Here is a 144179-nt window from a genome sequence, read left to right on the forward strand (position 1 = left end):
CTGAGATGTGCTTCACCGCATGCCCCTCACATGTATATCTTTGCCAGCCAAGTAGAAATCCTGTTGTTAAAAATGTAAATCCCGCCCCTGCTAAATTCTTATTTTTTTTTCTAATAGCGGTTGCTATTAGAGACTAATCCGGTGGCACAGCCTGGGGATTCCTTGTGCAGTTTCCAAGAGAAGTGTTTTCAGATTAAAATTGCACAACCCCTCAGATTCTATTTCCAGTTTTGCCCTAAGCCAACTATAATCGTGACATAGTGAAACCATGCTTCTGTCCTGAGACCTGACCTTGACAGGAACAATATACTTAAAGGGGTATTCCCAGAATTAACAATTATCACTTATCCTCAGGTGATGATCGTGTGATCGCTGAGGGCATCCACCAATGAATAGAATAGGAATCCAGAACCCCCTGTTCCATCTGCCTGCTTGACCGCAGTGGGAATGACATTAAATGGAGCGGCAGTCAATGGGAATGATGGAAACAGCAGAGTACAGCGCACGGTTGCTTCCATCAGTCTCATTGACATTGAATGGAATGGCAGGCGCATGCTCAACTGCCGCTACATTCAAGCTCCTCCTCATTGCGGAGGGTACAGTCAGGAGAAATGGTGGGTTCAGAACCCCTGTTCTCGCGATCAGTGAGGGTCCCAGCGGTGGGGCCCTTTGCAATCAGACAATTATCACCTATTCACAGGATAGGTGATAATTGTCATTTCTGTTAGTACCCCTTTAAAGCAACTTTACTGTACATTTAAAGTGATTTTTCATAAATCAATTGTGTATTCATTTTCGTACCTACCTGCATTTGTTCAGAGGTGATACTACTTTGAATACTTTCTTAACCCCCACATTATGGGCTTTTGGGTTTATAATGTATAATGACAACCATTATTAGTTTTAATGATGAAGGTGTAAAAATACGTATATATTTTTCCAAATAGCCATCATTCTGTTTGCAATCCAAGTGTCATACCTGGATATATATGACAAATCTAACACTTAACAAGGCTGTTTTACATCCATCTTAACTGCCTGCCCAATACTGCAAGATTAAGTATCAAGACCTGGACTATGTTGGGATAGAGGTCCCCTCTGTGTCAAAGGGAGTCCTTGTACGAAAGAAACATGTTGCTTATAGTAGGACTTGCATTAATGTAGAAACTGATAGTTAGAGGGAAATACTGAGCGAAATCCATATTGTCCGAAAGGCCATTTACCACAAAAACATGTATTATTGCTTCAGAAGAGGAACATAGAGCCTCTATACAGCTGGCACGAGCTTGAGGCCTGAGATAGGACTATTGTAAAAACCTTCTGGGTTTTACAATAGTCCTATCTCAGGCCTCAAGCCAGCTGTGTAGAGGCCCTATGTCTAAATGATGATCCATCCATACAGCGCTATTTTATGGTGATATTCTACCCTATTACCAGTTTTCCAAGAAAGAATAGCTCCATAATACGGCATTCGACAGAGCTTGTCACAATTTTTTTTTTTTGTCTATGGATGCCGTATAATGACTCCATAAAGCCTCTATACTGTAATAAGGTCATTATACACTTGTGAGAAGTAGTGTAGTAAGTTTTGGCAGCTGCATCTCCATGTAGGAAGACTTGTTGCCCAGAAAACTCTTGGTAGGCAGCAGCAATTTCACAGTTTATTTCCATGACTCAGAAAGGCTATTTGTCTACTAGCACACTCCGTACCAACAGTTGCATCTTCGTATTGTAATTTTTGGCGGCAGTGCACAAAAACATCCAAATTCAGGCTGGGATGAAAACAGTTTAAACAGGTTCTTAAATTCAAATAAAGAGATGTGTGCCTAAGTAAAAATTCAGCCCACATGGTGAACATGGCACTCATATAAGTCCATGAAGAAAAGGTATAAATAGTTTAACAATAACAATTTCAATGCTATAAAAAAAAGCATTTATTATCCTGGGCATTATAAAATAGCACATTTAAGATCCCCAAATATTGCTCTCTGGGATTAGCTGTTAGAGTCTTGCCCTAAAAGCGCTTTTGTAATATTCCATAAATGTTCACAGATTCCAGTATGTGGCCTTAACTTTTTAAAACTGCTATTAAAGGATAACTAAACTTTCAACAAACTTCTGACATGTCATAGTGACATGTCAGAAGTTTTGATTAGTGGGGGTCCAAGCACTAAGACCCCCACCAATTGCTAAAACTAAGCGGCAGAAACTCTCAGGTGAGCATTGAGCCGATTAGTTTCTGTTTGCTTTTTCCTTAAAGCCGATGTAGCGGTGTATGGGCTCATAGACTTTCTATTGTGTCCGTACACCGCTACATCGATTTCCAGAAAAAGCTGAACAGAAACGAAGCGGCTCGTGCGCTTCTGCTGCTTCGTTTTAGCGATTGGTGGGGGTCTCTGTGCTCAGACCCCCACCAATCAAAACTTCTGACATGTCACTATAACATGTCAGAAGTTTGTTGAACTTCTAGTTACCCTTTAAGTGACCAGTATATGTTCTGAATAATATATGAAAAGCCTATTTCTTATGTGCGGCTGCCAGGTGTGGTCAGCTAATATTCTGTAAGTTATGAGATTTTTGTAATTGATGGTCCTTCTACAAATATGTGAGGAATTTTCAAGAAGTCCCCTTGAGCCTTCAAACATAGGTAAATTATGAAATTCCAGTGGATAAGTTCAAAAGATAAAGTAGACACAGACTATTACTCCAGATGTTCCAAGGCTGCATACATGTAACAGATCAATGTAGAGAAATTTAAGTAAAAATAAATAGGGCTATATACACTGTACAACTCAATAGGTCACACACGACTTTTCACTGTCATTGAATGATTGGTTATAGTAGAGTCTTCCTGCTTAATCTTATGCGATTTACACATATATATTTTTATTTTAAAACTTCACAACTTATTTTACTTTTACTATTTTTGACAATAAATTCCCCATGCCCATGCATTCAGGGGTTAACCCAGAATATGTTTAATCTGGCTCTGTCATACACACAGAAAAAGTGAAAGATGGGGTCACAGGTTACTCTTTGAGGCTCAACAGACATCTGTATTTGAAACGGGAACTAATTTTTTTTTTTTTTTAATTTTAGCCTAGTTGGTAAGTAACCCCCTCACCATCATTTACCAGACACTAAAATCCATTCATGCAGTTAGAAGGCTAAATGTATGCAAGGGCAGAACGATATGTTATTTGGCTGCTTACATTAGTGTATTGATTATATTCAATTCCCAAAGTGGCAATGTACTCTTGAACTTGGAGGTGTCGTTATTCTTGTTGTGGTCTTGCAGATCATCTCCTGTATTTATATTTTATACTGTATTTCAATACAAGCAGCATAGAATTTAAGGTAACAATTTCCAACTTCTAGATTCATCAGGTATAATGTGTTTCATCCAACATAGCCTGTGATTTCAGCAAACAATCATTGATTTTTTTTTCTTTTCTTTAAAAAAATAAATTAAAAAATAATCAATAATGAGAAAAAAATGCAGGCCTAAATCTTTACAGTTTATTGTGTCAATTTAATTTCTTTTGTGTATCGGCCTTTTTAAAGGCAAATGTATAATGTATATTAACAATGATTCCTGGAATATACTTTCAGTATATAACAACAGTTTACATCACATTAAATTCACCCAAAATGGGTAACAATTAACATAGGAACTGGCAGATTTATTACCCTACAATATGTTATTCTGTACAAACTGCATTAAAAGGATCCCCCCCCCCACCCCTCCTGTTTATAACGCAAGCAATATTTAGAATTTCAGGCACTGATACTAGATCTCCTTTTATTCTGGATTTATTGCGACTTGTAGGAACATATAAATGGAGTCAAAGAAAGAAAAAAATTCTTGTTGTACCAATGGCCTTCAGTATCTTTGCACAAGATATCTCGAGGGATACTAATGTCTCAAGCATTTATACAAGATTCAATTGTGACACTGTTTTTGTTTTAAAATATTTTTGAAGTTGACCTCAAAAATCTAACAGTAAACAGTTAATGATTACCACATAATTTTTTTTTCAGTTTGAAATTTTTTCAACATAGAAATATATTTATAAAATTTTCTCTGGACACTAGGTCATGCTTGCATGAAATTTTACAGCAGCTTAAGAACACATTATGGGTGCCATATAAATCTGGTGCAGATTTCTAACAAACTTGAAAAGGCCTCAATGGTTCATGGTTTTTATAACACCATTAATTTATCACACAGTTAGAAAATGTCACACTTTGTATTACCATTTTTTCCTTTACAGCTCAGAGTACAATATGTCATTTGTAATTTATGTTCTTGTTGACTAGTTTTTAGAGCCCCAGTTATTGAGGCAGTACTGTATATTATCTCTTAAATAAGGGTATATGAAGTCCTAGAAATACAAAGACAGCAAAATGGACAGCTACGCCAGTAATTTTTAATTTATCCATTTCAGTCCAGCATACAGTAAATTGAACTTGTAGTTACTTGTGTAGTATATTTTTTTTATTTTGCAAAATGGGCAACTGTTTTCGAAAGAAAATTATGTGAAAAATAAATAATAAGCTGTCTTGATGTACATTTTTATATCTTCATAAGAACTTGATCACTTTTCAAATCCTGTGTTGGCTTTTGTGGCTATTTGTATTAAAAAATAAAAAAAAAGACGTCAAAGTCAATACAGGGAAGTAATGTACTCTAAGAGCATTCCTGCTAGGTGCAATGACCAAAAATACTCAACTACAAGTGTAATACATAGAGGTCAGGTTGAAGGAATTTTTTTTTTTTCATTTACAATAAGTTGGCCTGTTCATATCAGCACGAATATCTTCTCCTTTGTCTTCTTTTCTTTTAGGTGTTCTTTATTTCTGGCCAAATTGGTATGCATATTTGTTTACACTTTTGCATATCTTTTCAGACTTCTTGCCATATAAATTTGATTGTTCTGTCCTTAGATTTAAAGATGTTGTATTTTCCCCCTAGAAAAAAAGGGATACAAATCAGACTCTTAGTAAATAAAAAATGCACTACCATAAAGACATGGGGAACAATAAGATTACAAACCATTATGCATAGAAAGAAAACAATATTGTTTTTCCTTTTCTAATTATGTGGCAAATTACCATTTTTGCCAATTTTTACAGAAATAGATATATATATGTATAAAAAAAAATACAGTACATAGAATATACAAATAGAAGCCTTATGGATGGTAATGCATGCACGGTTTGTAAAATGGAGAACAAATATGGAGCTTGAAGAAAGAACAAAAAACTGACATTGCAGGCAAATTTTAATTAGTTGTTTGTACAGATATAAAAAAAAAACAGTGAAGCTGGTGAAATGTGGGTTAATGTTGTGGTTTGTTGTAGGAAAATTTTTAACTAGTGTGAAATATTGAAAATATATTTTTCTACCAATTTTTAAGCTTGTTATTTATTTATTTATTTTCCTATGTGGCTTAGGTTATCCCTTTTGGATTTATGTTATAAAAATATGGCTTCTAACTTAAGAAGAAAGAACCATTCTAAGTGATTGAAAAAAATCTATGTATCAAAGGTATAAATGTAGAATATAAACCATTTACGCATAAAACTATTACCTATCTATTCTTAATTAGAAACTATAATGCAGAGTGTAATTAATAAAATAATTTAGTTTTTTTCCGTGGCATTTCTTAACAGTCTATATTTCATAAAAGTGTCAAATAAGGTCACAAGAGTCTGATGTTGTGTATTTTATTACTTTTTTTTATTTTTCAATAAAAGGGACAAAATGGGTATATGAACAGGATAATGCAGACAACTGCCAAAAAAACACAGACAGTGGTTTCTCCAATAGAAATTAACAGACCAGAAACAAATACAATAAAAGCCAGGTTTGCATGACCTTTGGTCATCGAAATAAAATAAAAAATAATAAGAAAAATATTTAAAAAAGATCAAAATATGTGCCTCAGTTTTAAACATAAGCACATAACCAATAATAAATAGTGACTCCCATAGTAAAAGATAAAATTTCAAGTTACGACAAACAGCTTTCATTACAGGAATAGAAAAGGCCAATAACAAAATATTCTACATTGCCATTTACAAAAAAGAAAAAGTATTCACTTGAGTGATCTTCCACTTTAATATGCTTTGCATATGATTTTTTTTTTTTCCAATCTAAATATAAAGCACCATTTATTATTTTTGGCAATGAAAAGAAATAAAATGTGTTTCTTTTACTGCATATGAAGTTTTGATGCTGGAATGTAGGTGGAAAAAGGGACAGAAAGCACGCTACAGAACAAACCAATGCCATCAGCTTGCAGTACTGTGTAGAGTATGGCAGCGAGAGAGAAGAACAAAATAAAAAGATATGTACAGCCCTCTGTAAGACGGCTCTTTTGAAGGACATTCTAATCGGTATTCCCAAGTAGCCATCATATGGCTTTTGTACTGTACAATGTCACACTTGATTTTTTATTTTCTTCCTTTAAAACATACAAATAATTTGCATTATATTATCCTGCCGAAATAAAAAAAATATATATATTTATATATATATATATGTATATACTGTGGCAGCCTGTGTTTTATTCCACTACCATAAAAAGGTACATTGATACCTTCAAAAAAGAACTGTTAAAAATACAAGCTTCAATATAAATACTATAGTTCCTACACTAGATGAACATTTAAATTCAAATACCATTCTAAAAGTACAGAAAAAAAAAGACAGTAAATGTGTTTTAGCATAGGAATCAACATAAGTGTGCATTTCCCTATATTTAAGTACTATATAATATGGAACCTTTCCCCAATGCACATTTATAAACAACCTGAAAAAATCAGGTTATATCCAAGGCATAGAAATTCCTCTACCATTTTATTTGCAACGAATATTACGTCTTAAAGAAGACAATGAGGCCCTAAAATACAACTCCCCTAAACAAAATGTATGCTTTCGTTAAAAAAAAAAATCACAAACACCAAAACATTTAAATTTTAAACGGTTTGTGTACACCAAAAGATACCCCTGTACTGTATAGGCCAATGTGATCATTATTCTGTAACGTACATGTGGTCTGTTTCCTTTCACAGCATTGTCTACATGGTTTCAGCATATCTGTAAGTCAAGTACATAACTGGCAGAGTATATATATACATGCATACTTGTATGTATATATATTTATTCATTTATATTTACGTAGGTGTATATGTCTGTATGTGCATGTATTTGCACATACATACATCTTTTTTTATATACATATATATAGATATATATTTTTTGCAAAATTTCCCTTATATGTAAGCCTGTAAACAGGGAAAATTGTACAGTGCATTTAAATGTATCTGAGCATTCTTTATACTCAACCACAGTACCTCTGATTAAAGGAAAAGGTACACACATTTCTGGAAGAGTCAAGTGCTATTGAATACCAACCGGGGCAGATAGTAGCTTAATATTGAAACAATTAATCTGTGTATTTGTAATAACAATAGACAGTGCAAAGAAAGAAAAAAAATCAGCGCTAGATATTTATTGTTGAGTAGGATTTTTACTTTTATGCAGCTCTTGGAAGGTAGGGATTCTCCTTGCGGAGATCCAGTTGGTAGGAAGTCTTAAAGGCAATGCTCCCTGCGAAAAGTATGCAAAATAGCTCGCCTTCGGAAGAAAGAAAATGGTCTCACACGTGCCACCTATAGGTAAATACCCTGTAAGTTAATGCCTGTCCCTCTGTAAAGCCTTAAAACAACCCGAGTCATGTTTCAAGGGTCTATAAAGGGGTCGGACATTGACATACAGGGTAATCACTTATAGGTGGCACTAGAAAGAAGTTTTCTTTCTTCTGGGGAGAGCTATTTTTCATCATTTTAGGCATGTATTTCCTATCTCTTTAAGAGTTTTTTTTATGCAAGCCACAAAACCTCATAGTTAATCATCATTATATTTAGCTTATATGCCTGCTTCTTTACATGGTACCACATTGACCATGCGTCTCTATTGTGCCATTTCATAGCATATAATTATTACCTAATATTCAATATAGTACAAAATTTGACAACATTGTTACCGATTGTCAGTCAGACAACCACATATATTACTAATAATCAACTTGAATTTCTTTTTCTTTTTGTGTAATGAGTTCACAAAAAGGTTTCTATTTTATGACACAATAACATTTTTGTCATAGTATTATAGTTCAGCCTTTATTTAAAAGGGTTTTCCTAAGAAAAAAACATTGATGGCCTATCCTTAGGATAGGCCATCAATGTGTCATCGGTGGGGGTCCCCGGGTCAGACCCCTAAAAATCATACATCGATGACCGATCCTAAGGATAAGGATCAGCAGAATCATGGCCTGAATGCGATTGTGCCTGGTACTACAGTTTAGCCCTATTCACTTGAATTTGGCTAAGTTGCAGTATCAGGCACAGCTGCACATATGGATTAGACACTATACCTAGAAAAACATTTAAGGGGCCGTAATGCGTACTGGAGTGCTACAGCCCCTTTGTACTGCTTATCATGAGAGTATGGAGGACAGACTTCCATCAAACACACATTGATAACCTATTCTAAGGATGGACCATCAATGTTTTTTTGTCTTTTTTTTCTGGAAAACCCCTTTAAGGTTTATTCACTGGTAAACTGCAAAGGAGATTTATATTTTTTCAATCTTCAAAGCGCAAGCAACTAGCTTACATTTCATTATATAAATATCATGGAAAATGATGATTAACTACGATATACTGAGTCATATTTTAGGTAGCCTCAGTTATAAGAAATACAATATATTATAATTATACATTAGATCAATGAAGACCTACATATATCCAAGTTGAATTAAGCTACATGTTCATTTCAACATAGGCAGAACCACTGACATGGTCTCAAATAGACTGAAGGCACTCAGATATGCTTTACTTAAACCAAATGATAGTACAAATTATTATTTGAAGGCCTTTTATTCTATGATTTTTTTGTTGGTTTGCTTCTTTTTTCATTATATTTGTTTTTTAAAACACTAAAAAGTAACCCCTGGCATGAGGAGATGAGGTTCCACCAGTATTTGCAGCACTATAATACCTGTCCCTGGACGTCTGGTGAAGAGATGTTCCCTCTGCACATCAGAACACAAAACTGTACATGATATGTATTGCAGAATGTTTGCAGCATGGTCACTTGTCAGCACAGAACTGGAAACAGTAATGTTTGTTTTGCAACTAATTCAGGGACAAATGAAAATAGCTATAACATACCATACATGCTGTCTATTATATATAAAAAAATGTTTTTTAGAAAAACAACATACACAACATGTAAATTATTGCACAAGAGAAAGGCTCAAAGTTTGCGTAAAATGCAATAGTATTGCCCCAATAAAGAACATGCATTCAAACGGTGAGAACAAAAAATAAAGAAAAAATGATAAAAAAAAATATATATAAAAAATCAGAAGTGCTAGTGATAAGCACGGTCTTGTATTCTTAGCTTTCATTATTTTTTTTATCACAAGGGACTAGAAAAAAAAAATCTACATGGGGTTTATCGATATACCTCTATTCAGTTTTTATATCATTATTCAAGACTCGATCACTGTGCCATTTTTTCATGTGTTTCTCCAGGGTACTGTACACGCTAAAAGGCATCTGACAAATTTCACATTTGTAAACGTCCTTTCCCACCTGACCATGTGTTTTCATGTGCCGGGTAAGTTTGCTACTCTGCGCGCAGGCGTAGTTGCAAAGCTCACACTTATATGGCCTTTCACCAGTGTGGCTCCTCCTGTGAACAGTAAGGTTACTACAGTTCTTGAAGATTTTTCCACAGTACTCACAAGTGTCGCTGCGCTTGCCCTCTTTTGAACTGGGCCTTCCAGGCCCGGGGCCACTAATATGGGGAGTGCTTCCTCCACTTCCTGTGCCACTACGGCCTGAAATCCCTCCATCCATCTCCCCTGGAGGTGTAGAGAAACGTAAACTACCATTTTCAGATGAGTGCTCTGAAGAGGAGGCAAATGGCGATTGTCTAGAGTCTCCAAAAGTGAGGAATGGATCTTTTAGCTGCCTAGATGCGGCATAGCCAGCAAGCCACTGGGAGTAAACATTTTCTGCATTAGGCATAGCTGCAGCAGGAAGGTCAAATTCCTTCTCAAGTTTGATGCGTTTAGAAAAAGGACTCAAGGAACTTGGGCTACCAAGAAACAATTTTTTGGACAAGCCTCCTGAAGCAGATTCACCAGGCGAACAACCCCTTCCATTTACAGTACCACCATCTATGCGGTCTGATTCTCCTGCCACTGAGTCTTCATCACAAGTGTCTCTGTGCGCTTCTGGTTCAGATAAATGCCCTCTTTTATGTTTATCAACCAACGCCTGATGAAAGGCATCACTAAAGTGATGCATTGCACCAAGTCCCACGCCCTGCATGACATCAGGCATAGATCGGCTTTCCTCACCAGATCTGGAGTTATTTTCATGGTGACGAGCAGCTTCAAGATTTAGGGCAAAACTATAATCCGGCCTACTGTCCGTTTCTGTCAAATCCTCCTCCTCCTCCTCCTCTTCTTCCTCTTCCTCCTCTTCTTCTTCTTCCTCTTCTTCCTCATCACCATTCTCTGGGATCATGTTCGGATCATTTTCACTTTTAAACTTGGCCACTACAGACTTGAGGGCATTGCTTGCACTGCCAACTAGATCACTTGTTCCTGGCTCTGGAGAGCTGGCCGTGGAAAGCCCATCATCTGATTTAACTGTCATTGGGGAGGATTTATGCATGTGTGTTTTCATGTGGCGTTTTAGTTTGCTGGCCTGTGTGCATGCATGGTCGCACAGGTTGCACTTATAAGGTTTTTCTCCAGTGTGGCTTCTACGGTGTACTACTAGATTGCTTTGAAATTTAAAAGTTTTCCCACAAAACTCACAAGATTTCGATTTAAGGGGAGGCTGGGAAGGAGGAGGTACAGACTGAAGAGGAGGGAGGGGTGGAGTTGTCAAAAATGGTGGTTTGCTGCTGGACTGGAATGGCTGCAGTAACCTTTGCATAGGGCTTGGTCGGTTGGGTGACAAAGGGGGACTGGAACTGGAAGTGTTACCAGCTAGCTCTCTAAGTCTCCTTGAAAAATCCATTGCTGGTGGCTCCATAGCCAGGGGGTTAAGTCGCAGTACCCTGTCAAAGGCACTCGGGTGATGTGTTGCGAGAGCCATTTCTTCTGCACCCAGGCGTTCAATGCGATGTGGATCCAAATGATGTCTTGGTGGGGGGCTAAATAATGGGGGAGTTGGTGGGAATCGGCCCTCAGATAGACCAGACGCCTCTCTTGATACTGATCCAGGGATTCTCAATAGGTTAAAGGGATTATTGTCAGCAATATGAATTCCATGGAGTGGTGGCTGTGAAGGACATTCTGCACCCAGTCCTGATGGAATGCCTACCCGCGGTGTAAGAGGACTGCCATGTTCACTTTCCAGATAGATTCTGAAGCCATGAGTGTTCTGTGCATGTTGCAGGAGAAACCATGCACTGGAGAATGGCTGTTTACATGTTGTACATGTATAGCTGCTGGGCTCATCCTTGCCTGAAAAACATGACAATAGTAACATCAATTATTGATCAATCGAACTTTCAAAATGCATAGAAAATCACAATGCTTATTTTAAGTAAAATCAATCAAGTAATCAATTACAATGACACTTATTTTCAGCTTTACTGAGATAAATTATTGGGAAGTTGCCAAAGTACTTTATGAGCACCCTATTTAAGTCGAATTTTTACATTCAATTTTAAAATGATGTGACATTGGAAAGTGCCCCTTTTGGCTAATGAAAGAGCTTGGTTGCCTGCCAGGAAGTTGACTGTCAAAAGAGGATTGCTTGTATGTGCAAAAATAATGTCAACGAAAGGAGTAGAAAATGAATCTATATGTTCTTTACATAAGAAATGTGGATTAAAAAATTTTTTTAAAAACATATATATACATATATATATATATATATATATATATATCTATATCTATATTTTTTATTTTTTTAAACAAAGGCTTCAACAGGCACAGTGACTCCGGGGTTAGCAGTGTTGTCTTGCAGCATTGGGTTGCTGGGTTTGAATCTGACCTAGGACAAGATATACACGAAGTCTGTATGTTCTCCCCATGTTTGTTTGGGTTTTGCCTGTGTACTATGGTTTCATCCCACACCCCAAAGACATAACTGTAGATTAATTGGCCTCACACGAAATTGGCCCTAGCGACATAGAGAAATTAGATCATGACTGATGTGAATAATGACATGATCTCTATACAACGCTGTGAATATGTTGGTGGTGAATAAGCAACGGGAAATAAATAAGGTGATTCTAAATTCCCATTTTCAGGAGGTCTTATATCATTTATTAAACTTTTATGAGTGTTTGTGTAAAGACTGCTATTTTCTGGATCAAGAAGCCAGTAATGCAAACTCAAAAGACTATTGTGGCCATTTGTAATAGTGTTAGTGGTTATAAGAAAAACAGAATAATAACAAATTTGCACAGTCCAAACACTTTCTGTAAAGAAGAATTTAGGCATAGATCTAGAAACTGGAAACATAAGGAGTATGAAGAGTCAAACAGAATACAAAAACAGCATCACAGAAGCAAAAAGACTCCCACTACAAAAGTACTATACTTGGCCTGACCTGTAATTTACTTTGCAATGCATTTTAATCTTATTAAATGTATCCTGCTCTTGGATAAATCTCTTTACAAGATTAGATCATACAGAATTAAATTAGGTTTTAAACATTTGCTTAATATGAAATGTGAAAAGTAGCTATATTTTATAATAAAATACTGTTGACATTAGAGTTGCATTGTGCAGTCACCTTTCACCATTATTTATTTTAATATATGAATTTCATTCTAGAAAAAGAGAGAGTTGAACTGTCCACACTCAGGATTTAAGAATTTGTGCAAATCAATTTTTATGCTACAATTTTAATTTCTTAGCCATAAACCCATACCCGATGCCATCCATACCTGATGGGTGCACCATCGTACAACTGCATTTATAATGCACTTCACATAAATGCATTGATAATCCTCCTGTGCCATAAATGTATATATTTTTTTGCTTAGAAATCAGATTGAGTCTTTGTAAGTGTCTGGACAAATTTTGACACCCACACAAACTCCTACTTCTTCCCTTATGTTTCAAGGATTCCATAATTTATCATCAAAAATGCTGAAGTAGCTGAGCATGTCTTGTGGTCCATGTTCCTAATGCAGTGAAATCTTGTATCAAAAGCATTCCTGCATGTGGTATCAACAGGGCATGAAGTTTCTATGTTCTCCCTTGGTTTGGATGGGTTTCCTTCGGGGACTTTGTTTTTTTCAAAAAGTCCAAAAACGTACCAAATGAGTGAATTGGCTTCCTTTGCAATTGGCCCTAGTGTGTGTATAGAAGGTTAAATTTTCTCATTGGGAACATGGACTGATGACACTCTTTGTACAGCACTGTGGAATATGTTTAGACTATAAATGCAACAGGAACGAAACAAAAATGTGTTCATAGAGTCACCTGCATGTAGTCGCACAAGTAAATAAGCCCCCTTTCTACACCTACATACACACAGTTGTGGCATCAAGACTGGCACTTTGGGACGTCGTTTTAACACATGCCATATTGGGCACATAGAGCTGTAGGTGCGCTCAGTCATTTGAGCTATAACACAGCTTTACTTTTGCACTTTCCTGCCTTTTTCTGGGAGAAGTGCTCATCATAGTCTGGTGTGTATTTCCTATACCCCAGGGATCATGGACATGGATTCCCTGTATTGTGAGACACAGTTAACTTGAATATATTATTGTACATCCAAGTTCTCCTGCATAGCAGCCGAAAGCCTCCATTTATTATATAATGAACATTCAGTGCACAGTTCTTGATGATTACAGTTTAGTCTTTGTGCTGCGTATATCAGAAGAGAAGTACGGCAATGTATTAATAATAATGTCAATGAGAGGAGTTGTTAACCTGGACTTCCATATAACATTAAAAGAGCTGCTTTAAAAATGGTAATTATCAGTAGCCAACTAACAGCAAATAATGCATTACTGCTACTCCTTGCTCTCTGGATTTCTCTCAGCGGCTGCTTAAATTCTATTATACTAAGCGGCGTCTCTGCATTCCCCAACTTCACACCATCAATAAATGTGCTACTTGCCATAATCAACTAAATGACTTTGTACAGAGCGTCTTCAACTGCCTAAAGATCAGGATTGATCTATGTGGCAAAATTATGTTTCCATTGATTTGCCGGAGTGTAAAATGTTCATTTGCTTTAAAGAATTTTTAATTTTGCGATTTGCGATAAGGGCTCTTTAGTATCTTACTAAATAATGCCAAAAAATACCAAAGTCAGCCAAGATAAAATAAAATGTGCATAACATTTTTAAAAATTTGCAGAGAAAAAGACAGGGCCTGCATCTACCGCCAACCTCAAAGTCTTTAAAAGAATAACATTTATATTAAAGGTTTTAACAGTTAAATGCATTTTACTGGCATAGATTTAACTAATGATCATAATAGCTCTGCGCACACTCAGGAAATGTCACCTATCTGCAGTCATTTTAATTCAAGAGCATAAAATGACACTAGCACAATTCCCATGAGACAAAATAAACTTGACGCAAAGATAAATGGAAGATAAAATTGCTAGATACTTAATAATATTTCACATGAATAGAAATTAATTTATTTTAAATATATATTTCTTCCTATTCCTCTTTGGATTCCTTTAAAGCACATCCTTTCCAAAGCCGCACGCAATATTACTGTGTACACTGAAGAGCCATTTTTTACATGAAGTCCTGGGAGGACAATCACTATGTGACCCCAAGTGATGTCAAAAGCAGGTCAATGGACACATTAAAGTGTAAGTTAGTAAATAAAGTGACTTGTTCAGTCAAGCGTGTGTTAATGATATACCAGGCGAGCATATCGCTCAAAACTTTATTGATCAATGTGAACTTTTCATCCTGACCAGACATCCTCTAAATAAATAGCATAGATATCAGCAGTGATCATGCCATTGCAATTGCAAAAACAACCCTTATTCTAGGAAAAATGTTTGTATAATATCTACGATGAGTATCTGCTACATGTATATATATTTTTATACACACACATTATATATATATATATATATGTACACATACACACACATACACGCTTTTGTGGTGGGCGGTTGAACATTTGCACTGAGACTATAAGGTGGCACAGTCCCTACAATTCCGTACTATAGAGCTGTAAGTGTCCCCATATGGCACCATATTACAGAGGTAAGGTATTGTCCCCCTATAAGCAGTGTCTGTGTAATACTGCATCAGATGGAACATAGCAGGACGTTTTCGCTTTGAATCAGAGCGAAAAACCTATGTACAGAGATACAGTATGAATTTCTATAGCTCTGTTGACATCTGCGTCATGCCATGTCTGTTACGGAAGCCACAACACAGTGGCGGATCATTCCCATGATGATACCAGTGGCGCCCAATGGACCTTATTATAATGGGGTTCATTAGATTCTGCCAAGATGTCTGTTGTTTTTGCGGGAAATACAGCGCTATTTTGCAGCGCCTTTTTGCCCATTACAGCTCTGTGCAGTTCAGAATCTGTACGGCTATGGGCTTGAGCTTGAGGGAAGACATGTTTTGACAGTTGAGTCATTTAGGACAGACCAGTTTCTATGTTTGAACTGCTCAAGCCTACAGTCTTTTAAATGGGGTTGCCAGGAAGATTTTTAGGAACCAGTCCATGTCACATTGTTATTAAGTAAGATAGGTCAAGGAGCTTAGCAGTACTTAAACCATGTATTTCTCGTTATCTTATTACTATGCTAATTACATGAATGTAGAAATGAATTTACATGGCGAACCCCTCAGAAGAAAGACATCAGAAACACTCAATGTTGAATCTTTATTTTGGATTTAATTACTCTCAATTCATTCAGTTCTACAAGTGATTTTACCTGTTCAAAAGAACTAGTAGCATACATAGAAGAGAGGGGGGCCCATAACAAAGTATAACTCAAGCCCCCCTTTCCCATTATTGAGCTTGGTTTTACCACACGGGACCGAAAGGTTTGTTGTTTTTCTCCATACTCTTTCCGTGACCCTTGGGCCAATTCTCCACCTCCTTGTTCGCTAACAATGCAATTTCTCTGTAAAGGGGAGCCCTGCACAAGTTCTTGTAACCCAATATCAAAGAGGATGGGACCATCCAAGACTGGGCCCCCTTTTCCATAGAGTCTCATAACAGATGCATTGGCTGCCTCTATGGTACATACACTCTTGAAGAAAACTAAAGGTTGAATATATTTTTAAAAGAGCTCAATACATTACCACAAACATCATTTGTATATCTTTTTTTTAATTCTGCTAATTTCAAAGGAAATAAATAACCAAAATAGGAAAATGCTATATTTTTGGATAAAGAATAATTAAGTAAACACACATACAAGAAAGAGGCACATAATCTCAGCGAAGAGAAGTACAATATGTAACTGACTCAATATCAGCCTCTGGCATGTCCATAGCCACCAGCCGTGGAATAAACCAAGAAGCTGGGGCTTGTGCCAAAAAAGGAGAGACACAACATGGAACTACTGAACTATAACAAAAATGTTTCTTTGCCAACACAATGCAAAACCAAAGTAAATTCTTCACGTGCCAACTAGCTGTGGAAGTGTTTTCCAAAATTGCCTCATCTGAAAACAAAATATAATTTAGCACTTCACAAAGATGTAAGGTATTCAGGCACTTGACTGGTTGCAGCAAATAGCATGTTATAAAGAATATTAGTAATAAGACAATTGTAATACTCTAAGTATAAGAAAGAATATAAGCAATGTAATCACACATTTTTTAGGATGATGCCAACAAAACCCTTACTTAGGCTAACCATAGTAGCATCACATGGCCACTAACTTACGTATATGATTTGTATAACTACAAAGAGCACCTCTCACTCTTGATGACCCAGCACTACGCTGCATTACTCTACAAACCCTATACAGACACCCCATTGATTTAAAATGGTACTGTGTAACGCTTCATATCCCCTGTGGTGGCGCTATAGAGAAATTGAACACAGATTGCAGCTGATCACTGGCGGTCTTAACAGCGAGATACCCCATAATCAGCTCATCATTGAAGGACTCATCTAACAGACTCTGATGTGATGCAATGTACCAAAGCAATTTTTGGGGTTGTATTTTAAAAAGGGAAAAAAAACAACTAAGATTTTATTTGTAAGACATTACATTTATCTTTGGTTGTATATTTTCATCAGCCAGAAATAAAAAATGATTAATTTTCCAAACATCAAAGCATTTTTGCATATACCAAAGTAATCTTTCCATCTAATCTTTGCATGCATACCAAATATATCCCCTGAGGTGCAATACATAAAGCAAATACTATCTCCTGACTAACAAATGAAAAAAGTAATAATAAACCATAAATGAGTATAATGCAGCCCATATCCTGTCATACAGCAATGAATTGAACCATGATAGAAAGATATATATTAGATAGATGATAGAAAGGTATATATTAGATAGATAGGTAGATATTAAATATATGATAGATGATAGAAAGGTATATATTAGATAGATGATAGAAAGGTATATATTAGATAGATGATAGAAAGGTATATATTAGATAGATAGGTAGATATTAAATAGATAGATATAGATAGATAGATAGATAGATAGATAGATAGATAGATAGATAGATAGATAGATAGATAGATAGATAGATAGATAGATAGATAGATAGATAGATAGATAGATAGATAGATAGATAGATAGATAGATAGATAGATAGATAGATAATTTGGTTATTTTACTTGATCTTTTCCAAACATTGCAAAGGCATGGTGCTCTCTATGTTGACTGTTATAGTATGGTTTGTATTTTTTGCGGCATCCAGTAACATTTTTAGGGGCTGCCTGAAGAAGACAACCTTTTCTCAGATGGAAGTCTTTGTAGCGATCACTTGATTGCTGCAGGTCTTCTCACACCACAGGCAAACACCTGAAAGTTAGCAGCGACTGCTCGGGTATGGGAACCACTGTGTGTAAGCGGCTCTCTGCTCTGGCTTATAGACCCCTCTCTAATAGGGCATATGGACAGAGGTTGCCTTTGTAAGACAATACCTTTAAGCCTACCTAGACCTTAGATTTTTGCCACTGTCAACTTCGAGTCTATGATGCCTGATAGTCATTAGGGGGAATCAAGGCTTCAACAGATTGGATTTTTAAATATTTATTCCTACCCTCAGAGATAAACTGTGCCACCCATTGGTTATTTTAATATCCCTATACAAGAGTCAGTTGATAATATGTGGTAACTAAACTCTACATAGATTGGTAAAGATTTAGGAAATGGTTACTGAATAAAACACATCATGGGGTCCTAGAGAAATAAGGAGATACCTATACATACATATTCCATAATTTTCCACTTGTCCTACTTGGCAGTCATCCGCATAACATTATGTAGTGACTGAAGTTTTTCTTTAAATGTAAGATATAACATTACTATTTGCTATGTGTTCCATATATTTTCATGTTACCAGTATATTATTCATTATCTGCAGCGTTTGTAGTATTGTAAATATTACTTGACTTCTCCTTACAATGTATATCATTCATTTTACAGTAAAAGGACAACAGGAGCAAGAAAGACCGATATGTGTAACCTTTTACATTGTACCAATTAACATTATAGACACATACGGACTAAACACTCAATACTGCAGGCACAGAGAGATCTCATTGTGTCACTCTCGTTATGTGTTCTATCATTTCCTACAATAGAATGTATTATATCTTACATGTTCAAAATAAACATATTAAAATAAAGCCATATGGTTTTCAAGCAAAAGTACAAATACTAATACAAAATCACCCAATTAGGCTTTTCAGTTACTAATGCAATACAAAAGAACTCCCCAGAGTAGTCTGATGTAATGTGATGTTTAAGGCCACTTTCATCTCTGCTCCCAGGAATAGAAATTGCATTCTGCACTCTTAGTAATCATGACTGCTCTGCTGGATATAAACACTGGATACGTTTCAGTTAAAAATGGGATTTTTTTTTTCTACAGGATTTTAAACCTTTCTTTGGGGACCGACATCAAAACATATTCCTCTACTTATAAATGTTTTATTGTGGACAAGTTTGTGCATGGCGGCTGCATGTGAGATGTGCATTATGAGTACTGTATGACTGTATGACTACGGTAGCTGCGAATAGATAATATTTAGAGAGTCAAAATTAACATTTTGTATTATGTTAGATAGCTGAAGAATATATGTTGTCTTTTTTTATTAAAGTGATGGATTCAGATCGGATATGATTGGGATGCTGGAATTTAAAAATTGAATGCCCTGTCCATGAAGAAGCAGTCAGCAGAGTACAGTCAGCTGCTATATACCAGCAGGTTATTATCACAATGATCCCATGATGAAAGGCAATGAATCCAATAATAACATTATATTACGGAATTGCAATTTATGCAATTTTAACAGAGATTTTTTAATGTCACACTGGAATTTCACAATAAAGGATTACTGTAAAATTGCCTAAATTATAAAGTGGAGTCCAACCTCAAATGCCACCAGTAGCAGGAACAAGGAAAAACCTGAAGCTGGGCACACACATAAGATGGCTGTCGGATAACAGCTATCTAACCTGACCACTCTATAAACATGCATGTTTGGATCGGCTAAACATGTATGTTTATGGGCTAGCTGCAGTACCAGTCACAACTGTATGTAGGAACGAGGCACTGTGCCTAGAAAAACATTGGTTTAGGGCCTTTGCGCTGCTCTTCAGTGGGGGTCCCAGGGCTCAACTATCTATCCTGACCACTCTATAAACATGCATGTTTGGATCGGCTAAACATGTATGTTTATGGGGTAGCTGCAGTACCAGTCACTGCAGTACCAGTCACGACTGTATGTAGGAATGAGGCACTGTGCCTGGAAAAATATTGGTTTAGGGCATTTGTGCTGCTGATCAGTGGGGGTCCCTGGGCTCAGGACCTCATCGATCACACATAGATGGCCTAGGTATTTCCTAAGAATAGGCCAACAATGTGTTTTCCTCTGACAGCCTATCCCCTCTCTGTCAACGACATAGTAATCTCTCAGTGGAAAACAAAAACGAAGGATGTAGGACTTAAGTGATTTGCTCATAAGTTTTACTTAATGTATACAAATGTGATTCTGCTTTTAAATACGGAATATACCAAAAAATATAAAATTATAATATTACTGGTACTGTAAAAACAGACAAAAATCTGAAAAGATAAAGCACTGTATATCAGTTATACTTGCTGTTTAACTCCAATCACCTAGAATATTAAATTATGAGCCGTCCCACAGTGATCTAAGATAGAGGAGACAGAAAATGCTTTTACTTATTTGGCAAAGATCTAAATTGAAGAGAAACAGCCTAATTATGATAACAAAAATGGAATTGTTTCCATCCACTTCATCCATAATGAGCAAATCACTTAATAATCCACTAATATTATTTCAAACTAATTCACATTATGATATTATTTTTATTGTGATATATTGTAAAGATCCAAACCATGACTATGTTGCTCCCACTTCCAGTCAGGTTAAAAGGTTTTTCCAAAAGGACCAAATCAGATTTTGTTGCAACTGCAGGAAAACTAATGATAAATTACATAACAGTAAATCTGTTTGCATAAATGACTAGTACATGTGAATATATGAGGTAATACATCTTATTAGGGAAAAGTTTCATTTTCTTCGCTTTTTAGTAGCCAGTAGTTCCACAGTCCTCGTCTGCAAAATCTTTGTAAATGTCCAGAAACCTCTACAGTCACCAAAAAATCAGCCTAAAATAAAACACTAAATACTAAACAGAGAGTAGGGGTATGCAGCTGCAGTCTTTTTACGAATCGTGGTGTTCGAAGAGATGGGGGGTTTATGTTACAGTCTCAGCCTGTTTGCTAGACTCATGCTGTGAGAGGGGAGGGGGAGTAGCAAGGTGGCATTGTATAGAGTACACAGCCCAGCTCTAAAATCACACTAGGAAGAACCTGCACACTCATTACAAATATAGAGAGGAAGGAACATTTACAGAAAGGATACAGAGGGATGGAATATGCCGGTTAGACACAACATTTCTGGCCGTACTACATCTAATCCACATCCACGGCTGCCTACGAAGTGTTTTTGTTTGTTTGTTTGTTTGTTTGTTTGTAACAGTAGATACAATAGATAATCATTTCAAATAAATTTTATGAATTATTTGATTGTCACATTTTTGTTTTCTATGGACTCAACACTGTATTCGGTTACAATGAAAGTAGAAAATATTCAAAGATACAGCCCAAACAATGTTAGACGTTCAGACTTAATTCTATACATTGAGGATGACAGTCTCCCTTTAAAAGCCTATAGGGGACCAGCCTGACTTGGCAATATCATGTACGTTCTTAAATGACCAAAGAGTTTTCAAGGTAAAATGACATTCTCTGGAAACAGGGGCGGGGGGGGGGGGGTATTTATTTTATACAGCAATTTGCACTTTTGATTTAGCCATGTTGAACTGGACTCAGTTCATCGGATTATACAGTGTCTTGCTTTCTAGAATTTGTAATCATGTCTTGCTGATGACATTTTAAATATCCAACTAGACAAATAATTGCAGCAATAATTGATAGCCCAGGCAGGCCGAGAGGTTATTGATTGGTAGAGTATCCACTGGAAAAACTGCTTAGTGCTCAAGCGTTGCACTTTGGATATGTATGTCCGACCATTTATATTTATTTACAAGGACCTGCCCCTGTAGAATCAATGCACCTATTAATTGTCATGTAAAATTAAGTGCAATGTGGATAGTTAAATAGTGAATAATGACTTTTATGTACTGTAAGTTAAAAGAATAGTAGAATTTAGTACAGCGTTTCATGGCCGCAATAAACCAATTGTTTTTATATAGGTCTAATAAACCTAAGTGTACTTTAACATTCCTTCCAGCAGGGGGCTCAATATTCCTTTGAGGGGTAGTTTGAGTAGGTGGCCTCCTAGGATGCCGTTAAGAGTGAGGGGTGCAATTTATAGGGTGCCTTAAAGTTTCTTTGTCCAACCAATTGGATGCTGTGTGTGAGTGGCTATTCTGTATGTCCCAGGGTTCCCTTTAGTGCATTGGTGGGGGAAAGGTGCCTGCCACATAGGAATAGACTTTCACAATGTCATATGTAAGGCGACCACTGTAACCAATCAGTGCTTTGCTGTAATATATAAGGGATGTAATGGGTGGAGCGTGTAGAGAGGGTGCAGATCCTGGCGGGCGCTATGACAGATATAGAGGTAAGGGGCCAGAGAAAATAGGAACTATATACTATAAATAAGAAAAATAGGGATTTATGGAAAAGTAGGGAACATGGAGCATTTCAATTGTGACTTTTCTTCTGACAGCTATCGTGCTGAACTTCAGGGATCAATGTGGGGTGGCACATTTTGAAACCCCTGCTTTGAGCACTAAACAAATTTGTTCCACACTTAAATTAGGGACACCATACTTAAACATTGGCTTATCATTCTAAAAGTATTTCCCCATAATTAATTATATATATACTAACGTATGAGGGAAATATACAGACACAATTTAACGGAAGAAAGCTCAGATTCCTGATGTCCATGATGAATGTGACCTGAAGGCGGATGATACATTATTTCCATCTGTGAATCTGGGAAATACATTAGAGACCTACATAAAAGCGAAATTTGTAATTTAACTGTTTCTTTATCAAGTACAACTTACTATCCTACAGTGTAAGTAGTTATAGCAGCAGACGTGAGTGAATTGTTTTACCAAAATCATTTTGCAAATTGGTTCTCAATTCACCAGGCATTGGGGTAAATCGAGCCAATTGATTTGACAGATTTTTGGCAGCGTTAAAGGGGTTCTCCAAAATTTTTAATTGCTGGCTTATCCCTAGAATCAATGTAGGATCGATGAGGGACAAGTCCATAGGACCCACATCAACAAAGGATCCGGGGCAAACACTGGAACAACAATGCCACTACATTGAATACCCAAGCCCAGCAACGTCCACACGAGACTGCCTGTACCTGATACTATAGCTCAGGTCTGTTCACTTGAATGGTCTGAGCTACATTACTAGGCACAGGCTCACTCGAATGGACAAAGATGTGGCTGGATAAACAGTAAAGGGGTCGTGGAACTCACTAGAGCTTTCTCCATTCTCACCCATCAGTTGAAAATCCTCGAAAACCATTTAAAACAATAATAGACACATTGATTTGCCAATTGTATTCTATGGAATGACAAATCGGCAAATCAGGTGAATCTATGAATAACTCAAAACAATTTGCTCCTACTAAGTATGTTTTCCTGCAGCTTTATGTAAAAGAATATATAACGCTTTATGAAATCTCATTTCGTTAGAACAGATGGCAAACAGCTCTGCGACATTGACAAACATAGTCCTGCTACATACACTGTACTTTCAAAATAAAAACATTCCAAGTCCTCAGTGTGCAGAGCGTTGTCCCCAGTCCAACCATTTATTGGATTACAATTCACTTTTAAATCTAAAAGTGCTTTTTCATACAAAATTTTGCAAAAGTATCACAGACATGGGAGCATTTCCTCTTTTCATGATTTACGGCAGCACAGGAAAGAGACAGAAACTCGTGCGTTGCCCACCTCACGCACGTGGTGCTGCTATATGCTTCTAAAGAAGAGCAGCTACTGTTATGTTTTTCACCATTGTTCACATTGGCGCAGAGTTTCATGTTTACAGACCTTGCCGGTAAAATATCAGTAGAGTACATGATCTATTATGTAAAACTGTGTAATAATGAGAATCACCACATATGAAATGACTGCACATAAAGAAACTGAGCACTTACAAAATATCAAAATTACCTATGACCTCATAAAAAGAACTGACACCTGCTCCCTGCTTGTAGACTACATTTTGTAATATTTTATTCACTCTTGCTCTATATGATAATGTTAATATATCTGAAATGACTAAGCAACTGGGATGTTCACAGTTACCTATAAAATTGGTGTGAAAATTTGTTTTTGGGAACTGTTTCTCTCTGCAAGGGCTTGTTGAGACTTTTTATGTATGTACTGTACATAGTACTGCCATAGTAAGGTATCTATGTAGCCATGCTGGTATATACAAATACATTGCCTCCCTGCAATGTTACACCTTGCATACAGGATTGAACTGGCCCACCAGGGTATCGTGGGATCTCCGTCTGGCCCTGGCATTGGCACAATAATGGGCCCCATAAATCCAGCAGAAAACAATTCTATTGGGAGCTGACTAGGGAGCCAATCTCCTGCCACTATTTCTTTTGGGACGATTCATAAATAACATATTAGATCTTAATAATATGTCCTATGATTGTAATGATAGCAAAAAAGATTACAATACAATTAAAAGTGGACATGTACATACTCTGTATAGGGGGGAGGGGAGACAGGTTAATTTCCTCTGGTAGGCCCAAGGAGTTCTAGTCCGAGTCTGCATGTATTTTGATATATAAGTGCATCATATGTAGGGATGTACGCCATTGAGAGAGCAATATCAAAATGATCCACACTCATAGCAATGGGGGGCATTTTCCAAACATGCCGGGTGATAGGGGGGTGCCAACATGCCACACTGCCATGGCTAGGGCATACAGGCCTAGGTCAGCAAACCAGATCTTTTCCAGGGTGAAGGAAAGCCCAGCTATGATTCTACATCCACCTAGCTCACATTCACTGTAAGGCTTTGTTCACATCATCAGTATCGGAGGCTTCGTTGCAGATTCTGTCATATTTGATGGGATCATTGGTACTGCATGCAACGCTATTTTTTCCATCAAAACAGCCAACACCACGATGGAGTCCATTGAGCGCCATATCCCAAAGAACGCAAGTGTGACCAAAGCCTTACTTGCTAGGCCCAATGTAGTACTAGTATAGCCTTCCTCTGCCACTGTCTCTATGTGATCAGTTACTTCATATATAATATCCTAAACTTGCCTGTCCATGCGGCCTTTACGCATATTTATGTTGTCACTTGTCTAAGCCTCCTAATTTATAACCTACAGTCCTATATATCTGTATTCATATTGAAAATATTTTATATGTAAACCGATCATCTTGTCACTGTTCATTTTACACTGTTTAGTGGATCATTTACCTTGAGCAATAAAAAAAAGAAATGAATTCAGAGGGTGGTCCTCTGGAGGTGGTATAGCTAATGCCAATGTGGACTAAAATTAGATATTACAGCTGAATATTTTAGTGTGGAAGCAAGGAATTTAATTTCATGGAGGGGAGGACCTGCAGATCTGCTATAACATTCTGAAATAAAGTCATTACGAGCTGATTGAGTCTCATAGCTACTGTTAAAAATCAGAGGCTTGTTAGAGGTAATGATTATCTGTGCCTTGACACTTACGGCATATGAGGGGGCTTGTCGAGCAGCTTTACTCTAATTTACAGTTGTGCAGTTAATTAGATAAGCCCTCTGATTTTTTTTGTCCGCAAATACAGGTCACTATCGACAGCTCTGATCTTTGATGCTGCCCCTATGACAGTTGCTGGACTGACCTTCCCCATGCTGCCAGGGTCATCTAGACTTTACTATGTCAGGGAATTTAGACCGGCCTGCCAGCTCTAGCAGGAAGCTTACAAGTAAGGATACAGTGTTCATATACCCTGTTTCCTCACATTAAACAAACGCTGACAAAACCTGCTATAAATAGCTAGTTTTTTTTTTTTTTGCGGAGAGTCAAACAGGGAGGGAGGTCAAGTAATGTCACAAAGTGTCCAGAGTTTCCAGGTTATTATTGGACTGGCATCTGCATGTTAGAGCTTTATGTTAAACATCACATGCAATGAGGCTATCATGTCTCAAGATTGTTGGGAAAAAATAGTATAGCAAGGAGATAAGGTCTCTGATCCCTAGGCTATTTACAATAACCGCAGTAGGGCTAGGTTCATGAGAACCACCTATCACTATGTTGTTGATTAAATGCATCAACAATATATAAAAATGTCCAATTAGTATCAATTGTTATTGATTTGATTTTCAGGGAACCAGAATAATTAGCATTTTGAAGATTTAGTGGAGTATAAAATTAAATAAAATAAAATTCACTCCTCTAAAGTCATGGTAGAATTAATTTGCCAGATTTGATATTCTCGGCAAGTCCGTTTTTATAATTTTTTAAAACACCAGTCATCTCTACTTTGCAAATTGATAACAAGATAAATTGCACTTTTTTTTGGGTTAGTGACATAAAAATAATATTTTTGTCAGTGTTTAAACTACACAATATGCATATTAAGCCCAAAAGGGAACCAAGTGTTAATGTGCCATTGGCCAGGAAGCTGAGGTGGCCCATAGAATGCCTCATGGATGCAGCTGTCATTGGAATGGTTTACTGATTGTCATTGATGTCATTGGGACTGCATAATTCTCCCCCCAGATCTGTAGACCTGTCAGTTTGACACTGATCAGACCTACCTATCACATTAGGCCAAGGATCGACATAGATTTTATGTCACGATTATCGTTTTTTACAACGGCGTGAGATTTTCATGTTTTTTTTTGTCATTGCAGAATTACAGGTGCATGAAACAGCATGTACGCCCACCTATGTATTAACATTATCTCCAAAACCGCTTGATATTATTGCTATTTATTGAAATCGTAAAGTGCAATAATCCTGGCACATAAAATCACTGTGGCCTCAAAAAGTACCTGGCATGGCATGATTTTTTTCCTCCCTAGAGTAATATGAAAACATCAGATGTGCCTTCCAAGTAACTTTTTTTTATTTTATAAGGATTGTATTGCGGCTTCATACAAGCTCTGAGAAGTACTGAGGGATAATAGGGCACCCTCAGAAGCCTATGGGGCCATACTGTACCTTTTCGTGCTTCCGATTTCTTAAGGAGGCATACAGTGTTTTTTTCTGTCGGATTTATAAGGAATTCGACTGTTAAAAATTGTAATTTCTCTATCAGATCTGTTAGGGAGCCAATGAAAGCTCCCTTAAATATTTATTTCTACAATGGTAGGTGGACCACTTAAGTAGCTAAAGTTGCAAGAAAATAAGGGTTCAGGTGTACGTTCAGTGTTTTTGTTGCTCAGCTCCATCACAGGAGCAGGACAACAAAAATACCGGAAGTTCGGGATCCGTTGCATGACGAAAACCAACGGCACCCGACGAGACACATTGACTTTAAGTCATGGTTTTACATCATAGTCATGGTTTCTGTAATTTTGCCAGACATAATACTGCAGCATGCTGGCAAAAACAACAGAATCTGTGACGGAGACCTCTAACAGAACCGTTCGACGCAGATGTGAACAGCCTCTAACCCTGAAAGACATGAGTAATGGATCCCAACACAACCATGGAATACAGAATTTATTCCTAGAAAGTTAAAAGCACTGGAGTAGTGTGTAGTTTTATTGTTGACCTAGAAACAAAATGGTAACCCCAATACTTTCTATGATCAATTTTCATCTATGAATTAACAGTAACGTGTGTCATTCTCAGTGGATGTAGTATAGCGCATGCTCATGTTCAGTTGGAAAAAAGACTAACAACATTTATCTGGCATGGGCTACGTAACTATATGTTTCTATGTGCCATGAGCCAATGCAATCGACCCATTTATTGAGTGATTTTCTTCAGTCTTTTTAGTCCTTCCTGTTCCTGTTACAGCAATACTGTCTACGTCTGTACTGCGACAAAGCAGCATTCATAAACATTTGCTCATGTGGCAACTATTATATAATGCAACAAAGTTGAGAGGTCGTCTATTAAAGTAATCAGCGGAGAGAATATATGCAGTTATGATAAAATACTCACAATATGTAAAATATATCCAGCATAGAATAAACATCACTTTATGCACTATATAATTATAATATCTATATATTAACTTATAACCGTATGCTATTGAAAGGGTTACGTTTATATAGACTTTTGTTTAATGGACACAGTCTACTTCATCAAACTTTAAGTCTTTTTTCGTCATCTGTCACTGAGAATAGAATAATGCTTCCCCCTGTTTGTCAGATGACTTAGATTATTCTGTAATGTGGCAAATAAAACAAAAGACAAGGGTACACAGGGTGTTCTAGAAATTGCATCAGGTTCACTTAGATTCCTCCCTAGTGTCCGTGGCAATCCAGTTAAGAGTCGACTGCACTTAAAGATCACGCTATTTAAGATAATGGGACAGTGCTGTAACAGGATTACAGGAAATGTGAAAGAAAGGACACAGGTACGAAATGTCATTTAGATAAACCCATCACGGAACGGTTGATGAGTATATTGGTAGACCAAAAACATACACGTTAGCTAATACATTAACAGCTTTGTGAAAGTCATAAATTCTTTACAGTTAGTTGAACATTAACAGGTCACTAAAAAGTGTCCTTGTCACACTAATGACTGGCTATCTCTGGTACCTAATTAATTGGAGATTGTTGAGGTGTCCATTACACTATTATTACCATTATTATGATTAGTATTACAAATAGACCAACGCCCAAATGTCCAAATTCCAGAAGATGATATTTAAATCCACTTTCATGTTAAACTTAAAATGAACATTACACATGTGTCCTTCCTTACCTTTCCTCATATCTCAACATATCCTGAGATATGTGGCGCGAGATGACCAGCTTTGAAAAAAAAAAACACATGATTTTGCGATACTCTATCATGAGATGTCCATGCTATTTGTGTCACTGTGGGGTCAAGTGGTTGTGATGTGAATTACAGCATGTCAAGGGTTTTGCTAGCATGTCATAATATTGAATTCAATTTGTTATATAATAAGTTGGGGTCCTTAACCAAATTCAAGTAAGGTAAGGCTGGACAAAACGAAATTATATTTCAGAACACGATAAACCTGAATGCCTCTGTTTCAGTATACATGTGTGGTAAGGAAGGTGTTCAGCACTACTGCTTGGAAGATTGGGGCCATGAACGTAAACTGGACCAAGGAAACATCTGCATAACCCTGTTTCTGCATGTGTTTCCTCCAAGTACTCCTGTTTCCTCTTATACTCCAAAAATACACTTTGGTTCATTTACTTTTTATTAAATTCCCACTGAGAGTATAAGCGATTATAAGCCCCAATTTCAGTATGCCTTTACAAAATAAGTGGTAATGCTGGGATGAGGACCATATATAGGCCCGTGTCTAAGAGAAACCCAGTAGGAAAGGCGCCTGCTCTTCAGGTTCAGATTATAGGACTAACGGTGGGATTGAGTGCAGTAGATTCCAATTAAAACATTTATACATGTAATCGTTTTGCACATACGCTCTTCTCCAGGAATAGGAACTTCCAAATCAGTAGGTACCTCAATGGGGTTTTCATAGAGTGAGTTAGGACATGCAGAAGAGCTAATATGTAAAGTTCCCACAGCTCATTGCCAGAAAGTCTCCCCATGTTTACACAATGTATAAGCAATTTTAGGACTTCTTACTTTGATGGGCCTTGTACCAATATGTGTTTCCAGGAGAAGGCAATAAGGGAATTTTCATTGAATTTTCATAGAGACTGTGATGTTTCTGCGGCATAATGCACATTATATTCATACATTTTCCTTTTTCACTTTTCATACTTTGCAATAATTTACTTTTCTTTAATTATGTGTATCGTACATATAAGGCTCTGCTCACATCATTAGGGATTATATGATGGAGGTGTACATCAGGAGTATTCCCCGACATATACCTCTGACATATGTTAGAAAGACATAGACCGCAGTATATACTTTTTTTTGCAGTGGCCCACTATATAGGAAAGCGCAGTTTGCTGCATTTTCTAGAAAGGTATGACGAAGGTCAAAGGGACACGGTCAGGGAATGGGGGCCTATGGCTACATTCAGCATATGCACCAAGAGCTTTCCCGACACGCCAAATGTGTTCACATAGCGTGATGTGAACATAGGCTTAGAGATTTGCTGGATGGCAACTTGTTTTGATATTTTTGTGTAGGCATATTGGGGAAAATGTTTAAACTTTTTAGTCGCAAATGCATCAAAAGTTGCAATTTGTGCCAAAAATTTAGCATTTTGATGCTTTTACGTCACTCACGCCACTTTTCTGAAAAGGGACGGAGGTTAGCAAATAGGGTCGTGGACTGCCGTGGCTTGACAAATTTACCATAATTACATCAGAAACTGGCGTAAATTATGGTGGAAAACTTCCCCAGTTAGAAGCTGGCGTAGATTTCCCTTTCAGGCGTACGGACAGCCAGATACACATGTAGTTTAATAAGAGACGTGCGCCTAAATTAGTCATTTGTGACTTGCATCCATAAGGGTATCTTCACACGCAAACGTAAAATAAGTCTGAAATTACGGAGCTATTTTCAGGTGAAAACAGCTCCTGAATTTCAGCCGTTTTTGCAAGTGCACGCGTTTTTCGCGGCATCCACTACGGACGTAATTGGAGCGGTTTTTCAATGGAGTCAATGAAAAACGGCTCCAATTACGTCCCAAGAAGTGACATGCACTTCTTTGAGGCGGCTGTCTTTTTACGCGCTGTCTTTTGACAGCGGCGCGTAAAAAAAAGGCCGTCTGCACGGAACACCGTAAGACCCATTGAATTCAATGGGCAGATGTTTGCCGACGGTTTGGAGCCGTTTTTTCGGCCATAATTCCAGGCGAAAAACGCCTGAATTACGTCCGTAAATAGGGCGTGTGAACATATCCTAACAATGCCAGAAATTTTACCACCGTGTTTGAACATAAAAATATATTTTCAAAAGATAATGCAGATTCTGTTAAAGAAAGTTTTTTAAATTTTTCTTTATCAATATCACGTCCATGATCCATTATTATTATCCACCGGACTCCAACAAGATAAAATAGACCTGTCACTGTTTTTTAAGGTGGTAAACCGTGTTAAGCAGCAGTCAGTGGATTGTCATAGTCGCTTCCTTAAATAACATCTCTGCAGATTCCTTACTTATCACTCACCAAACAACCGCACACCTGCAGAGTCCCACAGGATAATCAGAACTTGCTTCAAGGACCAAGGTCACCATAGTACTTGTAAAATCAGACACAGGGTGGGGTATGAATAGAGAGGCAGAGAAAAATACACACTGGAGCAGATCTGCGGATAGAAGGCTCCTTTGGGTGCAGTCTAGTGGCCTCATTACCTAGGCAGCTGGATCTAGTTTCCAGCACTTAAGCTCCCATAAGAGAAAACAACAAATACACATAGGATGCTGACATATGCTAAACCGATAGGAGAGGTGAAAGCTTATACACCCTTCACAGGGTCAGTAGTGCACGGACATGTGGAGAATGAACGACGCTTTCACGAAATAATAACTCGCTTTTTTTTTTTTGTGAATGTCTGGTCTCCAATAATTCAATGGCAACCTCCAAAGTGTTGAGGTAAACAATGACTTCAGCACCTTGCAAATTCTCTTTTTTTTTTTTTATATCGCAGCTGCCCTCTTCTAGCCGCTAAAACAGCTTCCTCATTGTCACAAACCAGACGTTTTCTTGTGTGCCAAGTGATTGACCACAAACAAAAGCTTGTTTGACCAACACTTGTTCCCTAACAAAACACTGGCTGAAGGAGGAAGTGCAGAATAGAAGGCCACATTGATGTACCGATCATTTCAAGACCAGACAGGGAAGCGTTATCCCCTGTTGTTAGACAATACTGTCTGGACTCTATATCTTTTTCTTTTGATCTTTAAGCTGCGAAGAAAGTTACCATCATTATGGACAAACATGAACGCCTGCTATATCTGCTGTATATGTAAAATGAGCACATATATATATATATATAATTACAATATAAGAAAAGCTACAAAAGAACTAAAAGAGTTCCATAAAAGAGTCCAATATGGTATCATACAAGTGCCGATTTATTTTCTGCTTAAAAAACGATCATCCTTGTCAACAAATTAAAGGAGGAAATTGATACTCGAGAACAGTACTAAGATTCATATGCATGGATGTAATTTTCAGTCTCTATTGACTTCTACGGGTAAAATTAGCACCATTAAGGTATCTGATGGAGCATGGCAGAATTTCCATTTCTAAAAGTGCACAAAAAAAACCTCCATACAAACATATGACATTAAAAACATCACATTATGGCATGGAACTTGTACAGAACTGTAATACAGTCGTGTGCATGTGGCCTAAAGCGGCCATAGACATGAGATACGTGTCGTCCAAACAATCATATGGCTCAAAAAATCTTAGTTTACTAACATTTATTCTGCACATACATGGCTTATATATGAACGCTTATTACAAAAGAATGTTTTTTTAAATGCATAGTATTGAAAGACACCTGCTTTGACAGTTGCCATAGTCAGCCAGTCAGGTCCTGCTAGCATATGTTATGGGAGCAAATAGTATAAAGTGTTCTGGATATCTATGTCATGTAGAGCGGAGTCTTGGTAAGTTGCCTCCACCTGGGGCAAAGATTCAGCTCACTGCCGTAACCATGTTTCTAAATGCCCAGGTCAAAGCAGTGTGGATTGTTGGTACCCCTTCCCCAGAGTTCATGCCAGCCCCTATCCGGTAACACTCTGCTTTTATGATGCCGGATGTTTTAAACTATCAGTAGCCTCAAAAAAATAGAAAGCCACATTACAGGAGTCATTGACACATTTTAAACGGCCAATTACCACAGACCAGGATGGAGTTAAATGAGGAAAAAGTGGCCACACAAATGAATAGAAGCAAAGTCCATGAGTGGTTATTACCTTTGTCCTTTCACTCCCATTCGTGAATGAGAACGGTCATGACACGTGATTTCAGCTCTGGCCGGATGTTCTACTATCTGGGCTGTAGACTTAGTAGAAATAACTGGCCAGGGCTGAACGCACAATTGTTGCACAGTGTATGTTCATTCTGATATATTGCTATTTTATCTCTGAGTCTGTAACTTGACGGATGTTACTTGCACTCTGGTGCTGTCGTACCCATTGTTCTGCCACCCTCAGGAATACTTAGTGCTCATGCAACCCACAGTTAACCCTTGCATTTATAACACCCAGTGCTGGTGGGTGGCCGCCTCTCAAGCATTGTTCTTGTCCTGTATCACACACTAATCAAGCCCGGTGGGAGAGAAAGCAGTAGAGGTCTTAACTAAATACACAGCTGTGGGGTGATATTGCCATCTTAATTGAAAAACAAGGGGGGCTTTTATTTTGGCTCTGCAAATCGGAAGATAAATGCAAGTCTATGCTGCAGTGACATGTGGATTCTCTTGAAGATTTGGGACTTGTATCTTGGCCCTGCTGTCTGTAATATCCACTCTTTTCTACATACTGTAAGTGCCAGGCTCTGTCAAAGTGGTCAGCAATGCATTACAAAATCCTTTGTGGGTAAAATGATACAGGAACTCTAACATCAGCAGACACTTTCCTTCCAGTTTTAGAAGGAAGCAGAAAATAAAATGTCTGATATTAATCAAAAACAGAACAAAATATAACCAGCACAAATATATTTTTTGGAGGAAAGTCCTAGCGCCATTTCCAGATATATGGATGGTCTTCTAACACACAGATAAAGAATGTTCTGCAGCTACCAATATCATATAGAATTTTTATGTTCCTTTCTATGGGTATTCATTAGATAGATAGATAGATAGATAGATAGATAGATAGATAGATAGATAGATAGATAGATAGATAGATAGATAGATAGATAGATAGATAGATAGATAGATAGATAGATAGATAGATAGATAGATAGATAGATAGATAGATAGATAGATAGATAGATAGATAGATAGGATAGATAGGATAGATAGGATAGATAGATAGATGTTGGCTACTTGTTTAGGTATGCATGGGGAAATACCAAGTACTTCTGTCAATCATAAGTACTAGAATATACTGAAGGAGATTTACCAACATTCCCCTTGTAATGACCTGATGCTTTCGGTGGCTATCCTATGAAAAAGTATCTTTCTGATATTACTGACTCACCAGACAGAGCCCTTTAATAAAGAACATCTATTGCAGCAGCTGAATCGCACCTTTGGGTGCTGGGTGCTGCCATTCTGGGTGCATTGTATGCTAATTACGGCACCTCCCAGTCTGATTGGCTGAGATGCACCATTTGCCGTAACAGGCATATGGCATTCATTATTGAACGGCACTCCAAATTGGAGTTCAGGGCGCCTTGCTGAGGCTACTATTGCACCTGCTAAAGCAAAATATCATAAGCATCTGGTCTGAATTGGTCTTTTAGAAGCAGTAGCAATGTAGGTTCCCCAGACCCCATTAGCAGAATACAGGTGGCATGCATTCTGCATTCTGTCAGTGGAGAGAGCAGAAGAGCAGTATGGCTGTCGCCATTCACAGTATAGTCACCATATACGCCACCTGTACTCTGTTGATAGAACAAGGAAGGCAGTTGGGGTGAATTTGATTTCCCCACTGATGCATTCTTTGTAGCATGATTCACTATCACTCATATAGGAATTCATTTGGACAGTAGAAATATATTAGAGAAATGCTCAATAGGCAATTCCATAATATAAGAAAAGGTAAACCTTTGCATTAAAGAGATTCCAAATTTTTATAATTAAAGACCCATTTACATGCGCCATTAATCATTCAGACAAATGTTAGTAAGAATGCTCGCTCCTGATCATCGGCCTGTGTAAAGACGGCAGCAATCAGACCAAGGGTGCATCAGCTAATCGCATCATTTATGCAGCCTGAAAAAAATTTGTTGTCGGCGGCACATCTCGCCGTATAAACAGGGGATATGCTGCCGACAATATGCAAAATGTTTGGGGAACGAATGATCGAATTAACGCTAATTCATCCTCATACCGGTTGGATAGGCCTGTGTAAAAGGGCCTTTAGGATCAGTGCACACAATGCGAATTACATGCGTCAAAACCAAAGCGTAATACAGTACCAGCATTGTCAATGAGATACCAGGAAATCTCATGTACACGCTGCAGTATTCTTCTGCACGGGAATCGACCTGCGGTGCGGATTTTAAATTCCGCAGCATGTCAATTTATCTTGAGAATTGTATATGCCTAGTGCTGAGGAAAATCGCACCAAAATCCATAGCATGAAAACGTATCAAAACATAAGAAGTGCATCAAAAAACGCACGATTAGGTGCGGTTTTTACCTGCAAATTTCCTGCGTATCGCTGCGGTTTTTGTGCATATTTTCTTCAGCAAAATACGCAACATGTGCATGTAGCCTAAAACGATCGCCGATTGACTTATTATATCAGTGATCGGCGCTCATTGAGCCTTAAATGTGCATGTAAAGGGCAGTTAAGGCTCAAATAACAGAGCACATTTAGTGGTTTAGCATCAAATATACCCTGTAAGAATTTGGTGTAAAGGGGCTAATGAATCTTCTCTGATACCTGTAGTCCATGAGATCAACACTCTTTAATACTGTAAATTTGAGCTGCATAGTGTGACCTTGGTTTATCAGATTAGGGGGGCCCCGTTCAAGGGACAAAAGAGGACCCTGCATTCTCATTTCATAAAACTTTAATTATGAAAATATATTGTAGAGAAGCCCTTAAAGAGCAAATCCTACATTATAGTGATTTATAAATGATGACAAGCAAACATGGAGTGCATACATGCTCACATAGTGCAGATGAGAGTAAGATGGGAATAGCTTTTTATTCTGGGATACTAGGCTAGGACAACTGTTAGTGATAGTTTGCATGAGCAGTATGTAAGCAAACATGACAGTATGGTGTTTAGTGATAACAATTTTGACAAGTTCAACTGCAGATATCCCTGTCAACAGACCCGGCGCCTGATATGCAGAATGCTGCACCAAAAAGAGATAAAGCAAAAACTAGTATTCTACTTTGTGTCCAAGTTTATATTGCACAACTTATGAATTCTACACGTAATCCTGACATAATACATACACATAGTATATGTATAATACATACACACTGTACTTATTTCATTCACAGCATTGGTGGGGACAGGCCGCATAGGTCATTGGTAATGGATAAATATCTAAAAGTCTAGTAGTTTCCAATTTTCAACAATCCAGCTCCTCTTCAGTTCTGAACATTACCCAGATGTTACTATACATTATGTAGTCATTTCTCTTTATACAAGGGACAATATAGGATCATTATAGAGAGGTACAATAATATTTACCCTGTTCGTTGATCTGCCGTACCAAAAATACAATTCCGATCAGATGTTTCAAAACAGAATATATAATCATTTCCAATGGTCATTTACAGCTCTAGGTTTAGAAACGCAGACACTGTTATGGTCAATCAATTATTCGATCTTTTTCTGCTGCCCAAAAAGGATACATGAGATGTCCTGTAAGTCTAGACAACCCTGAAAGCTATAGGTTTACATCAAAAGCCTCTATGATTGACAAGCCCTCCATCACCACCACCGCCCTTCCCCCTTTACTAGGACACAATGAAATGTTACTATATACAATGCATTATTTTTCATAATATACTGTTCAACTTTAGTATTAATTATGCCGATTCTCATTCTTACAGTTCTTCTCTCCGTATGCTTAGAAATGTTGCACATGAAACACTAACATAATTCAAGGTTATAGAAGACGTTAGCAAGCTTGTCATGTCTCACTCATTTCAAATGAGTAGCATCCACTGGAGAGTATGCACACTCATTTTCTACTTCAATAGTCTAATTCACTTCAAGGCATGGTCCTACTCTGCACCACCAAATCTGCCTTTGTGCAAATTGCCTTTCCCTGGCATTTTCATCCTGAGCACATGTAAAATCCCTTTTTTCAGACAGATAACAGATTTATCATGACTTCAAAATACATAAATGACAATGTACAGAATTGCTACAACAACCAGGCAGATGCCTTCTAATTAATTTCTGCATACACAATTATGGTGGCGATTGCTTTAATAAGATAGAGGATACGGGTAGGGAGACATTTGTCCCCATGTGCCCACCTTAGAAGATCTGTACTTGGAAGAATGTCCTTTCATACATACAAAGGTCAACTGCTCTGTGACTGCACTACTCTTAGGCCGGGTTCGTAGATGATGTTTTTATTGTATTTTTTAATAAATCTCCTGCACACATGACATTATTTTCTATTGACTGCAGGAGGTTTTTTGGCCTTACTCTTCCATTGACTTTATTAGGGGAAAAATACAATACACAAAAGCTATATGTGCAACTTTTCCGCGTGATACTGCACATGTAGGTTCAATAGCAACAGCTCTGGGAAGATTTTCTAAACCTATAAAAGCATCAGAGGCGTAGGTATAGGGGTGCAGAGGTAACTGAAGGCCCCTCTGCCATAAATAAAGACACCAGTAATGGCACATGGTATGTGAGGGTTCCTATTACAGATTATGCATTGAGGCTCAGGAGCTTCTCTATAATCAAAGGGGGGGGGGGGTAACCTATCCCACAACCATTTAGACTGATATTTGTATGGCTTGTTTGGTACAGCTTGAATGTTTATCTGCAATAAAATAATAGTATTGCACAATTGTCATTTCACAAGGAAAAAATAGTTTAGGTAAGGAATCTGAAAGCCTTATAAAAGACTACAGTCTCAATATTTCTTTGCAAACATCAAAATGACTGCAAGTATCCAGACAGACTGAAGGTGGCGCAGTAGAGCTTGTCATGGCTCAAGCAACAGCTTCTTATGGTCAATGTGCTTTAACAGCAAACAGATTGCGCTCTACCCATGAATGGACCTCAGACTTCATCTATTGCTGCAGTGTCCTTGCTGTGTTTGATCAGTCAGTGTTATCACCACCAATATCGAAAGAAAATGGGTGATGTTTCGAAAAATATTGGATGACTTACAGCAGTTTGTGTTGTAATACTGTGAACAGAAAGAGTTATCTGCTCTGTATAAATATTTGTAGAGACACTTATCAAAAGCAGCTATCGTGTATGAGGCCCCTTTTAGTTGAATGGAGAGGATAATGATATTACTATAGTCTTGAACTCAAACACAATTAGGTAAACACAAATGCACTTGTTAAGTGGCAAAAACAAACAGTCCTGGTTTGTGGAAGTAATACAACTCTGCAAAGACAACTTTAAACATAAAAATACTACTAAGGGAAAAAAAATACTGCTAGGTGCCTATAAATAGATCACATCGCCCTCGGACTGTTCTGATCATTTAACAGGGTAAGAAAATCAAAAGATTGTTTAAAGAAGCACTTTCATTATGGACAGCTACGTCATGTGATCTCAGTCTGACCACCAAAATAGACCATGCCCTCATGTGTAGACAGGAGGTCACTCTCCCATGTAGATGACTTCCTGTAAACTACAGGATTACTTCATCACCAATCAAATCCCTCCTGGTAGCACTGAGACACCTCCTCTTTCCACACAGCTCCACCCTCCTTGTTCCTCTATATGGCCCCCATGCATATAGTGCTGCTGAAGATATGAATTCTGCCCTAAGGAATCAGGATTGCAGTGATATAAAAAGGTGAGTCCATACAATGATTAGCTACTGAGTTATAAAACTCCCCTGGCTCACACTGACTGTCTATACTATCTGTGTGTGTGCTTTGTGCAGATAGTCCAGTGTATTTCTATTAGATGCTGCTTCTCTCTGCCTCCTATGTAAAAACTGACACATGGAGGTGATAGGCTAAGCTGCATCACATAACATACACTGAGACTCTGCAGTTTGAGACTCTGAAGTTCTATGTCACTGATCTATCACACTTAGGAGCAAAGCAAGTGCAGTGTGATGAGACTCCACCCCTCTGCAAAGTCAGAAGCATCATGGGAAATGTAGGCTGCATTCAGGGAACCATATCAGAGCTTAAGATGGCAGACAATCCATAAATGGCATATTAACTAAAACAGGTATACACAAGGCATACACAAGAACCTCTACATTATTCTTTAATGCTGCATTATATAAGCAAAAAATAAAATTGCTGGATTGCTGTTTAAACCCATTCATGTGTGGCACTTTTTATGCGTTTTATGCAATTTATGATTTTCAAAAGGAAATAAATTGATTGGCCGGTTGTTAGGGTACAGTCCCACATAGAGGCGTCCTCATGTGCCCAAAAACCCTGCTCTCTTGCAGTGGCCAATGGCAGCATGATTTTACCGGTATACGAAATTATTTTGATTTCATAATATGCCAGTAATTAAAGGGGGTTGTCAGGGATACAATGACTTCTTGGGCACCAGGCTAAGACTAGTGACACTATGGCAAATGACTGGCTAAGAAACAAAAGCTACAGTACATCTTCAGTTCAGTGGACCCTCATAAACTGCTTGTTCTTCAGATTACCGATTACTTGTCCATTCCAATCGCCACTAATCTAAACGTCTCCCTTGAATGCATCCTGCTCCTATAAGGCCGCATTCACATGAGCGTGAATAGAGTCCATGTGCTGTGCGTTGAAACAATGCGCAGCACACGGACCCATTGATTTCAATGGGGCCGTTCACACATGCGTGAGCTTTCGCGCAGCGAGAGTCCGCTGCGTGAAACTTACTGCATGCCCTATATTGGTGCGTTTTCACGCACCTACGCTCCCATCCTTGTGCGGTGCGTGATTTGCGCATCAATTAGATTTTAAAAAAAGCTGTGCTTTGGGAGTGCGTGAATAACGTATGCCACTCGCGAAGCACACTGATGCATAACGCAACACACATGGACCAGGCCTTAGGCCTTTTTTTGTCAGGCAGGGTGGTCTTAAAAAAGCCCCCCTGTGCCTTAACACTATCAAGTGTATCCACAGTTGAATACTATGGAGGAGCAGGGAGCCATCGACATGTATGAGCAGCCTAGAAATTATGCCATACCTTACCAGTCACCCTACTTGCATAACCATGCACTTTTTTTTTTTATGACCACACCATAGATATTGAGCAAACCAGACATCTGCGCTGCTTACTACTTATTCAGACATTATAGCCCTGGCCTTTTATTTGGGGAATGACTACCCTGATGTGGAGGGAACTCTGGTCCAAAGGGCAGAAGCAGCAAAAAGTATACAAGCCCTTTAGTGGGACATTATATATGAAATTGCTCCACCTTATATTATTAGTAACGCTGGTAAAAACCTCACAGTATGGCTGGCTGCATCAAATCTGATGACTAATGTTTTTGACAATGTCTTTTTACATCAGTTTTCACCCATGTGAGGGATCCCACTATTCATATTTCGCACTTCTAAATATATGTATATAATATTGATAACAATCAGGTCCTCCCACACCGGATAACCCTGCTCTGGAACATTGGGGTACACTTATCAAAACTGTGTACCAAAAGAACTGGCCTTGTTGCCCGTAGCAACCAGAGCTCAAACTAGATTTTTTTAAACTGCACTGTGATTGGTGGCTATGGGCAACAGGGCCAATTCTTCTGGTACACAGTATTGATAAATGAGGTCCATTGTTTCTCAGGCCAAGTATTTTCTACTCAAAGTACCCTCAAGGCTCTACTCATACCTTAAAAGCACTGCATGAGGAAAGACCGAGAACCCCCTAGAGACATGGCATGTAGCCCCACGTTCCACAGTTTGAGATCTTGGCTCTAAAGCACCATTGATGTGTATGTCCTGTGATGTTTGGAGGGAGCACTCTTCAGTAACTGGCTAATAATGAATGTTTTTAATGCTATAAGTTTATTAAATGATTGGAAATGTTCTTCTTTGTAGCCGTTGAAGAGTCAGTTATTAACACAGATAGAAGAAAGACATAGTTTGGATTATTACCTGCACTTTTATGACGGTCACATACTTTTTATTGCACATGAATAATGAGGGTAATGAGAAAACTGATTGTTAAATATTAAATATGTCTCAACACTTAGCTGGGGTCAAAGCTATACTACAGCTGGCATGCCAATAAGTAGAAAATTAAAATTTGTGCAAGTGCATTTTTAATAGGTCAGAAATGCCTTATTTCTGTTAACGGGCACTGACTATAATTCTGAGGGTACACACTTATGTGGTCAAGGTTTATCCCACGGGCAAAAAAGAGAATGTGCTCACCATGTGGCATCTAGACACAGTTGATATATGGAAAATGGTAATGAGTCAATAATCTTAAAGAGGCTCTGTCACCAGATTTTGCAACCCCTATCTGCTATTGCAGCAGATAGGCGCTGCAATGTAGATTACAGTAACGTTTTTATTTTTAAAAAACGAGCATTTTTGGCCAAGTTATGACCATTTTTGTATTTATGCAAATGAGGCTTGCAAAAGTACAACTGGGCGTGTTGAAAAGTAAAAGTACAACTGGGCGTGTATTATGTGCGTACATCGGGGCGTGTTTACTACTTTTACTAGCTGGGCGTTCTGACGAGAAGTATCATCCACTTCTCTTCAGAACGCCCGGCTTCTGGCAGATCACGCTGTGACGTCACTCACAGGTCCTGCATCGTGTCAGACGAGCGAGGGCACATCGGCACCAGAGGCTACAGTTGATTCTGCAGCAGCATCAGCGTTTGCAGGTAAGTAGCTACATCGACCTACCTGCAAACGCCGATGCTGCTGCAGAATCATCTGTAGCCTCTGGTGCCCATGTGCCCTCGCTCGTCTGACACGATGCAGGACCTGGGGAAGTGACGTCACAGCGTGATCTGCCAGAAGCTGGGCGTTCTGAAGAGAAGTGGATGATACTTCTCGTCAGAACGCCCAGCTAGTAAAAGAAGTAAAAACGCCCCGATGTACGCACATAATACACGCCCAGTTGTACTTTTACTTTTCAACACGCCCAGTTATACTTTTGCAAGCCTCATTTGCATAAATACAAAAATGGTCATAACTTTGCCAAAAATGCTCGTTTTTTAAAAATAAAAACGTTACTGTAATCTACATTGCAGCGCCGATCTGCTGCAATAGCAGATAGGGGTTGCAAAATCTGGTGACAGAGCCTCTTTAACATATCAATATACTTTTTGACGTGTCTGAATAATGACACCAATTACACATTAGTGGGTATGTATGCATTTATGGATATTTTTGTAGTTCTTACTGCGGCCATATACACGTGAACATAACCTTTGGTGTATTGGATTATATTTTATGATTATATGGTTCACTAAACAACAAGCTAATCAGACCAGCTGCATGGTCAAACAATTGCATCATCTTACGTCACGTCATATTGGCATATGACTAGCATCAACCATACACACACAAACAGTATGTTGGCATTATACTGCATGCAGTCTTTTTTTATATTATATATATATATACACATATATATATATACATATATATATATAAAACGGAGCATATCCGTGTAATAACATCAGACTTAAATGAAGAACTTCTCATATTACACTGCACACATGTGCTTGCTGATCACATGGTACTTTTTCACCACACGTCCAGTCATCTGCTATAATATTTTCCATCAAAACTACTGGTGAATACAATGACATAGATACTGATTTGGTGTATATAAGGCATTATTATTATTATTATTATTAAATGACATAAAATTAGACTAGACATTGGGGAATCAATTACCAAGGTTTGAGAAACTGACTGATTGCCCTCCTGACCTGAGTGGGAAAGGATATTACAATCAGACTGGATTTCTTAGAAACAGGAGGACAGAACAACCCCTGATCATATACCCTATTAGGGCATATGAGCATCATAGAGGGGGTCCTGTTCGGGATGCCACAACGTAGAGCCACTGCAAATGTTTACTGCATAATACTACGTTCTAGCATCACTGCAGGGGAAATATGAATGCACCGGCAGATTCCCTGGTGGTCAGACCCCTCGAAAACAGCTCACCAAACAAACCAGGACAAAGCTTTGAAATTCGGTTCCTGCAATTGTCACTCACGCAAACCTCTTTTTGTGCCTCTTAAGGTCCTTTTACTCAGGGCAATGATCGGGTGAATGAGAGTTGGACATCGGTTCCCGATCATTGGCCTGGGTAAACAGGGTAACGATCCGCCGATGAACGAGCAAGCGCTCGTTCATCGGCTGTTCAGACCTTTTATGCAGCCATAAATGGTCGTTATTCAGTAGCACATCTGCCTATGTAAACAGGGATGTATTGCGGCCAAGATGCAAATGTATGGGGACGAACGTTCGTCCCCAAGCTCCAGATCCTTGCTCTGTTTGAACAAAGCAAAAAGCACTGATCGACAAGCTGTATTGTTGATCAGCGCTGGTTATAGGTGGTAAACACGATCGAATATCTGAAGTCCTATATACATTTCCTGACAGAGTTTCGATTTATTTTAGGAACCCAGCCTTTAAGCCAAGGTTTTGCACAATAAGATGATTCAGAAAAGAATACACAGTCAGAGATTGTTTAAAGAACCACTTCTGCTTAAGATGTTAATTTCCCCTTAGGTGACAGACAAAGAGTTTATAACAAAAACAGTCAACATCAAGTAGTGTATTTCAGTAACTTGTGAGCGTTCAGTAAGCAATGCAGTTGTTACAAAATGCGAACCTTTAGGAAATGTCATTTTATATATCACGGCAATGTTTCCCAACAGGAACCCTGGTGTTTTGTAAAACCTAGTGACGATTTCCACAAAAGTCAAGAGCTGTAACTTCTACAGTTGGAGTGGCAAAGTCATCATAACCTTCATAAAGATGCTTGATATGGGGCCATACTAAGCAGTCAACAATCTCGGCACTGGATGAAAATTTTTGAATTATTTGCCCACTCAGAGAATTGGAGTTTACTAAAATGGGAGCAAAATTTTCAGGGTTTCCAACTATATAATGTCAGAAAAAGCAATAACCCAATGGGCTTCTTTTATCAGAATCGCATGTGTCTGCTTATGGGCTCGCTACTTCCTTGTTCTATTATCGGAAAACTGCTGCTTGTAAAGACAGCTATTTAGATAACAGAAGTAAATGATCTAATAGCTATTTCTATATGTTCACCAAAGGTAAAGGACTTATGTTCAGAAGTTATATATTATTATATACTTTTGAGCCCCAATTGGTCAGATGCCCATTAGATACTCAGCTTAGGCACTGCGACTATAGTGATCACTTCCTTAGATTATTGTGATTTTTCACTATACAGGCAAATATGTAGATACTTAAGAAATATGTTTTTTAATGCCCTTTACTTTCTTACTCATGCCACAATGAAAATGTTATACAATAGCCCCATAGATGTTATTTTGCCAAAGAACTCCAAAACGTTCGGGTGACCTGCTCATAGTAATGGCTGTTTCCTGTTATGACATATCTTCTAAAGACACTGGAGGTTATTTATAAAAAGCTTCCAAACTAAAAAGGAGAAATTGTAAAAGCTTTCAATAAGAACGTGTGTGACTTGTATAAAACTGCAGGGGGCTTTGTCTTTAATGCTGATCTAACAGGTCAGCGTCAAGCGCCCATACGCACCCCAAACACTGTTATTTCAGCTGGGGCACCTATCTTTTTAATGTAGGTGGGCAAAGGAAAGTAAAGCAAATCATATTACAACATTTGAAGACTTTTGGTAAACAAAAAATGTTGTACATTTATATATATATATATATATATATATATATATATATATATATATATATATAGTAACATGTAAATTGTAGTGTGATCTACAGACCACAATGGGAGATAATGGCTTTATTTTTTTTCCTTCTTTGAGAATTTTCCTTCTTAATTTTTTTTTTACATAAAACCCATACAAAAGAACATAAAAGGGCTCATTGCTAATTTAGGGTGTATTGAAACATAGTGCCTAGGGCAGTAACTGTAAATAGAGCCATATGTATACTGTATCTATAAGTTCACGGATCATGCATTGGTTCTCTAGCTTTTGACTACCTGCATGTGTTGATGTTACGCTGGCATGTAAACATGCTTATTTTTCTCACAGGGTTGTAGTTCGATCGCCCTTGCTTGATTGTTACCCCACCTGTCAAATAACAAAACCCAAGCCAGAGATGTCTTGCAGTCTCCTCACCGCCAGCCTATAATAATTAGAATGCATCTCAATGGGTCATCAGTCATGACTCGAATCTTACTGTTAAAAAAAATAGTGGCATACATAAAAGAGATCATAACAAAGATCAAAATGGGCCACTGAATATGGTGCCAGGTTTTTCTTGGACAGAAGGATCTAGTGTTTTTTTCCCCCATCATCCTCTTTCCATGGGACAAATCCCAACCATTTTCTGCTAACAATGTAGTTCTGCGCAGGATCTTGCCACTCACTAGTATACAATGATGGGACGAGCCAGGGCTGCATGACTTCTCTCCAAGGGCCGCATAGTAGCTGCATGGTTTGTCTCTATGACATATCCTGTATGCCCTTGGTTTCTAAACTGGCATATTTTTGTTTGGGATATTGTACAGATGGCCATAGATATAGCAATGCTAAGACCAATCAAAATAGAGTAAACGTAATGGTCATTTTTGTTGCCAATCATACAATAATACCATAGAGACTGTCCAAAAAAATGTTTCCCAACTAATTAAACTGTTTTTCATTTTTAATTATTAAAATGTAACTACTATTTTTGGTTGCTCGTGGTTATTCTGACATGTAGATGGCCATAAATGATTTTTTAATGTGAGGTCCATAAAACATTTTCAGTGGACAATCAATATGTATAAAATCATTCAGATTCTTATTATTTGTCGACTTGTTCATAGGACAATTGCTAAGTTTCAAACAAACAATCTTATGATCATACTGAACTTTACGTCTTTGGCCAGCTTTACCAAGGAAACAAAATGTCCAAATGAAACAAAATGTAACTTTACGTGTTTAGAATTACCAGTACCCTATATAAAGTTATTATTATTATTTCTTACTACCATTTTCATAGTCAAGCAAAAAGACGTAACGTATTCTGTCACAGACAGATGCAGGTCATCACATGTTTCATTCTGTGAACCACAGTAAACAAAGGATCCTCTCTGTTTAGGGTAATGTTGTGTTTCAGACCATATGCAGACTTTTTGTGGCTTTCAAAACAAGCAAAGCAAAGAAATGAAGGAAGGCACCAGTTCAAAGTTCTCCTTTTCAGCATGGTTTGTGGATCTTGCAACAGAAATAATAACCTTTCGGAGCACAGAGCTCTGTTGGGACATGCAGGTGAAATGTAGGAGAGCAGCTGTCACCTCTAGAAATCACTCATCATGCGTGGAGCTGGGTGGGATAGGTTTCAGCTGGACAAACATTTTATCTAAATCAACCGATGTGCAACTTTATGTCCTACTGAGTCGATCAGGTCAGATCACACACTCTTTAGCCCGCCTTATCTTTCTATCAACACGCTATACAGGTGGCTGTTTTTTTTTTATTGCTGCACCCAGACTAAGCAAACAATACCAGAAAAAAGAATCAGGAGTGCGAGCTGGCCTCATTGTGACCAGAGTGCATCAGGGCATTCAGCTGTTCCAAAGACGCGATCGCCTCTTGTCCCCGCTGGCACGTAATGCATGTTTACTGTTACAAAAAAATCTGCATCACTACAACTTATACATAAGTAACTAAAATCAATATCTATTAACTGGACAATAAAGAGTCAACCAGCTACCGTAATACTGACATAAAGGAAAACAACACATATAATGCTGGTACTCTCAATGAACCTAAGGTGTCTCTTCTCAGAGGAAATATAGATCAGATACATTCAATATTATTAGCAGATTATTAAAATGCATTAGAGGTATCTAGCGGTCGAACAACTGCTCCTGCCACTACAGAAAGAAGGTAGCTCTTCTCAAACCGTGGGATGAGCCTCACTGGTGAGGAACTCCTAATTTGTGGGTGTGGAGGCTGTTTTGACAGGATTGATCGTATGCTGATTCTCCTGTTGCACAGGCTCTTCCCTGACGGCACAGGCTCTTCCCTGACGGCACAGGCTCTTCCCTGGCGGCACAGGCTCTTCCCTGGCGGCACAGGCTCTTCCCTGGCGGCACAGGCTCTTCCCTGGCGGCACAGGCTCTTCCCTGGCGGCACATGCAACTCCCTGGCGGCACAGGCTCTTCCCTGGCGGCACAGGCTCTTCACTGGCTACACCAAGCCATATTCTAATTTGAGAAAAATCCCCGATATAGGTGGCGTCTCCACAGATGCATGAACAGACTATAGATGGTATGAATGGCAGCTTATAGTGTTCTGATGGATTTAATGTAAAACAGTATGAAATCTGAAATAATTTATTTATCGCTAGTTTTAGAAGTTGTGAAAATAACAATATATTAGGAAAATGCTATTGATATAATTTCTATAATATTCTCAGATCTAAGGTCTGGTACATTTATGACGATTACGCATTGTTCAAGTTTACAGCTAGATTACTAAGGAATCCAGAAAATCCTTTCAAAGTCAGCAATGGTATGGAAGATTTTCCACAAATAACTTCATTAGTTCACAAAACTAAAATTGGAATTTATGGAGCATTTTCTACAAAGCATGTGATACATTTTGTACCAGAGACGGAAATATGGTCTGTTTGGCAGTGGAACAAAGTTGCTGTTAATATTGCAGATAAAAAAAAAATATCAATAAGTTATTAATTCAGTGTAAAATGGACTGACTTTAAGAGGGAGGGTTTTTTAACATATGTATTCGGTTTTTTGTAACAGATCATATTAAACAGATGAGAAATTCTAAGTTGGTCTTTAGAGGCATCTTCACTGTAATTTCTCATCAATTCTTGCAATGGAAAAACTGCAAGGCTCCATAGCTGATTATAGCACATTTTAGTTTATTTCTTAGGGTAGTGGAAATGGACGTCTGTCTCCTGATACATTACACATATAATGTACAGCCATTTGGAAAGATGAATTTCTCAGGCCTAAGTATAACTTTGCATAAATTAGTAGTCTGACGAAAAGATCGTCTATTGAAATGAAAGAAATTGCACACTAAAGAATACAAATAATAATGAATGAAACGACCAGCGGGTTGTGGACCCACCAGGCTACAGCACCGGTGAGAGTAGCAGCTGGTAGCAGATACAGGACACAAGAAGGTAGATGGTAACTGGTCACGGGCAGGTAGTAGGTAGCTAGACACTGGTTGCAGACTGGTAGTGGATAGCAATAGCAGACAGGATAAAGGATCGTAACGGACAACTGGATACAGGCTGATAACTCATAGCAATAAGCAGGCAGAGTACAGGCTGGTACCGGACAGCTGGATACAGGCTGATAACAGGTAGCAATAGCAGACAAGATCAGGTGCATACAGGAACATTTGCAGGATAACTCTAGATTGTTCCAAAATTGCTCAGGCAGGGTGTGTCCAGTGAAGCAGATTAATATACCTGGTGATTGACAAGAATAGGCTGAGGATGGATTTGGGTGCATTCGCTGGCCCTATAAGATGCAGGAAGAGAGCGTGCGTGGGCCCGCCCTATGGGCAGACCCAGCAACAGAAGGAAGTACACGTGTACGGCAGTGTGGAGATCCAGGAACCCTACAGGGTGTACTAAAGATAACCCAGCAGCTGTGCGTGCTGGGAGAGGTAGTACGCCAACAAGAGCGGAGCGATGACATTACAATGAATAACAATAAGGTGGAATAAAATGTATGTTATATTTATATATATATATATATATATATATATATATATATATATACACACACATGCATACACACATTATATATATACACATATATATATATATCCATACATACATATTTGTGCACTACAAATACCTCTTTTGGTCAATTAAAAGCCCCATAGCGCTCATTCAAAATCAGAATTTCGAAAGTGTTCAAATTGCATTCTGTGTCTGAAGCTTTTTTAGTGTGGGAGGTGATGACTAGTATTTTTAGGGAGTATGCTTAGCTGCACAGACAACAGCTTGAATGATTGCACCTGATTTGCTGGATGTTAGTCAGCTGTTGATTGGTGTTTGATATTGTGCTGGGATTTCCTGCTGAGAGAGTGGGACAGCTGCATCATTCACAGTCTGAGCACAGGGCTGTCTACATGGCTGCTTTAGGCCCCATGCACACGACCGTAGTATTTGTCCGTAATTGCGGTCTGCAATTACGGACCAACTCACTTCTATCGACCACGGACACCTTCCTGTATATTGGCGGGAAGGTGTCCACGCCGTAGGAAGCCTCCGCAAAAGATAGGACATGTTCTATCTTTTGTTTTTTACGGTCCGTGCTACCATACTTTGCATAGGAGCATGGGCCAAAGATTCTGATGGCTATCCGCGGCCGCCAGTGGCCTGCCGTGCTCGTAATCCTGGACCGTGATTATGAGTACGGCCGTGCGCATAAGAAATTAGATGGATTTTCAGCTTCACTGAGGGATCAGGTTGCAGCTGCTGCCCATGGAAGTCTATGGTAAAGGGAGGGGAAGGAGAAGGGAGCAGCTGCAGAGAGAGAGGCACAGACACACAGAAATGATGCTGCTTCTAGTAAGTGTTCTCCTACCTTACCCCAGTGTTAAAGTGGTATTCCAGTCAATAAAAATTGATGGCCTATCCTCAGGATATGCCATCAATAGCTGACGGGTCAGGGTCCGACTCCCGGGACATCCGCCGATCAGTTGTTTTGAAGGGGCTGTATGAGTGCTGCTTCCCCTTCATTTCTACTTGCTCACTGTGACTCTCTAACACGCATTTAGTGGCGATTCACAGGTATTGCGGCATTTATTTCCATTCACTTCAATGGGAGAAAAGGCTGCAATAGCTGTGGATCGCCACAAATGTGTGTCAAACATTCACAGTGTGCAATTAGAAATAAAAGGGAAGCAGCACTTGTACAAGCACTGCAGCACCCTCAAAACAGCTGATCGGCAGGGGGTCCCAGGAGTCGGACCCCAACCCATCAGCTATTGATGGCATACCCTGAGGCATATCCCATTAGCTATTAATATCCTATCCTGAGGATAGGCCATAAATTTTTATCGGCTGGAAAACCCAGTTAAATTCTCAACAACACTTCTCATTACTACTGTATAATTCCCTGCATGTGACTTCTGCTTCTGTATGTCTGAGCGAGACATAGAAGAGAAGGATCTTCTCTTCTCTCTGTGCTGTGTATGGGAGACATCATAGCAGCTAGTCTCCACTCCATCCGGAGCAGACTTTAGGGACAACTGACAAGAAAAGATGGAGCCTACAGAGGGGAAAACTGCTGACAAATGAAGGATACAAGTCATACAATGGTCATAAATAGTGTTTTTACTCCAATACACACACATGATGGATGATTCTGAAAAGTCACCTAAAAACGACAGGTACAATTTAATGCCAAAATGTAGTTATGCAGAAGCAATGTAGAGCATGAATATCACAACATGTTCTACACCATGAATAGCCTGACCACTGACCACAATATTCATAAATGATCCTAATGGAATGATCATCATATGACATGTGAGTGAATGCAACTGGATGATGAATGCCTACAGGCGTACTGATAGTTTCCTCATATAATCTTATTTTACTTATGAATCATAACTTTGGTATGTTATATATGATTATTTAGATGATTCAAGTTTGTATGAAGCTCCTTATAGGTATGCTGATAGATCTCATTGTGCTGGGACATGTTGGTAAACTGAAGTAACAAATATCTCCTTTATGTATACATGTATATTTGCAAGATATGTATATCTTTAGTAGAAACCAAATCCTGCACATTTGTCACTAGTATCTTTTATATTGATACTCAGCTCATATCAGCATCCAAGTTATTACATACTATACAATACCGTATCCTTTTCTAACAAGGTTTTAAGGGGGCTTTCCCTTTAGGGCATCATAGAGGGGGTTACCCACTTTGAATCCCCTTCTATGTGCCAGAATGGAGAGCCGCTCTCTAAGTGCGGCTCCCACACATGCGGACTTTGTGTAGCCTCACATTACAAGAATGGTCATTTATTTGAAAAGCCAGCATGTAATGCTGAATTTCCCCTAAAGCAGCCACTGCAGGAATAATGTGTAGCTTGCCCCTGTATTCCCAGCAATAACAGCTGATCCCCAGGGGTGAGGTAAACCAGACCCACGGCAATGATCTGATAGTCGTGTCGGCTTCTTTTTGAAAAGGGGTTATCTTCATGAGACGACCCTTTTAAGTGTTTAATCCTCCAAACAATCCACTATCACTATATAACCAAAATACAATTCTAATGTGGACTAGGCCGGACTATCATACCATTTACTAAGACACAAAAGATGGATTTGGAGCATTGATGGTGGGCAGAATCATCCACATACCCACTTTCATAATGCCCTTATAGAATCCATACATTCCAAACTGTGCTCTCCAAAGACTATGTCACCATGTGTTAAACCCCATTTGTGATGGTGTGATGAAGGTTTTTAGATATGTTACAGAGTATTAAACAAGCTAGGTGGAAATAATTTTCACTATACATATATATACACATATATATATATATATATATATATATATATATATATATATATATAGTGTGTGTGTGTGTGTATTTATTTATTTAGAATTGCTTTGTGTTTGCCCTTACTAGTCGGCCCCGATGGCTCTACTGCTGGGTAAATAACATGAACTGTGCCATATTCATTGCAATTCCACACCTTTTATCTTGATGATATAAAGATGATTACAGACAGATATACACAGTGATTCTGGGGATAATTAATACAGAGCATGGTAATTCCAAGAAGTAGCTGCTTGCTGCAAACACTTTGCCTTCGGCACTCTAATAAACTCCAATTTTCATTTATGGACAGCACAACACTATAGAACATAGTGGTGACATAATATACAGTAAATTATAGTGCCATTTTCATTTTACTTAATATTTCAATATAGACACAACAAAGGAAATTGATACCTGAGTTTTAGTGCTAGCATATGGCCATTATTGTCTATATGAGATGCAGTAGAAATATAGACTGGTCATAGCAATAGACAAGTGCACTGATTTTGTGTTGGGAACACAGTAAATGGGCTAGAATTATGCAACGTTTAACTCTACTTCTCATTCCAGGTCCCAGTAGCTCTCTGGATGGTCCTATATTCATTTACATACAATATAGTCCATTACAATTGCCTATTTTGAGGTATCAGATGGAAGAAATACTCATATATGGGTACCCAGAACAATGACACATTGATATGTACAGAGCTGGAAAAGTCCTAGGAACTATCTAGTCAATGCTTTTAGGCGACGGTAAGGCTACAGTTACACAAGACAGATTTACGCATTGCATTTTTGCATCAGTGTGCTTTGCGTGTGGCATGTGTTTTTCACGCACTTGCAAGCACTTTTTTTTTTCAATGTAATAGATGCGTGAAACACGGGCAGCACATAGATGTCGTGCGTGTGCTGTCCATGGTTTTCATGCACCCATTGACTTGAATGGGCGACTAGGTACGTGAAAACGCACGCATGTGTGAATAGCCCCATTGAAATCAATGGGTCCGTGTGCTGTGCGTTGTTTCAACGCACAGCACACGGACGAGAATCACGCTCATCTGAATGAGTCCTTATTGTCGATTTCTCATAGGACCACGAAAAGGTCATATTTACTCTTGGAGTGGTCCATCTGTCTCCTATAGCCCTTCTGTATTGTGTTCACTTGTGCTCTCAAATATAGCTGAAATAGGTTGATCACAACCACTATTGAAACATCATCAAAATTGTCATGGGTCATATTAGCGGATTTATGCAACAATCTTGGTCAAAGACCATGAATATATGATAAATATGCAAACACAATTTTTGTGAGACAATACCGGATAGTATATGTATTTAATGAGTAATTAATAATGTAGAAGTGAAGTGTTTCTGTGAATAATGCTCCTGTATAGTAACTAGTGAAGCCAACATAAGGATGAACATGTTGGGCAACTTGCCACAACAATTATCTTCATGGCAAAATCAACACTTGAGACGTGACCTAAAATATCACCAATTCTCACCCTGCTGTGATATATCTCAGTCATTTTTACACTCACACATTAATCTTCAGCTTGTTTAAAATAATGAAATAATAACCAGAAATACCAGGATAGAAACCTTTGCATGTTAACATGTGTTATTAATGTTTTAACTGATCTTCAGGTCTTGACTATGACAGCTCTCCTGATGGTATGGAAGTAAGAGGTAAAATGCTAATAATAATAATCAAGTATACTAGTATATATATTTCAAACTAGACAAAGTATCACAACAATTTTTAGTAATTTGATCCCTTTTATCATATTCTAATAAGTACCTTCAAACCTTTAGGCACCATGCACACGATCGTATTTTTTATCCATAATTACAGATCCGTAATTACGGATAAACTGTGGACCCATTGATTTAGAAAGGCTACGGATACCTTTCCGTATATTTACGGATATGGATCCGGGCCGTAGAAATTATCTGCAAAATATAGAACATGTCCTAATCTAAGCCCTGAAGAGCGGTAAGCCGCCATATCTAATTGCTAGCAGCGCTACCTACGCTATTCCTACGCTGATCCAGTCCCCAGTACGGCACAGTGCCCGACGAAGGTCTAACGACCGAAACGTTACGTTGCACGCATAGCCGCTGGCATCTACCCTAAGAAATAAATATATTTGAATACAATCAAGGTGTGCAGAATACATTTCTTGACCTATGTCCTAATCTTGTCCGCGATTGCGGCACAGATTCGCCCATAGAAGTCTATCGGCACGTGCAAAATTGCGGATGGCTACGGATGTGCATCCATAGCCGTCCGGAATTGTGGAAGCGTTGCTATGCCACGGCAGCAGATTCCCTAATAAATGGCGCCTGTGATCATATGACCTTTTCAATGGGTTGACTCTTGTTGGTGACATCATTTGTAGCCTCAAATTTTTTTGTGCTGATCCGTAAATACAAATGCAATACAGATGCACTACGGACCATATTTATGGACAGCGTGCCAGATATGTGGATGACTTTCGGATTGCTACGGATCTGTATTTGTGGTCAGTAAAAAAAAAAAAAACACTACGGTCGTGTCCATGGGGCCTTAGTAGGCGGTAAAATGCGATTGAATGTCATAATCAAAGTACACTGTTATCTATACTATAGAGTAGAAAAAGTATCACAATTTTTTTTTTCCTTTAATTGATCTCTAATATGTAATTTCAAACCTTTAGTTTAGCTTCAGGAGCTGGTAGAATATTTTAACTATGGACCTTGATACTTGAGTCTTTGAAAAAGAAGCTACATCATAAGGTAGTGTTTTACAAAAGTGGAACTTGACCGGACAGGTGTAGTGACAGTCAAAGAGCTAGACATAGGATTTCAACTGACAAAGCCTTCCTGACTGCTACATAACAGGGTGGCACAAGGGAGACGTTCCTTTTTAAGTTAATAATAGAATTTGGTACAATCTGCATGTGTTGTATCACTACTGTTAAAATAGTTAAAAGTAGCATGATTCTGTTTATGAAACAGCTAATTAGAATGGTTACATTGATTGAATAGCCTCTTTGGTGTATAGGACGGACAGAGACAGTTGTGTAATGAGTGTCTTCTTTAAAAACAGGAAACGCCCTTTAAAAAAAAAGAACAAAATGCAATTCCTAAGTCTGCCTTATAGACAGTGTCTGTCCAGTCTTCAAAAAGGTAAAACACGAGGTAATGGTTGGCAGTCCTCAGCGACACTTGTGGAGTTAACATGTGATTTTAGGCCTTTTAGATTTACCAAATACAATGAGCACTGTTAAGAGTATATGGCCAGCCTCCAGTAAACAAACAAGATAGAATTGTACCACATCACAGGATTCATATGGCCCTTAAATCTTCTTCTATAGTGTTTGTGTCTTAGATGAGCTCAAACTAATCAAACAATGGCTACTTTTGCTGATCAGTAAGAAGGATCTTTGTGGTTATTCATTGCAATGGACCAACATGGACTACTGATTGCCCATAAGCGATCTACAAAAAAATTCCATAAATAAAAAATAAAATATGAATACAGGGGAGAACTCGTGCTAGTATATAGTCACAGAATGCAGAATAAGTCTGAGCAACATGAAGGGCTGGAAGAAAGGCTTCATTACACAGCACAATGCCCCAGGCCAACTTCTCTACAGTGGTGAGACACGTAGGCCCAGCAGTACAGTCAATAGCTACATAAAATCTGACATTTACACAAACAAGAAGGGCTGCTTGCTGCTGTGAAACAAACATCCATAACACACTTTTTCAAGAAATACAGCTGTAGGGTTATGTAACACCCAGCAAAGAGCTATATTTTGTATAGGACCTCAACTTTTTACAACAATGAATCATTCTGGAGATAATATTAAAGTTCTAAATGTCTTTTATTGAGTTCAATAGGATAAAATAAAATGTGGTTTTCTTTTCTGAAGTTTAAGTAGCTTAGAAGCTCTATTCATCCTTTGAGCGTCTGTGAGGTCTCTTTTTGACTTTCCTATTGTCACATTCAGCATGACCTGTGTAGCTCCGATTGGGACTCTGTACCATATTCAAGTCTACATATAAACTTGAAAGGTTTTATGCTCTAATATCTTTCTGTCTTGAAACCAATAACTAAAAAAGTAACTATGTAGGAAAAATGTCATCGTGGGTCTACCCATGATGTATATATAAATGAATAAATCAAGCAAATATGCTATATCAGCTACTATAAGCACTGAGATTAATGAATGATGTTATGACCTCGTCCCTTTTACACAGGTTACGCCAAATATTTTATATTTCTTAACGCCATTGACACCTGCTCGACAGGTAACAAAGAATATCACAGCTTCCAATCACAATGGAGTTAAAGGCGACCTGTCACCTCGCCTGACAGGTCTATTTTAGTAAATACTTTTATTCCCCTTGAAGTCTGGAACAAATTTTTTGAGAACTCTGCGTTGTGCAGTCCCTTTATTATTTATCCTAGAAATTTATAAATGAATTGAAAGCTGGATGTTTCCATTTCCCTTGTTAAAAGGGTGTGTCACACAGTGTCACTCAGTCAGCACTGATTGGACAGCATCAGACTATGTAGGGACACACCCCCAACTGGTATCACCCAGATGCCAATCACCCAGATGCATACATTTCCAGGCAGAATAACAAAGAAACACCACAACGCAGAGATCTAATAAAAGATGCTTAAGAATTTGTTATTTAATGGGCAATACAATTAGTTACTAAAACAGACATGTCAGAAGACGTGACTGGTCCTCTTTAACAATACATCATTATATATGATATATGATGTTATTAGAACCAGTTATACCATATCATCTCATACTTTAGATATTCAAATAAACCTGTCATTCAAATAGTTAAAGGGGTTTTAAATGTGACAAATACTTTTCTGATCCAGAAATACATCTCCACTCCACTTGAAAGATAACACAAACACATAAGACAATAATCGGATGCGGGTTATCAATCGTCCGTGGGATCGATCGTAAGAATAATCCTATCAGCAAAAGAAGAGACTAAACTGGCCAATCAGGGAGTCAGTTTTATTTTATTTTTAAATGACCCTGGGGCTGGAGCAAAGATTCAATCAAGCTGCCTAAGGCTAGGGCTACATGGCGACTTTGGTCACGACACAGGTCGTGTGGACATAGATCACTGTGTCCCTGGGTGTATCGCACATAATTAAAGTCAATGTGGTGAAGTTGTGACTTGCAGGTTGCCACGACCATGACCTGACAGTCCCTAGAAATCCAGCAGGTGTCACGGACAAAGTCACCGTGTAGGCTTAGCCTTATTCAGCCGATCATGCCAACCATGGCTGAAATTTTCCAACCTGGCAGAACACATTTTTGACAGACAGGAGTCTGCCGCTGGTTAACTTTTTAAACAATGTTAGGACGAATTGACCAAAATTAAAGATTTTTATGCCACTACACATCAGGTGTATTAAAGCATATGACTGACTTATTGAATGTGGATAGAGTATTGGCAAAAGCTATTGGAGAATGGTGCTCAAACTGATCACATCCAGACTAGTATAAAGTTATGTGATTGTGCTATATAAGAACTATAGAGCTGGAATTCACAGTAAAGTCCTTAGGTCAATGATGAGCTACAGGGACATGGGCTCCAACGATGTATTTATATATATATATATATATATATATATATACACACATATATATATATATATATATATATGTGTGTGTGTTAAACTTGTTATCTTCTTGGCAATGCAACATTGGTTATTTCCCTCTCAGGTTGGGAGTTGCTTGTTTAGATGTCCTGGAATTCTTGTGAATGCATATAAAGTTTTTAAGTTTTAGGTTCACACCCTACTCCCAAGCTGTGATCAATATTGTTGTTTCTGGTGAACATCGAGACTTGCATTGCTAAGGTAGGACTCATCTACTGTATGGAGACATAAAAAATGCCATCACCTTTAGTGTAAAACACATATATTAAAGCAACTGCTAGATGAATAAATAAATGGCTAATCCAGTATGGGAAAAATATATTTTGTATGCAAATCATCTTCTTAAATAAACATCTTAGCATTAAAGGTAGCAAAAACGGACTCTAGAAGGTCCTGGTGGGACAGTTCTCCATATAATCAGCTTCAGTTTCCCATAATGGACCATCACAGTCCCACTATGTAAAAGACACATACATTTCAGGTACTGTTCCCTGGAGCAGCAGATCCTTCACGTGTTTGGGGGTGATTTGGATGGTAAGCTCATCCCTTTAATATAAAATTCAAAGGTTTCACAGGTTTGCGTTAGTTGTCTAAGAAAGGTAAATCAGGTTAGACAAGTCAACAACTCACCAATTCACCTAATCCATATTATCTAGTCATAGAATATAAGAAACACAACTGTGACTACTTATCAATAGGAAGGGTTAGCAAAACAACTAGTGTTTACTAACAAGGTAATGTATCATTATAAAATCAGAATTAGAAAATAAATAACAAATTCTATATATTTATATGGAAAGTCTTTAGTGTGTGGGAGGCAGTAGGTGTAGACTGAAGAGTTGCACATTTGTTTTGTATTAAATGGTAAATACAGTGAAACACCAGTAAAAATTAGAATGTCCCAATGTAATTATTTATTGGGGAGTCTTTGTCCCCAAATGGATGACTTCTGACCTGATCTGTTTGCTAAGCTTGAGGCTGAAAATGTTTGGGCTACTGCATAGTAACAGCAGACGTGGTTCTCAGGTGGCAGTGCCAGATTTGCCTTCGCTCATGCAGAACCAGTATTACCATTACCAGTATTACCATTCACATAGAGAGCATGCGGTAAAAGTGTGTATTCATATATTCCTCCAGTAGTTCTAGTCTTAACGGTGAGCAGGAGGAAGATGGAGGCTAGGGTAAGACACATTATGGAAGGTAACTCTGTGTTATACTTTTTTATATTAAAGGGTAACTAAATGTTCAACAAAATTCTGTCATGTCATAGTGAAATGTTAGAAGTTTTGATTGGTGGGGGTACGAGCACTGAGACCCCCACCAATCCCTAAAATGAAGTGGCAGAAGTGCTCGTGTAAACGGCTGAGGACTCACATGAGCACTTTTGCCGCCTCGTTTTAGCGATTGGTGGGGGTCTCAGTGCTCGGACCCCACCAATCAAAACTTCTGATATGTCACTATGACATATCAGAAGTTTATTGAATGTTTAGTTACCCGGTATGGGGGAGAAACAAAAGGCCTAAAGTTGTTTTTTTTATTTTTTTAAGGAGATACTCTTTAAAGGACGACGCTTATGGCATTTGACTTAGATTAATATAACTTGAGTGATATACGGGTATAGCCAAAAAGCACCCTAAACTTGACATAAAACAGGCATTTATTTTAACAATATGGAGACTTACCCTAAACGGGGTTGATGCATCAGCTGGCCTATTCTATTGAACAACCAGGATGTAAGTATATTACTGTTATTGCTCCTATGTTAGGGGATACGAGGACGCTGAATTAAAATAACTTGCCAATTTTAAAATTAATGCCATTTTGCCTCGCTGCTCTCTGTTCCATTACCGATAAAACACTTAAAGATGCAATTCATGTAGACATAAAGTACTAATGGGTACTTGTTAACATGTTTATAATGCTAATATTTTTCTCTTGTTCAGATGATTCTCTTTTTTTCGCTATATTAAAGGTAGTGGAGCACTAATCTGATCATGAAAGACTTAAAGAGCTCCAATCTGCATAACTGTACTATTAATGACAGTCATTTTCATCTGCTGCAGCATTGAATATAAACAGTCATCATTCAATATACCAAGTCTCTGAGCCATCGGCCTCATGCACACGACCGTGCATTTGCGTCCACAATTTATCTGCATTTTTGCAGATAAATTGCAGACCCATTCATTTCGATCACCCCATGCACACGACCGTGGCTTTCACAGACCCATGCTGATGCTGCAGATCCGGACCGCAAAACCTCAGGACAAGTCATTTTATGGTCCGGATTTGCGGGTTCACATTGCTGGTGAAATCATATTTTTTTTTTTTGTTGTGCATTAGTGTATTCTGATGACATGGATGCACAACAATGGACCTCAACTGATCCATCCATGGCTTTGCGCCTGCAAAAAACACTATTGTCGTGTGCATGAGCCCATACTAGCAGACATTAGCATACTTAATCAGAATTTAGATAATTTGTCTTAAAGTGGCTTAACATGTAAATAACCTTCATCTATAGAAGCTGCAGTTAAAATGTACAGCATATGCTACCTGAAAAAATTTGCATAAACATAAGTTACATTTAAAGAGGATCTGTCACTAGTTTACTAATTCCCCATCTCCTAACTAATCTACTAGGTCCTATGATGCTGATAACTACAGTGTAATTTTTTTTCAAAAATGTTTATTATTTGCAGTTATGTGCATTTTTCTAAATTTGCCAATTTGGCTGTACTTGCAAAATGGGAGGTTACTCTTTGTTATCACTCTGGGCTGTGTAATGTTTTCTGTATGACGCTGTTCAATCAGCATCATACAGTTCTCTTCCCAGCCCAGCAACACAGCCTGATAATATAGTATACAGCTTCCAGCTGGTGATACCTACGGTTGTTTCACAGCTAGAACAGTGAATAGAATCTCATCTTTCATATACCACCAGAAGTGCTGTTCTAGGTGGTCCCCAGCCAGAGATATGGCTATTTGAAGTGATCCCCCTTCCCTCCGGCCTCAGTCTCTCACACTGTGTGAAGCAGCTTCATGCTGATAGGTCAGCGTCAGAGGCTGTGAGGAGGCTCCACCTCAGGAGAATCGCTGGTGTTGACACCCACTTGTCTAGTATAGCCTTATTTGCATATTTAGAAAAAAGCTTAGAACTTTTAAAATAATAATCTGTTTGGGACACAATTTTCACTAACATTATCAATGTGACAGCGCCTATTAGATTAGTTAGGAGATTGGGCATTATTAAACTAGCGACAGATCCTTTTTAACTTGAGTCAAGGGTGACATAGCATATGAAAAGTCAGCAGAGTAGTATAATCCTCCTTTGCAATTCCAGGGAAATGTATTGCCCATGTGAGCCCTATCAGGGCTATTGATTGGCCTAGAGGGCTCATTAAAAGACACCCATTCTGACTGTATCAAGATAAAGGCATTTAGTGGATATAACCAAAAGCCATCAGCCAGGACGGGATGTCTGTTCACAATCCTGGCACTTCGTTAACGTTTCTGTGGTACTTACAGCAGAGCAAGCGTAATCTCGCGAGATCTCGGTGTAAATGACAGGTTACAGCGAGATTAGGCTTTGCTCTGCTGTAAGTACCACAGAAACGTTACCAAAGTATCGGGATTGTGAACAGACATCCCGCCCTGGCTGGAAGGAATGTCTATTCACTGTCTAAACACTTCAGTAACGTTCATATGTCAGTATAAGACAGCACATAGTGAACAACCCAGTGTCATTATGCGCTGAGTAAATGAATGGAGAGAAGTGTATGACGCTGATTGGTCAGCGTCATACACTCCTCTGTACAACGCCCACTTGGTCTAAATTAAAAACACGCCCAGTTGGGCATTAAGAAACTAATTAGCTCCTAACGTGGTAAAAATAGATCGTTTTTCTAAATAAAAAGCACTGCTGTCACCTACATTACAGCGCTGATCTCCTCATGTAGGAAATAGGGCACTTATAATGTGGTGACAGAGTCTCTTTAAATAACTGTTCATCCTGCTCTTCCTGGTGTGTGAATGCAATGCCAGGCTCACAGTAAAGACTGATGTTTACACAGGCAGAACAGAAGTAATAAAAATGTTTACACAGGCAGAGCAGCAACTAATCAAAATCGAAATTTTCTAAGCAAGTAAATGTACTGTTCCCTTTTTTAGGTTTTATTATACTTTGTACATATTATGAAACTTTCCAAAACTAGAAATATGGGAAGATTTTGTATGGGACCCTGTACAGATAAAAATATTAAAATGATGCAATTATATTAATTTAAACAATTATCAGGTTACTTCAGAGTTAAATCCGCTCCTGACCTAAGCTTAGTTCCTTTCAATGCTGGTACATAACACTGTATTACATGACAGCGTTCTGCAGCAAAGATCACAAGACTGATTTAGTTTTAATTAAATTCGACAAGTATAATTAAAGTCTTTACACAAATCCATGTAGGTTTGTAGCCCACTAAATAAATAATACATTGAACTAGAGAGATTGCATTGAATACCCATGCAATTTTATTCCATTTAGTATGATTTGCCTCTGTACTGTACTGATGCTCTTATGTTGGGAGCTTCAGTCAGTATTTAATTAGCACAGAAAAAAAAAACATCCCCCGAAAACATTTTGGAGCAAATATAATACAGGCTGATACAAAGTTACACTTGATAAGAATCGGAATATAATATAACTAACCTATCTGAGAGCTTACCTCTCAACCTGTATTCAGGCGAAGACTAATCTAGCTGTCAAGTATAAATGTATATACGCTCATCCATGAAATGCATTCAAATTTATAGAGCCATTATACATTAAAAATTCTCAGTTATTTAAACACTATTTATAAATTCCCAGGGGGCTCCTTTAAGAACATTAAAGGGTAATTCCAACCACATCTGAAACCTGTAAAGGAGTGAACTCTACATTTTTACTAGAAGAGAGCAGGGGCATATGACTAGTGGAAAGCACAAAGCACTCTGGTTGACTGCGTGGAGGTGAGCCAAAGCGGTACGCCTGAGATACAGACACAGGGTTGCATCCTGATTCTTTGACAGTGTGACAAACTGTAAGCTCCATGTAGCCATAAAATGGTGGCCGACAGTCTGTAACTTACATTTCAGCACGAAAAAAAAAAAAAAAACGATAATTAAGTACATGGCTATATTCAGAAATAAAATAATGCAGGAAATATGAGAACATTTATGTTGGAATTTCACCACAAAGTCTGGATTTTTGGGGATCCAGCTTTTTTAGGTGTCTGACAAACTTCTGGGCCAATAGTCTATTTACAGGTCTTTCTAAACAAATCACAACCAGCATTACTACATGTTGTCATTTTATTTTACTACGACTGTACACAAATTTGGCAAAGAACCATCTACAAATACATATCAGGTTCTAATGAGGCAGTAATGTCTTTGAGAAGGACATCAATAAGATTAAAACATGTTCAAATCTTTTCATTACACTCTGCCAAAAATGTGACAAGATCCCTTCAGGTAAAGACCGGTGCGTTCTATGTCTCTCGCACACAGAAAAATGCACTGACATATTCTGAAGTTATATGCTCTTTGTAGCACCTGATATACTATACCTTTTGAGGGTAATTAAACTTAAAAAAAAAAACTTCTGATGTCATAATTTTGATTGGTGGGGTCTGGGAACTGAGACCCCCACCGATCGCTAAAACGAAGCGGCAGAAGCGTTTGGGTGAGCGCTGAGCTGCTTAGTTTTTGTACGGCTTTTCTCGGAAAGCCGAACAGTTGGTGTATGGGTTCATAGACTTTTTATTGAGCCTGTACACCAACTTCTCGGCTTTCCTAGAAAAAGCTGATCAGGAACCAAGCGACTCACCCGATCGCTTCTGCCGCTTCGTTTTAACGATCAGTGAAGGTCTCAGTGCTCGGAGCCACACCGATCAAAACTTCTGACATGTCACTGTGACATGTCAGAAGTTTTTTGAAAGTTTAGTTACCCTTTAATCATTTGTTAACGTTTTACCATACAGACATTCAAAATGCCCTGATAATGTAGTATCCATATTAGATAAAAAGTTTCCCATTTCCTGCAGGAATGTGATCACCCACCTATTACAGTAAGTGCGAGTGATTATACAGGCAGATGGTATGGGTTAATCACATCTACAGAACTGCAGTTACCTCTACACAATACAATTCTGAGGGCTAAACCCTACTTAAGAAACCAGTTGGAGATCAGCCATTTTTTAATTATACCTACCCCCACCATCTTGTTTCAACCCCTCCATTTTTTTTTGTCCTTTTTCACCCAATAGTATACGGCTGCCATTTCTTCCGTGCTCCTCTGGGCAGAAGTATTGGTGTCATTTCATTACCAAGTACCCACCATACCATTCACAGGAAGACATTCTCAGTGACTCTGCCACATTAAATAGGCCTATACAGGACAGGCACTGTCACCTGATGTCCCCAATGGCAGTTGCTAGGCAACAACCTGTAGACATTCATGGAGTGAAGGGAAGAAAGATAAGCTTTGAAGAAAACAAAGAGGTATCTAGGAGCCATATTGAAGGAAACATTTATAATAGGGACATCATCGTTCTTAACAGAGCTATCCTTGAACTAAGTAATTATATTGATCGGATACTTGTCATTACTTATTCTCAATGAATGCTGTAAATATATCCCATACACACAGATAGATAGATAGATAGATAGATAGATAGATAGATAGATAGATAGATAGATAGATAGATAGATAGATAGATAGATAGATAGATAGATAGATAGATAGATAGATAGATAGATAGATAGATAGATAGGATAGATAGGATAGATATCTTTGAAATTGACTTGTGAATGATGTCTACGTATCTACATAGTGGTTCAGCAGATACATTTATTACGGATTTTGCATGTCATTACTCTAGTCCTTACTACTATGTCTATTAAGCAAATTAGAAACGGTAGAAGAAAAGTGCATGGTGCTCCCCTTTAATTTTCAGGCACTGAATCTAGAGTCATTAACATTCGTAGATACATGCAATATCGTGTCAAATGATCTTTGTAGCACAGAGACACCGAAATAACCTGTCCGTCTAAGCAAACATCTTTTCTTTCATCAGGTGAGACAAAGCCTCGGTGATGGCAGGACAATGGCTGACATTTTCTGTCCCTGTGGAGAACAGCTTGTCAGGTACCTAATCTGAAAATAGTCACCTGTGCATTGCAAACCTCCAACAAGGGAAAAGAAAAAAAATAGTCTTCCGTCATGGCACCCTCTACTTGTTGGTGCCAGATTACATTTCCACAACAGCTGCTTCTTTTGTCTGCTTTCAGTGAAGCCAAACCAGCCTAAAATTTAATTTAATCTGCTGTAAACCAAAGTGTCAGGCACTTAGGTGGCAGCTAAAAGGGCCACTCTCAGATAACTGACTGACACTTGCTAATAATAGGCTTGTGCATTAAGAGGGGAAGAGCGGACATTTTGTGCAACTTACGTATGGGAACGGTTCGATGTGGCCAGTCTCAGCTTCTTAAGCAGTCAATATAGCAAAAGGGCCAGGCCCACCCGGGCTTTTATGTGATTAGCTTTAGCCGCACTAATACCACCAGTGACCTCTCTTTCAAGCCAGGAGGCAACAAAAGTCTTGGCTTTTGTTAAGTGGAAAACAAAATGCCACCTTTCTATAGCCTTGAAATCATAGCTTTTCATCTTTCACATGCTCTGAAGTAAACCCCTTTATTGTACAAATTTAACCCTTTTCTGTAATCACTTGGGAAAAGACTTTTCCTTGAACAAATTACACGAGTATTATGTCGCAGGTCGACTTTTAGCAAGTGCATAAACCACAAAATCAAATGTGCACCGGCATGAAAATGCTTGTCTGTTGACTGTCACTGCCAGAGCCACGTTGGCAAAGAAAAACATGGAAATAAGCGTTTTATTGCTAGGAAATATTACGTGCATCTTATATTGTGAAATAAAGTGGCACCTGATATGTTCAGGTACTGGTTATGGTAACCGCTGGCACACTTTATATTACTGTGGAGGTGGTTAAACACAAACAAGTGACTGGCAAATTACTGCATTGCACGTCATGGCGTGTTGTGTCACAGTGCCCCCAATATGGAGTATTGTAACCCAATGCATTATAGATAAAAATAGTAGGTGACATCATACAGGCATTTACTACAGATGTAAGGAAACAATTCATATCAGAGAGAGAAAGATGACAAACTCAGCACTGCTACATCTGTATATGTACATATAGATTTTCTTAGGCATCTAAGGGGTTAACGTAAAAAGTGTAACAAAACCAATAGACAAATCCCTATATAACCCCTGCTGCCAGTATGCAGTACCAGCTCAAACTAGCAGTATTTTACACTAATCTTAGGATGTAGCAAAATACACAAAGAACTGCATACTACCAAACAAAGAAAAGAAATTAGTAGACAGAGAATGGCTGATATATACTTTATACTGGGTGATATATACTGTATACTGAGTGATATATACTCGGAGATACTGTATATACAGACTAAGTCAATGTGGTAAATATTGAGCATCTCACATATGATCCGGCAATGACTACAATCAGTAATCATTATTTTATATTTGTAATAACTTGTGTCAGCACAAAAAGGAAATCCTTGTTACATGACATTTCCTATAGCAGCACAGTAAAATGATGATGACGCCAGAGGTGTACCATGCAGAAGGTGACAAGTACCTCTGACAGCACCCTTTCTGAACGGCAAGGGGCAGCAATTTGGTAGATAAATAGTCCATCTATGAATTTTCCCCATCTGCAATTTGGGGAGGAGGAAGAGGGGGGCGCTGTAGCATTTGTCACGCTGCTTTGCATCTCAAATGGAGTGCTCTGTGTCTCTGACTTCCTTCACTTTATACTCCTTTAAGTTCTGTCAATGTATTAGGAAATAAAATGTTACATGGATCCATTCGAGAAAATGTACTACACCCATTAGTCTCCTTCACACAGATTTTTTTTCTGGCATTCAAAGTGCGTGAAAAAATGAATGTAAAAACGCTAGCATTTGTAAAGTGTAACAGCGTTTGTTAAGGCGGTTTTAGTTGTCCTTTTGATGTTTTTTTTTTTTCTTTTAGTGTTATTTTGTACATGCTTTTTTTAATCTAGTTTTTGGAGTCCTATAGAGAAGTTTTGCTGTCTTTTTGTGTGTTTGTAGTGTTTTTGATACTTTTTTTTTTTTTCGTTTTCCCATAGGCTTCTCTATGGCCTCCTTTACACACAAATTTTTTTCAGCCATTTTAAATTGCATCAAAAAACGCTTCTAAAAACACTTCTATTTAATTTGTAACATGCATTTTTTTATCCGTTTTTAGTGGCGTTTTTTATGTAGTGTAATTTTGTGTATGCTTTTTTTCTCGTGGCTTTGAAGTCCTATGGAGAAAACTATAGGAAAAACGCAAGGAAAAACGTCATACGCGGAGCATCTGGAAAAATTGCCACTAATCACGAAATTCCCTCAAAAATTTCACAAACCAAAATGCATTTGTGTGTAGTGTATTTGATATTTTACTATAGACTTTAATGTAAAAAAAAGCAGAAACCCAACGAGGCACCACCATTAAAAACTGCCCCAAAAATGCAGGAAAAACGCAAGATAAAACAGCTTACCGAAAGCATGCTGCATTTTGCATTTGACCACAAAATTTACCAAAAACGTCACAAACAAAAATGAGGTATGTAGTGCTTTTTTATATTTTATTATAGACAATAACGTAACATCTGGCTGCATTAAAAAGAGCACAACAAAAAATCTTAACGAAATGCCATTGAAAGTGCCACCAAAAATGGCGCAAAACGCTGTGTGTAAATACAGCCCAAGCGCTTATTCAGACGAACGAGTGTAAACTCGGACGTGAAAAAACGTACATATTTCGCATCCGAGTCGCACCCGCGCGGGATCCGTTTTCACGGATCCCTCATAGACTTGAGTCCATTGGGGGATCAGTGAAAACGGATGAAAATAGGACATGTCCTATTTTTCACGAGCCCTTCACACGGTCCGTTAAAACAGTGCTCGTGTAAACAGCCCCATTAAATTGCATGGGTCCGTGTGCTGTTAGTTTTTTTTAACATACAGCACACGGATGTATAATACGCTCGTCTGAATAAGGCTTAACTGTTAAATTTCAGTGTCAATTTGTGGTTACATCAGGTAGCGATCTCAACAAATGAGCCTCATTGCAAAATATCTCATTCGTGTTGCAAAACTTAAAGAAGTTCTCCAACGGTCTAAAATAAAATTTAGCCTTGTTGCCAATAGCAACCAAATACAGTGCAGCTTTCATTTCATATCCGGAATCCAAGAAACAAACAAAACAAAACAATAGGAGGACGCTCCTAGTATATTATACCACGAGAATGAAGTAGTAGGATCAGGTTAATGTCCTAAGGCTCACCTAGAATCATTGTGCTCCAGAACAGGCCCAACACCGCTAAAGGCAAATACTGTAGAATATATAATGAACCGATAAATACAGAAAAGAAGATTTTTATCGGTGACACGTTTTAGGAATTCATTTACCTTCCTCAGACACTACAAAATAATTGCAACACGGCAATCTTATACGCTTAAATTCGGAAGTGATTCCCACAATAAAACTCATCAAATTCATCATTAAACATTAAAAACATTAACCGGTTCCCGAACGTCGGCTGTGTATGTACATCCGGCGGTCGGGGTCCTTAAAACCAGCGTGATAGAGTATTTACGAAGCGGGTTATAGCTTGCTGTCCGTGCGATTGGGTAGATGAATGTCGGGTCCCCGGCAGTCAGTGACTCCCGGGAACCCTAAAGAGAAGATTGAAGCAACTTTCGCTGCTTTTATCTTCTCTCTTAATGAGCACTTTGTATATGAATTGAGGCAGTGGCAGCACCGCTGCCCCTATTGGTCCCGGTGATTATGTGACTGGTCACATGATCGCCGGGTGCAGTTAGTGGCAGACTGTTGCTGGGTCTTACTAGACGTAGCACAGCTCTATTAGTGACAATGGTCACTATAAGAGGGCTGATTTCCCCTGTAACTGTGCAGCCCCAGTTAGGCTGGGTTCAGACGACCTATTTTCAGGCGTAAACGAGGCGTATTATGCCTCGATTTATGCCTGAAAATAGGGCTACAATACGTCGGCACACATCTGCCCATTCATTTGAATGGGTTTGCCGACGTACTGTGCCGACGACCTGTTATTTACGCGTCGTCGTTTGACAGCTGTCAAACGACGACGCGTAAGATGACTGCCTCGGCAAAGAAGTGCAGGACACTTCTTTGCAACGTAATTTGAGCCGTTCTTCATTGAAGTCAATGAAGAGCAGCTCAAGATTTACGAGCGTCACAGACGCCTCGCATAATGCGAGGAGGAGCTTTTACGTCTGAAACGAGGCAGCTGTTTTCTCCTGAAAACAGTCTGTCTTTTCAGACGTAAAAGCCTCTCATCGTGTGCACATACCCTCAGTGGAAAAACATGCTGTAAATGAAGGGAAAAAAAATATAAAGTCCCACAAAGGTCTTTATCGGACCTTTGAGGGACAGACCATAATAATAAAAAATAAAAGGTAAAATAAAGTGCAAAAATTTTTTAAAATACATACACATAATATACCCAACCAAAAAAACAAAACGTTCCCCCCCCCCGCCAATCATTGTCATAACGCTAGCCCTGACCTAATTAACCTGCATTGTCTACAAAAAAAACATCACAAAAACCCACATTGCTAGCCCAACAAATAAAAAAGTTATAGCCGTTTAACTAACGCGTGATAAAAATGGCTAAACGGTGTCTGGTCCTGAAGGCTCAAAATAGCCCGGTCCTGAACTGGTTAATATGATAATTACAAACATAATAAAATGGCACCTTAGAAAAAGAAAAAGAAAAAAAGTGAAACATTTTACACTATACATACAAATAAATAAATACCCCTTTTGGTTGTTCCCTCCGGAAGTAAGTTGTCATCTCTGGTCACCAACCACCAAGTGATCATGTGACAAAAGTTCAGATGCTAAAGCAAGTAAACAGAAGGATTCAAGTCACCTCTGGCATCTTGCTGTAAATTGGCAACTGCAAACTTACTTATGGCCTTTGACTTCATTTCCGGCTTCCAGCAGTTGCCTTTTGCCGTTGGCATTTTGTTTTGCAATAATTTATCCAGAGGAGTTTAAGAACTTAAAGTTGAGCTCTGATTGGTTGCTACGGTCTACAAGGCCAGTTTTTCTTTGATATAATTTTGATAAATAAGTTTACAAAAAACTGGTTAATATGGCATTTAAAGATAAATCTTTAAAGATAGTCTTTGCCGCTTCTCTGTACTTAAGACCAGCCAAATTCAGCCTTAAGAATTTAATAATCTAAGATAGGCAGCACATCCCTAGCAACCAGTCTATCAATCAAGTGTATCCCTAGCAACCAGTCTGTTTCATTTGTTTATTATTTATTGGCATGGTAGCGGCAGCAGAAAGGGGGAGAAGCAGTTTGGTAGCAGTGAACTCATGCCATCCCCATCTCTGTGTGGTTATTCATTTTCTCAGAATAATTTTTGGTGAGTTAGTGTTATGATTACCATCCCATATACCAAAATTTCTAGTATCATTTATCTACAGAATCTCATTTGACTATTAAACTGAATGGGTTTACATTAGCGTACTGGGGGTTTAAAGAAAAATATTGCAATTATTTAAGATTGGATTCCCCATTCACCCCAATGTACTTTTCAGCACTGAAAAAAAAAAAAACGAGAAAGGGAAAACACCCATGGACAGCATGTCTGAGATGTACAGCTGACTGAACGTGTCAGTTATGTTCCAAATGGGTTTTTGCAGGTCAAGGTTCTGTAGGCATCAAGAGCACATACTATTTTTAGACAGGATAAGGTCATCAGGCCTATAGAGACAGCGAGGTCGACAGCAAAACTTATTGATCAGTCTCTGGAACCGGTACTCTGGAGACTTGTAGATTGAAACAAAAATTGCCCAGCCGTTTCCACAGTAGACGCACCAGCTAAAAGCTTGAAGGTCTAAAGATCTTTTAGGAAATAAAATGATTAGTAAGGAGTAACAGTGTGGGGAGCAGACAAGTTCATTTTACCAGATAAAAGGGGAGAAGGTCATGGGAGTGGAAATCCAACAGAAATAATATTCCCCTAGCACAAGCATTGCACTGGGAAAATGCCTATGTAACATTCCTATAGGTATGAAGGTAAATAAGGACACAATATTTTACTTAATATTAATTCATGGAAATTGCCACCGTTGTATAATTCATATCTCGTGCTCTTCTGTTATTGTAAAGAGCAATAGCGAAATACTCCTGGCTATTATAGTATGTGAGGTTTTATTCCAGTTGACCTCTTTAGCGCAATTTTATATTAATTTAATATTGCTAAGGAACACATGCTGCATTTCACATATTTCTGTTATACTCTGATGTATCACAATGGCTTTATTGGTCGACTGCTTTTACACGAGCATGTTTTTCATCAGTATTCCATCCGTTTGTTTCCTGTCCATAGGGAGCTAATGTTAAAGAGACTCTGTAACCACAATATAAGTGTCCTATCTCCTACATAAGGAGATTGGCGCTATAATGTAGGTGACAGCAGTGCTTTTTATTTAAAAAAAAACAATCTATTTTCACCACGTTATTAGCGATTTTAGCTTTACGCTAATGAGTTTCTCAATGGACAACTGGGCGTGTTTTACTATTGACCAAGTGGGCGTTGTACAGAGGAGTGTATGACGCTGACCAATCAGTGTCATGCACTCCTCTCCATTCATCCTTTTAGATCGCTATTTGCGGTCTTATACTAACACATTAACGATACTGAAGTGTTTAGACAGTGAATAGACATTCCACGGGATGTCTATTCACAATCTCTGCACTTCGTTAATGTTTCTGTGGTAGTTACAGCAGAGCACGCGTAATCCCGCGAGATTACGCTGTAAATGACAGGTTACAACGAGATTACGCGTGCTCTGCTGTAACTACCACAGAAACATTAACGAAGTGCAGAGATTGTGAATAGACATCCCGTGGAATGTCTATTCACTGTCTAAACACTTCAGTATCGTTAATGTGTTAGTATAAGACAGCACATAGTGATCTAAAAGGATCCCTATGTGCTGAGGAAATGAATGGAGAGAAGTATATGACGCTGATTGGTCACTGATTGGTCAGCGTCATACACTCCTCTGTACAACGCCCACTTGGTCAATAGTAAAACACGCCCAGTTGTCCATTGAGAAACTCATTAGCATAAAGTTAAAATCGCTAATAACGTGGTGAAAATAGATTGTTTTTTTAATAAAAAGCACTGCTGTCATCTACATTACAGCGCCAATCTCCTTATGTAGGAGATAGGACACTTATAATGTGGTGACAGAGCCTCTTTAAAGGGGTTTCCAGCCAGTAAAAAGGATAGGCCATCAATAGCTGATGGGTTGGGGTTTGACTCCTGGGACCCTTGCCGACACCCGGACCCCGCACAGATCAGTTGGTCCGGTGCCTGTGTGCACCGGACGTACATGCCGGAAGCAGTTGGCTCCGGCCACTGAATAGCGGTCGAGCTGCAGTTCTGCAGCACGGCTGCAATGCTATGTACGGAGCCAACTGCTTCCGACTCCGTACATAGCATTATGCGCCATAACATCCGGTGCCCGCGGTGCTGCTTAAGGGTGCGGGGTCTGGGTGTTGGACCCGCACCGATGATATACTAATGACCTATCCGGTGGATAGGTCATCAGTTGTCAGAAGGTGGAAAACCCCTTTAATACATTAATACACAAGCACAATTCCATACAAAATATGAGTTTTATGAGAAAGAAAAAAAAGAGCATCTCCTTGAAAACAGTCTTCCCTGTCTCATGTACTTGTTATTCTAAGCTATTATTCAAAGTATGATAAGGCAAAGCATCATTTGTGCTTTAGATCAGTGCATTAGACCTAAAATAACAGATTAGGAAATAATCCGAGCCCTGAGGAATCTGTGCTGGGTATATTTTCAGTTGGTCCCACATTCTCTGACATAATCACATAAGGGAATTTTTTACTTATCTTATATCTGTGCAAACTGCAAGTCAACCACAAAATAGCAAATAGTTCAGTTAAATCTGTATATAACAGCACCTGCCCCTCAGTACAGATTTTTTTTCTCCTACGATCGCTCACTAGGTGATTCTTTGTTATTTCTTTCTCTTTCCTCATAAATATTTAATTGTCCAAAATTCAAGCATTCTGTTTCAAGCCGCTGTATTGATTATGCATTTTGCCGACTGACCTGAGGCAATGTCTGCAGGATTTTCTCAGGCTGAAGGTTTTCCTACCATCCAATGAAAGTACTGGACCTTACTTAAACATTTAACACTTAAATAAGAGAATCTTCCCCAATAGCTGAAATAAACCTTTCCTGACAAACATTTACTATTACCAGATAGTCGATAGATGGTGATAAATTAGAGAGATAGAGATAGAGATAGAGATAGAGATAGAGATAGAGATAGAGATAGAGATAGAGATAGAGATAGAGATAGAGATAGAGATAGAGATAGAGATAGAGATAGAGATAGAGATAGAGATAGAGATAGAGATAGAGATAGAGATAGAGATAGAGATAGAGATAGAGATAGAGATAGAGATAGAGATAGAGATAGAGATAGAGATAGAGATAGAGATAGAGATAGAGATAGAGATAGAGATAGAGATAGAGATAGAGATAGAGATAGAGATAGAGATAGAGATAGAGATAGAGATAGAGATAGAGATAGAGATAGAGATAGAGATAGAGATAGAGATAGAGATAGAGATAGAGATAGAGATAGAGATAGAGATAGAGATAGAGATAGAGATAGAGATAGAGATAGAGATAGAGATAGAGATAGAGATAGAGATAGAGATAGAGATAGAGATAGAGATAGAGATAGAGATAGAGATAGAGATAGAGATAGAGATAGAGATAGAGATAGAGATAGAGATAGAGATAGAGATAGAGATAGAGATAGAGATAGAGATAGAGATAGAGATAGAGATAGAGATAGAGATAGAGATAGAGATAGAGATAGAGATAGAGATAGAGATAGAGATAGAGATAGAGATAGAGATAGAGATAGAGATAGATAGATAGATAGATAGATAATTACACTATTGTAGGCAGATCCATCCAGACTTGTTAACAACCAGAAATCTATGGAACTGTCAGACAAGCTCCAGTCAAGGACATACATAACTTAGAGGCAGACTATATGGCTGCTATGAGGCCCTTGGAGAGTGAGCCCAGTCCTGATTAGTCCCATCGCTTTTGCTATTGGGTGGTGGGAATATGTACCTGACTACCCTCTCTAGAGGCTCTACAATATTAGCAAGTAAATGGGTGGGGAACTGGCCCATGGGTCATGGAGAGGGCATGGGATGGGGAAACAAACAACATGTCCCTCTGTTCTGGGTGGAAACCCTGGCACCATAAAGGGGGGTTCATTTTGCAATGGTACTCCTCTCTTTTATGTACGACACTGCTCCAGGGCCTGTTCTTAGTCGACAGATTAGATAGACCTGGTAAGATTTTTCCTGACCCATGTTACTTTTTCCGCACACTATAGTGTCTACCAGTTACTCGCTTCTCCATAGCAATGACATGCTGAATTGTTAAAGAGCCCAGCATACATGAGGGGAATCACTAACTTTATTTGTTGGCACAATATCTTGTGGCCAAGACCAAAGACTGTCTACAGCCAAGTTTTCACTAGACATAAAATGTTGTTTTTTCGCTTTTTCTCCTTTTCCGTCTTGACACCTGTTATTTTCAGGGTAGTCCCCAGATGTTTGTGAAGATGGCTGCCTGCCTCCTAGTTTATAGACTCTGTGTTTACATCTTTTTGTGACTATGTAATGAGAGCTGGTACCTGAAGGTAGTTGCCTGTGTTTATATGTATTTAGATGTACCACACAGCAATGCAGAACTTCTTTCATCACAATGCTGGGGATAGTGGTGCCACTGACTATGCTACTTCACTAATCATTTATGTTTTTGAGGTTCTCAGTTGTTGATGGTCTGCAGTTACCATCAAGTATGTTTTTAGAAAAAGATATGAAAGGGTAATTGACCTATTTGGGGATATGGTTCCCCTATGCATGTGAGATATAAAATCCAGATTGCTATGTTATATGTTGACGGGATTATAAATCACACTACTGCACTAAATACTACTACCATATAGGTTAAATAAAGAAGACACGTGGACACAGCTGTTGGGTGGAGGACTGGAGGTAATTGGCCACGGCCATCTTTATTAAATGCCAAATTTCATCAAACACCAACATTAAACTTAAGTAGTCCAGCCATATACTCAGACCAACTAGCAAATTTTCAACATTTTCCTGTCCACTCACATAAATTGAGCGACCCACTCCTGCTTCTAATAAAAAGGCTGTGACATACACAACCATGGCACCAACACTTAGTATATAGTCTAACAGGTGGATCACATGGGTTTCACGCCACCCTATGACCCACCTGTCGCTGGGCAAAATTTTGCCTTGACCCGGCAGCCTGACCTAATCACTGAATGTTGCTACCCGGGTTCCAAACTGCCTGTCTAGGAGGGAAAATTCCCACCGAAAAGCTCAGCAACAAGAAGGTATCCGCCTGTACTGCTTATAATTCCACGGGGATCCCTCCTTATAGTCCAGTATCGCTTTATGATGGGACAAAGATGCAGAATTCCATAAATGTGTTTCATGATGATAAAAAAAAAAAGAAGAAAATAGCATCTTGAAATTATCAGTACAGGTGATTTGTCTCCTAAGCACATTGATTGCTGGGTTACACATACAGTATATGTGCATTTATTTTTGGAAAGATGGATGGTACTGATGGAGACCAGGAGGAAATAAACTCTATTGTGCACTGGTACCAGTACCAATATTACGGTCATCTACAGCTAATACTTAATGGGGGAAGGATATAATACTGTGAAACACCTCTACAAGTGTGTCAGCGATTGACAGTATTGAGCAGCATGAGCGATGTAGGGGGAAGCAGCACCTTCACCAGCGCTGCAGCCTCTGCAAAACAGCTGATCGGCAGGGGTGCCGAGAGTCGGACCTCCACTGCTCAGATATTGATAACCTATCCTCAATTTTCTCTCTCCTGAAAACCCCTTCAATATTTCCACATAAATTTCCCGTTCACTTTAGTGTACTAATTCACCCTGAAAGCAAACCTACTTAATAAGGAGACCACCATACATTTTCAATTTTGCCTCAATATGAGGTATTTTTGGGCGATACATCATTTATATGTAGGTACTAAAAACTGTCACAGATGGCCTCCTCAATATTTATCATGCAGCTGAAAAATATTTTAGAATAGTGTATTGTATTAGAGACGTTTCTTGTGAGCCATGCAACATTAAATGGTCACAAAAATATTTCAAAACAGCTTCACATAGCAGCAGATTTGATTCCCAATGATCGTTTCAATAAATTTACCCCTCTGTATGTAAAGAGCATTAATAAATTAATTGTAAAACCTAGTGAGTTGAGTATGCCAAGCAGTGCTGCAGTGTAGAGTATGGGGGAGGGACAGAGTAGCATCTTGCGCTTCTTATAGAAAACAGGAGGTGGATCAGTATGTCAAAATCTCATTAGACAATGTAGCTAAACTACAATTACTGACCAAAACTTTACGCTAATGAAGCAACTTACAAATATAACAAAATTCCTGCATCAATGGAACCTGATAGGTGCCAATTTATCCAATATTCTGGATTATCAGATGCATGGTGGATATAGGTAGATCCTCTAAAATGCGGCTTTATTACAGTCACCTAAAATGGGCCTTTCAGAGTCTTCTTGTAAAATGTTATACTATATGGCTGTTCTGTGCTGGACACTAGTGCTGGATTATCAGAATATATAGAATATCGGTTGCCAAATTAAAGGATTTTCAAGGTAATTTTTAAGACCAAAACTGAACATCCACTTAGCAATATACCATATGTGCAACCCGGGGGGGGGGGGGACGGACGGACACCTGATAGTAGAGGGCCCCTGTGCAAAAACAATATATGGGCACCTTTCTTTCCAATAGCCCATTCTCCTCCGGTTTCTCTAAAATTCCTCCAGTAATAAAGAGCTGTAAAGTTCATGAGATCAGGCCCTTATATAAAATCTAGTAGACGGTAGGAAGCGCTTAGCTGGTTTTAAGGTAACAGTGGGCCGCTATACCGACTGGGCCTTTGTGCAGCTGCACATGTTGCAGTTACGGTATGTCCACCCATAGTGCAACCGGTAATGTCAGACTACAGGCAACGCCTAAAGGGAGGCGTCATGGCAAGAATTGGATAAAAGCGGCATTAGAGTAGAAAAGGGTTAAAATGGCAGGGAGGAGGGTATTGAGATGGAGCAAAGTGGTTAAAAGGAGGAGTAAACACGGCAACGGTGCCATTTTGAGAGAAGAGCCAATATATATATATATATAGCATATTTTTATATGATGTATTAGGTCGGTATAGATATGGGGTTGAAATGTGTTTTCCTTGTTTTTATTTAGTTAATAAAACGGCTGCTGGAGCCAACTATGTCCACTCATGGTGTTATTATTTACTGTTGGTTAGAGGGAATGAGTCCAATAAGTAGTGAGGTAGTGAGCGTATTGACAATGCCACAGAGTCAAGCGCAGCGGCGCAGGGGCCCATAGGTCAGGGGGGCTTCCGCCACCAAAAGAAAAACAATAGTGCTTCCTACTGTCTACTAGATTGCACGTAAGGGAATGAACTAATGAATTTCATGACTCAGACACATGAGATAGGTGCTCCATGATGAGCTGCTGGAACATTAGGGCAAGGAGCCCATATACTGTCCTGGCACAGAGGCCCTATGCTGTCTGTGTTCTCCCCAGTTCCACACAACCTGAGTAGGATGTATTGTGCCTTTAAAAGCATGTCTCACATTATCACCTACATAATATTTCCCTTTCTTGTTCCCTAAGTGGTGTTGGTGTTTTCTGACTATTAATTATAATGAGAACATGGGAAACACGACTATACCTTAATTATTCAAGGGAATCCCAAGGGAAAACAAGGACACAGAAACCTGGGTGAAGGAGCACATTGCGCATAAATAACATTGAGTAACTCAAAAGTATTTAATATACATCACGGTGGTACAACTAGTGGAGTTAGTCATGTGGCGCAATTCATCATCACATCATAATTTATCTGTGGTTCTACAAACCTACAACATTACCTTAACCGAGTGACAGTTTGAGCTCTGCTATATCTGTATACTATGCGAGAGGTATTAAAAGACATTAATAAAAATTTATCCCAAGGTCACACTAACCTTAATTATCCCTAAGAGTGTGTGTTGCATGAGAAAATATCAGGAAGCTATAGCCATGCTATGTTTTTCACTGTGAAGATATTATAGCACAAGAAAAAATAATGGCAGCGGGGGAGATTATCCGTGTGCAAAACGCGTTCCGTCAATTGGTAAAAAGGCTGCCTCCACTACCATTTACATTTTGTAAAGTGCACAATTAATTACTGCAGATTTTCTCCCATGTATCTCATGCTGAATTTCCAAAATTGGTCTGTGAAATAAAAATGTATGGAGTAATTAAATGGATATTTATAATTAGAACTTAATAATTTGCATCAGGGACAAACGAGCTCTGATTTCAATCTGCAGTGCATTTAAATTAGCCTGAAGATAGTGTAATTTGATGTTTTATAGTTCCCCCTCTCAGATTATGAAACAATAGTGGCTGCGGAGCTGCCGTGTTTGCGGCTGGGATATACTGTGGAAGCTGCAATGAAAATGTTTGACAGCGCAAAGGCGCCATAAATTACATGGCAACTGTGTAAAAGCCATGATGGAACAAGTAAAAGGGCTGACCCATAACACATTTGATTCATCGCCGTACACACAGCTTTCCTGCGCCAGTCTTAGGACAGCAAGTGCACAGCACGACTACTTAGCACACAGAGCACTGTAAATTATCGCTAGTCAACACCATTGATTTCTAGTCAACATTTCAATCAATTTGAAGTAAAAATAATACACAACTCATTCAACAGCCTATTAACCAGTCAGGCTCAGGTCTATAGCATTTTAAAGGTACTTTAACTCAAAAAGGGGGATATCTATCATACACTTGATTAGCCAAGGGTACAGAAACACAATAATTATATGTTTTGACTCTTTTGGATTCGGGGACTAGTAAGAAATCTATTTTTCTTTGCTGCGTTTGACAAATGTTGATGAAATTTACTACAATGTGAATCTTTAAAATTCTGGGAAAGAGGTGAAAGAGCAGAAGAGAAATGTCTCCACGATAGGATATTCATATTTATGCAACGGATATTATTATTATTTTTTTTAAATGCATGGAAATGAATAGTTTTGGAATCATTTTTCACGTCTACAGTTTGTTTTCCCTCGGTTACTTTTTTCATGAAACACCTTCTCGTCTCTCTCTATGTTATTGGGCAGTCATACAAGGCGGTGTACAACATAAAATGGTCTCCTGTAAGAGGGAGGCAGACTAACAAAGTATGTGACACATGAAAACTACAGTAGGCCTCATGAAGATCAAGTAACACAGCAATTGTCCATAGCAACCAATCAAATTCCAGCTTTATTTTTCCCTCAACAGCTTCGAAAATAAGAGAAATTATCTGATTGGCTGCTTTGGGAAACTACTTCCTGTTTTGCCTGTATTAGTTTTTATACAAGAAGGCCATAATATTCATGTCCCCATCATTATTATTTCAACTGCAATCATGTAGGAACATATGCAAAACAATTGACCATTCTGAAGCGTGTTCAGAATAATATTATTATATATTATTTTGCATTTCTTATAAAGTGCCAACATATTTTTCAAAATAAACATAGATTGTAGTCACTCATATCAGTCTCTCAGTCTAATTTTCCTTTCAGACACATTTAGGCCTCATGCACATGAATATATTACGACTCCATACATGGAGCCATTATACACCACACATAGCAATCTATTGCTTCTAGGGGAGAATAGCACCATAATCAGATGCTGTACAGCGGTGCACAGGGTGACTATGACAGAATAGTCGGGACTCCGTTTACCACCATACAGCCTCTTGTCTTCCCTATAATCAGAATTGCTTAGTTAGTTGGTAACTGTCAATAACACGCAGGACTGTGGGGAATATCAAATTCCTTGCCATTGCTCTGCAACAGACTATAGGCTATAGTTTATGGCAGTCCATAGTTTGTGAATAGTACATACACAACCAGTATCAAACACACTCTGGGGCGAAATTATCAATGGCTATACGCCAGAGTTATGTGGCGCGAAAAAACAAAAACGCGAACTATGGCACACGGCAATAATTTGCAACTTATGCCATTTTCGCAGCCTCATCCACTTTAAAATAAAAGTGAGCGGGGCTTCGCACTAGAGGGCGGGGCCATCTGTGGACTTATAAATTCACTTACACCACAAATTGGCGTCATTGATAGAGGAAGTCGCACGGGCAGGTGCGCCTATTTTATTTTGCACCTTTTAATAAATTGGGTGCATTTGGGCACATTCAGATGTGGCAGAATTGCTGTTGAATTCAACTGCGGACATTCCGCAGTGGAATTCTGCAGCAGACGTTTTTTACATTTGTTTCTATACATCTTTAGGAATTTTCCCTCCGCAGCATGCTCATTATGTTGCGGAGAAGCGGAATTTCACTGTGGATTTCAGCCTTTGCAAAGCAAAAACTGAAATCTGTGGCAAGTCCGCTGTGATATCTGCAACGTCTGAATTACCTGTTAAAATTTGCAAATGTTGGTGCAGATTCGTTGCGTAATTGCCCCGAATCTGCACCAGCATTTGCAGCGGAAAAGTTCTGAACATGGCCTTTTACTCCAGCACTCCTTATATTAAGACTGCCGTATTAAACACCAATCTTAATAAATCGCCCGCACCCCCATCCCTGTCTCTGCTGACTGGTTGATAGGGAAGCCAATGCAAATTTGAATTCCCTGCTACCTATGCATTGCCTCCATTAGCATCTCCAATAATACTATAATAGTTATTTCCTGGTAAATTCCTTAATGCTGAAGAAACCAAACTTTAGAATGAAAATGGCAATCCTCAAGAACAAGCAATTGAGCAATAGAGCTTCTATGTATCCTGTCTACATAGAAGCTGTATCGTTCTCTCTCAACCGATTCCATCAGTTCATCTGAACTGACGGCTCGGCTGAAAGTGGGTCCTTTGTGTCTCTGATAGAGGTGATCAATATTAGGTGGATCCGCTCTTAACCAAGCCGTCTGTTCAGTTTATCTAACAGAATCAGCTGAGAGAGAACGATACAGCTTCTATGTAGACAGGATACATACATAGAAGCTGTATAGTAAAAAGTAAAAAAAAAAAAAGTAAATTACAAAAGTGGTTAAAAACACAAAACCCATTATAATAAACAAAACAAATCATTTAAAGGTGTACATAGCCTTTAATTGTTCTCTAAAGTAGTTATTCACCAAGGTGGACCACACAAGAACCTATTCTCGAGCACCTTATATACCCACAAGCATACAACTGCCATTTCCGAAAGGTCTAAGGTTATGTAACCCGCAGTTCTTACTAAAAGCTGATAATGCAGATAAACTTTCTGCCTGCCATGAATAAAAGATGATGTGACTTGAATCTACATAATAATGTAGGGCCAAGCTTTGACCACCAGGTGTTCACAAGGTAATATTACACATTTAACCCATTGAGAACGGCAGCTTGATCTCTCTTCTATAACCAATTGCAATCTACTGACAATACATCTCAAGTTAATTTCCAGTTTATGCATGACTACATTTATGTATGGGAATGCCCTAAGGCAGCCTATCTAATATGAAAGAGAATGAGCGTTATTGCAGCACCTTTTAATTCTGTGAATATTAATATACGATCCATCATACAATGATGATAATAGATGCTGTGTGAGGTAGTTCCATATACTGGATGCTCTAATAGGTCCCAGTGGTGACCCTGATTGTAAGTACTTAACATCGGAATGTAGCTCTTATACAGTCATGTGTTCTGATCTTATGCTATTTTGCTTTATCCATACCATTAACTACAAAAAGATTGTTTATAGATCCTTCCAGTATATTAATCTGGGAGCAACCCTTTAAATGAACTATAAGGGTATGTGCACACACACTAATTACGTCCGTAATTGACGGACGTATTTCGGCCGCAAGTCCCGGACCGAACACAGTGCAGGGAGCCGGACTCCTAGCATCATAGTTATGTACGACGCTAGGAGTCCCTGCCTTGCTGCAGGACAACTGTCCCGTAGTATAATCATGTTTACAGTACGGGACAGTTGTCCTGCAGCGAGGCAGGGACTTCTAGCGTCGTACATAACTATGATGCTAGGAGCCCGGCCCCCTGCAGTGTGTTCGGTCCGGGACTTGCGGCCGAAATACGTCCGTCAATTACGGACGTAATTAGTGTGTGTGCACATACCCTCAGGGTAACAGACATAGCAGCTACTATGGGGCTCAGCAGCTAAGAGAGCCCGTCCTGACCAAAAAATAAGTTATATGATCACTCTTGATGATGGGAGGCGCAATGGAAAACTAAATATGGATCGCCCAGGAGAGGAGGTACAAATGCATGGGACAGGATGGAGACAAAACTATATACACTTTTCATGTGATAATTCCACTTGGTGCTGACGTTTGAGTGGAACCCCATTCAAAGTTTTGTTATGGGGCCGCTTGGCTACTTTTTACATCTGTGCTGGAACCAAGTAGTCAGGAATCATGATGTAACCAGCTATTTGTTACGCTTCTCATCAGAGAAGTAGATTCTCTAAGACTCAATTGGTGTTGCGATGGCTAGACTTGGATGCAGAGTCTAAGGAATCTCTCCGTTCCTCAACCCCAACCCTGATAAGGAGGTACACGTGTCTTTTACCTTTTCTGTTTTCTCAACATAAACTAAGATGTGTGGCAGGAGATGACCAGCTTTGGAAAAAACAACATGCTTTTGTGATATTCTGTCTAAAGGTGTCTATTCTATATGTGTCTGTGTGGTTGTGATGTAAATTGTATCCTGTCAAGGGTTTTGGTTGCATGTTGCGATATCGTATTAAATTGGTTTCATGAGAAATTGGAGTTCTTAAACAAATTCAAGCAAAGGTAAGGGTGGACACATCTGTATGGTCTTCTCTAGTTGGATTCCCAGGTTGAAGTCCCTAGAATAGTCATTGATTGGCGGTGGGTGAGATGTATTGAAGAACTTGTAGCAAAGTCAGAAACGTGGCCAGAAGTCGTCAATAGAAAAGCAATCAGGATGCAGTAAGCCAGAGGATGAAACGGAACCGTAGTCTGAAAGGAGGCCAGGAATTGATACCATAAGTAGAGCCACAGGAACCAAACAACAAAACCAAGGGATGAGACAGGAGCGTAATCCAGGAACAAGGCTGAGTTCAGGAGTCAGGAACAGAATCAATAACACAGAAAGAATTAATCAGGCAAGAATGTACTTTGATCTTTAGGCAAGGTGCAGAAGCTAGTGTCCCCTAAAAATAGGTCACCAGGGCATGACATCATCATTGAGCGTCGATTGCCTCGAGAACCCGATGCCTCTTGCTGAGCAAAGGAGAGCCACAGCCAAATCTAACAGGGCTGCGGCGGAAGACAGAGGCCATTACTGGAATGGAATAGGCATCCATTTGCCTAGCAAACTGTAATGACGGGGGTGGGGAGACAGACAAGTGAGCCCTAATCTACCCACCACTCAGTCCCTGCCTACTTGCAATGACCCGCCCTAGGCGAAGGGGTACAACTGGGCGACGGTCCCTACTTCTTGTATAAGTGCACGACAGACAAGGGTACACAGAGCTAGGGGGAGAAAGGGGCAGTTGCCCACGGCAACACCGTGAGCAACAAGAGAAGTGAACAAGCCGAGTCAAACCAGGAGAGTACGAGGTGCCAAACGCAGAGCAGAAGAGTAGTAAACAAGCCGAGTCAAACCAGGAGTGTACGAGGTACCAAACGCAGAGCAGGAGAGTAGTCAGCAAGCCGGGGTCAATATGAAGCAAGGACAATGGTACAAGAAGCTGCAGCAGGGCCAGGAAACCAAACGAGAAGAAATCACAAGCAAGGAGGAACAGGAAAGGCAGGAATAAATAGACAGAGGGCGGGAGCTAGCTCCGTCTGGCCAGGCTGTGATAGGTTCTCCCACTCCTAAGCCTGCCACCCTGAGTGGTGGAAGATGGAGTCAGTCTCACAGACATAGAAGCAGGTGCAGACTGATTATCTATGGGCGTTAACCCCGAAGCTGTGCCTGGCAGATCCTTTACACAAACAGATGCGGTTAGCGTCTAAAGCCTGTGACCAACCCCGGGTACCTGACGCAGGTACTGGGTGAGGTTAATAACACTAATGGTACATACAAAAGATAGTGAGGAGGTGTATTTTGGGATTGGTTTACATGGGCAGATTTCTGCACATAGCATGTAGATCGGCCGATGCTATACCGTATGGAGACAAACGATCATTCGGTCCCCATCAGTTTGCATCATTGTCGGCAGCACATTCCCTGTGTACACGGTGAGATGTGGTGCTGACAACGATGATTTTCTAGCCTGCATAAACTATATGACTTTCGTTTGTCGGCTAATCGCTGTTCTTAGGAATGCTCCTTCCCGAATATTGTCCCGTGTAAATGGGCCTTAAGGCTACTGGGTCTCAAAATCCAGACTAATGGGCGATTCTAGATTTGTGGATATCTGTCTATCTATCTATCTATCTATCATACAGATTGTGTGATATATAAAGTACGGGTGGAAATTGTACTCAAGCGTAGAATACCCATTGCAGATGTTTCTGTTAATTGCTCAACCTAGAAGCTTATAAGGGAATAAAAAGGGGGAACAGCCAAAGAATACGTGCTACATTTCTATCAAGAATTACGCATAACTGCACTTACATCAGGTCACTGTGCAAGGTAAATATACAAGAAGTCACAATATGGCTCTCTCAATTAGCCGAAGCACAGCAGGATCTCACAATGGCGCAGCTTACAGTTATCTACAACAGTTGCCAAGCACAAATACATCTGAGTTGATTCCAGGAAATATGAATGAATGGCTGGGATGCCAAGTTAGTGTAATAATAACAACACATTTTTTTAGAGAAGAATCCAAAATGCTTCCATTGTGTTACTAATTGGTGTTTGAGAGACTGCAGATTTATGATATGATTTCCTGAAGATTAAAATAACAAATCTTCTGCTCTGGTGATTATTCTGATATAAGAAAATCAATGACACATTTGATCATTTACAGTTACATCAAGTTACAGTATGTTTCATGAAATATGGATACTTTTCTATTGTCTAATATGTTTCTGGCTCGTATGTAACATCTAATATTGCGTGCTTTTAATCCATTTTTTATTTCTTGTGCTTTCAATCATGTCGAGGTATATGACAAGTCATTATTTGGTTTTCTAACCCACACTTTAAGGCTACATTCACACGAATGTGTCTGTTTTGCGTGCGTAAAAAATGCAGCGTTTTTACGCACGTATGTCATCCGTATGTCACGCATTTTTTACGTCAGCAAAAGTAACTGAAGGTGTTTTTTTCCCTCATCATCACTTTAGCAACTGTTGCCTGAATGATGGACGGCACACGGATGACATCCGTGTGCTGTCCGTTATTTTTCACACACCCGTTTACTTCAATGGGCTACGTGGTGTGCAAAAATGCACCAAAACAGGACTTTCAGTGAGTTTCACGCAACGGACACACGCTGCGTGAAAAACAAAGCAGGTCTGAATAGTCCCATTGATTTTCATAAGTCTGTGTGGTGTCCGTGAGAAAAACGGACAGCACACGGTTTTGAAGTACGCTCGTCTGAATAAGACCTAAGTGAGATGATTTGGATGATTTAGTACTATTGTCACTGGTTTATACCACCAAAATCGAGCACTATCGCATTTCTTCACTTCAACCAATCATAGATAATTACACTAGTATGGGCGCATCTGAAACCTGATACAATGCTGTGGGGCATCTGTGGCTGGCACACTGCTTTGTAGACATCGGAAACTAAAATTGGCATGAATGCATCAGTGGCTGACACTGACATGAATTTTCTGTCACTGATACACTCCTTTGGCATCTATGGCTGACAGAATAGTATGAAAGTATCCATGGATAGCACACTGCTATGTGGGCATCTATGACTGGTGCACTGGCATGGGTACATCTGAGACTGGCACATTAGCATTGGTTCATCTGTGGCTGCACACTGGCATGAATAGATCTGTGGCTGGCTCATTGTCATGGAAGCATCTCGATCTGTGGTCCATACACTGTTATATGGACATCTATGGCTGGAATATTGTTATGGGGCATGTTGTTTTACTAATTCTTATAGAACAAGGCTTTTCAAACTTTCTCTACTAGGGCCTCACCAGTCAAACCGTGGTGGTGCCTGGGCCTCGCCACCAGTTATCAAAGTCTATGCCAAAATTAAGATTATTGTTCAATTTACCTTTCATTTGTCTCTTGAACATAGTATTACATTAAAATAAGCCCAAAAGAGTCAATTAAGTTGCTAAACTGGAGATAGCTGGAACAAGAGTAAGGTGGGCGTAGTATATGAGCACTTCTGTGAAAGCTGCCACCACAGATGCGCCCCACCAACAACTAGGGGGCGCCTCACTGGTGAGGCCCTCCTCACAGTTTAAAAAGCACTGTTATAGAAAACAATAGAACTCTAAGATTTATCATGTGTGGATTTTAGTCATTTAAGTCGTCTTTTTACTCTCATTTCAGTCCCAGTTTGTGGCCTAACCTTCCTACGTCAACACATGTGCCATCAAATAAATAAAAGAACACGTTCCAGCCTTACTTAAAACCACTAATGATAATAACGTGCCTTTAAAGTAACAAGAATAAATATTCTTTAATAATTGGGATTCAGCCTTGTGCGGTTTAATGCAAACTGTTCAAGGTGGGTGTTAATGCCCCTGCATCCGTCGTATTCTTTTCTACAGTAATTGGCCATTTACAGCCCTGGTTAAATCTGATTATCTTGTAAATATGGTAGGGAGGAATCCACTGTACACCACTGTATATACATTAGGGGCTCGTTAAGAGATAATAACTAAACGAGGAGAGAATGATAGTGATTTTAACAAAACAGTAACTTGGGGGACATATTTTGTCTTTTTTATTAGATTTGCCCACATTTAATAGTTAACCTTAAATTGGTTTACATCAATCAAACATGAAGGCAGTTCTTAAAAGAGATGCATTATTAATCCATCTGCAACTGCAGCTCAAAGTGTGGGAATGAATTCAGTTATTACAGCTTGTGATTATTAGAGAGACCTGCAACATATTACTTGCCACTTACTATATTTACAATGATGTTGTTTTTTCAAGAAAGGATTAGAAAAGAGCATTAAAAATAACTCTGATAACAATAAGAAAAAGTATATTCAGCAGTAGGCAATACCTGGGCCTTACAATGTAATCCTCCTGCAAAGACAAGTATAAGGCTGATTAATGGCACCATACACTGACACTTCCAAAAAATGCCGCAGTCACAAATCTTTGCCTGGAAGAGAAGGTTCTGTAGAGCATGGCAGGTGTAGGCACATATCAGACCTTATACACTGGCTGAACGGCAATATACCATACTGTATCCCGAGCTTAGAACATGCTTCTGGATGATGGAAAGTAGTTCAGCAAGAGGTGAAAAGTTATCCAGTTCTACAGGTCAATCCAGTGGAAATACATTGTAGGCACAATGAAAAAAAATACATCTAACATGCAAGCACACATACATTTATGGAAATGTGAAATGTTAACCTCTCACTGTATATAGCTATGATGTAACCTCCCCATATATTCTGGTTTGTCCCTATGATCTTAAAATATCCATCATTTTTCACAGAGTTTACATGGATTCATATAAATAGGACTTAGATAACAGAGCACTTACAGATGCTGGTATATGGCATTAACGTTTAGTTACCAAGAGCAGATGTTGGGGACCATGGCTATGAGAAGGATGGAGGGGGGTGGTCCATATGAATGAGGCATGGCTTAGTATGCCCTTATGTCCTATTACTATAAAGCTATTCAACTTCTTTAATGTTACTTCGCAAAGTTCCCCACTTATCTTTACACAATAGCATCATTATTTTTCATACAATAGAAAGGTCAATAAACATTTTCTTCTCTATAATAATTACAGATCTCATATATATTGAATATTTCATAATATGTTTAAAAACACAAGGCTCAAATACAGCAGGGAGAAGGCATTGTTTACTTGCATATGTCTCTTCCATAAAGCTGATCTATGGAGGGGACACATATACACAGATTTCTACAAACTACCGCATTTAGGGTAAGACTATTCACACTAGCATCATGGTTTCTGTTAGGAAGAGATTTAGTATGTCGAAATCCATGTTTGAACAGAAACTGGTGAATTCTGACAGATCCCATTGACTTTAATGGGGTCCGTTAGGTTCCCATCAAGGAAGGTTTCAGTATTTTTGGCATCGAAAATACTGTAACCCTGATGGAGATGAAAAACGCTAATATGAAAAGACCAACCTGTAAGGAGGAGTGCTCATAAAACGAACTCCTCCATCTACGTTAGTTCATTCTGACATAGTATCTACCAGGAGTATAGAGCATCAGACACGTTCTGCTATACAATCTCAACCCCCTTAATATATAAGTGGCCCCTTTAAAGTATCTTTAGTTCTACACTTTATATTTGGTGTATCTTTCTGGGGTGTAACTTTTTGTTTTTGGGATCCTTGTGCTCCTTCCATCCTCACACCCTCGTATGATCTTATACGTAGTATCGAGACAGTTTATATAATGGCACCTGCCTGCGTGGCCAAATGACTGGTCTCAACTGGCTCTCTGAGAACAAAAAAAAAATAGAGCTATTTTGTTTTCCTTTCTGCCTTCAGCCACAAGACCTGAGAGACTATGATGAACAGTCAGCAGGTACAAAAAAAATATTGAATGCTCCTGGGCTATGACACTTTCTCATCAAAAGCCTGGACTTCATCCAAGTTCATCTGTTAATGGACAGCATCATCCCACCCCCACCCATCTGCTTTCCCTACACGCTCGCCAGATCTCCTTTAACCCTTTCTCTGCCCCAGGGACCTGCTGACTACCAAAGACAGACATGAACTGCATACTGGATATTCAAGGGTTACAATTACCATTGCTTCAGTTACACTTATGCAGAAGAAATTCTACAGTTCTAGAATTGAACGTTAACTTTTCATTCCATAATATAGGATTGTAAAAGGTTGTTTTGTAATTCATGCCTCTTAGACTAATGCTCCATATGGCATGATATTAAATATCAAGGGATTTGCAATGACTTTTGTTTACAAGGTAGATGGCAAAGACCGAAAGGTACACTAACATAGAGGGCATACTCTCAGGTACATTATTCATGTAAGGGACATTTGTGGCAGTTTAGGAAAGGACATTCTACGTTTATAAATTCTTCATTTTGTTTGTTGATATTTTCTGTTTTATTTTATTATTTCCTATGCCACATTCCTTTATAGTTAATAATCTTCACTTTGGTGTTTATTTAATAGTGCCAAGTGTGGCATAAAGAGGTTAAATAATATTTTTCTTCATCTGCCCCCCTTACAGCCCCCATCAAGCTTCTACAAACTAGACACTGATTATGTCTGTGCTTTCCCCTTGCTATTCAAGATAAACAAAGTGCTTTAAGATCAGGGCACACCCTGGGACCCTTGACAAAGCAATCTATCATTCTGTCTGCAAAACCAGTCTGGCCACACTATAGACTATAGAGGCTGAAGCTCTCAGTGTACAATTTTTCCATTGTGCTGCTGGCCTATAACAACTTACTTCTATTCTTTGCCACTTTCTCCAGAGCAGATGTGATGGACCACTTGGCTTAAGCCCCTCCTAGTCCAGACAGAATTGTTGAAAGAAACCTCGGGAATAAGAAAGTACATGGCCAAGACCTAGACAACACAAAGGCGACGACTCTCAATTTTGTGCTCTCACCTCCACAAAATGATCACTATTTATCACTGCGGGCTTTTCAGTGCCATGCTTCTGTAGAGCGAAGATTGGAGAATGAATGAGGCCACAGAGTAGGCTTTTCATGGGTTAGAGCAGTGTATTGTGTCGGCCATGAAAGGATTAGCAAGGGTATTTATGAATAGTATTGCCATGTAAAACGCAATATGCTTTCATCACTATGTTGTTTTTTTACCCTCTATAGTCATTTAGCAGGGTATCCACAATGCCATGACTATGTAGTATGTTAATGCCCGCCCAACATCTCTAACCCTTCAACATCTCAGCCTTTACTGCCATCATATTCATCACACACAGTACATCATTTACTCTATTTTTGCAGTGATACCGTTATAGTGGCGCCATATCCCAATCTCATGAAACCGACCCACAATTAACTAAATTTAGGTGATTTGGACATTGGACTTGTGCGCTGTCCGTATTCCAGCCCTTTAATCACTCATTGAAAGGGGGAATCCCACTGGAGTGGTTTACGGATTTACACTCAACGAATGGCAAGAATTCTTTGGCATAAATTTGTGTTTGTTGATCAAATGTCACATCATGTGCTTGCCTTTATTATGACTTACAAAACCCTTGCTGCAGTCCCAAGGCTTTGCCAAAGACAACACCATAGTGCGATAAGCAAACACATGTATTTCTGAATCATGTGAAGTGCTAGCAGCCATTAATGTTTCTCTCCATTTCACATGATATTTCCAAACGCATTTCATAGGCTGTGCGGAACAACTAAGCTTCTTGTGGATATATCAGGCTTATTTGTCCGATTTCATGCTAATTTGGACAGTTCTCTAAAATTTCATTGATATTCATGGAGAGCCTAAGTGGGTTTCAACTAGAGCAGCATTGCTTTATGACACAATTTGCTTTCTTTTATTATGTTAGATACGCTATCGCTTACATCTGTATGGGGCAAAAATTATTATTGGCGGACTGTGTACATTATAACTATAGATCCCTCACAATACTTTTACTTGAGGGGGTTCTATACATTTAAGCATGGCTAAAATAAAATGCACATGTTGTATTGGTATACAGGTCTGCATTATGGATTCAGTATACAAATAGATCTATGTGCATACTATGCCCATATAGCAAACTATATAAACCGCAACACTGTAGCCAATGTCATTAAGATAAAGGCCAATTTTTACATTTTGGTAATACTTAAATAAATATAAAGAACCCCGTATATTTTTACTGTTAACTCTTGGGCCTCATGCACATGGCCGTAGCCGTGTGCACGGCCTATGATTACAGGCACAGAGGGCCGGGGAGTGTCATCCATGGGCCATCCGCAATCACTGACCATGCACACAAAAGGTGTGAATTATTTCAATGTTGCTGGACCGCACTTGTAGACCATAAAAATGACTTATCCTGAGTTTTTGCAGTACACAATTGCGTTCCCCACACTTGGAAACCACGGTTGTGTGTATGGGCCCATAGAAATGAATGGGTCCGCAATTCATCCGCACTTTTGCAGGTGAATTGCGGACACAAAAACACGTTTGTGTGCATGAGGCCTTATACATAAACGACTTGAATTGTAATTTTCTGTTCAATTGTTGCATATGAAATGTAAAACTACATATAGCTCATATATTTTTTTTCCTAAAAATAAATATTTCCCTTGATACCTGTACAACTATTCTTGTATTATCTTGGTAAGCAATACCCTAGAGCATATTTACCATAGAGGCAGCCACTGTGGCTGCCATGGGGCCCCTGAAGAGGGGAGGCTCCTTCTTGGTTGAAGATTGGCCTGGTGCTGCAAAGCTATCAAACTTAGGTTGGCCATTCACATTAGACAGCAGTAGGTCGATGGTTGGACGATCATTCGTCTGATGAATATTTCTTAAGATAACGTCCCCATATACATTTCAGATGATGTTGGCCAGTATAGTATCCAATGTGCCCATACATGTCTGATGAGCCAAGCTTTTTACTGGCCAATTTATGGCCGGAAGTCATTGTAATATAATGATATGGGAGCGTTCGTTCTGTAAACGAATATTCATAGACAACCCCTACCACTCTCAATCATTCGTGGTCGCCTGAGTGACCTATATACATTCAACTTATTTCTATACTCAAACAAAAATGTCCAATTTGGCAGACCTCTATGAAGATTACTATCGGCCATTGGTCAGTTGTAATGATCATTCAGGTAATTTTCTGACCAAAATTTGTTTGTTACACTTAATATCATCCACGTTCATGAACTTTTTTCTAATGTATATGGCCAGCTTGGTCATGAAACTGGTATGAAGACACCAGAGTCTGTCGCGGGTAGTTGGGAGCATGGTGATGTCAAGCAGCACCTGAAACCAGCTTAATTTTTATCTTTGCAATGGGGTCCCCCTCATCCCACCCTTTACCTGAGGAGTTTATTGAAACCTTCAGTTGTGTTTACTGCTTCTCTATATGTACCAGCTGCTTAGATTGAATGGAGCAGAGTAACTTTCCACTTGTGTATACTCACGTTTCATTGCAACATAATATATTTTTATGAGTGCATTTTGTGGTCTTTTGACAGTGTTTGCATTATTGGCTGGAACGCTTACAATGTTTTTCTTTGGTAAGCTAAATATGGCAGCTTCCATAAACCATAAGCATGGAAGAATGTACAGAAGTTAGCGTTTCTGCATAAAATACTAAAGGCCCTAGTCATATTACATGCAGTCCGTTAAATAGGACAAATGACCCCTTCATTGCCATTTTTATTTTATGCATAGCAAATAAAACAGTTGAAAAAGACTGACATGGACAAAGTTTGAACAGGGCCTGCTCTCTGATAATATATACAGAGGCCTCTCTGCTCACATTGTTTATATATGCAAAAGCCTTTGTGGTGACTATATACAAGTACAATACGGGAAGGGTTTCAGAATGCCATCCTACAGGAACCTATTCCTCACCAATGGTCTAAAAAAATACTGCAATATTTTTTTTCAAATGCAGATCTATAGGCTAAGAATATCTTTAATAATCCCTTCCCCTATAGTGATATAATACCATGCTTAGTAATATAGTCATATGCCAGTAGAATTGGCCAAAACGAAGAAGGACATTTTGCCTTTTTTATCATTTTGAAATGGTAAACTGTCCATTAGATTTCATCATATCTTACTGAAGCAATTACATCAAGAAAATGATAGCGCGTGTGGAATCAATTATGCATGCACTTGGCCAGAGACCAAAGGCTATGGAGTCGGAGAGGGCAGAATCGTTCCACACACAAATAAAAAGCCCCTAGATCTCACAGATGGACCCCATCAGTTCATCTTACTGCCTAAAAAGTTCATGCACTTAATAATTTATTTGTGTTCTGGATACTGTTTCCAAGCTGAATATTAACAACAGTAGCATGCTTTTACCACACCATAGAGCAGAGTCGAAGGGCACTATAAAGGTCCCTCTAAGGTTAAGAGATATAGTAATATATAGACAAAAATATACATAAGATTTATTTATTAAAAAAAATTCTGTGTAGTATATTCATTTAGTCACTTATGGCTGCACAGGCTATTGTATCCAAATCTCTCTGGCTGGATAAATGGTGAAATACAGGCAATGAGGTTTTGGATAAAAAGGTAGAATCAATTCTGAATGTTACCCTATTTAATCTAATGTTACCCTATTTCTTCTGCGTTTTAGATGAGTGACAGCAATGAAACTGATTTGGTTCCAAAAAAATTCTGATTTTTCCAAATCTGTGCACGGATGCCGTACTCTTTATGGATTTCAGCCATTCCAACTGAACAGGGAAATCCACATATGAATTCACATGTAAATCTGTATGGGTTTTTGCGTTGTTTCAATGTGGAACCTTTCTGCAGACATCCGCACCATCTGAATATAGTCTCATGCACACATCCATATTACAGCTCCATACCATCTCCAAGCTGAACTGAGCCATAAAACGGCACCTATAGAAGTCTATGGGTCCATATTGTACCTCCATATGCCTCCAATTTCATATAGAGGCATACAGAGTTTTTTCTCTATTGTGCCATGTCCCATCCAATGCCATATTACCGTCGTAATACTACACCATACAGAGGCACCATATAGCGGCACACAAAGTGTCTACAGCTCCATAGTATGGGTCATCGTGTGCCACCATTCAGGCTTCTCTGTCCTGTACATGAGGTCTTAGTGTTACACTGAGCAGAATGGTGGAGAAACCCTTTAATAGAAATATGGCCTGATCAGCAAGGTTCACTTCTTCAAAATATGCCCAAGATTTCTATTTTAAGAAACGATCTGTCATGTGTATCTTTTATGTTTTGTTATCGATGCAAATGTGACGAAAAACAGATATAACAAAGAGTGGAACTTGGGTAAAAGTGAGTATTAGATGATGATCGTACCTTGTTCATTTTTACTCGTCGGGCCCAGCATCAATCGATGATAGATGTTTCTGTAAGACCAGTTTTTATATCTTGGAATGCTGCAGACTGGTGGAACAGCACAAGCGCTAAAGAATTCCGTCTCACTATTGTCAAATTGCTTGCAGCTTAACCTCCCTGCCTTTTTTGCCAAGATCAATTCAACTGAACCGTTGGGAAAGAGGAAAAAGGATCTCGATTTTTGAAGGAATGTCTCCCCCAAATGGGAACTGTTTCATTGTACATTCCACAAACTGTACTTAACATAAATGCAAAAACTGATAAAACATATTTAATTACTGAAGGTTCGGATCCTAATTCCTCAATTCACTAAAGGAAAGTTGGCAAGGAGATGCATCATTTTGCTGTTTTCTGCCTGAGCATCTGAGGGAGAAAAGCCACTGAGGCAGCTAATACACAAAACATGATCAAAAGTGATTAACAACAGCTTCATATGCAAATTGCATTAATGAAGGAGTGCAAAGTCATCATGTAAATTAAATATGTCAAATCTCTGGGTGAACTTTCACTCACGAGAAGAAAAAAAACATCTATTTTTTTTACATCATCAATTTCCACAGAATGAAAAATCTTAAGAATCTTGGTGCTATAAACAATTTTCACCTTTTTTTTTTTCTCCTTCAGCCGCCTGACAGGCCCGGCTGATATGTGCCGAATGCACATGTTAATAAGCCAATCAAAAATGCAAAACAATTCGCAATTACTGCAAGGACCTAATGGTCATTAGAATTTACAACTAGGTAATGAACTAAAGTCTGCCCACACCATGCATATTCATAAAGCAATTTAGCCTTTGAAGATTAAAGCAGTGCTTAAAATTCAAATGAGCTTTAGAAAATTATCAGTAAAATTCATCCAAAAAGCACAGTGCTGCGTGTCCCATGATTTCCCCCCCACCCCACCTCTTTTTAATGCAAACCCGCAGAGCCGCCTTTATAGAGAGGTGCTTAGGGGTGCAGAAGGCAGCACTGCCCCAGGCCTCACGTGTTTTTATGTGGCCTTACTTTGCCTCATTTCACTCACAGCCCTTCATGTATTTTCTGTGCAAACACAATTAACTCCTTCACGGCTCTAGGGCGTATGTATAGTTAAGCTGGTGTGCAATGGCTAAAACTTTTCTGTATTGCAGCGAAAAATCATCCACGGTTGATCATTCTCAAACTGTTCTGCCAAAAGACACTTGATTAGTATTATTATTATTAACATCATTATTATTTTGACAGACGTAACCAATTTGGTCCATTTATTTCAGGATTTCTTTGCAAGTTAATTTGACCAACTAACACACTGACATATGCAAATTTCCAGTAAATGAATACATGTCTTTTTTAAAATCATATGTGGGAAGAAAATTGTATATAGAGTCATTCAGCCCTTGTCTATTCACCTTTAATTATTTCTAAAGATGTAGCAGAGCTGAGTTTGTCATTTGGGGACACATTGTGCATCCTGATGATCTCATTTGGCGATTATGTTTAAATGTATTCCCCAACGTATAGAACTGTATGCCAATACAGTGGCATACGTCGGCCATTGATTGCCATAACAACTCTATACCACGCAGTATACTTTTTTCTTTGTATACAGTTGTATTGAAAAAGTGTAGCTAGCGGGATCCAGACTTCAGGATCCTTACGTATACCTGCTAAATGTGTGCCAATAAGACACTGTTTGGCATACAGGTGTTCATTAAAGGTGTTATGTGGGAACCAAAAATTATTAGCAAGAGTAGTCACTGCAGTATGTGAGTACACTCGCTAATATACATTCCGGTCCCCAGTCGCGCTGATTCTGGGGTTTTCATAGATGGTTATAGCGCTGCCAGGGGCCCGGAAGTCTAGTTGCACAGCCTTCTTTGATGACGATACGACTCTTTGTCACGTAACTGACCCCGCTGTACTCCATGTACTCGTTGTACTACTGTTACTGCTTGTACATAGAGCACAACGGAGTCGGTCAGATGATGAAGAGTCGCATCATCTTTTAAAGAAGACTGTGGAACTAGACTTCCGGTCTCCCGGCAGCGCTATAAAAATCTATGAAAATCTCAGAATCAGCGCGACTGGGGACCGGAACGTATATTAGCGAGTGTACTCACATTATGCAGTGACTATACTGCTAATAATTTCTAGTCGCCACATAACTCCTTTAAAGTCTACGAGCATGCCAACAAATATATCGAGGAATTTTCCCGGCGTATATGCTGACCATCCACCACAGACGTGGTATAAATTGAGCCTTAGACACTAGGACTACAAGCAGTCCTATGTAAAGCTACAAAATAGTTATGCCAAATGACAATCTTTTGTATGTATTGAAATTGTATTGACGTCAGAGATGTTCCTCTTCAGGTTCCCTATAGATTAAACCAGACACTCAGCATAGAGCATGAATTCACCAGACAAATGTTAGGTTATTTGAGTCAGTACATAAAGTAAAATGTATAATATGTCCAAATAGAGGACATAGCACATACACTGTACGTGTGGGTTATATCTGCAGAAGGGGAAATCAAAAGTATTGTGGTCATTTGGCCAAAGGGACATTACTGCTAGACGTGACCAGAACAGGGCATTGGGACCATGTTGCATGCACTCTAGTGGAGCAGACAGACAATCTTATTTTTATAGTGAAGGAACAGGGCATATTTAGGAGAAGTGAAACTGGTGATTTCATAGTTGCATCTTTAAATATCAGCGGTGGTGGACTTGGACAGTCAAATACAAACCCATGTCTCAATCTGTCTTTTCGAAACCAAGATTTGCATGTACCAGCCAAGCCATGTGAGACGAAATCAGTTATTAAGGCCGTTAAGTTTTGCTTCATCTTCATTATTTTTGAGGAAGTAGCGCCATCAATCAAGTTCACACTTTCGAATAGATGTTTGCTCCAGCTAGTAATAATACTGACCGTTGCTCGATGCTTTTCTAAAATAACTCCTAGTTTCATTAATACCTACTTTTATGTTGATGGCGGTTGTAGATTTTGCACAGACCTTTAGCAATGATTGTTCCATAGGAAGTAGAAGCTTTGAACGTTTTACTTTTATGTCTCAAGAATTGCTGGCGAGTGGTCTGTTCATTGCATTGCATGGGTAGCCTTGCCTCAGGTGGATTTCGGAGATAAAAAGTAGAAGTCAATTCACTAAAATAAAGAGGCAACTAAAACATTTACTAAGAGATAAATGGTATAATTAAAGCAGCAAGCTAAATAGCCCATAAGTATAATAATACAAGACTTGGCCTGCCCCTGAAGGGTCTTGCAAAATAATTATACAAGTAATTAGACTGGTTGCTCTTCAGCCGGGGACCGGATTCCTCTAGTATTTTTATAGTTGCATTGGCTTCTAATTCAAACCCATCTTATGTGTTTTATTAATGTCTATACATGGAACCGAAGACTTAAATAGTAGCTGTTCATGTGGCCAACGACATCTCCCCAAATAATCTCACAATTAGGTCTTTCCCAAGGCCATAAGATGAGAATTTTTTAATGTAGATGGATATGTATATATAAGAGCATAATGTGACAGTTTGGTACACTTTTGTTATCTATCCATTGTTGTATGAAACAATCCTGTCAAATGTTATGCCTGAACATGGTGTGAACCACACCAAGTGTCCCGCTTTTGGAGGGCCAGTCCGTACTTTTGACCCATGTCCCTCCATAGATCCTTGCACTTTAAGGGCATGACCACACATGGCGGAATTCCTCCGCAACTGTCCGCATCACTGCCGCACCTAATCCGGGTTGCGGATTACGGCTGCGGATCTGCACAAAATGTGCAGAAAATTGATGCGGACTGGCCGCTGCGGACTGCAGGAAAAGTGCTTCCCTTCTCCCTATTCAGTGCAGGATAGAGAGAAGGGACAGCACTTTCCCTAGTGAAAGTCAAAGAAATTCATACTTACCGCCCGTTGTCTTGGTGACGCGTCCCTCTTTCGGCATCCAGCCCGACCTCCCTGGATGACGCTCCAGTCCATGTGACCGCTGCAGCCTGTGCTTGGCCTGTGATTGGCTGCAGCCGTCACTTACACTGAAACGTCATCCTGGGAGGCCGTACTGGAGACAGACGCAGGGAGTTCTCGGTAAGTATGAACTTATATTTTTTTTTACAGATACATGTATATTGAGATCGGTAGTCACTGTCCCGGGTGCAGAAACAGTTACTGCCGATCGCGTAACTCTTTCAGCACCCTGGACAGTGACTATTTACAGACGTCTCCTAGCAACGCTCCCGTCATTACGGGAGCCCCATTGACTTCCTCAGTCTGGCTGTAGACCTAGAAATACATAGGTCCAGCCAGAATGAAGAAATGTCATGGTAGTAAAAACAATACGCTCCGCAGCACACATAAGATCTGCGGACTTCATTGCGGAATTTTGACTCTCCATTGAAGTCAATGGAGAAATTCCGCCATGAGTCCGCAACCAGTCCGCCACTGCTCCGCAACAGACAGAGCATGCTGCGGACACCAAATTCCGCTCCGCAGCCTATGCTCCGCAGCGGAATTGTACGCATCGTGTAAACGAACACTGCTAAATTAAAGTGAAAGTCAATGGAGAAACGGCTCCGCTGCGGATTAACGCTGCGGAGTGTCCGCAGCGGAATTTAAGTGAAATTCCGCCATGTGTGAACCCGCCCTAAAGGTCCCTCTTTTTCCTCTGGGAAATAGATGGTCATTAATAAACTTACTATATAGCTCTAGAAATGTATCGGTCTGGTTCCTAACGGTATATTAGACCCCAACTTAAATAATATTTCATCATTTGGTGCAATTTGGGTCTTAAAAATTTCTATATTCAGAGAATTTTTGGGCCAATATTTAAATTAAAAACGATGCAAGCATATAGATATGCATAAAAAATTTGATCTTTCACACAATGAGCCATAAGTCTACCTCTGACTGTCCAAAATGTTGTGAGGTACGTGTGAACCTATACATAGGCCATTTGCACACAAGTTTAATATGGGCCCATTTCTGCACCGCTATTATGGTGGCTTCAAATCATATCTGATCCAGACGGATCCTGTGATTTATAAATGGGAACAGAATGCAATAGGATACACAAAAGGTATGTTTTTTTTTCTAATCTTTAAAAAAAAAGGAAAAAAAAAGCTGCCTTTCAACAGGATGCAAAAACGTGGTGTGAACCCAGCCTTATTTTCTATGTTCAACGGAGAACAGAGCCATTGCTCCACAGTGTGAGCTGCAGGTTTCTCTAATCGTACTCAGTGGCAGGTAGTTGTACTCATTAGTGGCCTCACATTTGAATTTTACACTTACACATCATAGCGTCTCCTTCACTTTTGATTTGTTTGATACCGAAATCCCAGATGGCACGTATGAGACTCAACGTTAGAACAATGTCATGCTGACTAAATTGCCTAATTTACACTATACTTCGGCACATATCACTATGCATTATCTATTAAGGGAACATTATTCAGCTCTGCTACATCTGTACAATCTTGTCACCCTTTGTTTGACCAATGTTTACAACATGCAAGTTGTTATAATCCGTTACCAATAACCGCTGAGGGAGCATTAATATGATCTCAAGTATACCACTATGTAGAGATGGAAAGTTTTACGCCATCGGGAAAAGCATCCAAATCTTGTAATATAGAAGAATAATGAGAAGAATGTGAACGTACAACAAATTGCAGTGGCGGCAAGTACAAAGCATTCTTGTCGTGACTTCCTCAATAAAGTGAGAAAATCTCTCCCTTGTGCAAGCACTATTTTTTTTAGCAATTTAAACTTAAATTAAACCAATTTAGTATATTAGCATGGGGAAGAAGAGACTTTCTACAGACTGCCGCACCATTAGGAGCTTCAAATGACCAATTTTATTTGAAATAAAATAAGCACCCGAAAAAAAAAAATTCCTCCAGACATCTTTGTCAGCCATAGGTCTACATTACATACAATCCCTCCCAGTGGCAAAGTTATTATACAAGGAAGCAGAGCTCAGCCATAGTTTACATGGACTCTATCAGAGCCAAGACAAAAGACTACAGGCAGACAATGGCTCGCAATGCAAATGCATAAAAAAGGGCCACAATTCTTAACCTGCCAAAAACGTTTCCCATTTTGCAGTGTCTGCGGAAAACTAAAGCAGTCTTACCAGGGGAGACGAAGAAAGAAAAATGTCACAAAGGGAGGTTGAAATATTTCTAAAAATTAAGCAATTAACTTTTCGGCAGAATTCAGCAAGCGATCGTGATAGACTGTTCTGCATAAAAAGCAGGAGTCGTGATCCTCGATCTCAGACCCGCGACCGGCACAAAGGAGGCAGCCCCTGCACAATGCGTGCTGTCAGCAAGTGAATTATTTTTATACAGGAATTTTTATCTCTATTGTACAAACAAGTATGTGCCTGCGCTGACTTGTTAAGCAATCCACTTGTATGTAGAATAAGAAATGCCTTTTTTTTCTTTCCCCGCTGCTACTCGTCACACAGCCCTAACATCACAAGACAACACATTCTTTGAAGACCCGGATTTTTCTTCTAATCAGTTGTTTTAAGAAGTCTTTTTTTTTTTTTATCAGAACTATTTTTTCCCTTAATTTTTTTTATTCATTTAAATAAAAAAGACGAAATCATTTTGTTCTATTTGTTTTGTTATTGACCCACACATTGCTTATTGTTTTTTGTGATACCCACACGCCAGCTTTCTATTAAAATATAGAAATACTCCACATGGCACAGTCTTAAAACTGGAAAATTACCTTCGGCATATAACTAGTGTTGAAGGTAAATAACCCCATTTCTGTCAGTTTTATTAAGTGCATTGCCTAGGGTCTGTTGTTTCTATCTAGAAGTAACAAATGCAATTGTCAAAAAAGCAATACACACACATTATATAGACAGTGGCCTACAATAGGCTCTTAAATAAAACAACTGACTAAAGTGTCTATTCTGTAATATATTAGTGTTATATCCAGTCAACATCAATAATAAAGCATGGTGTAAGAGAGCTGTGAAATATCAACACGTATCTGGTCAGCAATTATAGGGTACAAGCAGGTATATGTCAGGGTGTACTTTTTTTTAAGGGTGCCTCTCTTGTGTGCCACAGTTATGGTAACTCAGTGTTAGAGGATGAGACGTGTTTGTTTCAAGCACACCTCTTCTTGTCTGCACATCTGTGCAAGGGAATTTTTTGGGGGAGTTGTTAAAACTAGATTCTGAAATTTGCTAAGGGTGAGCCAAAAGTCAAAGCAGAACACGAACTGCTGTTTTACATTTTACAACCTCAGCCACAGAAGCTCAATAAAATTCTGTTCTATTCCACACCACGGGGTTGCAAAACTTATTTTTTGAACACGCCATGTTCATCAAAGACTCTATGGGTACAGTTTTCTAATACTATACACTGTACAGATGTAGCAGTACTGTATTTGTTACATACGGCAACGTCGAGTTCGTTTCTTGGCACGACTTATGCGTTATCTGTGGTTTTACATAGGACTGCAGGTAAACCTTCAACGGTATCTTTACTAAGAGGGTTATGATGATGCACAAGCAATGCAGTTCCAAAAAAGTATAAGCTCCGCTCATACATAATTTTACCTTTTTTTATATTTACTTTTTTGTATGCCATGTAGACTTTAGTTTTGTATGCATAGGATCCCATGGCTACTATGTTTTTTTGTGTTTGTTTTTCTGCTTTTTTTTTTTTCATCTAGTCTGAGCCAGTGCAACTCTGCATATGGCTTTGTCCTTATTAAAATATTCCATTGCATTGTCTAAAATGCTGTCCATGGTCTGGTTCAAAAACACCATATGCAGCTTTGTGATTGACAAGCATTTGTCCATCTAACACCCTGGAGCACCCTAACCACAAACAGGTTTCCATTATGGCCCAATGTCGATTCACAAGAGCATAAGAAACTGTAAAAACACTGTCAACGCTCTTTTAACTAAGCAAACTGGGAAAGGGTGAATGTGTTCAAGTGTGTTTTATTATAAGCATGCCTCTTTCTTCTCTGTACACTCTGTTAATTTGGTCCATCTGCCAACGAAGATGTTCTGCCTGCAAAATGGGCATACTGCTAAAAACTCCTTCCCACCATTAAACAAAGGAAATGAAGGCATCTAATGAAAACACCAACCTTTCTGTATTGGGAAGGGGGGGGTGGAAGGGTACGAGTTTAGTGAGAAAATGCAAAAGTGTTAAGAGCGGGCATTATTCCAGAAGGGTTAATAGCAGCGACGTACAACGCTAATGCCAACCTTGTACCAGTATATTATTGAATTGTTGTGTGCTACTATTTTTGTATTGTGCTCTCAGTTGATCATTTTATACCTATTACCAATCATGTTCGGAACCATCAGCTTTATTTTTAGATAAGGAATTTAAAAAAAGGGCCATTAGCAGGAGAAAAAGGGAAAGGTAACAGCACAGATGAAGTAGGAAACAGACATATTGAACATTTTAACAACGCTGTCACTCGTACCAGGCTAAGAATTGTACAATTCCCTGGACTGACTGCACATTATAATTTCAGCTTGTAGCTGTGTACAGCTCTATTACAGAGGAAGGTGAGTGGGGCATTGAGATTCTGCTGGTGCGTCTGCCAGGAAATTTGCATGCCCTGATCTAAACTTGCCACCTAAAGGCTTCTCGAAGGTGCTGTAACTTTGCTAATATTTCAGATACAAATCAAGAGTCCACGTTGCAGGAAGGCGGCCTGACCTTAACACACTTGCAACTTTTCCCGTACAAGTCCAGCTCAGAGTCCCTTGGGAAACCACAAGTAACCTGATGGAGACATTCAATAATTCTCTGTCCCTTGATGAACAGTAAAAACCTTTCCAAACTGTGCTCACGATGTTTATTGGGTCTGGCCAGACTAAATGTACATGGGAAGCAAAACCATTGATAAAAAGTCACATCAATCTAGGTGACTTATTCATTCTGCAAAGTCATAAATACACACGGTATATCTGTGCCAGTGTAAACGTGGGCATTGCTGCCTTGCTGGTGCTCTCTTTTTGCGTATGAGAAGTGCAATGTTGAAGATTTAGCAGAGCTGAGTTGGTCATTTGACAAAACTCATTGTAATATCCCTATATATCAGTGGAATTACAAAGAATCGATTTATCTTAACTCAGAGAACGATCCAGATACGCAAATGGGATGTCAAAGAGTTAAATGAAAAATGCACTTCTGCTACATCTGTATACTTCAAAATGACCAAGACCCCAGTTACATGCAGATCTAGCAAGTTAAGCACATACTGGATTCACTATAAAGATGACAGCTTACTGCGAAAATCTATAAATTCATCAGTTTATAAACAGAATTGAAACACAGTTTTGAAGCAAGACCAATCTCATGAGAAATCAAGATAAAATCTACCAATGAGTATTCATATACAAACGGCCAACGTAGAAAAGAAACACAATAAGATTTGTGATATGGCAAAGTGCGTATCAGGTGTTCGCATGGGTGGGAATAAAAGAGGATCAGACCCCTTTATCTAATCACATAACTGCCAGCATACCCATGGCACAAACAGAACCTCTACCAGCAGAAAGCAAATAAAGATGCTTACTGATTAGATCTCATAGTAAGTGATGGCACGATGCCAGGCAATGTCCAGCTTGATGCTAAGCGTCTTTTATTGCACAAAGCTGGTACCACGGCATACAAATGGCAACTACATTGCTGGCAAAACGGTGTCTAATTCAATATGAAAGGAACCATTGCTTCTGTAATCAGCTACTTCGGCATCTCCAAAGGGCATCTCCATTATTACGGTTTTTTACATAATAAAGGAATGAAGAGCGTAAAGATTATCGATCGAACAACACACATCAATTTTGTTTACTGCTGGTGAATGGAAAATCTTCATTCTAGCACCGGTCTACCTGATTATGCGTCTTCATCTCATAAGTGTGATCATTGTCTCTCTAGTGACAGTCCCTTCCACAGTAAAACATTATAGCTATACAATGGAATCACTGTTCAAAGCTTATATGGACGTGAGAGCTAATTGATACAATAGGTTTACGGCACTACTACTGCATGCAATTCTCCCATATAGTCTATATATTTGATGAAACATGGATACATCTCATACAGACATCCCTTCTATTTCCCTATCCGATGATAAACACATTCACACTATTTTATCCTATTCAATATATATTGTACTAGCGTTCATTTTAACTAATTAAGGCTATTTAGCAATTATAGCCCAATATATTCCTATACAAGCAGAAAGTTAACACTTACTAATTACTTTATGACTATATGAAGATAAATATTCTATATAGCTTGAGCCCAACAGCAATGATATTATTTACATTCAAATACTCCAAGCCAATAATACAAGCCAGACTAGAATTCCAGCTACAGAAGTATTGTGTGCAGTATATAAATGCAATCCTCATGGTACAGTTCCTGTGTATACAATTGCATCTTTCGTACATCAAAGTGCATAGACTTTCTACGTCATATTTACAACTCAGCGGGGCCTCCATAATGACCACATGTTAATTAAATCAATTCAGACCATGGATGTAGGGCTTTTTTTTTTGTAGAGATAAATGAAGCATTTATGGCGGGGTGCCAGAACAGAGGGAGCGCTATTTTGTGTAATTTTAGACTATAGAAAGGATAGACACAAGAATGTGACGTCTGTAAAATGTGTATTATTTTTTTTTGCTTTGACTATATAATGCCCTGTTGTGATGGTAAAATCAAAGATCCTCAGAAAGAGTCCGCACTGTCAGGTAGAAAAACACAATACTGGTCTACCACTACAGCTGTCAGGTTAAACAAAGCAGGTAGCTACCAATATTGGAATACAGAACTGTATTGTAGAGTTAACCCAATGACTATATACAACGGACACTAGCGATACACCTTAATGTTGCTAACGTCATGTCGTCGATATGCCCAAAAACAACTATATACTACGCAGACTGGATGAGTTTTGAGAAATTGCTACTGTATGTAGTCTACTTGTTGTTGATACATCACAATACAAGCTGATATGAGATGACTTATTGATTGGAGAAGACCTCTCCCCCCAAAACTGAGATGATAGTCTTCATAGGTTCACATTGAACCATAAATGACCATTGTATTTCTTTAACTTTTCTAATATCTTGATCATATTTATTATCTAAGGTGCCACTTATCAGAATCTCAAAAGTGTTCATGGCGTAAAAGGTTTTGCCTGAGAACTTCCAATTCCCGGACAAAAATTTTGACCTTTGAGAAAACCCCTCAATCTTAGGCAAGGCATGAATTGACTATGAGATGTTTTTAAGTGGATCTTATTATAATAACAGACTTATTAGTATTATTAATATATCAAAACTAGGACAAAGTCCATATTGATATTGCATTGTTCACCTTCGGATGTTCTACTTTGGAAATGTTCTCCTGTAGAAGGATGTGTTCAGCGGAGATTAAATTTTGTATCTGATAGCACAATTTGACTTCTATTTCCACTCAGGGTATAAGGATTACACAAAACATCATCTAATGAATTACAACATGTTCCAAAAAAGCTTGTAAAAGGATATCTGAAGATGTAAGAATCCCAGAAGGAAGTTACTTGCGAATGCATGACCCCAAGTCTAAGGACTAAACCTATAAAAGCATCAAAGGCTGGAGATGCTCAGGTTCTAGAAGTAACAGAAATAGAGGAACCTTATTTAAAAGATTCTATCTGGGCTGAGCCGAACACAAAGATCCTTAAAGGAGTTCTCCCGAAAGACAGTTTAGTTACAGTAGCCTCAAAATGAACATATGGAGTTTATCAATAGAGTGACCTATTTGGGACAATGGCAAGCAGTCTGCTTTTAATTCCTTCTTGACAGATACTGTGTTTTGTCTTTTAAACAGAGCTCTCCAATGTGTAAATATGATGTTACATCACTCCAGTGTTACTCCATATTTGGTGATTTAGAATGACTTTGGATCTCTAAAGGCTACAGATCCCTTCCACCAATCCCAGCTTCATTAATCACGAAATACTATTCTGCTTCTATTCCCTCATATGAAAGACAGCAATTGGAAATGGTCACTAGGCCCTCAGAAGTGGAAAGAAAATTAACCCTGTACATGCCCAAAGAAGCTCCTCTACAGAGATTATTTTATCAAACATAATGTATGCTTTATAAAGCTTAGATACAGATGTAGCCGAGTCGAATATGTCATTTAACTCTTTGGGACCGTATTGCTTGTGCATTCTGATAACCCACTCAGATCAAATAATTCAGTAAGTCTACCTGCAGTCATATGTAAAACTACTGTTGACACATTCGTATTTTTTAGTGACGATTACTACTGCCACAAATTGTACATGTTAATGCATTTACTGTACACATTACACATGAGTTAAAGGACATTTAAAAAGACTTATTCTGTAGATCAATATCTCTACATTTTCTAAAGATATATTACATTCTCATTATAACATTTGCAATACAATTTCTGTGGTTGAACATAATAGACTATGACAATGTCCAAGATGTTCATAAAAGGCCAACAAAGCCTATCAGTATTATAATTGAGACAATTAAAATAATACTTCTCGTCATACAACATAAAGGACCCAAAGCCAAGTTTCATTTAACTATTACACTGCCGCCTACACAGCAAGTGCAGATCTCCCCTACAGAACATGGCCTGCAACTACTGTAGGTGCCAAATCCTACTGTATTCCTTATCCATCTTGCAACGGGAGAGGCTACATTAAGATGTAACTGTTTGATTTTCACACATGATGACCTTATACTAAATACACCACACAGTCCTCGTTCTCACACAGTGCTGGGCTGCAAGTCAATTCACATTTCATTGTCTGTGTCTAAAAGGTTAAAACAACAGATACAAAAGAGAGGGAATCTCATAAAGAGTAATACACTTGTGACCTATTCTTAGGAATGAGGTTTGTCTGGACTTGGAAAGGCAATCACCGAACTACAACTCTTTACGTTTGTAATACTATTTCCCCCACGAGAATTCCCCATGTGCTATTAGCCTTCTCCAAATTCAAATTGTCCTGGAATGTACAGATGTAGCAGAGCTTAATTTGTTAACTATTTCTTTTGTACACCGTAGTAACTCATTGAGTTAACATATCGCAGTAAGATTTACAGAAAGTTTTAGGGAATACCTTCGGATAAAAAATGATGATATCACGACAAGTAACACGATAGATAGATAGATAGATAGATAGATAGATAGATAGATAGAAGAGAAAAATCAGTGCAGATATCTTCTAAAGTGTGGTTGTGTAAACCACAAAGAAAATAAAGATACATCTGTCAAAACCACATCAGAGGTATGGGAAAGCACAGAGAGGCATTTATCATTTGGCTGAAGAGGCAGACTGCAGAAAGCGGCCTTTCCTGTCAAACCAACCTTTTGAAATTTCCAACATGCCCTTAAACTTTTCGAATAAGCATGTCTGTGCGCTTCAGCAACTGCCCTCTCTACTCTGGCCTGGCCAGTCGAAAATGGCATCTTAAAGTCAAGGTCAGAGGTGTCACTATGCCATGGGGCTGTGTTTAATTACAGTCTGCATGCTGACAGCCAGTATGGATCCAAGGCTAGCTACAACATGCGTTAACCCTTTCTGTACTTCTACTGGTAAACCTGCTTAAAAAAAAAATAATTGTATACGGAAAAAAATATATACCTCAATTTAAAGATTTGTATGTAATTGCACGTATTATTTTCAATTTGGATGCTATTAGATAAATTCTTAATAAAACAATCCTGGCCCTGTTCTCTAGTAAAGCCATTCGCACTAGACTTGAACAAGTAAAGATGAGGTTGAAACAAACGCCTAACTGTCCAGTCTTATTAAGAAACAAAATCTATGCTTTGCCTAGAGAAATGATACATATATGTAGTATCACGCATCCATCAAATATCATTTCATTGATTTTCGTGATAGGTCAGTTATACCCTTGTTGGTAAGGTGATATGGCTGAGTACGGAGTGGAGGGAAGCATTCAGTAACTTCCTCTCATTAGATTTACCTGCTGCATTTTCCTGTTTAGGACAAATCCCTCTAGATGACGTTGACAAACAGTCGTCATCCTCCGGCGTGACCTGGATGCCAACCTCCACAGGATTGGACGTTTTCTTCAGCTCACTTGGCGTAGGTGAGGGCGGCTTATCCACAACCTTTTCTAAGCAAAGGCTGCCATTGCATTGTTTCCGTTTGTGCTCAATAAAAATAAGAATGTCCCCCAATGGGAAGTTCATCTGACACTGGCCACAGGTAAGAAGGTCATGGTCCCCTTCTCCAGTTCCCAATGTGCTGTTGTCTGGTTCATCGTCTGTTAAGATCGCTTCGACAGGTTCGGCTGCAGTGTAGAAAACAAAGAAAACATCAGCTCTCTTGAGAAGAGAAAGGAGAAACAATAGATCGGCAAGGTTTATACCCCATACATACTATAACAATGTATTTGAGAACCCCATATTGGCAACAACAAAAAATGGAAGAACCATTATGAGGCAGTATATCAAGAGTTTTCACAAGAACTTACTAACATGACTGCTGTTGTAAGGTGAGGCAAAGACATTTTAAATGAATATGTAGATGATGCCTGGAAAATGATTTAACCCCACAGTGCTGAGAGGCAGGGGAAGGAGTTAGATTCATACTCTATTTGTATACAAGAAGCACCAAGACAAATATAGAACTGCATCTAAATACTTTGGAAGAGTCTACAAAAAAGTAACAATTAATTCTGTACATGTTTACGTTCATGTTGCGCCATCATGTAGAAGTCAGTGTGGTCAAGTGACTGCCACGTTTCATAACCACTGATAGAAGTCTATTTCTTAAACCTGAAATACCTATTCTACCAGCTGTCAAACTTGACAGATTGTCTACAAGAAGATACAAGTCATTTCTTTTTAGAGTGGTAAAATTAAGCTTCAAATGAAACAGATATGCAGTGTTGAAATCATATTGTTCCTAGAAAGCATTTTAACAAGAATAATTCTACAGCAGATCTATGGACGTTTTATCAAACTGGGAAAAAAAACTGAAAACATAATAAACCAAGTTCTCTGATTCATTACACAAAGTCAACGGTGACGCTACAATGTCAATTAGAGCAAAAAAAAAACAACATTTAGTAAAATATCATGGTGCCCAATACAACTATCAAATAGTTAATCAGTCTGACCTTCTTAAGCAGGCTGCCAATTTCACATTTTAATGAACTTAAAGCCACAGAGAATCAAAAAATAGATTTTAATTTGGTCGTAGACTATTGGAATAGTTCCTGGTAAAGTGCAAAAATCTACTGAACTCAGGTTAAATTTATTTCAGCCCCGCGTAGAGTGAATATTGAAGGGGGAGATCTGGAGTAGCTCCCAGTTGAGCATTATAAAATAATATAAGAGTGACACCTTACTGCACCTGAGCTTCAAGTAGGACAAAGTCTGACTTTCGAGAAGTAACTGCCTCTAGGACTACACTGTATTATGGAAAGCCTAATCTTATAGGGTCAATGAGGGCACAGTCCTGCCCTAACTCTTTCAGTGGCACCTTACCAAATAAAAGTAGTATTTTTTTTAAAAGCCAAGAATATGTACGGATCGTTTTGCTTTTTATTCGAGATTGTGCCCAAGTTTAAGACCAATTCATGCAACTAGGATCCACCATAAAGCAAAAATTAAATAAAAAATAGCTCCAGATCCATAAACCATTAATGGCGCAGTCGCATAGACCAGGCTTAGACATAGTTAAAAGGTATTTGCACAAAGTAGGCAAAGTCTACTGAGTGCAGTCACCAGCCTGATTTACAATCAAAACCAGGAAATGAAGTGCTTATTCAGAGGTAGCTGATTACCCCTCCACATTTCACCTAATTAATTTTATAGGAGGCAAAGTTCTTGAAAATAACAAGATGATCAGATGTACAGATATAAAATCCATAACCTTAACATTTCCGATGCTCTCCGCGTAAATTATTTCTAATTAGCTGGGAATACATCCTGATAAATAAGTACATTCAGCGTGCAAATATTTGGCGACTGATGTATAGCGATAGCACGGAGGAATGATTCCAATATTCAACATTATTATTCAAATCGGATTCAGTCGATGTATACAACATGTTGTGACGTATACACAGCTTATAAGATTTATTATACATTATTTCTGACTTTTTTATATCTATGTATTTAGATTTTTTTTTAAAAGTTCGAATTTGGCAGCTTTCATTGATTTCCACGTAGGATCCTGACTCTTTAAGGGTTAGTACAATATTTTAGAGACTTTCTTTTTGATTTGGAAGGAAATGTTTGTGTTTTCTCATTGATAGTTATGGACATAAAGTGTTGAGGTTATTAACACAATAATAATGTTATCCTACGTCGGGTCTAGTCCAGGGCTTACTAAAAATAATAAAAGGTCTCGGGCCGGACGACCAGCGTTTTTATGTGAACTTTGCAAATAATAAAAGGCACAATGGGAGCTTGAACAGAGGACTCTATCCCTCCCTCTTCCTCTCTCTGTCCAAACACGTGGATGAAAGGCAAACATGTCAGACAGTCAACAAGGAACCTCTCTGTTTTAGGAAAAACCTGTTTCCCTCCCCTCCCCCTCTTACACAAGACTTCTTGCCTCCCTTCATCGTAGTTAATAAAGAACAGAACAATGTAAACTTAAAAAAAAAAAAAAAAAAAAGAGAATAGGCCGGACTCAGCATGCCACAAGCAAACTTTAACTTGTCTAATAATACACAAAAAATTATGAAAGCGTAGATGAATTATGAGTATTAAAAAAAAAATATTATAGAAATATAATTTATTAGAAAAATATTTTTTTGTATATGGGATAAATACTTCGCTTAGACGAGTTATAATTAACTTTTTTTTTTTTATACATGACTGCATGCGATATCTTCCATAGAAAATATAAAATGCCCATCATAGATTAATATATGTATATATGTGCTTCAATAGCATGAATTGTGATGTCTGAGCGTGAAAGCAGCTGAGGACACCGTTTTTCAAGGTAGTTTAATCCACTGCCTGCATCGCCTCATTTAAATAAAGCACCATAAATTGTAGATATGGACAAAGAAATGAGAAGGAGAATAAAATGTGCTTCCCATTCACCCCCACCATGAAGAAAAACAAATTATGAAAATGTAGGAATATACGTTGAACCGGTCAGGTTCAAGTTTGGACGTGTTTCCTGATCTTTCTCTGCTCCCTAGCGGTCAGGTCTGGTATCACACAATGTGTCTTAAGTAAAACCTCATGTTGTCGATCAAGTCCCCCGGAGCTCCCTTGGCAATGGAGGGGGTAGGAATACCAGAAATAAACATTACTGAAGACAACAAAAGGCAAAATAACAGACAATGATCAACTATAAGCCAACAATCTCAAACAAATGGAGACTTATAGAGTAGGATTTCCAAAAGGATACATTGTAAGTAAACCCATTGGCAAGCCCCATAGGGAATAGAATACTATAGGGTCATACGTGGCTATTTGTTACATCGTAACTTTGCTCATCTCTGTCACATTCCATCTGTAAATGAGAATTTAGTATACCCAAGGTAAAATAGATCAAGAAAATGTGGCAGAACTTAATCCCAATACAAAGCAATGTTTCTATTGCGCTAATCAATATGTACGAAATTGGAAAGGGGGGGGGGGTTAAACTTGGGGGATAAGTGAAACATGTCCGGTTACCCTAACAAATATCGGAATAGATAAAGATAATATATAGGAATACAGAGAGTCATTGCCTGCCACAAGGCATTCTAGGATTGTTTAATAAAACTGGACGCCATTAGGAATACATACATGTAGATGGGCTGACATTGATCTGACGCATGGTAATTCTACAATGCAAGTTTACAACAAGAGGCGACCCGTTCACGCGTTCTTCACAGGAGCCCTGAAAATTACTCCGAAAAAATGCTAATTCCATACAAAAATTCCCCCCAACCTCTACTATCCTGTATAGGTTACAACACGGCTGTCAATGGGATTCCTTCCACGGAGGATCTGCCTCTTCAGATTATTTTTTTTCTGCTCACTTTTTTTTTTTTCTACAGATTATTTTGCTTTTCCTGTCTCAGTTGTTGGCAGGAGATTCCGCACACGCGGTGCTTGTAAACATTCAGACACGAGATTTTTCCCAATCAAAATCCACTTCCACTTTTTTGAAAATCTTCCAAAAAATAGTAAAAGAGAGAGAGAGGGGAAAGGAAGGGATTTCGTCTGCCAGCTGCTATCGAGGCAAAGTTTTCTAAGAAGAGTTTTGGAAGAGAATTCTTTGAAAGAGCAGTGGCATCTGAAGAGCAGCCTATCCTCCTGCACCGCTCTCACTGGGCGCTCGCTCTGCCTGGGCTTCATGGAGCAGCTATTACAGCAGGACACAAGCAGCCCTGGGAGCATGCAGCGACCCTCAGCTCGCATTGCTAATGCAGTCCACAAAGCAATGATCTCTTGGAAAACCTCACACCTTAAAGGTTGCAGCTTTCAAACTTGCAAGTTTCATTTCAACACTGAACCCTATATGGTGCGCTTGTTTCTATAGGACTCTTCACTTGGGGCTGTTTATTGAGTTACATGATCTCTGTCAAGTGTCCAGTCTGAAAGCTTCTTTATTACCATAATCCCTGTGCTTTCTTAACAGAAGAAAAAGTATTTCATTTCTACTGCCAGAGAAAACTCCAAGAAAGTAAAAGGGTTTTTAAATAGAGATGAAATTACTTTCGCCCCCCCTCCCCATCTGTGAAGATACATCTGTTTGCAGGTAAAGCATGGATTAAGCAAGGTACTTACGTGAGTATTCCCGTTTGCTTAAGTGCTGGGGCTTGCCTTGCTTGCGGCGAGACATGTTGGTTGGTGGGTGGCTTGTGAGAGCTCGGTTCACATCGGGAGAGCAGGGTTAGAAAGAAGGAGACTCCAGAGAAAATATCTTCATCAAATGCCTTTGACATCCAAAATAAATTAGAAATAATACAAAGATGGTGCAGGGAAGATGAATTGTGGGACAGCCGTCATGCCTTTTTTTTTCTTTTTGGAGGGGGGTGAAAAAAAAGAAGAGAGAGATAGAGAAGGAGAGGAATGAAAAAAATGGCAAAAGCCCCCCTGAGCAGCAAGTTCAAGTGCGGACGTGACGTCCCTGCAAACTTGAACGTCAGGAGCTGGATGGACAGAGACATACAAAACATGGGCAGGGCCAGGGGGAGAGAAGAGGAGGAGGGAAGGCAACACCAATGGACATTCATAAGGGGCTGGACAGGAAAACCAGACCTGGGCAAGCCAATGGACAGTGATCAGAAGGAGAGGGGGTGGGAATGAGGGCACTCGCAGTACAAGGGGGAGGGTGAGGAGAGAAGGGGCTAGACACAAGCTGCTGCTTAGTGAAAGAAAAAAAAAATAAAGAAGCACAGTGTTGAGCTGGAATCTGATCCTGCTGTGGAGATAGCACAGAGAAAAGAGATCACAACCTCTATCATCTAAACACACTATATACGTAGAGCCCTGTGAGATCCAAACAAATGCTTACAGGATGAACGCAAGGAGAATCTCAGGGAATCTGCAGGGAAATAGGTGTCATAGTGGATGATGCTGACTTATTAAAGGGTGGCGGGGTCGACGACGCACACGAACGATAGGCAGTAACTGGGTGCAATCTAAAGGAGCGAACACACTAAAGTTTTACAGATGTGTAGGGGACGGTTAAATATAAGTTAAACAGGAGGGAGGGGTTAAAAAGTTGTATTAGAAAAAAAACTACTGTGAAAGGAGTGGCGTGAAACATGGAAATCCAGTACCCATACAATGTTGCAATCATATAAAATATAAGTTCAATGTGTAAATATATGTATATTTATATATATATATATATATATATATATATATATATATATATATATATATATATATATATATATATATATATATATGCATATCTTTAAAGATACGATATACATTCATATAGATACTGTATATTCACATATGTACAATAGGTTTATGCATATCACATATACAAGCATATTAATATAGATAGAAAAAGAGAGAGGGTCATTTAAATAGGTCAAGTACACAGTGGTCAGTCTGAGTTGCAGAATTCAGGATGTGAGGGGTTAAGTCAGAGGAGGAGGAGGAGGAGTTGACAAGGAGGGAGAGATAGGTATGTGCAGACAATGAAGCAGAGAGGACGTAAGATTCTATAGCTGGAAGGCCACAAGGAAAGAGGGCAGAGTTCAACGGTTTAAGGTGACTGGTAAAAACATTGATTGGTCAAACAAACAGAAGTGGTAAAAAAAAAAAAGAGGAACAAGGGTTCACACATTGAGCTTCCTTGACCAGGGAAAACCACTAACTGACGACTTATCAATAAATGCACCTTGTCCAGCTCCGAGATACAGAAGTCTCCTACAGCTGTGCATAGTCTACACTGATAACAGAGTACAAGAATACACAAGGCAGATGAGAACAAGAAAAGATGAAAAGAGCAGATACAAAGATCTTACACGTTTTATTAAATAGAGTGATACATTTATAGATCCTTCCCCTTTAAGGGAAAATATCAAATTATGCAAATTAGATATAATACTATAGTACTCATTATAAAACAACATAACAAAGAAAAAGATTGTACGCAGTATTAAGGTGTTTGCCTCGTTCTGTAAGCTATTCCGGTGGATAGTATAGGTACACCAGGATAAAGAAAATAATGTCAAATAAAGCGGAGTTGTGTTTCTGCTGACAGGACTTTGTCTTGGGGGCACAGACGGCTTTGAAGAAGCTTATTAAGGAATGTGCAGAAAAGCTGTTGGAAATAAGACACTGCCTGAATCCTACACACAAGTTGCTGCTGGCAGATCTCCCTGTCTATTAGAGGCGATGTCGTTTCGGCAGTAGCACCCCCTAGGATCTCAAGTTTATTCTTATACAACAAACTATTTCCCAGCACAATCTACAGAAATTTCTCAGCCAGGTTTAGAAAATCCTTCAAGTTACAAATTAGCAGATCCAAAGGGTGGGTTTGAGATGGTACTTCAGTGAATGTATTGTCTGAATACTTGTACATCAACATCTGTTACTTCCCTTTATGGTTTTATTTTAGCAAAATGGTAAGAAGCGGCAGTTAACGTCTTTGTGACCATCAAGACTTCTCAACTATGTCATAAACTGAAGCTTTGTGATTTCTTGTGGACGCTGGGTGGCATAATTCCAACCAAGGTGTGTATAATCAACGTAATGCATATGGTCGCAAACGCTGAATGCATCATTTCTGGCTCTGCATTATTTATTGTCACTTGCGTTAGTGCATGCCATGGGGGAGAGGTGTTTACATTCAGGAGGGAGGAGCAGATGGGGCGGTATGGCTGGATGTACTACCCTGTGCATATACCAAATGTCTCCTTGATACAAATTATACATGGCTTGTTAACTTTACCTGACGACGTATCAACATTTGGGAACGCTGAATGGGTTAAGTCACCGGGTTAAGCGATTGATATTTCTGCATCATATGCAATAGAATTTCAGACATATGCAGCAATGAGATGATGTTATTTATGACCGTGGAACCCAACTGTATATCAAAGCCACTTAACTAAATATTCTAACGGGGGGGGATACAATAATTGGGTTTAATGCATTGCCCACACCTCAGTCTTAGAGTCTTCTTGTATTCTGTTCACTGTACATGCTCTCTTATTCTTTCTAATACCCAAAGGGCAAAGGCCATTCCTAGATCTGGCCATCGATGGGCAGTGATAAGGCCTTGGGAATAAGATTCTGTAGAATGTGTGTGTGTGTGTGTGTGTGTGTGTGTGTGTGTGTGTGTGTATGTGTGTGTGTTGTGTGTGTGTGTGTGTGTGTGTGTGTGTGTGTGTGTGTGTAATGCTTACCATTCTCCCCCTATACCCTTATATTTCCTCTATTTACTTACACATTGACTTTAAGTCTCTATTTATCTTGTATTAGCAGTGCAACCCTCAACAGCCCAAAAAAAAAAAATCCATTTAAAAATGTAATTCAGATTGCCATTTCCAATTGTAAATCCTGTAAACATAGTAAGGCTAGCCGTCTGGATTTACAAGAACACATCAAAGAAAATTGAATGTTAAAAAGCATTTAGCCAAATAATGTATGCATACAGAAGCTGGCATGGTGCACAAATATATTGATAGATGGCACCGAAAGGATATGTATGCATTGTTCTAATGATCGGACCACACTAGAATGGAAAACAATTCATTATATAAGTTTAAAAAATGCAAAGGGAGGTTATGGAAAAACCTTCAGCGGTTATTTTCAATCAATAAATTGCATTGTTATATTGATTTTCTTAAAGAATATTCACAATAAATTCTAGAGCACTTAGTTACAGTAGATTTATTTATTATTATATTGCTGTAAGACCGAAAAGGTGACTTCCCGAGCACAGTTCGAGAGCACTCATTAGACTACTCTGCCCACAATGGGACTTCATGGTCAGCATTATAACATCAATGTATTAAACCCAAGAGCTTACAGTCTACACGGTCAGTCTTAGTTAATAGCTAGTGAAAATCCATTGCTAATAATAATTGATATTGTCCTTAAGAATCATTTTAAAATCAGATTCCTATTAAGATATGCAGGTAGTATTAGGATATTTACTAGGTCTTCTCTATTCTTCCATTGTTTTTGGAATTTTCTATCTGAATTTTTCTTGCAAAATTTTCTTTGCCCAATTATTATATTATGCATGTTTTCTTATTTTCTTTTCAGTCTGCAATAAATAAAGTCAATGTTAAAATAATTTCTTGCGAGTCAGTTTTATTGTGTTTTGTAGTGGAATGCCTGCAGGGATTTTCTATCTGTCTCATAATCACTGCCGATGAGTCTTTATTCACTGGTACTGAGGTGGCATGAAGGCGTTATCTGTCTGAAGCCCAATATTCATGTTGTCTTGTGCTCTCTTTCTTCCTCTATTATGTATCGGATTCATTCTTCAAGCCCTCATGTAAGCTTTATTTTCTAGTGGCAAGTTTTCTAAAAGAATGCACATATATTGGCGCAGTTAGAAACTCACTGGTGTAGAGTCTACTAGATCTATATCCTAATGCACTGAGAGAGTGTAAATCATAGAGGATTTCATAGCTCTTTCAGTAGTTTTCTGTATGAAGTATGAGCAGCGTGGCCTCCAGACGTAACCTTTTAGAAAAAAAGACGGTGCTTTTATTTTATGGTGTAAAGTGCTTTTAGCTCCAGGGCTCGGGACGTGAACGTGGTCAGCAAACAGTTTCTTGAGTTGAGCTTGATGTAGCTAAATCACCTGCTCAAGAGTGGTCCCATGTATACAGGTGGCACAGGGGTTAATAGTTTATCTCAATGGTAATGGCAAGATCACAACAATATCTTCTCACGAGGCTTCCTAGGCCAACGCCTTTTATTATTTACTTAAGAATCAATCCATCTTCGAGGGAAAGCTTGAGATAAATGTCCATTTTGATGGGAAACATATAATAATATGAATTACATGGGAAGTCAAATTACAGTTCTACACTGATACTGAGTACAATCCTATAAAATATTGGCTTTTAGAATTTTGCAAGTGGAAATATCACCTATACGTTATGGACGCAACCATTTTATACATGCTGAGGTCACGCTCAAGAATGTTAGTGAAACCTACAAAATTGATAGGGATTCTTTAAAAGGTTATTATGCCTAAAGTGGGCATCCTATAAAATGCTGCCAATACAAAAGAAACACCCCAGAACTGTAGATATTGGAGATAAAACAGTGAACATTGGGGTATATATTTTTCTGGGCACCCTGTCTGCTAAGGTAGTCATAATCATGACATATATGTTGGTGGTCCATCCAATAGTATCGGTCAGCAGCATAACGTCTATGAACAAACATAAACATTATATTGTCTTAAGATCCAACCAAAATCGTCTGGATCTGCCTATCAAATGATCTCATGTCAACGGCCACCATTGAAGAACACTACAGCCAGCTGCTCACAGACTGCAGTAGAGTGCATTCAACTGTACGGGAGCTAGAGATAAAATGTAATATAAGTTTATTGCCCCTTTAAGAAACAGTCCAGCTGTAGTATTTTATATGTTATCTGTTACATCAAGCATATCATTTCTGCTGTACTCATGCCCTTTAGTAAGGTGATAATAATCCACTACTGACAGATCAAACATGGCGTCCCTCCCCGTAACAAGATCAGGAGTGTACACAGTGCTGATGAGCTCTGCGTACAAGTTTCTCTCTTCGCAATTATTGTGCGCCGGTTTAAACATAACCATTTGTCGGAAATTGTTTTTATTTATTTGTTTACACGTGCATAAGGAGGGATTTATATTTTTCCTGCTACCTTCCCCTCGCAGCCAGGCAATCATAATGAACTGCGGGAGGTGCCATAAATATGCAAATTGCCAAGAAATTACTAGTTTTACTGATCTTACCTTTTGAATGTTAGAAAACTGGCGCATTCATTTATTCAAGGGTCGATCCTTTACAGGAGATTATTATATGTGGTTTACATGCATTTTATTTGCACATAGACATTTTCTTGTATATATAGAAGCTATAAAGTTAGGTTTAATCTACTGATCAATGAAAGGCGCCTAACCAGGTGTGAAAATATGGATCCTTGTCTTTATTAATATTCATGTAAAGCAGAGTTAAATGCGTCATTTAACTCGCTGGGGTTGCGAATGCCTTATTGGTGCATCATGAGCTCACTGGGTTGAGTACGGTTTAGTAGGTTTACCTGCAGTCCTATGCAAAACCAGATTGTGAGTTTGTCACCGGAGCTCTCCTACGTCTTGTGATAGAAGTGCCTTTCAGCTTATCAATATATAAGAATAATAGATATATGAGCTTCAGTGCTACACAGGTGGTTTAATGTGGTGTGAAACAGCCGTACGCCTTACTCATTTAGATTTGTGTCATATGAGATAAAGAAGACTGAAACTATGAAAACAGATACAAATAGAATATCCTGTTAAAGGAAATGTTGATACACAAACAGTATAACTACAAAAAGAAAAGATCTTAAACTGAAAATGTTATTCTGGCACCTTTTTACATAATTTGACCAAAACATAGAAAAATGATAAAATATTTAAAACTTGGTCAAAAATGGAGGATGCTTCAGAGGAAGGTGCAATTTGTTGAATTCTTACAGTTTGAGCATAATTTCTAATGAAAATTGATCCATGTAAATGGCCACAAACAATTAGTTACGACCAATAAAATTTTTGGAAAATGTGTTGTTCCTGTATGACATTTCTTCTTATTCTCTGTTCATTATCATTCAATCATGTGGGTGTCTAACAAGTCATAATAGACAAAAATGGAGGACGCCCCAGAGGAATGTGCAATTTGTTGATTCCATGGGCACATTCAGACGTGGCAGAGTTTTTCCGCTGCAAATGATGGTGCAGATTTGGGGCAATTACGCAACGAATCTGCACCAACATTTGCATATTTGACATGTAATTCAGACGTTGCAGAAAACACAGCGAACTTGCCACAGATTTCAGTTTTTGCATTGCAAAGGCTGAAATACGCAGTGAAATTCCGCTTATTCTCTGCAACAGATAGTGCATGTTGTGGAGGGAAAATTCCGCACCGCAGCCTATGGTCCACAGCGGAGTTTTCCGCAACGTCTGAACTTTCCAAAAAATGTATAGAAACAAATATAAAAAACGTCCGCTGGAGAATTCCACTGCGGACTGTCCACAGCGGAATTCCACAGCAATTCCGCCACGTGTGAATGTGCCCTAATGATAATTGATTAATTTCGAACAAAATTTTGGAAAATGTATTGCTCACGCATGAATTTTTTTCTCATTCCCTATTCATTATCATTTGATCACATGGGTGTCGAATAAGTCATAATGGACAAAAATTCCAGACGCCCAGAGGAATGTGCACTTTGCTGAATTCTTAGTTTAAGCATGATTTCTAATGACAATTGATCCATTGTGAATGGGCACAAACAATTAGTTGCAAGCAATAACAATTTTTTAAAATGTATTGTTCATGCTCGAAAAAAAATTTTTATTCTCTTTCGATCACGTGGGTGTCGAAAGAGTCATAAGTAGAGTGTTTGTATGTGTAATGATGTCGGACCAAGATCCAGTTAGATCGGCCGTATATTTTTAACGGTCGTAAAGTATAAAACGTCATCTTAAGAGTCCAACTGTGCCTGCAAAATTATCTGACTATAGGAAAAATTGTCCCAAAAATTGTTTGTGACATGGACAGCATCTCTTGGCATCACCATACTCTACAACCTGGATTTAGCAGGATGTAAGACGCACACGTATTGTCACTTACCTTGGAGATACCGAGTGTAGTCATTCAAACTATTGAATCAAGAGGCTGTTTGATCTTATCTGCATCTGTGAGCTGACTGTCAACCTTTCCCGGCTGCATATTAAATCACGTATAGTAGCTATATCAAGCTGGGATGATCTGTTAATTCTAAATTTATTAACCCTTGGAGTGCAGTCATCATGTTTAATCTACTGTATCCAAAATTAGTTTTCGGAGTAAATCATTCAGGAAGATATGAGTGTGATTTAGATTAGAGAACCATTAATGAGTGTTACATTAGGATAATTTAAATATACAGCCTTCAATGACTGATGTCAGGAAAAACATGAATATATACATAACATATATGATATCTGTTAGATAGTGCAGTGGACCTGATGCAGTATCTGCCCATCATCACCTTCATGTATCATGAGATGGCCAAATATTCACTGGCCTGTTCTATGATATCTGGTATTTCAGTAAAATGACAACATGAATGAAGCTTTGTGACATTCCTACTTAATGAACCTGGAATACTGAGCTGTATTTTTTAAGATTAAGATCAATAAATGGCATATAATGGGCATTTTGTTACCACCCTGGCATTGCCTTCAATATATTAATATTGTTTGTACATCTATGCCTATATATGTATGTGTATGTATATATATATATATATATATATATATATATATACACACACACAGGTGTATACAAAGAGTTACCAGTGTATGCATTGGACTGATGGCATCTAGCAAATATACAGATGACGCAGAGCTGAGTTTGTCACATGCATTAGTACGCCCCCAATATACATGTATATGGCTCTTTTCTATACATGCACCATATACACCTTTGTGGTCGGTAATGGCAGCATTCCCAGCTTTGATTTCAGACATAAACTGCCAAGCATGCTTCTTTTTTTTGGTAATCACGTGTCTGATTTGCCTCTAATGTAGCCTAATAACAATTTTAGCATTCAGATGAAGCGATTTCATTCTGTGACTGCCTTTTCTATTAGATTTGATTTTGAGAAGCCCCAGTGGGTGCCTCCGAGGCAGAGATCTATCTGTGAGGCTGCAGCCGATTCAATAGCAGCCTGAGCTAACCTTGACCTTTCACTAGACCCTGCTCCATCTGGTGCCAGCCTGTTTTTTTTTTTACCCTACTCCTTCTTCTTGCTTCATACATTGATCACGGCGGAATCGAGCTTCTCATCTCCTCCAAGGGCTGGGAAGACTCGAAAGGACAGCACATTTCAATATATGGAAATGATAAAGCCTCTTATGCAATCATAAATCTACATGCAGTCTTGTGATTTGATTTCATTCACCTCCATCTATTTCTCTGCCTGGATCTTGGAGATATATAAAGCAGAGACACAGATCATACTACACTATTGGGCTCACATTACTTAAAAGAAAATGGGAAAACAGCGGTATTTACAGGGTGTATATGCAAAATGCTTTAGAAATAAACCTTGTGTGAGGTTCCTTGACGCTGATACCTGGGTGGGCACAATGGGCACCCTTTCTTATTAGAGTAAATAAAAAAGCATTGCTTCTCTGCAGGCATGAGAGAAGATTAATGACATTTTTAAGGCATTTTATTGCTTGGTGCTGTCATAAATGTGCATAACGAAGGGGCTCAGAGATATGTTAGGACCTCGCAGCGACTGCATGTGCATCATTAGTTCAGTTCCAGGTTAAGAATGTAAAAAAAAATGGGAGCTAGTATTCCCCTACAATACCTATGACATTGATTGCCTGCTCATGTCTTTAATATGTTTTTGTCTTGATCAAAGCTAGAGATGCAGAATAGGAGGGAGGGGGGAGTCAGAGGAGTCACGTGGGCAGACCATGGGCAGCAGCAGCAGCTCAAAGGAAATTGACTGACTGGCCGCTTGGGCGCATTTCAATATATGGAAATGACCAGGGGCTTCTGCAATAAATCAACACCCGGCACTGTCATTTTCCCAGTTTTGCAACATATTCCTCGCCTCTTTATTCGAAGCAGTCCCTTTCTTCTCTGGGCTCTGTTAATTGGAGCTCACTGTCACTGATTTCCGGCACATGCAGTATAGTTGTACCGTTGATTTTTTTTGGTGTTTGTTTGATGTATGCATTGCATATAGCACACTGTTTCATATTTGACGTCTCCTTTCATATACTCTGCACAAAGGTAGAAAGTACAGGAAAGATCTTTTTTAAGACAGCTCCTAGTGCAAAAATCCGATAGATAGATAGATAGATAGATAGATAGATAGATAGATAGATAGATAGATAGATAGATAGATAGATATGGCTGTATATTTACTACAATGTGCACATCCAGGTCCGAGGCTTAATTACGTCACATGGCGCCACTTTCTTCACTTTAAATCATTACCATAAGGCTATTGCGCTCTGAGATAAAAAAAAAAAAAAAAAAAAAAACAATCTACTTGAATAACCTTTGTAGTTTCTTGTCAATTTAAATGGAAGCCAAAACAAGATTCATAGAAAGGTTTCTATTTAATTCAAGCTTTTTGATCTTTTTTTTTTTCTTCAGAGAACCAGAAACATGGTATTTCCCAGTGGCCATGAGCACAATAGGCATATACATGGTCAGCGGTCATCACCCTTTAAAATTCATTCATTAATTATAATCCGAGAGGCCTGTTTATGCAATATGACCGACGTAGGGTATTAACTCTCTATGGTCTGCAGCAAACATTTTCTCACCATAGCCTGCAGTAATTGTATATTAGTTACCAGTCATGTCAGACATGATTTACATGCAGAGCATAGAGGGATCCATTGTTAAAAATGATCCCTGTATCTTTTTTTATCCGCACGCTGATAGAGAAATTATTATTTGGCATTATTGTTTTTATTAGGCTTTTCTACATCTGCTGCTCCCATAAATACAATACCTAATAACCTCTGGCAAATTTTATATTCAGCCGGCAATTCTCCTGTCCAGGAGTTTATTTCTTAATTATTAGAACATATTTTACATGGTTTATGGTAGGCAGCATATTTTCCAGCTCCCTCTACCCGCATAATCACAAAACAGTTCTCAATTATATGCACAAGTAATCAATTCAACCTGGTAGTGGACTGAATGTCACATTGCCGAGTACACAAGATAGCATCAAAGAAATAAATTATATATATATGTATATAGGTTTAGCGTATTTTAAAGATCTCCTCCTAAATTTGTTTTTAGAAATATCTGATTAATATCGCAGGCTGGGAAGGAGAACGACATGATGTGATAGTTGCCTGTCTGCTTTTCACCATTCTAGTGTGGTTGCTAGGGATACACAATATAAAATCTTCAGCCTTTATATATGGTTGTCGAGCAGCACTTTCATAGCAACCAGTCTGTAAGCTTACTTAGGTCCTCAGCTAAAAAGCAGAAATGGAAGTAAGGGGCTAAGAGGCTTTGCAGTTCTATTTTTTTTTTTTTTTTTAATATCTCACTACCATATTGATTTGACTTCTGTAACTTTGTACATTTGAATAAAGTTGAGTTGCATTCTTATGGCAAATATGTCAATCATTGCATCAAATTAACAGTATAATTTTTTTTTAAATTTTTTTATCAGTCTATTTTTTGTATGTACCAGGTAGCTTGCAATATTATTCTCTATTTTATGCACATATAAGAGGAGGCACCCTCTGTCAGCCCATCATCACCAATGCATACCTCCCAACCGTCCCAGATCCGGCGGGACAATCTCGGTTTCTCACCGCTGTCCCGCTGTCTGCAAAATGTCCCGCTGGGCGCTGCAGCTGTATCAAAACAGCTGATCGCTGCTGACAGGCGGCCTGCATGCCGGACGTCTGCAGCAGCGATCAGAAGAAGGCAGGAGTCTTGCGGCGGTGTTCTGACTGGGATTGATGCCTGCCCGGGAGTGGACTCTTCTGACGGTGAGTGACATCAAAGCAGAGCGGAGAGTGGCAGCAGTAGGGCCGGCTACCTCTACCGCTCTCCGCTCTGGCGGCATTGTGGCACAAAGTATAAGGGGGAGGGGGGTTGTGTGGCACCATGTACAAGGGGGAGGGGGGTTGTGTGGCACTATGTACAAGGGGAGGGGGTTGTGTGGCGCTATCTACAGGGGGGCTGTGTGTGGAGCGATCTACAAGGGATCTCATGTGGATGATTTTTCCATTGACTGGTAGCAGAGTTACACAACTGGAAAAAAAAATCCCCATCATGTAACTCTGCTACCTGTCAATTGAAAAGTCATCCACCACAGGGTCTCCCTCTTGACTTTCATTGTTTTCAGCCTTTTAGTTTGTCCTACTGCCGCCGAGATGAGCAAATGTTATACCCAAGATAGGAAACGTAACACAAAAGACGATATAACCTGAAATATAATATCTGCGATATCCAGACAGTCTAGAGATCCGCAGTGAGAAGGTGCGCTTGTTATTTGAAGAAGGATCTGGCCGTGATTTGATGTGTTTATGCAGGATATTGGGTGTGGTTACGGGGCGTGGCTTAAAATGTCCCTCTTTTCCGAATTAAAAAGTTGGGAGGTATGCCAATGGGTTACCGTAGCAGCCGGGGCCTAGCAAAGGCCTCCATCTCTGCCTACTAGGCCATGCCAGAGGCAAGGCCTAATAGGTTGCCTGTCAGTAAGGCACTGACAGGCAATCATGTTTTGGTAAACTATGTATTATAAATCAATATAAAAGCGATCATCAAGTCCCCTAGAGGGACAAAAAAAATTATAATAAATGAGTTTCATAAAAAAATTAAAATGAAAAAGTACCTTCCCCCACAAAAAAATTTATTAAATCCTTTTTTAATAAAAATTATGAGATAAAATGGTTCCCCTTAAAAAATATATAAAGTACTGCTGCAATTGTAATAAACTGTATAAACATAATTTAATATTCATAGCACATGGCATTAAAAAAAAAAAAACGCTGCTGGATTTGATGTTTTTTTGCCTCCCCAAAAAAAAATTTATATCAAAATTTGTCAATAAATTATATGTACCCCAAAAGGGTACCTATAGAAATTACAACAAATCCTGCCAAAATAAAAATAAACAAGTTATGGCTCTTGGAATGCAAAGACACAAAACATGTTTTATTGTGCAAAAGTTCTAAAACATAAAGAAAACTATATATATTTGGTATTGTCGCATTCGAATAAGTTTAACATGTTATTTTTACTGCACGTTACACGGTGGGGAAAAAAACAACCAAGAAAACAATGGGGAAATTGATGGCGGTTTTTTTTAAATTCCCTTTAAAAAAAAATCATATTCAAGCTAATCAATAAATTATATGTACCCCATATAATGTAATGCTGCATGTAATGCTGCATTAAAAAATACAGCTTGTCTCACAAAAACCAAACCCGCATACAGCTACATCGAGAGAAAAATGAAAAAGTTATGGCTCTTGGAATGTGAGGATGAAAAAACTGGTTTGGTCATTAAGGCCAAAATAGGACTGGTCGTTAAAGGGGTTAGACTATAATGGCAACCCATATTAGTCCATGGGTGATGGATTCCGCTGTTAGGCATTCGTCCCAGCATCCGTCTAACATATGCATTGGTAGCGTTTCCCGGGCCTGGCGTATACATTAAATAGAGGACAAAAAAGCAGTGTAAACCTGGCCTTTTCTCTCTTTCTCTGGAGGATCTTGCATGTCTATTTATGATTAGAATGGGCACTGCTCGGGAATTAAACATTTGCTGCCAGGTTTCCCTTCACTGAAACATCCTGTGATCAGCTTTTTTTAATAGACCCCTGTAACAAAAAAGCATTGTCCAAAGCGGACAACCCCTTTAATATAGCAGGAAAAAATCAGAATAGGATTTTAACATATTTTTATTCTTTTCCCTGAATTTCTCAGATTGGAAATAATTGTTTTGCTTTTTTAGCTATTTACATGACATAGATAAGGACTACAAAATTTGTGGTGGTCTAGATTTGCTTTTAAATATATATATATATATATATATATATATATATATATATATATATATATATATATATATATATATATATTAGTCCTTCTCAATGAATTAGAATATCATCAAAAAGTTTATTTATTTCAGTAATTCAATTCAAAAAGTGAAACTCATATTATATAGACTCATTACACACAGTGTGATCTATTTCCAGCATTTTTTTATTTTAATGTTGATGATTATGGCTAAGGGTATGTGCACACGGTTGCAGGCTTTTACGGCTGAAATGACAGACTGTTTTCAGGAGAAAACAGCTGCCTCGTTTCAGTCGTAATTTCTCCTCCTCGCATTTTGCGAGGCTTCTCTGACAGCCGTAAATTTTGAGCTGCTCTTCATTGAGTTCAATGAAAAACGGCTCAAATTACGTCTGAAAGAGGTGTCCTGCACTGCTTTTGACGAGGCTGTATTTTTACTCGTCGTCGTTTGACAGCTTTCAAACGACGACGCGTAAATGACAGGTTGTCTGCACAGTACGTCAGCAAACACATTCAAATGAATGGGCAGATGTTTGCCGACGTATTGTAGCCCTATTTTCAGACGTAAAACGAGGCATAATACGCCTCGTTTACGTCTGAAAATAGGTCGTGTGAACCCAGCCTAACAGTAAATGAAAACCCAAAATGTATTCTCTCAGAAAATGAGAATATTGAGTAAAAGTTCAAGATTGTAGACTCATGGTATCACACACTAATCAGCTAATCAACGCAAAACACCTCAAAGGTTTCCTAAGCCTTTACAAGGACTGGTCTGTTGCTCAGTGGTCCAAAGTCCTGTTTTCAGATGAAAGTAAATTTTGCATTTCATTTGGAAATCAGGGTCCCAGAGTCTGGAGGAAGAGTGGAGAGGCGTCAATCCAAGTTGCTTGTGGTCCAGTGTGACGTTTCCAGTCAGTGATGGTTTGGGGAGCCATGTCATCTGCTGGTGTTGGTCCACTGTATTATATCAAGTCCAGAGACAGTGCAGCCGTCTAGCAGGAAATTTTCGAGCACTTCATGCTTCCCTCTGCTGACAAGCTTTATGGAGATGCTGATTTCATTTTCCAGCAGGACTTGGCACCTGCCCACACTGCCAAAAGTACCAATACCTGGTTTAATAACCACAGTATCACTGCGCTTGATTGGCCAGCAAATTTGCCTGACCTAAACCCTGTGTCAAGAGGAAGATGAGCCACCAGACTCAACAATGCAGACGAGCTGAAGGCCGCTATCAAAGCAACCTGGGCTTCCATAACACCTCAGCAGTGCCACAGGCTGGTCGGCTCCATGCCACATCGCAGTGATGCAATATTTCATGCAAAAGGAGTCCCGACCAAGTATTGAGGTCATATACTGTACATACTTTTCAGTAGGCCAACATTTCGGTATTAAAAATCATTTTCGGAATTGGGCTTATATAATATTCTAATTTTCTGAGACACAAAATTTTGGGTTTTCATTAACTGTTAGCCATAATCATCAACATTCTAAGAAAAAAAAATATGCTGGAAATAGATGACTCTGTGTGTAATGAATCCATATAATAGGAGTTTGACTTTTAGAATTGAATTACTGAAATAAATTAACTTTTTGATGATATTCTAATTCATTGAGAAGGACTAGTATCTAGTATAAATATATATATATAGATATATATATATATATATATATATATATATATATACATATATAGATATATATATATATATATATATATATATATATATACATCTATAATATATATACATATATATATATATATATATATATATATATTGAGCAATGCAGTCATAGAAAGGCAATTTGGCCCAGCATCATAAGACATAGTATTAGGAATCAATTGATTCTGTAGAGGCCACCAATGCAATTATTTCCTGGGAGCAAAAGCTCCTAAATTGCAGCTGAAATGCATAAATGTGAGAAAAGGCTGTTACGGGCGGTTCATCTAGGGTCAGTGTAGAAGGGTTTCCATATGTTGGTTTTTACACTAAAGTTCTACGTGGAGGACAGACCCTTGCAGATGATATAAGCAAATAAGAAAATTATTAGTGACGGGATCATCTCCAGTTAAAAGTTGTAAAGATACTGTCAAGATGTTGTAAAGATACTGTGCTAAACAGGAACCATAATGACATTTGAAGTGCCATTAAAGGTGGAGTAGCACCTTAAAAGTTTTGGACGCACAGTAGGAGGTTATTTTGTCTGGCACCTTATTTTTTCAATGTTGGATGGAGAATATGCTAAGTATTATGTTAAGGCCCTTTTACACGGGCCAATGAGCGTTCACAGAAAGCTCGTTCTTGATCTTTGCCCTGTATAAACAGGGCAATGATCAGCCGAAAAACGAGCAAACGCTCGTTCATCGGCTGATTGTATTGTTTATGCTGCAAAAATATTATCGTTGTCGACAGCATATCTCCTTATGTAAACAGGGGGATGTGCTGCCGACATGATGGAAATGCATGGGGATAAGCGATTGTAGTAACGAGCGCTCGTCCCCATACCAAGCTCTTTGTGAAGGGAGCAAACGAGCACCGATCAACGAGCTGTCTCGTTGATCTACGCTCTTTTACATGGCCCATGTCAGGCCGGGTAAGAGGACTCGGAGCTTCACCTATTAATCTTATCTCACATTTAAATTCTACACTGTATGGGATATGCAGTACAGCCATCTGCACATACAATAGCGGTGTTGAGTAATTGTCACTCTTGCCCCTCCATGTGGCTACAGTCCTACAGCATCCTCCTTGTCTTTTTACATTTCGGTGCTTAAAATCAACACTTGTTTTCTCTGCCGTTTAGTCTACAGTTGCCTCTGAGTGTCAAACAGTGTTTGACACTCGGAGGCACCCATAGACCAAGCGGATGAGAAAATGAGCATTCATTTTAACCATCGAAACAGGAAAAGATAAGGAGGACGCTGTGGGGCTTTAGCCAAGTGGAGAGGTGAGAGTGATAATACCATTGTGCTTATGTGCTGCATATTCTCTATAGGTGTTGGGATTAAAATGTAAGATACATTTAATTTGTGGAACTCCAAGTCTAACATAATACAATGTTGTTTCCCATCATAGATGCTACGAAATTTGGGTGAAATATGTCATTTTGCATTGGGATATTAGTGTTGCCATTGATGCCATAACTAATATCACTACTTCCTTTCTGCTAATTTTAGCTTTTAGTGACTTCAAATTTACCTAAAAATTTAAAACATGGTCCAGAATGGTCCAGTCTGTTTCCAATATTGTATTTAAAATTTTGCCCAGTTGCACTATGTAGGCAGAAACTGATCTGGATCTTTGGACATTTTTTTAATCATGCAATTGGGAACTAAGTACTGTATTTTTCGGACTATAAGACGCATCTGGCTATAAGATGCACCCAGGTTTTAGACAACAGAAAATAGGAAGAAATTTCATATTTTACTACTTTTACAAAGAAAAAACAATTAAAAAAAAAACAACAACTTTGTTCTGTTTCACCACATTCTGGGAGCCATAACTTTTATATTTTTTCATGGTTTGAGCGGTGAAAGGGCTAATTTTTTGCGGGACGAGCTGTAGTTTTTATTGGCACCATTTATAGTACATACGCTTTGTTTATCACTTTTTATTTCATTCTTTTTAGCGCTAAGGTGACCAAAAAACAATGATTCTGGGGTTTTAATTTTTTTTTGACGCCGATCACCGTGTGAGTCAAATAATGCTATATTGTAATAGTTCAGACTTTTACAGATGCAGTGATACCAATTTATTTATTTTTTTACATTGTGCTTGGGAAAAGATGGTCAAACTTTTTTTTTTTTAACTGTTAAGATTTTTTACACTCCTGAAAATGTATCTAACTTTTTTCTTTTACACATTTTATTAGTTCCCCTAGGGTACTTGAACCAGCGATACGGGAGTGGTATAATACACTGCAATACATAGATAAGTTATGGAAACAGCGTAGCTCAGCGAGTTACGCTGTTTTCGTAACTCGACCATGTACGCTGTTTTCGTAGCTACCGAGTTACGGAAACAGCGTAGCTCTCGGTGCTAAGCTGTTTCCGTAACTCACATTCGCATCTATGGGAGTTACAGAATCAGCGTAGCTCAGCGAGCACTCGGCTGTTTCCGTAACTCCCGACCACCTAACCAGGAATTGGAGCCGAGTAAGCTAGAACAAGGTTTAGGGGGCCCCATTCTAGAGATAGGTGCGGGTCCCAGAGGTGGGACCCGCATCTATCTAACATTTATGACATATCCTGTGGATATGTCAGAAATGTCCTTCATGGGAAGACCCCTATAAATGCCACAGTCGCTATTGACCACGCCATTTAACTAGTTAAACAGCCAGGAACAGTGCCACTGCTGTTCCTGGCCGTTAGAGCAGCATATCAGCTGTAAAACAAAGCTGACACTTGCAGTGTATGGAGTGGGCTCAGCGCGTGAGCCCGCTCTGCTCCAAACATCATCCCCACCCTGCTCCAAGTAGTGCGGGCTCTTCATGGGTCGGGAAGGGGTAAAGTAAGATGTGGTCAGGGGGCCCGGCGCTGCCAGGTCCCTTGACTGCCGAGTATAAGACGCAGGGACTTTTTAGCAAGATTTATTCTTGCTACAAACTGCGTCTTATAGTCCAAAAAATACGGTAGGTGTTGCTATCTCTTTAAGATTTAGGGGCCTGGTATAGTGTGGTAAATGATGATAAGGGTATGTTCACACGCAGTAGCAAAATACGTCTGAAATTACGGAGCTGTTTTCAGGTGAAAACAGCTCCTGAATTTCAGACGTTTTTGCAGGTACTCACGTTTTGCGCGGCGTCGTTTACGGACGTTATTGGAGCTGTTTTTCAATGGAGTCAATGAAAAATGGCTCCAAAAAAATCCCAAGAAATGACATGCACTTCTTTGACGCGGGCATCTTTTTACACGCCGTCTTTTGACAGCGACACGTAAAATTACACCTCATGGGAACAGAACATCATAAAACCCATTGAAAGCAATGGACAGATGTTTGGAGGCGTAATGGAGCCGTTTTTTCAGGTGTAATTCGAGGCGTATGTGAACATACCCTAAGAAGTACCTTTTTCCAGGTCCACCCAAGGTTAGTCAGTGTGAGAGGCAACAACCTGGAGGTAGTCTTTTTAGTGGTGTGACTTAGAAATATTAAAGGGGTTATGTGGGGACCAAAAAGCATTAGCAGTATGCTCACTGCAGTATGTGAGTACACTCGCTAATATACATTCTTGTGCCCCGTCGCGCTGATTATGAAATTTTAAAACATATTTATAGCGTTGGCGGGGGACCAGAAGTCTAATTGCACAGTCTACCTTCGTGATAACATGGCTCCTCATCACGTGACTGGCCCAGCTGTAATCTATGTACAAGCGGTAACTACTGCTACTGCTTGTACATAGATTGACGCGGGGCTGGTCACATGACGAAGAGTCGTGTCGTCATGAAGGAAGACTGTGCAACTAGACTTCCGGTCCCCTGCCAGCGCTTAAAAAATTGATTAAAATCTCATAATCAGCGCGGAAGGTATATTAGTGAGTGTACTCACATACTGCAGTGAGTTCACTGCTAATACTTTTCCGTCCCCATATAATCCCTTTAAATATAATCTAAATACAATTCAAATTTGGGTATTTACTTTCTGGGTTCATTATTGAGCTGGCTATGATATTGTACCCCAATTATACTGAAAAGATGTTGTTGTTTTTTTACAGGGGCATCTATCAACCACTAAAAGATGTGTCTAAAATCAAAGGGTCTTCACAACTAAATTCTAAATGAAGGTTTTTAGTTCTTGGCTACAGCAGGTAATTTACAAAGGAACCACCCATTGATTCAGAAGACAAGGATATTCACATATTTGTGATGTTAAGGTGCAAGTTCACAGCTTGATTTCCATTATCATAGCATAGGCAGATTCATACCCCATAAAGATGTGTATGTATGTGCTTCTTTTTTCACAACAGATTAAAACATCTCTTGAATTTAATGGCAGAAAAATGGTGCAGCACCCAAGTATAAACATTTAAAAGAAGACATTAATATTTATTATTATAACTTTTTCATAACTGCCAGAGCAAACCTTAACCCCTTCCCGACATTTGCCGTATGGGTACGCCATGGAAAGCTATGACTTCCCGCAAATTGCCATATCCATACGCCAAATGTTTGGCACCGGCTCAGAGGCTGAGCCGGTGCCATCATCGCCGGATCTCAGTGGTATCTTACAGCTGACATCCGGCTGTAATGGTGGGGACCGAAATTAGCTTTGATCCCTGCCATTTACCCCTTCAGTGCAGCGCTAAAACGCGAGTTCTGCACTTAAGGTGTTTGCAGCTCATCGGAACCCCAGCAATGAAATTGCCGGGGTTCCGGTGGCTGCAATGGCAACCGGAGGCCTAATACTAGCATGGAAGCCGGTCAAGATCCACCCGGCGGCGGAGCCTGATCGGCTTCCGTAGCGATTGCTGCATCTTAGCGGTTACTAACAGATCGCCAGCCCTGACAGGCAATCAGGACTGGCGACTGCTGCTATGGCAACAGGAGACACAATGGCCTCCTGCTCTGCCATTACGGAAGCTGATTAGGCCCCGCCGGGAGGCGAAGCCGGATCGGCTTGCTGTCACTGAATAACAGTCGCACATATCCAAAAATAGTACCTATAAAAACTATAGCTCGTCTCGCAAATAACAAGCCCTCATACAGCTCCGTGGACATAAAAATTAAAAAGTTATGGTTCTCACAACTTGACGACAGAAAAAATACATTCTTTTTACAAAAGTAGTTTTATTGTGCAAAACGTTGTAAAACATAAAAAAGTTCTATAAATTAGGGATCGCCGGAATTGAACTGACCCGCAGAATAAAGTTAACATGTAATTTATAACGCATGGTGAACGCTGTATAAAAAAAACTAAAAAAACGATGCCAGAATTGGGGTTTTTTGTTTACCTGGCCTCCCAAAAAATAGGATAAAAGGTGATCAACAAGTCGCATGTACCCCAAAATGGTACCAATAATAACTACAGCTCGTCCCGCAAAAAACAGCCCTCATACCACTACGTCTATGAAAAAATAAAATGAGTTATGGCTCCAATAAGTCAGGAAATAAAAAATATGCAGTTGTGCAGCCCGAGAGGAACATTTCTTCTGTTTCATGAGGCGATTTATCAAGGACCTAAAATTAGGGAACCAGGAAAGGGAGGGCCCAAACATATCCGCTGGAAGCGACAGTGTCCGTATTATACCAGGACAACACTTTCCCAGCAAAATTCCCCAAACTGCAAAGGTGCAGAGTGTGGACCAAAAGGGGCATAAGAAAGGACGCCATATATCAGGGCGACAACGGCCTGTGCAGAAAGGATTGCTTCACAGCGTAACACACATCTATGGATCATTTTATTGGTTTTTTACCCCATTATTATACCACCTGACTATGCCCCTGATGTACTCTGCCCAGCTTACATGTACCCCCACATTATAAATGGAGCCACACCAGCAATACTCAAACAAATCTACTACCAAGCAAAATCCACTCTCCAAAAGCCAAATGGCGTTCCCTCCCATCTGAACCCTACAGCGTGCCCAAACAGCAGTTTCCTTCCACATATATGGCATCGTCATACCCGGGAGAACCCTTTTAACAATTTTTGGGGGTGTGTCTCCAGTGGCATAAGCTGGGCACGATATATTTGCCACTGAAATGGCATATCTAGGGAAAAATATAAATTTTTAATTTGCACCATCCGCAGCGCATTCATTTATGAAAAAGACCTGTGGGCTGAAATGCTCACTACACCCCTTAATAAATGCTTTGAGGGGTGCAGTTTCCAAATGGGGTCACTTCTCAGGGGTTCCTTTTTATTATTTCACATCTGAGCCTCTGCAATTGTGAACCAATACTTTGTAAATCGCCAAATTAGGCCTCAATTTCGCATGGTACACTTTCACTCCTGAGCCTGGTCGAATGTCCAGGCAAAAGAATAGGGCCACATGTAGGGTGTTTCTAAAACACTGCATAATAATTAGAGAGCTGTCTTGTTATGGTGGCACAAGCTGGGCACCACATATTGGCATATCTATGGAAAAAATCTAATTTTCACTCTGTAACATCTAATTTCTACAAAACACCTGCAGGGTTAACATGCTTACTACATCACTAGGTAAATGCATTGAGTGCAAAATGGGGTCACTTCTGAGGGGTTTCCACTGTTTTGGTCCCACAGGCGCCCAGAAACCAATCCAGCAAAATCTGCACTCAAAATGGCGCTCCTTCCCTTCTGAGCCCTGCCGTGTGCCCAAACAGCAGTTTATGACCACATATGGGGTATTGCCGTACTCGGGAGAAATTGCTTTACAAATGTTGGGTTCTTTCTTTCCTTTATTTGTTGAGAAAATGAAAAATTTTGCACTAAAGCTACGTCTTATTGAAGAAAAAGGATTGTTTTTATTTTCACTGCCCAATTCTAATAAATTCTATGAAACATCTATGGGGTCAAAATGCTTACTACACCCCTAGATGAATTCCATAAGGGGTGTAGTTTCCTAAATGGAGTAACTTTTTGGGTGTTTTCATTGTTTTGTCCCCTCAGGGGCTTTGAAATGCGACATGGCCTCCGCAAACCATTCATGCTAAATGTGATCTCCAAAAGTCAAATGGCGCTCTTTCCATTCTAAGCCCTGCCATGTGTCCAAACAACCGTTTATTACCACATGTGGAGTACTGTTTTACTCGGGAGAAATTGCTTTACAAATTTGGTGTGCTTTTTCTCCTTTAGTCCTTGTGGAAATTAGAAAAAAAATCGCTAAACCTATGTTTTCTTTGAAAAAATTTAGATTTTAATTTTCACGGCCTACTTCCAATAATTTCTGTAAAAAACCTGTGTGGTCAAAATGCTCACTATACCCCTATATAATTTCCTTGAGGTGTGTAGTTTCCCAAATGGGGTCACTTTTGGGGGATTTCCACTGTTTTGGCACCGGAAGAGCTCTTCAAACCTGACATGGTGCCTAAAATATATTGTAATAAAAATAAAGGCACAAAAATCCACTAGGTGCTCCTTTGCTTCTGAGGCCGGTGCTCCAGTCCAGTAGCACGCTACGGCCACATGTGGGATATTTCCTAAAACTGCAGAACCTGGGCAATAAATATTGAGTTGCATTTCTCTGGTAAAACTTTCTGTGTTATAAAGAAAATTGGAACAAAAATGTATTTCTGCAAAAAAATATGAAATTTGTAAATTTCACCTCAACTTTGCTTTAATTCCTGTGAAAAGTCTAAAGGGTTAAGACATTTTCTAAATGCTGTTTTGAATACTTTGAGGGGTGGAGTTTTTAAAATGGGGTGACTTTTTGGGGGTTTCTAATAGATAAGGACCTCAAAGCCACTTCACAAATGAACTGGCCCCTGTAAAAATAGCCTTTTGAAATTTTCTTGAAAATTTGAGAAATTGCTGCTAAAGTTCAAAGCCTTGTAATGTCCTAGAAAAATAAAAGGATGTTCAAAAAACTATGCCAATCTAAAGTAGACATATGGGGGATGTTAGTTAGCAACAAATTTGTGTGTTATAACTGCCTGTCTTACAAGCAGATACATTTATGTTGAGAAAAATGCTAATTTTTGAAATTTTTCGCTAAATTTTGGTGTTTTTCACAATTAAAGGGAATGTGTTGCCAGCAAAACATGTTTTTTTTTTTAGTTAAACAATTAGTGTGTAGGTGATTAAACATTGTTCTAATTTTTTTTATTTTTTTCACGAGTCAGGAAATATTATAAATTGGATTCAATTTATAATATTTCCCAGCACTGGTCACTAGATGGAGCAATTCCCAAAATTGCAGCATTGCATGTGGTAAAGCAACCACATTGCTTTATGGTGCAAAATTGGGAAAAAATCCCTCGCTCTAGTGAGCTCTCAGAATCCCCCCCTCCTTTATCCTGGCTAGTGCCGGGAGAAACAAGGGGTTTGAACGGTCTAACCTCCTACACTGTGTGTCGCCATTTTTTGAGCTAACACACAGTGTAGAAGGTTTACATACACTAGTTAAACACACTGAAACACGAACATACATAGAAATCACTTACCTGCTCCAGTCGCCGCCGCTCCCTCCGGTCCGTCCGCTCCCTGCTGCCGCTGCTCCATGTGCACAAGTCCGGAAGCCGCGACCGGAAGTAGTAATCTTACTGCCCGGCCGTGACTTCCGGTCCACAGGAAAATGGCGCCGGACAGCGCGCATTTCAAATCGGACTGTGTGGGAGCGGCGCATGCGCCGTTCCCACACACACGGCGTGCACCATAGTGGATGGAACGGGCCCCATTCGCAGTCCCTATGGGACTGGAGCTGCCGTATTCCATGTCTGTATGTGTCGTTAATCGACACATACAGAAATGGAAAAAAAAATGGCAGCCCCCATAGGGAAGAAAAAGTGTAAAAATAGAAAAAAGTAACACACAAACACACAAATAAATATAAACGTTTTTAATAAAACCCTAACATAAAACTGATATAAAAAAAAAATGTTGGTGACACTGTTCCTTTAAATACTGAACATATCGAGGAAATTTTGCCATTAACATAAAGTCCAATGTGTCACGAGAAAACAATCTCAGAATCGCTTGGATAGGTAAAAGCATTCCGACGTTATTACCACATAATTTGAAACATGTCAGATTTGAACAATGAGGCTCTGTCAGGAAGGTCAAAAGTGGCTAAAGAGGGAAGGGGTTAAAAATTATCAGGTGAGATGATCTCATTTATATAGGGGTTCAATTGCTACAGTTCTGCCTACTGCCATAACCCCATGGGAATTTTACCAAAATATGGAATTGCTCGTTTTAAAATTAAATCTAATTGTTGGTAATAAAATATCCGGATCCACTTCTAGAAAGCTGAGCCTATGCCAAATCTTTCTAGTCTGGCTCAAAGACACCTCCACTCCACAGAGCCTTTGCTTGATCTATTGATACTATGGTGCATAGCCCTTAGATTTAGGTTAAGGACAGCTTAAATTAGTGAACAGCCTTCTAAAGTTCATGTCTGTACCTTTGTGTGCATTAAATCAAACGTATTGGCGTGAATTATGTAACACACTATTAAGATTTAATTTATAAGTATGAGTTAACGTCTATGTTTATCACAAACTCTGTGGTTGTTACCTAGCGTGGGGTCAAAACTTTAAACATGTATGTATGCATACATACAGAAGGTAATTTGAGAGCTAGATGTGCTTATACTACTCTACGGGAGCCTGTCAATTTTGGAAAACACTCTATTAGTGAAAATAGCAGATTCAATTCCTTAAACATTATATCATTATATATCAACATTATATCATGACCAGAAGGGTCATGATTTCAGAAGATAGTCTGGAAAATGGTACCGCATTAGCAAACTCTTTATTATTGTGAGCTGTAGGCATAGTGTCTTCTACAGCTAGATATGTTTAGAAAGTGTTTATTTTTACCCCCATGTTTCCTTGTGTATTCTACTAAAAGCAGCATTTCTTCTCACCTCAGATGGATTAGTCCTGAGTACTTTTAGGCCGGGTTCCCATGGGACAAATATGCTGCGTAAAAACCACTCAGCGTATATGACCTGGGACCCGCAGTTCATTCCGTCCAAAAAAACACACCATATTGTCGCTCATACTTACGTAAGTCAAAACCGATAAAAAACAAGGGGACATATACAAAAACACAGAAAAAGGCCATACTTACAAATGGACACAGCCAGGGCAGAAACGCTGATGAAGGAGAGTGAGCAGGTGCTTTAAATAATAATAGCCACTCCCACTAGTCTTGAGTGGAGTGGTGTGTGTGGTGCATGGGATGTGTAGTAAGAAATAATAAATGAATAGTGTGTGTGCAAGTGTAATACTAAAAGTGAAATATAGGGGGCAGTAATGAGTGAAGTGCCTCAATATAAATAAATGGATAATGGGGTGCAAGTGTGTGAAACATGGAGGGATAGTGTGTACGTCATGAGGCACAACGTGTATAGCCAGGTAGAAGCCTATTTGTGACGCCTTGATAGTTCATAGAGCGAGCTACCCTGCTTGCTATGCCAAACAACAACACACCATGCTCTCCCAGCATCAAAGACCCGGCTGTGTCCAAGAGAAGCGATTATACGTAATAGTGAAAAATACCTGGGGTATTAGTGATCATTTTGGCCAAAAGGACGCAAGCTCGCAATCCACGACAAGGATCCCCAGACTTGCGAGTCCCTAACTCCTTAACTGGAACTAAATGTTCCTGATGCACAGACAAAACCGATAAAAACAAGGGGACATATACAAAAACACCGAAAAAGGCCATACTTACAAATGGACGCAGCCAGGTCAGAAACGCTGATGAAGGAGAGTGAGCAGGTGCTTTAAATAATAAGTGTGTTGTTGTTTGGCATAGCAAGCAGGGTAGCCCGCTCTATGAACTATCAAGGCGTCACAAATAGGCTTCTACCTGGCTATACACGTTGTGCCTCATGACGTACACACTATCCCTCCATGTTTCACACACTTGCACCCCATTATCCATTTATTTCTATTGAGGCACTTCACTCATTAATGCCCCCTATATTTTACTTTTAGTATTACACTTGCACACACACTATTCATTTATTATTTCTTACTACACATCCCATGCACCACACACACCACTCCCCTCAAGACTAGTGGTAGTGGCTATTATTATTTAAAGCACCTGCTCACTCTCCTTCATCAGCGTTTCTGACCTGGCTGTGTCCATTTGTAAGTATGGCCTTTTTCGGTGTTTTTTTACTTACGTAAGTCGTTGTTATGGCGACACGTCCCTCCACCCGCAGTCAGGTCTCCCTGGATAACGCTGTAGCCCATGTGACCGCTGCAGCCTGTGATTTGCTGCAGCAGCAGTTACATGGGATGTTACGTCATCCCAGGAAGCCGGCCTCTGACGTCATCCAGGCCTGCCTCCTGGGATGTTGTATCATCCCATGTGTCCACCACTGCAGCCTGTGATTGGCTGCAGTGGTCACATGGACTGCACCGTCATCCCAGGAGGCCAGCCTTCAGGAAGGAGGAGGACGTTCTGGGTAAGTGTGATTTTTTTTATTTTCCATAGTTGCGATTTTTGTGGCGTAATCGCTGAAATTATGCCGCAAAAGTCGCAACACTGGGCTTTCTGTTGCAGGTTTTGCACCCCCATTGAATTCAATGGGGAAAACCAGCAACGGAAAATCAACAAAAACATAGCATAAATTGACATGCTGCGAAATTAAATTCCACACTGCAGGTGAATTTATTAACGTTTACGCTGCGTCTTTTTTCTGTGGGCATGAGATTTTCTGAATCTTATCCACTTGGCTGCTACTGTAAACACTGCAGAATTTCAGCACCGAATTCTGATGCGGAAATTCCACAGCATTTACACCACGTGGGAACCCGGCCTTAGGGTCAGGTTAGGCCACTTATTCAGATTCTGTGTCCATCTAACACTTTACCAGGAACAGTTTAACCAAAAACATAGGGATTCCTTGAAACACGCTTTGATCTCTGTAGGGATCGTACTAAAAACATTGAATGCCTTTCACTCTTGCTCCTGTTCCTCTACTTGCTTACTGGTACATTGCATCCTCCTCCTCCATGTATATTTTCACGTCATGATGTCCAATCCAAAGAGAGCTAAACCCCCAATTTAGAGAAAATATAATTCGCAAACTTTCTAGGGAACAAAAGAAAATGTCTGATGAATCTTATGGAGGTGCCATGCGGGTGCCTTCAAACCTTGTGAAGTTCCTTAAATAAATGTTGTAATGTAATTTGTAATTCTTTGAAAAAATTAATAATCTGCTGTAGTCGAGGCATTTACATCCATTTCACAAAGTGTTGTATCATTATTATATGTGAGTGTGTAATGAGTATGAGTGAAGCCGAAATAAGTAATTCCTAGTGAAGGCATCCCTGGAACAGTCATGGTGGATCTTAGTATAAGGTAAGTGTCGACGGCCAGGAAAGGAAGAAGGAAGAGATCTGTGTACTGTGCATTGCAGCACATGAAGGAGAATGTAGCCTATGTAACAGTCCATTAACTAGTTGCATATGCTGTTATTACCAGTTCGCCTACTTGGTAGTATATTTGAATTTCTTGCAGCCAAGTATATAGAAAAACTGTACTAGAAATTAAAGGGGTTAAGAGGAGTAATGTTGCTAAAATAAAATAAAAAAAACTCCCATGTACTATACCTTGCCGATCCAGTGCCGCCGCTCCGGTGGTTTATGCTGGTCTTCGTTGACTTGTCCGGCAGTGATAACGTCCTGTTCATGCACGTGACCGCTGCAGCAAATCCCTCCCCTCGGTGGTCTCATATCGTTCATGCTAGCATCACTGCTGAGGCTAGTGATTTGCTGCAGCGGTCACGTGCATGAACGGCACATCATCAATGCAGGGAAGTCGACAAAGAACACCGGAGACGCGGTGCTGCAGGGGATTGAACAGGTGAGTATAGGTTTGTTTTTTCTTTCTTTTTTTTCTGCTTTCCTGTTCCAAAATGTATTTAAATCCCTGAGAACCCCTTTAAATTCTATTCAGTTGTTTGTTATATGTGACTGCATATTGTCAGTAGTCCATATTTGAAATTTACTCTATATTTTTTTTGTACATTACCATTGATTTATATTATCACTTTTTTATAGTGACACCTTTTAAATTCTCAAGAGAATGACAATACAAAATATGTAAGGGGCAGTTTTTAACTTTCACTGTCATCATTGTAAACCCACAAAGTATTTCCCACAATTCCACTTGGTGATCTGCCTTTGACACTCTGTATAACTTGTTTGTGAGACTTGTCAGCACTTGCCGGTTTAAGTGATTCTCAATTAATATGTACAGGAAGCCAACAATATTTTTCTCACTGAGGTTAAATTTAACATGTTTGAGATAACTTCCCAGTATTTTGACAGTACTTCAATGTACGGTACTTAGAAGTACTTTACAGGGAGTGGAATTTCGGGACATTTGTATTTTTTGTAACAGCTAGAAACGAGTGGAAGGGATTTACAGACAGTAGTAAATGTATCACAATACAACTTTTCAATACAATTAACAGGCTTGTTCACACCTCCTGTTTTTATGTATTTTAACACATTTTCAAGCAGGGAATTTTAGATTTTAGCAGAAATGATAACAGTAGGAGGTAAGGAGGATCGTTTATGAGGCCGACAATAGAAAAAGCTTGATTTCTTGTTTCTGTCAGATGAATAGAGCAACTCTTCGGTGATACCAGGGACGATATACATTTGCACAGACATAGAAAAAAAATGATGAAAAAAAAATGAAGACTACCCATCTCAGTGTCCAGATTTCCACATTGCCCTTCCCAGATCTTGTTGATTGGCACTTCTTACAACCCCTAAAGCCCTTCATGACCCATCCACACCATACGTGGCACAACTAAAGTAAAATGAATTTGATGGTGTTTGTTAGAAATTAATGTATTAAAGCAAAGTAGTACCTGAGATAAAAAAAATTATGAACAGTATAACAAAAGAAATACCATGAACATTCCAGCACATTCACTATACCTCCATGCAGCATCATACACAAGACCCTCAGATAGTACATGACAACATAACTTTACCGGTCTTCCCACATTGTGTCCACATAGAAATGTGTTTTTTCACGCAGTAATGGTACCTACATACAGTTGGAATTGTATCCATATAGTAATTGTGCATACATTGCTGTTGTGTCCATTGAGTTTAATTTGCTCTTATACAGAATTAATAGTTTGTACGCAGGTAGATTTGGACTTCCAGAGGAAGGTATTATGAGCGACTAACTTTTAGCTCGGCAAAAACAGGTTTATATGCAAGTTTTTAAAGGAATGTAAAAGCTGATGTTCTACTTGCACACGTTGACCCTATTACCCATAAGAGCTGAGCAGTGTAGGCCGCATTCAGAGAGACGTAATACAGCTCTGTATGGGAGACATATTTTTAGTGCCTAGAACAGGACCTGATAGTTTCAAAATGTAGGGAAATATTTCAGCAATAAAGTCTTTGAGGACATTTTCCCTGTTTTCTGTCCTGACACGATCCAATCTTATTCTTGACACCCCTGTATAGTGCCGTCTTAATGCCGTCTTTTTTTATTATAAATAAGCAACAAGTGATCTGTAAGTGGAGTTGTTGTATACTTATGGCCTTGTAACTAGATAAGAAAATGGGCCTACCAGAGTATAATTTAGACCTCTGGTGAGGCCCTAAGCAATAAAATAGATTCTCAATTTTGGACTCGTACTCCAAAAAGTTGAGAAAGTATTTACTCAACAGCTGGTTTTCTTCCAAATACTCTCATTGCCCAGATGCAGTATCCACTAACTATATCTCTGCCTTTTATTAAATCCCACTCCTCAGATTTTCCTGTATTTTGTAGATTCCAAATGTACGGTCCCTGAAGGACATATTACACATTTTGCAGGTATATGTGTCTACGTCATTACAGCTGTATTGTTTGCGCACAGCCATGCATACGGCCATGGGTTTTTTAGAGTGGGGGACAGTAGTACGTTTCAGACATACAACATCTCAGCAAGTTTTTCACTTTTTTGTTTTACGATTTATGCAGAAAAAAAACTACCAATTCTGGAAAAGCTCTTAAATGCCAATTCTGCTGCAAATTGGTTTAACCCAGTTGGACCTCTACTGCAGCCCATTTTCTAGTATGGTCAATAATCATCTCAATATCAAGAGAATCATTGTAGACAAAGGGGTCATTTTGGGGCTATGTTCTAAAATACTAAAAGGACAATTCAGCAACAGATTTTTATACATATACAAAACGGCGGAACCCTTGCACAACTGACACAAACGGAAACCATTGGCACCGGATCCATCATCATTGAAATCAATAGTGATGGAACCGGAAACTTATGGTTTCCGTTTGTGTCAGTCAGGGCTACGTTCCGACGGAAGGTTCCGATGGAACGGAGTCCTGACGCAGATGTGAACATAGCCTAGGATGCAAATAGGAAACTTATCCTCAACATAAGAAGTATAAGAAAATCTTTAGCAAATAACTCATGGTGATAAGGAGGACCACATGAAAGGATACTAAAATGGCAGAACAATTGTACTGCAAAGATCTATTTCTAATAAGAGTGAGACTTGTGATACTGGGCACTACTGTTTCATCATCCTATTGATTTTACTTATCTGTTAGCTGGAGGCCGTTAATTTGAGTGGAGCTTAGGGATTAAGCCTGTACATATCAAGGAAAAGATGAAGAAAACAGTTTAGCAATCTTCCAGATTTCTGGGGATACAGTTGAATTGGACGAAATAAATAATTTCAAAACTAAATAATTCATTATCAGCATGTAATTAATTATTATGAATGTCTGTTTACAAGGTTACCTACAGTCAGTCTATTTAACTGTATATTAGTTTATCAGAATTTGCTAGAGAAGGCCTATGTCAATTTTGGTTAGGGATGTGTAAACAGGGCAGCGATCAGCAGACAAACGAGCAAACGCTCGTTCATCTGCTGATCGTATCGTTTTAAAAAAGTTAAATATTATCGGTGTTGGCAGCACCGCTCCCTGTGTAATCAGGGAGACGCGCTGCCGACATGATAATAATGTATGGGGACAAGCGATCAGAGTAACAACCGCTCGTCCCCATACATAGCTCCTTATGACATGAGCAAACGAGCGCCGATCAACGATGTCTCATTGATCGGCGCTCGCTGCACCTCCCAAAATCTGCAGGTGCAATAGGGGCTTTACTCTGACTGCTGGCACCCTCACAATTTTGTATAAATGATCTGGCAAGAGAGGGCAGAAGAAGATTAGATAGGAGCCTTGCATGTGCAAACTGTAAGTGCAAAAATCTAATCTCTGTGGCAAGCTTAGTCCCAGTTTGAACATTCTCCCAACCAATTTCATGGATAGTCATTTGAATATCATTTCATCTTCGTCTCTATCTCCAAGCTAGTTATTTTTTAATTTATGTTAATACAGATTTAAAAATGTATTAACACCAATTTTCTGCTATAAATACATAAAACAAACACTTTACACCATGCTTTCCAAAACACGGGGATAAATTGGAAAAAATAGGTGGGGCATCTGAGTCACATTTCGTGTCCGACCTGCCATTGTTTAAGCCGTTGCATCATATTCATTTATAGGGTGTGCAGGAGGGGAGATGTAAGGAAAATGTGTGGCCAAACACGGCTTCTCACGGCAATAGAAAAGCTTAT

The 144179-nt window shown here is 39.0% G+C and overlaps 1 protein-coding gene and 1 long non-coding RNA gene across 5 annotated transcripts; one reads left to right on the top strand and one right to left on the bottom strand.

Annotated features, from left to right (window-relative positions):
- Positions 1-3509: 3509 nt before the first annotated feature.
- BCL11A (BCL11 transcription factor A) lies at positions 3510-113330 on the bottom strand. Of its 4 annotated transcripts, none has more exons than XM_075862994.1 (5): positions 113211-113329; positions 112481-113117; positions 107695-108024; positions 9670-11561; positions 3510-4971 (listed from the first exon to the last, which is right to left on the bottom strand). In XM_075862994.1, the coding sequence occupies exons 2-5, from the start codon at positions 112533-112535 to the stop codon at positions 4855-4857; spliced, it is 2394 nt and encodes a 797-aa protein (XP_075719109.1). In that variant the 5' UTR covers positions 112536-113117; positions 113211-113329; the 3' UTR covers positions 3510-4854. The 4 variants fall into 4 exon arrangements, with proteins under 4 accessions (XP_075719109.1, XP_075719110.1, XP_075719107.1 ...); XM_075862995.1 differs by having other exon boundaries at positions 9822-11561; positions 113211-113328; XM_075862992.1 differs by having other exon boundaries at positions 4887-4971; positions 9542-11561; positions 113211-113330.
- On the top strand, positions 63578-86049 carry LOC142760080 (uncharacterized). Its single transcript, XR_012883240.1, has 3 exons — positions 63578-63643; positions 64219-64289; positions 85964-86049. It is a non-coding gene; the product is annotated as an uncharacterized LOC142760080 (long non-coding RNA).
- Positions 113331-144179: the final 30849 nt, after the last annotated feature.

The sequence above is a fragment of the Rhinoderma darwinii genome, chromosome 4 (genome assembly GCF_050947455.1).
Source record: "Rhinoderma darwinii isolate aRhiDar2 chromosome 4, aRhiDar2.hap1, whole genome shotgun sequence".
NCBI classification, from domain to species: domain Eukaryota; kingdom Metazoa; phylum Chordata; class Amphibia; order Anura; family Rhinodermatidae; genus Rhinoderma; species Rhinoderma darwinii.

Excerpts from the sequence above, each read along its gene's own strand:
- BCL11A (XM_075862992.1), bottom strand. The coding sequence starts at position 112,535 with ATGTCTCGCCGCAAGCAAGGCAAGCCCCAGCACTTAAGCAAACGGGAA. Across the intron at positions 108,025-112,480 it reads AAGCAAACGGGAATACTCAC|CCGAACCTGTCGAAGCGATC; the intron begins GTAAGTACCTTG and ends TCTACACTGCAG. Across the intron at positions 11,562-107,694 it reads TAAACAGGAAAATGCAGCAG|GCAAGGATGAGCCCAGCAGC; the intron begins GTAAATCTAATG and ends CATGTTTTTCAG.